The sequence below is a fragment of the Salmo trutta genome, chromosome 4 (genome assembly GCF_901001165.1).
Source record: "Salmo trutta chromosome 4, fSalTru1.1, whole genome shotgun sequence".
NCBI lineage: Eukaryota > Metazoa > Chordata > Actinopteri > Salmoniformes > Salmonidae > Salmo > Salmo trutta.
Window position 1 is genome coordinate 68,585,100 of NC_042960.1, and position 144,179 is coordinate 68,729,278.

The following is a 144,179-nucleotide window of genomic DNA, read 5'->3' on the forward strand; positions in this document are numbered from 1 at the left end:
TGAATTCAATAGTGCAAATGCCACCAAATCTGTTAGCTGGAGGTCATCTATTTTGTGCCTGTCTTTAGCTTCAAGTGGTGAGATTGGTTTAAGGTGCTTGATATGATGAAACAAGTACAGCAGTTTTTCCACCATTGTGAACATTTACATAGATGGTCCCTTCTGTCCTTAAGAAATAACTTGGGCTGAACGGCAAGAAGGTTGATCTATCATGGAAAAGAAAACATACAAAACCTTGAAGGAAACGGAGAGCCTGCATGGAATAGGCGATGTCTGAGGCCTCACAGCTTGAAGACAGGGATTTGGAGACTGATGGGGGCATCGGGTTACAACAGGCCCCTGAAAAGGAGAGACTGATGGGTTGTCGGGTTACAATAGGCCCCTGAAAAGGAGAGACTGATGGGGATTTGGGTTACAATAGGCCCCTGAAAGGGAGAGACTGATGGGGTGTCGGGTTACAATAGGCCCCTGAAAAGGAGGAAAATGCCTATTCTTCTTTTCCTCTAAGGAAAAAATACTAAACAGTCTTTCCTACAAAACATAGTTCTACATATATACTGTACATTTCCCAGTTATGAGGTTTGCATCTACAGTAATTGTTGTATAAAATGAATGATGAAGTATAATAATACTTTTGTGAAGATAACAATGTGATTTTAACATTCTAGATGAGATGATTGTTTTCCATACTCACTTACTCTCAGTCAGTGGCAACGCCCAGGTGAGCACAAACATGAGGAAACATCAAACCTACATACGGTGTAAGCCGGGTGTTGCAAACGGTTGAATTTACATTAGGCCAGCCAAAGTACAGCGTAAGCAAATGGTTTAAAACTACCAGACCAGAAAATGGTAATACCCTCTGAAACTCTATACACAAGAAGAAGAAACTCACTAGACCCCAGGCTGCAGCTGGTACATGTAACATATTCAAGGAAACTCGACCGAAGACAAGAGGAGAACAAATTCCTCCCACCGTGTGAAACTTTGATGTATCCATTTTAATGAACACTCCAGAACAAAAGCCTACTACAACTACAAAAGACGTTGCAAACTCTGGTGGACAACCAGAGACGTACATCAAAGGAGTTTCAACAGAGGGACAGACAAAGACATCCAGGTGTAAATATATGGGTTGCATTTCTAAATCTGAATGAGTGGTTGTTAGGGTGCTCAGTACAGCATAACTTACAAACGTCCCCATAGTTGAATTCCTTTGTCTCTCTCTTTCCCTCTCTTTTGAATCCGCCATTTTGTGTAACAAGCTGTCATATCGGTTTAGTCCACTAGGGTCCTTTCATTGCATTGTGTTAGTAACCAATAACGATACCGCGTGTGTGTGTTTATGCATTTCTGTGTGACTATTTAGTTCGTTTGTAAATAAATAATTTAGCCAATTTGTATATCGCTGATTCCTCATTTAGGCTAGGGTTCGTGCAGATTTGAAGTTAATGACGTTCAGAATGAGACTGATATGAGGTAAACAATAACTTATGATTGATTGACTGGTATGATATCGATATTCTGATATTCTTGAGTTAATTCGGGAAACAGTAACTCGTTAAATGAACTTTTCCCGTGGTGCCCAGGTTACTAATGAGTTAATTGTTGCATGATTCATTTAATCACATAATAATTAAACATTAGGTAATCGATTTGATAAATAGCATGTCATCACATTAATAGTAGTCTACTACTGCGGTTGGAACCAAAAATCTCACATTTGGGCTCATCAGACCAAAGGACAGATTTTCACTATTCTAATGTCCATTCCTCATGTTTCTTGACCCAAGCAAGTCTCTTCTTATTGGTGTCCTTTAGTAGTGGTTTCTTTGCAGAAATTTGACCATGAAGGCCTGATTCACGCAGTCTCCTCTGAACAGTTAATGTTGAGATGTGTCTGTTACTTGAACTCTGTGAAGCATTTATTTGGGCTACAATCGGAGGTGCAGTTATCTCTAATGAACTTATCCTCTGCAGCAGAGGTAATTCTGGGTCCTTAGTTCCTGTGGCAGTCCTCGTGAGAGCCAGTTTCATCGTAGCGCTTGATGGTTTTTGCACTTGAAGGAACTTTCAAACTTCTTGAAATTTTCCAGATTGACTGACCTTCATGTCTTAAAATAATGATGGACTGTCATTTCTCTTTGCTTATTTGAGCTGTTCTTGCCAGAATATGGACTTGGTATTTGCAAAATAGGGTTATCTTCTGTATACCACCCATACCTTGTCACAACACAAGCTGAAACGCATCAAGAAGTAAAGAAATTCCACAAATTGACCTGTAACAAGGCACATCTGTTAACTGAAATGCATTCCAGGTGCATTCCAGGTGACTACCTCATGAAGCTGGTTGAGAGAATGCCAAGAGTGTGTCTCTCCGATCTGTTTATCTCTCACTCTCTGTCAAGTGTCAGTGTGCAGCGGGTAGGACGGAGTCAGGCGCAGGACACAGAACTTAGTAAAAAATGTACTTTACTTGAATAAATCACAAACTCATTCCATACAGGGAAAACAATCCAGCTCGACACAAAAGAGCGACCACTTAACAAAGTACAAACATGCACAAAACCATGTGGGAACCAGAGGGTTAAATAGGGAATAAATTATAACGTATTGGAAACCAGGTGTGTACAATCAAGACAAAACAAATGGACAAAGAAAAGTAGATTGGTTGGCAGCTAGAAAGCCGGTGACGTCGACCGCTGACGAACGAACAAGGAGAGGCTGTCACGGCCGTCGTATGAATTGGACCAAAATGCAGCGGGTACGTGAATGCTCATTTGATTCACCAAAACAAACACAAAAAAACAATAAACTGATGGACGATAAACAGTCTTGCAGGCAACACACAGCTATGCTATGAACAATCTCCCACAATCCCCCCAAAACAAACAAACTCCTAATTATAGGACCTTCAATCAGAGGCAACGATAACCAGCTGCCTCCAATTGACGGTCCAACCCCAATTAACTAAACATAGAACTACAATAGAGTAGACAGAACATAGAAATACACTAACATAGAACATAGACTAACAAACCCCGGACCACATAAACCAAACACCCCTCTACCTAAATACATAGCCCGAACCACATAAAACAAATACCCCCCTGCCACGTCCTGACCAAACTATAATAACAAATAACCCTTTTACTGGTCAGGACGTGGCAGAGGCACCAACTTCTGCGGAAGTCGTGACAATCAGTGACTCCTTGATTCACCAAAGGTTCTTGTTCTCTACAGTTTAACATAAACAATATATCCCTCCCCTCTAAAAACATACTTTTGTATTATAAACATGTAAATTAAAAAGGAATACTTAAATAGCCAATGTATCGTCATGTTGTATACATCATAACTCAAAGGGGGGGTCGAAGTTGTTCAAATGTTGCATATACATTTTTTAGTATCTGGATATTATGTTATATGTTAGAATGTCTAATACACAGCAATATTGTAAACATGAATAATATTGTTTGTCAGAAATACCTGCAGATATGCAGACGGTACAGTTGTGTACTCCATTACCCTGCTGATCAGGATCTATCTAAACTACATTATGTTTTTGTTATTTGCAGAAAACCTTTATTGACCTTAAATTATTATTGAATAAAAAAGTATTTGTTCTTTTCTAGAGTACACAAAAATGATTCTACTGATTGAAGGGTACGTACCTAGTATGGTGTATTTGTATAGACGTTAAGCTGCCTTTAAATATATATTTATATATTGATGAGTTAATTAAGTACAGCTGTTCCTAATTGAGAGCCATACCAGCCAACACAAGGAAATTTCACAACATAGAAAACATAGACAGAGCATAGAACTAAAATACATAGAACATAACCAAAAACCCCGGAATACTCTAAACAAACACCTCTCTACATAAACACACATCCCAACAAACCCTGAAACACATAAAACAAACACCCCCCTGCCACGTCCTACAATAACAAATAACCCCTTTACTGGTCAGGACGTGACAAAATATTAGATCTCCACCCTCCCACTTCGTGTCTGTCATCCCCCAGTTCTGTTAAGACTTCCTCTCATTGAACTGGGCCTCATTCTAAATGGTCACTTTGTATTGATAGTCCATACTGGGCTTTACTATGGTTCTACATACAGTATCTGTATTGATAGTCCATACTGGGCTTCACTATGGTTCTACATACAGTATCTGTATTGATAGTCCATACTGGGCTTTACGATGGTTCTACATACAGTACCTGTATTGATAGTCCATACTGGGCTTTACTGTGGTCCTGTAACTGTATTTATAGTCCATACTGGGCTTTACTATGGTTCTACATACAGTACCTGTATTGATAGTCCATACTGGGCTTTACTGTGGTCCTGTAATTGTATTTATAGTCCATACTGGACTTTACTATGGTTCTACATACAGTATCTGTATTGATAGTCCATACTGGACTTTACTATGGTTCTACATACAGTATCTGTATTGATAGTCCATACTGGACTTTACTATGGTTCTACATACAGTATCTGTATTGATAGACCATACTGGTCTTTACTATGGTTCTACATACAGTATCTGTATTGATAGTCCATACTGGGCTTTACTATGGTTCTACATACAGTATCTGTATTGATAGTTCATACTGGACTTTACTATGGTTCTACATACAGAATCTGTATTGATAGTCCATACTGGACTTTACTATGGTTCTACATACAGAATCTGTATTGATAGTCCATACTGGTCTTTACTATGGTTCTACATACAGCATCTGTATTGATAGTTCATACTGGACTTTACTATGGTTCTACATACGGTATCTGTATTGATAGTCCATACTGGGCTTTACTATGGTTCTACATACAGTGTCTGTATTGATAGTCCATACTGGTCTTTACTATGGTTCTACATACAGTATCTGTATTGATAGTCCATACTGGACTTTACTATGGTTCTACATACAGTATCTGTATTGATAGTCCATACTGGGCTTTACTATGGTTCTACATACAGTATCTGTATTGATAGTCCATACTGGGCTTTACTATGGTTCTACATACAGTATCTGTATTGATAGTCCATACTGGACTTTACTATGGTTCTACATACAGTATCTGTATTGATAGTCCATACTGGGCTTTACTATAGTTCTACATACAGTATCTGTATTGATAGTCCATACTGGACTTTACTATGGTTCTACATACAGTATCTGTATTGATAGTCCATACTGGGCTTTACTATGGTTCTACATACAGTATCTGTATTGATAGTCCATTTACATTTACATTTAAGTCATTTAGCAGACGCTCTTATCCAGAGCGACTTACAAATTGGTGCATTCACCTATAATATCCAGTAGAACAAACACTTTACAATAGTGCATCTAAATCCTTTAAAGGGGGGGGGGTAGAAGGATTACTTTATCCTATCCCAGGTATTCCTTAAAGAGGTGGGGTTTCAGGTGTCTCCGGAAGGTGGTGATTGACTCCGCTGTCCTGGCATCGTGAGGGAGATTGTTCCACCATTGGGGTGCCAGAGCGGCGAACAGTTTTGACTGGGCTGAGCGGGAACTGTGCTTCCTCAGAGGTAGGGAGGCTAGCAGGCCAGAGGTGGATGAACGCAGTGCCCTTGTTTGGGTGTAGGGCCTGATCAGAGCCTGAAGGTACGGAGGTGCCGTTCCCCTCACAGCTCCGTAGGCAAGCACCATGGTCTTGTAGCGGATGCGAGCTTCAACTGGAAGCCAGTGGAGAGAGCGGAGGAGCGGGGTGACGTGAGAGAACTTGGGAAGGTTGAACACCAGACGGGCTGCGGCGTTCTGGATGAGTTGTAGGGGTTTGATGGCACAGGCAGGGAGCCCAGCCAACAGCGAGTTGCAGTAATCCAGACGGGAGATGACAAGTGCCTGGATTAGGACCTGCGCCGCTTCCTGTGTGAGGCAGGGTCGTACTCTGCGAATGTTGTAGAGCATGAACCTACAGGATCGGGTCACCGCCTTGATGTTAGTGGAGAACGACAGGGTGTTGTCCAGGATCACGCCAAGGTTCTTAGCACTCTGGGAGGAGGACACAAGGGAGTTGTCAACCGTGATGGCGAGATCATGGAACGGGCAGTCCTTCCCCGGGAGGAAGAGCAGCTCCGTCTTGCCAAGGTTCAGCTTGAGGTGGTGATCCGTCATCCACACTGATATGTCTGCCAGACATGCAGAGATGCGATTCGCCACCTGGTTGTCAGAAGGGGGAAAGGAGAAGATTAATTGTGTGTCGTCTGCATAGCAATGATAGGAGAGACCGTGTGAGGATATGACAGAGCCAAGTGACTTGGTGTATAGCGAGAATAGGAGAGGGCCTAGAACAGAGCCCTGGGGGACACCAGTGGTGAGAGCACGTGGTGCGGAGACAGCTTCTCGCCACACCACCTGGTAGGAGCGACCTGTCAGGTAGGACGCAATCCAAGCGTGGGCCGCGCCGGAGATGCCCAGTTCGGAGAGGGTGGAGAGGAGGATCTGATGGTTCACAGTATCAAAGGCAGCAGATAGGTCTAGAAGGATGAGAGCAGAGGAGAGAGAGTTAGCTTTAGCAGTGCGGAGAGCCTCCGTGACACAGAGAAGAGCAGTCTCAGTTGAATGCCCAGTCTTGAAACCTGACTGATTAGGATCAAGAAGGTCGTTCTGAGAGAGATAGCAGGAGAGCTGGCCAAGGACGGCACGTTCAAGAGTTTTGGAGAGAAAAGAAAGAAGGGATACTGGTCTGTAGTTGTTGACATCGGAGGGATCGAGTGTAGGTTTTTTCAGAAGGGGTGCAACTCTCGCTCTCTTGAAGACGGAAGGGACGTAGCCAGCGGTCAAGGATGAGTTGATGAGCGAGGTGAGGTAGGGGAGAAGGTCTCCGGAAATGGTCTGGAGAAGAGAGGAGGGGATAGGGTCAAGTGGGAAGGTTGTTGGGCGGCCGGCCGTCACAAGACGCGAGATTTCATCTGGAGAGAGAGGGGAGAAAGAGGTCAAAGCACAGGGTAGGGCAGTGTGAGCAGGACCAGCGGTGTCGCTTGACTTAGCAAACGAGGATCGGATGTCGTCAACCTTCTTTTCAAAATGGTTGACGAAGTCATCCGCAGTGAGGGAGGAGGGGGGGGGGGGGGGGAGGAGGATTCAGGAGGGAGGAGAAGGTAGCAAAAAGCTTCCTAGGGTTAGAGGCAGATGCTTGGAATTTAGAGTGGTAGAAAGTGGCTTTAGCAGCAGAGACAGAAGAGGAAAATGTAGAGAGGAGGGAGTGAAAGGATGCGAGGTCCGCAGGGAGGCGAGTTTTCCTCCATTTCCGCTCGGCTGCCCGGAGCCCTGTTCTGTGAGCTCGCAGTGAGTCGTCGAGCCACGGAGCAGGAGGGGAGGACCGAGCCGGCCTGGAGGATAGGGGACAGAGAAAATCAAAGGATGCAGAGAGGGAGGAGAGGAGGGTTGAGGAGGCAAAATCAGGAGATAGGTTGGAGAAGGTTTGAGCAGAGGGAAGAGATGATAGGATGGAAGAGGAGAGAGTAGCAGGAGAGAGAGAGCGAAGGTTGGGACGGCGCAATACCATCCGAGTAGGGGCAGAGTGAGAAGTTTTTGATGAGAGCGAGAGGGAAAAGGATACAAGGTAGTGGTCGGAGACTTGGAGAGGAGTTGCAATGAGATTAGTGGAAGAACAGCATCTAGTAAAGATGAGGTCAAGCGTATTGCCTGCCTTGTGAGTAGGGGGGGAAGGTGAGAGGGTGATGTCAAAAGAGGAGAGGAGTGGAAAGAAGGAGGCAGAGAGGAATGAGTCAAAGGTAGACGTGGGGAGGTTAAAGTCACCCAGAACTGTGAGAGGTGAGCCATCCTCAGGAAAGGAACTTATCAAGGCGTCAAGCTCATTGATGAACTCTCCAAGGGAACCTGGAGGGCGATAAATGATGAGGATGTTAAGCTTGAAAGGGCTGGTAACTGTGACAGCATGGAATTCAAATGAGGAGATAGACAGATGGGTCAGGGGAGAAAGAGAGAATGTCCACTTGGGAGAGATGAGGATTCCAGTGCCACCACCCCGCTGGCTCGATGCTCTAGGGGTATGCGAGAACACGTGGCCAGACGAGGAGAGAGCAGTAGGAGTAGCAGTGTTATCTGTGGTGATCCATGTTTCCGTCAGCGCCAGGAAGTCTAGGGACTGGAGGGTAGCATAGGCTGAGATGAACTCAGCCTTGTTGGCCGCAGACCGGCTGTTCCTGAGGCTGCCGGAGACCTGGAACTCAACGTGGGTCGTGCGCGCTGGGACCACCAGGTTAGAGTGGCAGCGGCCACGCGGTGTGAAGCGTTTGTATGGCCTGTGCAGAGTGGAGAGAACCGGGATCGACAGACACATAGTTGACAAGCTACAGAAGAGGCTACGCTAATGCAAAGGAGATTGGAATGACAAGTGGACTACACGTCTCGAATGTTCAGAAAGTTAAGCTTGCGTTGCAGAAAATCTATTGACTGAAATGACGAAAATGATACAGTACTGCTGGCTGGTGGAGTAGGCTAGCTAGCAGTGGCTGCGTTGTTGACTTTGTTTGACCGTGTAGCTGGCTAGGTGTAGCTGGCTAGGTGACCTCGATAGTTTCAGTACTACACCTTGTCATGATACAAAAGCAACTTTGTAGCTAGCTAACATAACACTAATCAAGACGTTCCTTTGTAATGTATTTTAGTTTCTACAGTGTTACTAGTTGGCTGGGTTAGGAAAAATGGCGTCGCGGGGGACGGCAATAGCTGGCTAGCTAACCTCGGTAATTACTAAACTACACAATTATCAAGCTATGACAAAGACAACTATGTAGCTAGCTAGCCAACACTGCACTAGTCAAATCGTTCCGTTGTAAAAGTATTGGTATCTACAGCGCTGCTAGTCGGTAACGGTTGGCTAGCTGTTGGCTAGCTAGCTAGCAGTGGATTAATGATGACTAGGTGTGTTGACTACGTCTGGCGTCGCGGCTGGCTACTTACTAATAATTACTCTAAACTACACAATTATATTAGATGCAAAGACAACTAAGTAGCTGGCTCACAAACACTACACTAGTCAAGTCGTTCCGTTGTAATGTAATAGATAGTGCAGCTAGTCGGTGGAAGTTGGCTGGTTGGCTAGCTAGCAGTGTTGACTAGCTAGCTAGCAGTGATGACTACGTTAGGAGGACGAAGATAGCTAACTTCGATAATTACTCTAAGCTACACGATTATCTTTGATACAAAGACGGCTATGTAGCTAGCTAAGAAAAGAAAAGAATTGCACGGATCAAACAAATCAAACCGTTGTAATGTAGTGAAGTGTAATATTACCTGTGGAGTGAAGCGTAGTGTGACTGCCCATACTGGGCTTTACTATGGTTCTACATACAGTACCTGTACCTGGAGGGTTTCTGCTCACATATTCCTTCATCTCCTCAACTTTATCTGATTCTCTCTCTCTCCCACTTCCCTTCATGGATATAAAGGAAATGACTGGTATATGTAAACTCCCTCTACTCCATGTCAACACCAATCCAATGATTTTACATTTGTGAGGAGTAGAGAAGAAATTCTACACTTCAGGAGGAAGAAGAGATTATTGGGACGCCCCCATGGAGAGATGATAGAGGGATGTGAAAGAGGAGAGGTAATGGTTGTACTCCCCCATGGAGAGATGATAGAGGGATGTGAAAGAGGAGAGAGGTAATGGTTGTACTCCCCCATGGAGAGATGATAGAGGGATGTGAAAGAGGAGAGAGGTAATGGTTGTACTCCCCCATGGAGAGATGATAGAGGGATGTGAAAGAGGAGAGAGGTAATGGTTGTACTCCCCCATGGAGAGATGATAGAGGGATGTGAAAGAGGAGAGAGGTAATGGTTGGACTGGACTTATTTATTCTCTCATTACTGACTTATTCTGCCTCAATAACATAATTGCAGTTTACAAGATAAGTACATTCAAGGAAGTATCCATTTATTACAGTTTTCAGTGTAACAGAAATGTTGTCTGAATATATAGCCATGAATTGTACATCTTGTCTCACACAATCATTGGTTCCTGTAGGTGCAGGGTAGAGATATGACGGGGAGACGGTCATGACCTCCTCCTCAGACCTTTTGGTCGAACGCCCAGAATATGTTAAATTAAGATAGGAGACGGTGCCAGACAGGAACCAACCCTGTGAAACATGTTCTATAAGATAGGAGACGGTGCCAGACACATGCAGGAACCAACCCAATGAAGCATGTCTATGTAGCTTTCTTGCTGTATACTGTCATGAAGTTGCCCTGTTGGGGGCGGGTCATGACCCCCCATAAATACCATTCCCCCTTTTCTCTCCACTCTACAGAATGGACTCTTGGAAAGACCTTTGTTAATGTAGAGAGAGTATGGTAACATCAAAAGGTTTACTTATTTATTCTCTCATTACTGACATTCTTTATCACTGAAGTAATTACACAACATAATTCATGTTAGATAGATAATGGTCTCTTCCTCCTATAAGAGTCATTGAAGTGTTGGATGAGATAGGACCCTGCCTTCACCGGGGGATATTTGTTGGACCTGTCACAACTGGAGCACTAGTGGTCCTGGGGGGGGGGGGGGGCAGTGCCCCTGTGACAACAACTTTGGACCCCCTTGTGGCCCCCCTAAATGTGAGGTATGAAATAATTTTTACATAACACATTTTTGCTATCGTTCTTTTTTTTTACATCCGTTATTAGACAGTGGCAACGATGATGATTATGAACATGGTCTTTTGCCTGCTAATGCCTGCAATGCAGTGAAGAAAACGATATATGACAACAATAACGTCTAATGTAACTGGCCCCTCTAACAGTACAACTGGCCCCAGCTTGGCCCCCCCAGTTGAAATGGTCTAGAACCACCACTGAACGGGTGATGAGGGCCTCCTCTTCCAGCTGCACAAAGAAAACCAGGGACTGCAGTGTGCTCCAGTCTGCAGCAGGGGGCAGTAAAACCCTATGGACCTGAAAGGGAAAGTGAGGCGTATAAATCAAAGGTGAATTTACATTGATGTTTCCACAGAGACCTGAGTCATATTCACTAGGCACCAAACTGAACTCAAACAGGGAGGGACTAACTGAACTTAAGAAAATAAATGTTTTCGTTTTCTGTTGCTAAATGTTTTGCTACAGTGTGCCCTAACGAATAAAACCCATCTTAAAATACTATTTATATCAAATATGACCCTGGATTCAAATACTATTTGAAATCCTACAAATACTTTGAGCATTTCCTTTTGTCCTCCAGGTGGGAGGGGTTTGTACTTTTATGACTTTTCTATTGGTTCCATTACAACAAATTCAATCAAGCACTGCTTATTAAGTATTCCAAATGATTTTAAATAGTAATTGAACGCAGGTTTGTTTCCACATGCAATAAGCCTGTAACGTCTTGTACGATCTCAGGTAAAGGTGTTTCCAATGGAAGGGCAAGTCTCACCACTGAGAGCAAAACATCACTGGTCCACCTCTGCATCAGGTCAGCTATGTTGATCAGTACTGTCCCAAGGATGCTTTGAGCAGAGATGAACTCCCCTGACCTGGTACCACCTATGGAGTTGTCATTTTAATATCAGTTTAACCCCATTACTGCTATAACACACATCAACCATGTTAATAGAATGAAATGGATCCAGGTTCTATTTATTCTACAATAGATTTCATCACAGGTCACTTGGAAAGTTTGTTAATCGAGTGGCGCGAAATACAAATACCTTAGAAATGCTATAACTTCAATTTCTCAAACATATGACTATTTTACACCATTGGAAAGAAAAGACTCTCGTTAATCTAACCACATTGTCCGATTTCAAAAAGGCTTTACAGCGAAAGCAAAACATTAGATTATGTCAGGAGAGTACCCATCCAAAAAAAATCACACAGCCATTTTCAAAGCAAGCATATATGCTATATAGCTAATTTGACACCCACCAAGTTTGGCGCTCACTAAACTCAGAATTACTATAAGAAAAATTGGATTACCTTTGCTGTTCTTCGTCAGAATGCACTCCCAGAACTTCTACTTCAACAACAAATGTTGTTTTGGTTCAAAATAATCCATAGTTATGTGCAAGTATCTCCGTTTTGTTTGTGCCTTCAGGTCCCTATCCGAAGGGTGACGCGCGAGCGCATATCGTGACAAATGTTCAAAATATTCCATTACCGTACTAAGAAGCATGTCAAACGCTGTTTAATATCAATTTTTATGCGATTTTTCTCATAGAATAGCGATAATATTCCAACCGGGCGACGTTTTTTTCATTCAATGGCTGAAAGAAAAAAATGGAGAATTCTCATGAATGCGTGTCACTGTCCCCAGGCTGACCACTCACAAAATCTGCTGCTGTGCTTCGCCCAGAGAGAGCAGATGCCCCATTCCACTTTCTGACGCCTTCAGACAGCCAATGGAAGCCTTGGAAATTGTCACGTTACAGCAGAGATACTGTATTTTCGATAGAGATAACCCAGAAGGACCAGAAATTGTCAGACAGGCCACTTCCTATATGGAATCTTCTCAGGTTTTGGCCTGCCATATGAGTGCTGTTATACTCACAGACACCATTCAAACAGTTTTAGAAACTTTAGAGTGTTTTCTATCCAAATCTACTAATTATATGCATATTCTCGTTTCTGGAAAAGAGTAGTAACCAGTTTAAATCGTGTACGTTTTTTATCCGGCCGTGCAAATACTGCCCCCTAGCCCCAACAGGTTAAGGGCCTCTCTTCTGCCCTGTATGTCTGCCTAGTTAAGGGCCTCTCTTCTGCCCTGGATGTCTGCCTAGTTAAGGGCCTCTCTTCGGCCTCCTCCCGTTACCTGCTGCACTGCTCCCCGCCTGCCCTGGTCTGTCTCTCCCAGTCTGGTACAGGTGCCCTTGACACTCTCTCTCTCCCCGGAGCTTTGCTCGCCTACATCACACATTGCTGACTTGTTTACTGATCTGCTGTTGGACTGTTTGATTAGTGATTGTTGCTATGTTTGTATTATTATTTAGGATTTTTTTAGCTCATTTAATGAGTGCTCAGCGTTGTGTTGGCTACATGTCTTAGATTGCTTAGTGCTGTGTTTCTCTCAGGTCAAACGATGAGGCAATAAAGGAACATGTTGCTGTTGTTCATGTTGCTGCTGTCTACCCTTGGCTTTCACAATGTTGGAGATACTTTTAGAGCCCGTTGCTCTGTGAATGAGGAAATATGACTGTTTCTCCCTCGAGTTTTGGGAGAAACCGAACGCTTGCTCTGTGAATGAGGAAATATATGACTGTTTCTCCCTCGAGTTTAAATAGTGTTGTATCTTGTTGTTATAGACCATCTGCTACTGTTGGCTCTCTGGATTGTATTTTCAAATTGTTATCACAGCATGTCAACTCTGAGCTTGCCCTGATGGGTGATCTGAATCAGGATTGGTTAACATCTAACTCTGATCAACTCTAAATTCGATGCAATACCTATAATCTCACTCAGATTGTCAACAGTGTAACGGGGTTGAATATAAAGGATCCTCTGAAATCCTCTTTGATTGATTTGATCTTAACCAATACTCCCAATCGTTTTAATGCTTCTGGTGTTTTAGCAAATTACATAAGTGATCACTGGGCTATTGCCTGTGTGAGAGATGGTTAAATTCCCAAGCATTCTCCACGTGTCATTACGAAAAGAAACCGGAAGCTGTTTGATATTCCAGGTTTTTTACATGATGTATCTAGCATTGAATGGAATAGAATGGAATGAATTACTGATGTTGAATTAGCCTTTTCTTACTTCCACAATGCATTCCAGGATGTATGCAATAGGCCCCTTTAAATAAATTCAGGATTAAGGGCAGAGAGAACCCTTGGTTTACTGAGGAACGTACTAAAATCATAAGGGAACTAAATGCTATGTGGGCTAAAGCAAGAGGGTTCTGGTTCGGCGGATGATTGGATGGCTTTTAAACGTCTTGGAAATATGTGTGTGGCTATGATCCGAAAAGTGAAAGGAGACCACTACCTGAAATCTACTTCAGATCTTTTAACCTGTTTGGGCTAGGGGGCAGTATTGAGAATTTTGGAAAAAATATGTGCCCATTTTTAACTGCCTCCTACACCAACTCAGAAGCTAGAATATGCATATTATTGTTCAGGTTTGGATAGAAAATACCCTAAAGTTTCTAAAACTGTTTGAATGGTGTCTGTGAGTATAACAGAACTCCTATGGCAGGCAAAAACCTGACAAGGTTTCATGCAGGAAGTGGCCTGTCTGACAAGGAGTCGTGCGTCTTGCATCTGTTTATTGAAAAGTAAGGATCTTAGCTGTAACGTGACAATTCCCAGGGCTCCAATAGGCTCTCAGAACCCGCGAAAAACCTGAAGGTTGACGAGGCAGCCTCAGGCTGAAACACATTATCGCCTTTGGTAAGTGGCGGATCAGAGGACCATTGAATGAGGCGCGTGCACGATTCGCCCCCGTGGAGAAATTTAATTCGGCCGTTTAGGCTCATTGCAGATTCCCGGTCGGAATATTATCGCTTTTCTATGAGATAAATGGCATAAAAATTGGTTTTAAACAGCGGTTGACATGCTTCGAAGTACGGTAATGGAATATTTAGACATTTTTTGTCACGCCAATGCGCCATGCGCGAGACCGTGATGTAGCATTCTGATAGTGTCTAGAACTCACGAACAAAACGTTGTTGTTTGGATATAACGATGGATTATTTGGGACCAAACCTACATTTGTTATTGAAGTAGAAGTCCTGGCAGTGTATTCTGACGAAGAACAAGCAAGGTAAGATCATTTTTCTTATAGGAAATGTGATTTTGGTGGAGGCTGACCTGGGTGGGTGTCTAAATAGCTTGCCCTGTGATGGCCGGGCTATGTACTTAGATTATTGCAAAATGTGCTTCATCCGAAAAGCTATTTTAAAATCGGACATATCGAGTGCATAGAGGAGTAATGTATCTATAATTCTTAAAATAATTGTTATGCTTTTTGTGAACGTTTATCGTGAGTAATTTAGCAAACTGTTAGTAAATTCCCCGGAAGTTTGAGGGGGGTATGCTTTTTCTGAACGTCACATGCTAATGTAAAAAGCTGTTTTTTGATATAAATATGAACTTGATTGAACAGACATGCATGTATTGTATAACATAATGTCCTAGGTGTGTCATCTGATGAAGATCATAAAAGGTTAGTGCTGCATTTAGCTGTGGTTTGGGTTTGTGACATGATATGCTAGCTTGAAAAATGGGTGTCTGATTATTTCTGGCTGGGTACTCTCCTGACATAATCTAATGTTTTGCTTTCGTTGTAAAGCCTTTTTGAAATCGGACAGTGTGGTTAGATTAACGAGATTATTGTCTTTAAATAGCTGTAAAATAGTCATATGTTTGAGAAATTGAAGTAATAGTATTTCAAACGATTCAAAAATCGCGCCACTGGATTGAAGTAGCTGTTACGTAGGTGGGACGAATTCGTCCCACATGCGCCAGAGAGGTTAAATAATTCCTCCACATTTTGACAAGTAGTGAAAGGTTTGGAGTGAAAAGAAGAATCACAGCTTCCCAAACTATTGTTGGTCGACACACAGGTAGTAACTGAGAGAACCTCCATTCTGAAAGCCTTGAACCAGCATTTCATAGACGCAGGCAGTTTATTTGAAAAGGTCAAAAGGTCTAAATGAGCCCCCTATGAATTTACCTGACACCCCTGTGTACTCCTTCACCAGGTTCTCCTTCTCATCCCTGACACCCCTGTGTACTCCTTCACCAGGTTCTCCTTCTCATCCCTGACACCCCTGTTTACCTCTTCACCAGGTTCTCCTTCTCATCCCTGACACCCCTGTGTACTCCTTAACCAGGTTCTCCTTCTCATCCCTGACACCCCTGTTTACCTCTTCACCAGGTTCTCCTTCTCATCCCTGACACCCCTGTGCACTCCTTCACCAGGTTCTCCTTCTCATCCTTCCCTGTTTCAGAAGTGAGTAAAGCCCTGAAAGAAATTGATAGAAAAAAATCCCCTGGCCCTGATGAACTAGACCCCTGCTTCCAACACCTAGCTGCTGACATCATTGCTCCCCCCCTATATTTTTAACCTCACGCTTGACGTTAAGGAAATCCCCAAGTTAACCTGTTATAGATAGGGGGCAGTATTTTCACGGCCGGATAAAAAACGTACCCGATTTAATCTGATTATTACTCCTGCCCAGAAACTAGAATATGCATATAATTATTAGCTTTGGATAGAAAACACTCCAAAGTTTCTAAAACTGTTTGAATGGTGTCTGTGAGTATAACAGAACTCATTTCGCAGGCCAAAACCTGAGAAGTTTCCAAACAGGAAGTACCCTGTCTGACCATTTCTTGGCCTTCTTGAATATCTCTATCCAAAACAGGGGATCTCTGCTGTTACGTGACACTTCCTACGGCTCCCATGGGCTCTCAGAAGGCCGCAAAAAGCTGAATCGTGGCTTTGCAGGCCCTGGCTGAAAAACATTAGCGCGTTTGGATAGTGGCCGGTCAGAGTACTAAGAGACTGAGGCTCATGCACGAGTCGACTCCATGTTAACTTTCTCTCTCTTTGAACGAAAACAACCACTCCCGGTCAGAATATTATTGCTTTTTTACGAGAAAAATGGCATAAAAATTGATTTTAAACAGCGGTTGACATGCTTCGAAGTACGGTAATGGAATATTTAGAATTTTTTGTCACGAAACGCGTCGGGCGCGTAACCCTTCCTCACCCTCGGATAGTGTCTTGAACGCACAAACAAAACGCCGCTATTTGGATATAACTATGGATTATTTTGAACCAAACCAACATTTGTTATTGAAGTAGCAGTCCTGGGAGTGCATTCTGACGAAGAACACCAAAGGTAATCAAACTTTTCTAATAGTAAATCCGAGTTTGGTGAGGGTCAAACTTGGTGGGTGTCAAAATAGCTAGCCGTGATGGATGGGCTATCTACTCAGAATTTTGCAAAATGTGCTTTCACCGAAAAGCTATTTTAAAATCGGACACCTCGATTGCACAAAGGAGTTCTGTATCTATAATTCTTAAAATAATTTTTATGTTTTTTGTGAACGTTTATCGTGAGTAATTTAGTAAATTCACCGGAAGTGTTCGGTGGGAATGCTAGTTCTGAACGTCACATGCTAATGTAAAAAGCTGGTTTTTGATATAAATATGAACTTGATTGAACAAAACATGCATGTATTGTATAACATAATGTCCTAAGATTGTCATCTGATGAACATCATCAAAGGTTAGTGCTGCATTTAGCTGTGGTTTGGGTTTATGTGACATTATATGCTAGCTTAAAAAATGGGTGTCTGATTATTTCTGGCTGGGTACTCTGCTGACATAATCTACTGTTTTGCTTTCGTTGTAAAGCCTTTTTGAAATCGGACAGTGTGGTTACATTAACCAGCTCAGCAGTACCATAGACCCTAAACCCAGGATAGAGGGGCTGAGTGAATGTGGTCTGGACTCTGTGGAGGAGGGTCATTGTGTCAGAGACACTGTAGAAGGACAGAGTACCTGCCTTGTGATCCAGGTACACTCCTACTCTGGAGGACTGAGGGCCTCATACTTTAGTCTTAACATTATTGTGTCTGAAACAATAACTACCTCTATCGTACTGTAAACTCCAGGACTTGTTATTGTGTCCAAATCCACCACCTGACCCTGTTCTGCTGATGTCTTTATATGAGACTGCTGTATAAACATCACCAGTCCACTTCACCTCCCAGTAACAGCGTCCAGACAGACCCTCTCTACACAGAACCTGCCTATGTTTGGTGAATCTGTCTCCATGGTCAGGATATCGTTGGTCATGGTCTGTATAGGTCACCTTTCTGTTCCCTTCAGACAGAGAGAGGTGTGTGTATGTTGTGTTTGGGTCCAGTGTGAGCTGACAGGAATCTGGGAGAAGAGCAGAGCAGAGACCAATGAGGGGAGTCAGAACAATAAGTTAAGTCAGATACTGTATCTACCCTGTCTTTGATAAGAGCACAGCAGAGATCAAATCAGAGAAATATGAGGAGTCAGATAGATACCCAGTCTTTGATTAGATCTACTATTGCTATATATTTCTAGAGGGATTGTTAGGAGTGTCAGTAAAAAGAGAGATCTTGGTCCATTCTACTTTAAGGAGGTCTTCTAGTTTCTCTCTCAGTTCAGACACAGTCTTACTCACATCTCCAAAGTACTGAAGAGGACTGACAACGATGCTGGGTAAGTCTGAAGATACACTGATACTGGAGAGAGACTGATAACTCTGGAGATACAGAGAGAGAGACAGAGAGAGAGACAGAGAGAGAGACAGAGAGAGAGACAGAGAGAGAGACAGAGAGAGAGACAGAGAGAGAGACAGAGAGAGAGAGACAGAGAGAGAGACAGAGAGAGAGACAGAGAGAGAAACAGAGAGAGAGACAGAGAGAGAGAGGGACAGAGAGAGGGACAGAGAGAGAAAGAAGGACACAGAGAGAGAGGGACAGAGAGAGAGAGGGACAGAGAGAGAAAGAAGGACACAGAGAGAGAGAGGGACAGAGAGGAGGGAGAGAGGGACAGAGGGACAGACAGGACAACATAATGATTGAGATGAATAGTTTCACATTAAGTTAATTTCATATCACATGTAACAAGACAGTTTAGTTACCTGGAGGAAATGGATGTGATCCTCTGTGTGTGAGAGCTGCTCCAGCTCAGTGATTCTCTTCGTCAGCTCAGCTATCTCCTGCTTCAGTTGCTCCAGGAGTTTGACTCACTTGAGCCTTCTCTTGGGCTCTGATCAGCTCCTTCACCTCAGAGCGCCTTCTCTCAATGGAGCAGATCATCTCAGTAAAGATGTGATCACTGTCCTCCACTGCTGCCTGTGCAGAGCGCTGGAGAGAGAGAGAGAGAGAGAGAGAGAGAGAGAGAGAGAGAGAGAGAGAGAGAGAGAGAGAGACTTGTCATCCTCATTACACTAACACCCCCCCTCCTAAAAACACATTGCCTCCACACAATCACATTATACAGTTCCCAACACCACAATACACCATCCAGCACCACATTCCAGCCGTACAGACAGCCCCCCTGAGCCCCCATACCTCCTGAAACATCTCTACAATGTTGATCATTTTGTAAAACTCAAACTCAACCCTAAGGCGTCAACAGTAACGGCATTACCCTGGCAACACAGAAAAAACATGAACAGTTTGTCATTGTTGAAAACGGACAACTCTCCCCAACTCCCAGGTCAACCCGAGCCAACCGGCTATTGGTGTCCAGGGCTCCACGTAATACCCACCACTGGATGACCCCTGACCTTTCCAGCACTGGGAGCTTATAGAGCACACTCTACCTATACCCTGCCATGCTCTCAGCCCCCACAACCCCCTGCCACTGATGCCCCTTCACTCCCACTAAGCCCACCTCTGTATGGTACAGTAGCCTCTGTGCTGCTTTGAGTCAGAACGCTGCCACCCTGCTCTCCAGGTCCACCAAACCCAGTGATCAGCAGCTCCTCCCATACCCACGGCCCAGGCACCACACCCCCCTCTCGTGTGGGTCTCAGCAGCTGCCAGGCCCTCAGTACTGCAGCATAGAAATCCCTACTGTATTCAGTCTCTCCGGCCACATGATGAAGTTCTGCTGATCCAGCCACAAACCCAATTCCATTTCACCTAAATGGCACCAAAAAATGTCTACCTCTTTATTTTACCACTGTTCTTAGGACCAAATTGAAAAATAACAACTGGTGTAGAAAGTAAACATCCGCACCTCGATGGTGCCAAGTGTGTTTATGTCTGTATTACCAGGAAGTAGGAAAAAATGGGCAACTTCTGACTTTTTCTGGTCTAGCAATCGATGACAGCAGAGGACGCTGCCCAACCTTATGTCATTAGAAAGAGGAGATTCTCCTGATTAAAATGGTGTCAGACATGAATACCTCTAAGTTTACACATTGTGAGATATTTAGTGAAATAAACAGACATACCATAACAAAGCTGCTCAAACTTACATCATTAGAAACAATAAGTTATCCTGATTAAAATGGTGTAGAACTACAAACCATTAAAATAAATACATCTATTACAGATAATTGGAGAAATAGACATGTCCCTATTTCCCCAAAACAATGGCAGTCTGAAAGTTATAACAGCAGTCTTTTATTTAACCAGCTTATTTATCTACTACCATTTGACTTTGTGTTTAACATTTAGTGGTTTGTAATCTAGTGGTTAAGAACGTTGGGCAGTAACTGAAAGGTGGCTGGTTCGAATCCCCGAGCAGACTAGGTGAAAAATCTGTAAATCACCTTTTTTAGGCAGATTTGGGCTCTTAACCCTAGTGGCTCTGGATAAGAGTGTCTGCTAAATGACTCACATGTAAACGTAAACTAGACCTCTGTGAAAGGGGGGCAGGTAACCTAGTGGTTAGAGCGTTTGGCCGGGCGGCAGGTAGTCTAGTGGTTAGAGCGTTGGGCCGGTCAGCAGGTAGTCTAGTGGTTAGAGCGTTTGGCCGGGCAACAGGTAGCCTAGTGGTTAGAGCATTGGGCTGGGCAGCAGGTAGCATAGTGGTTAGAGCGCTGGGCCAGTAACCGAAAGGTTACTGGATCGAATCCCCGAGCTGACAAGGTAAAAATCTGTTGTTCTGCCACCGAAAAAGACAAAAAACTCACTGTTCCTAGGTAGACCATCATTGAAAATAAGAATTTGTTCTTAACTGACTTACCTAGTTAAATAAAGGTTGCATTTAAAATATAAAAAGCGTGGCAGTAACTTAACTTTTCATTTCACAGACAGACTCCTGAAGGCAGGCAGGCAGCACACTCCTGAAAACTGCTCAGCAAAGCAAAGGCTCTTATGAGAGCTACCACATTTATATTAAAAAAGCTCATTTTCAGTGTCTGTGTCCAGTGTCTGTGTTTATATGTTAAGGGGGTGTTACTTTGGCAGATAATGTCACTCATTTAAATATATACATATATACATTTACATTAAATATATACAAAATGTATGAAATGTATGAAATGAAATGAAATGTATGTATTCACTACTGTAAGTCGCTCTGGATAAGAGCATCTGCTAAATGACTAAAATGTAAAAAAAATAAGACAGTTCAGATTAGTTTAGGTCAAGTACAAGTATCAAACTTAACAAGCCCCTCCGTCTGCGAGCAGCGAGCGCTCTGCCTTCTCCCACAAGAGAGGGGCATGTTGAGGTACATTTACTAACCGTGAGGGCTGCATGATGTAATTTATTGTCGGGCTGGAAGATGCATCGTCTTTTCTATTCCGAGGCTGGTTCCTCCCAATATGACATATTAACATGATGTTATAATGCATGTTTACTAGGGTTGAGATCAGCACATCTGACTAGTGGTTATTTGACCGGGGTTCAATACCTGCTATAGTTAATATTGTTTTGATCTCCCAAAAGCAACACAGGACAAACAAGAGATATATAGCTAACTGTAAAGTAATGAGTGACCATTTTAGAAAATCATGGGATATATAGGCTTTGGTTGCATGCTATTTTATGTCAATCATATTGCTGCTTGTAGCCTATAACTGATGCTTTGTGGTCTTATGCTGCCATCTATTGGAAATATTTACCAATTAAAAGTTATTAATTCACGTAAAGATATTGGTGAGTCAGCTGAGAAATAAAGTGTATTTAATTCCTGAGATCAGTCTCAAACTTGCCCCACCTATCCCACGCCAATTGCTGGACTTTCACATAGAGGTTACTATGTCACCCAGTTCAAACCACATTTAAAAAATAAAACAAATGAGTCTTGTTTATCAAGTGTTCTGCCTTGCAATAATAAATATAATAAAATAACTAATAAAAAGCAAATGCTTACATAGGTTTCATTTAAAAAATAACAAATGTTATTTAGTACTAAAATGGTATTTACAAACATAATATTATTACTAAAATAGTTGTAGGCTACTGTCATTGTAGGCTACTGTCAAGCACCATCCCCCGACCTCTACTTCTGACACCAGGCTCTGTAAAAGCGGTCGTAAATCCCTACGAGGAGACCCTCTCCTCATGGCCCCAGTATAGAGAGAACAAAGGAGTTCTTCCACCTCACAGAACTGGAGAACCGAACGACATTTATTTTCTGGAGAAGGTATAAAAGATCGGTGAAGAATCCAGCAACGAACTGCTCCGTTTGGTACAATTTTGTGAAATTCATGAGAGACAATACGGCCACATTACCATAATCATGTTTATAGAAGAGTCTCAGGTATGAGACTTACATCTCATGGTTGTATAAAATGAATGAATAAGGATGGAACTGTTTGTGAAATTGTGTAATGTGATTTTGGACTGTTTAACCTGTTTGGGGTAGGGGGCAGTATTGAGAATTTTGGAAAAAATATGTTCCCATTTTTAACTGCCTCCTACACCAACTCAGAAGCTAGAATATGCATATTATTGTTCAGGTTTGGATAGAAAACACTCTGAATTTTCTAAAACTGTTTGAATGGTGTCTGTGAGTATAACAGAACTCCTATGGCAGGCAAAAACCTGACAAGGTTTCAAGCAGGAAGTACCCTGTCTGACAAGGAGTTGTGCGTCTTGCATCTTTTTATTGAAAAGTAAGGATCTTAGCTGTAACGTGACAATTCCCAGGGCTCCAATAGGCTCTCAGAGCCCGCGAAATAACTGAAGGTTTACGAGGGAGCCTCAGGTTGAAACAGATTATCGCCTTTTGTAAGTGGATGCTCAGAGGACCTTTGAATGATGCGCGTGCATGAGTCGCTTCTGAGGAGAAATTTTATTCGGCTGTTTAGGCTCAATGCATACTCCCGGTCGGAATATTATCACTTCTCTACGACATAAATGGCATAAAAATTGGTTTTAAACAGCGGTTGACATGCTTCGAAGTACGGTAATGGAATATTTAGACATTTTTGACACGCCAATGCGCCATGCGCGAGACCGGGAAGAAGCATTCTAGAACTCACTAACAAAACGTCGCTGTTTGGATATAACGATGGATTATTTGGGACCAAACCAACATTTGTTATTGAAGTAGAAGTCCTGGCAGTGTATTCTGATGAAGAACAAGCAAGGTAAGAACATTTTTCTTATAGGAAATGTGATTTTGGTGGATGCTGACCTGGGTGGGTATCTAAATAGCTAGCCCTGTAATGCCGGGCTATGTACTTAGATTATTGCAAAATGTGCTTCATCCGAAAAGCTATTTTAAAATCGGACATATCGAGTGCATAGAGGAGTAATGTATCTATAATTCTTAAAATAATTGTTATGCTTTTTGTGAACGTTTATCGTGAGTAATTTAGCAAACTGTTAGTAAATTCAACGGAAGTTTGCCGGGGGTTATGCGTTTTCTGAACGTCACATGCTAATGCAAAAAGCTGTTTTTTGATATAAATATGAACTTGATTGAACAGACATGCATGTATTGTATAACACAATGTCCTAGGTGTGTCATCTGATGAAGATCATCAAAGGTTAGTGCTGCATTTAGCTGTGGTTTGGGTTTGTGTGACATTATATGCTAGCTTGAAAACTGGCTGTCTGATTTTTTCTGGCTGGGCACTCTGCTGACATAATCTAATGTTTTGCTTTCGTTGTAAAGCCTTTTTGAAATCGGACAGTGGGGTTAGATTAACGAGATTCTTGTCTTTAAATAGCTGTAAAATAGTCATATGTTTGAGAAATTGAAGTAATAGTATTTCTAACGATTCAAAAATCGCGCCACTGGAATTTCAGTAGCTGTTACGTAGGTGGGACGAAATCGTCCCACATACCCCAGAGAGGTTAATGAAGGAAACTCCAATTCCCTTTGGAGTCTTAACTAAATCAGAGGACCGCCCATGAGCACAGTTACGGTCTGGCGTCATGGGACAGGCCTTTTTCTGCTCTTCCAAATAAAACCCCCACCAAGGTTGTCTATCACCAGACCGAGCTTACCTCAATTACGAGATGGCTAAGGGTTGGAGACCATGCATTTCTCTTGCTGAACTTTTAACCATACCACGTGGTTAAACTCTTAGGCTATCGATACCGACAGAATAAGAACAAGTCTTTGATATTAATTACTAGTCTGCAGCTAGGAATTCAGTATCATTGAACACGAAGACCGACAACCGCCGAAAACATCTGTCCTATAACGACATTAATGAATGTCACTCTGAACTACCCATTCTAACCACGACAGAGAGAGAGGACTCTCCAACAGAAACAAACTTTTCAACAGAGATCCCGACGACACACTGAGCGTAAATATATATATATATTGATTGCAATTTTCCCCGAATGAATGAGCGTTCATGTGCAAAGGGTTATCATTTCAATTGTTATAATTATCAACTCTCAGTTGACCCACACTCCCCTTTTGTCTAACAAGCCGCCATGCCGGTTTAGCCCACTAGGGCACATTCTCCTATCATTTCCTTGTAACCATATCTACTGTTTGTTATGCATTTCTGTGATTTAACCTGTCTGGGGTATGTGGGACGATTTCGTCCCACCTACGTAACAGCTACTGATATTCCAGTGGCGCGATTTTTGAATCGTTAGAAATACTATTACTTCAATTTCTCAAACATATGACTATTTTACAGCTATTTAAAGACAAGAATCTCGTTAATCTAACCCCACTGTCCGATTTCAAAAAGGCTTTACAACGAAAGCAAAACATTAGATTATGTCAGCAGAGTGCCCAGCCAGAAAAAATCAGACAGCCATTTTTCAAGCTAGCATATCATGTCACATAAACCCAAACCACAGCTAAATGCAGCACTAACCTTTGATGATCTTCATCAGATGACACACCTAGGACATTGTGTTATACAATACATGCATGTCTGTTCAATCAAGTTCATATTTATATCAAAAAACAGCTTTTTGCATTAGCATGTGACGTTCAGAAAACGCATAACCCCCGGCAAACTTCCGTTGAATTTACTAACAGTTTGCTAAATTACTCACGATAAACGTTCACAAAAAGCATAACAATTATTTTAAGAATTATAGATACATTACTCCTCTATGCACTCGATATGTCCGATTTTAAAATAGCTTTTCGGATGAAGCACATTTTGCAATAATCTAAGTACATAGCCCGGCATTACAGGGCTAGCTATTTAGATACCCACCCAGGTCAGCATCCACCAAAATCACATTTCCTATAAGAAAAATGTTCTTACCTTGCTTGTTCTTCATCAGAATACACTGCCAGGACTTCTACTTCAATAACAAATGTTGGTTTGGTCCCAAATAATCCATCGTTATATCCAAACAGCGACGTTTTGTCCGTGAGTTCTAGAATGCTTCTTCCCGGTTTCGCGCATGGCGCATTGGCGTGTCAAAAATGTCTAAATATTCCATTACCGTACTTCGAAGCATGTCAACCGCTGTTTAAAACCAATTTTTATGCCATTTATGTCGTAGAGAAGTGATAATATTCCGACCGGGAGTATGCATTGAGCCTAAACAGCCGAATAAAATTTCTCCTCAGAAGCGACTCATGCACGCGCATCATTCAAAGGTCCTCGGAGCAGCCACTTACAAAAGGCGATAATCTGTTTCAACCTGAGGCTCCCTCGTAAACCTTCAGTTATTTCGCGGGCTCTGAGAGCCTATTGGAGCCCTGGGAAATGTCACGTTACAGCTAAGATCCTTACTTTTCAATAAAAAGATGCAAGACGCACGACTCCTTGTCAGACAGGGTACTTCCTGCTTGAAACCTTGTCAGGTTTTTGCCTGCCATAGGAGTTCTGTTATACTCACAGACACCATTCAAACAGTTTTAGAAAATTCAGAGTGTTTTCTATCCAAACCTGAACAATAATATGCATATTCTAGCTTCTGAGTTGGTGTAGGAGGCAGTTAAAAATGGGAACATATTTTTCCAAAATTCTCAATACTGCCCCCTAGCCCAGACAGGTTAACTAGTTATTAAATAAATGATTTTAAGGCAATTGATGTATGGATGACTCATAGTGAAGACTGGGTTGGTGCAGATAACCAACAATTTACGACGTTTGGAATGAGACTAACGTGAGGTAAATAAGTCATTAATTCGAAGACTAATTGATCAGATATTAAAATATCTGAAAGTTATATTATGAAAATTATAACTTTGTAAACTGAATATTTTCCTTGGTGCCCCGACTTCCTAGTTAATTACAGTTACATGATTAATCAGGTTAATCGTGTAATAATAATTACAGAGAGTTATTTGCTAAATATGTTTTCCGTTTTAATGATGCCAAAGACACAACACTACCCTACCCTAGAATTAGGGTTCAGGCTAAAATAGGTTATACGTAGGGTTAGAGTTTCTGTACAGCACTTTGTGACATCTGCTGATGTAAAAAGGGCTTCATAAATACATTTGATTGATTGTTAGGTTCAGGGTATTTAAAGAGAAAAACTGTATGGGTTTATAGCCCTGTGGTCTTCAAACTAATCCTACAGTGGTTAAAAGCCCACTACCCCATTCCACTACTTTGACCCTATCTGCTCCTGCACCATGCCAACTTACCCTACACTCATTAAAAACCCACAACCCCATTCCACTACTTTGACCCTATCTGCTCCTGCACCATGCCAACTAACCCTACACTCATTAAAAACCCTACCCCATTCCACTACTTTGACCCTATCTGCTCCTGCACCATGCCAACTAACCCTACACTCATTAAAAACCCACTACCCCATTCCACTACTTTGACCCTATCTGCTCCTGCACCATGCCAATGACCTGGGAGGACGGGACACCACCACTCAACACACCCTGGAACTCTTCTGAAGTCAAATCTCATATGACCAAATACTTCTCTGGTTCTGAGCTCTTCTCCACACCTTCTACCTCACTTAACTCTCCCTCATTCATTTCCATTTCACTTCCAGAACTCAGTCTGGCGCACGGTTCTCTCTGTTTGCACTTGAATTATAACATTTGAAATGTCTCTATTCCTTTTGAAAATAAATGTTGTGTAATGTTTACTGTTCATTCATGATTGTTTATTATCTACTTCACTTGCTTTGGCATAGTAAAGATATGTTTCCCATGCCAATATAGACCTTTGAATTTAATTGAGAGACAGAGAGGTCAATGTTAATGTATAGGGGACATGAGTCAGTCATGGTTACTCATGGTTATGTGATGAGGTAGCCCCGCTTGGGACTTCTAAATCAGTGTCGGCCCAATAGGGAATGTTCTCTTGGTGTAATGGTCAAGATGTTGGTTTCTCCTGCAGTAGACCTGGGTTCATATCCCGTCAGTTACATTAAGCAGTCAATTCTCTGAAAGGGGTCAAGACAGCCTGTTCCCAACAGTGGGGTCAGTGGGATTGGATAGGGGCCTCTCGCTCTCTCTCTCACTCTCTCACTCTCACTGGAGGAGAGAAGTGAAATGGTGTGTCCCCTCTGGTCAACAATACTCACCTTGAAAGACTCCACATCCTGTTGGAGCTCCTTCAGCTCCTTCTCTCTCTCCTGGAATCTCTGCTGGACCTTCTGCTGACTCATCCCCAGCTGCCTCTGTGGAGAATCACTCTTCAATGAGCTATCAAGCTTTATTAGTCCAGTAGATCAATAGTATAGTAATGTGACATAGGGTCCATAGAGAGGAAGGATTCAAATGTATCTCTGTGAAATTATATTATTACGTTGCTATGTGAATGATTATAGTTTTAACAGTGGACGAAAATCTATCAAGAGGTTGAGACTGAACTTTGGACTCATTAAAGGCCATTCAGAATGATAATAGTGTTTGACTTTAGAAAATGGTGATACATTTACAGAATCTGGGTTAACATATCTATATACTCAAGGTTTGTGTTCATATTTGTTTGAGTTTTGAGCTGAGTCTCACAGTAAGAGGCCAGACACTGCAGACAGGACATGAGGGCTTTCTGCTTTCTGGTCCCAGTGCAGGAATCACATGCCACATCTCCAGGTCCAGCATAGCACAGAGCAGGAGGGGGAGCAGCCTGGAGTCCTGTCTTCTTCAGTTTCTCCACCACTTCAGCCAGCACAGTGCTCCTGTTCAGAACAGGTCTTGGGATAAAGGTCTGTCTGCACTGAGGACAGCTATAGACCCCTTTCAGATCATCCTGATCCCAGCTTTCTTTAATACAGCCCATACAGTAACTGTGTCCACAGGCAGTAGTCACCGGATCCTTCAGTAGATCCAGACAGATGGAGCAACAGAGCAGGTCCTGATTCTCTGCCATTTTGGTGCTCTCTCCTGAAGGTTAAGCAATGGCAGTGTGAAAGATGACTTTCTGTTCAGTGTGAAAGATGACTTTCTGTTTCATGTAACTCTACACCAGAGGACAGGGAGTGGCTTCATACTGGACTGTGTAATCTGTATGTAGAGGGGGTGTGGTTTCTTTGATAAGTAGGTATGACTTTCTTTGATAAGGAAGTATGTTGATAAATACTTTGTTGAGGGAAAATGTACTTGATACGTTAGTAATATATTGTTTTGTCACCTAGCTGTCTTATGATGACTGCACTAATTGAAAGTCTCTCTGGATAAGAGTGTCTGCTTAATGATTAAAATGTAAATGTAAAATGAATAATAAGCAAAGCATGTTGAGTATTATTCTAATGAGCTCTGTCCCGAAACAAGACCAATAATAATACCCAGTGTGCTCTGCAGTTCATTTGGTATGTTAATTTTCACATATACATTTACATTTTAGAATCTTGTTGCTGTTCGGGCCAGACACTTCCAAATATTTTTTGTATATAAAATGAAATACATTACATGTAATTATATACATTACAAAATGCAAGTATTTAGTAGTTTAATTTGATACATTGATCTTTATGGTATTTTGTATCTGAATTTTGTATTTGTATGTAGTAATTTCTGTCCATCTCTGGTAGTAGAATACTCTTGTCTGTAGGGTGTTTTCAGGACCAGGACACTGGAGGTAAAGGACTGGTTTAAACAGTAAAATGTCATGGAGTTTTATTTATTTTTTAAATTTGCAAATCACTTTCAAAAGGATTTCAAAATGCTAAATAAAATTCCTAGCTCCCCCCAGAGCATAATCACTGGGCGATCTCTTAAAAACAGCACGCATAGACATAAAAAGTGTTGTAGAAATTCTAACCAGAAAGGGGAGAGACTGAAGAATCTTTCAACAACAGCTGTATTAATATGTGGAGACATGAGGTCAACCATCACTCAGGGTGCACGGTAGAGAGACCAATGATTCAGGAACAACAGCTGTATTAATATGTGGAGACATGAGGTCAACCATCACTCAGGGTGCATGGTAGAGAGACCAATGATTCAGGAACAACAGCTGTATTAATATGTGGAGACATGAGGTCAACCATCACTCAGGGTGCATGGTAGAGAGACCAATGATTCAGGAACAACAGCTGTATTAATATGTGGAGACATGAGGTCAACCATCACTCAGGGTGCATGGTACAGAGTCCAATGATTCAGGAACTGTTAAAGGAATTTTCTATCCTAATGATAATAATTAGCAATCAATAAGCCTTGACTAATCCCCAGGGTTTGTAAAACACTGGGTTAATAATAATTAGGCAAGGACTGAGCTTTCTGCAAAAGGTTCATACGGTTTTGTTCAGAGAACGTTCTGAGGTCCCAATCAAATCAAATCAAAATCAAATCAAATTTATTTATATAGCCCTTCGTATATCAGCTGAAATCTCAAAGTGCTGTACAGAAACCCAGCCTAAAACCCCAAACAGCAAGCAATGCATGTGAAAGAAGCACGGTGGCTAGGAAAAACTCCCTAGGAAAAACTCCCTAGAAAGGCCAAAAACCTAGGAAGAAACCTAGAGAGGAACCAGGCTATGAGGGGTGGCCAGTCCTCTTCTGGCTGTGCCGGGTGGATATTATAACAGAACATGATCAAGATGTTAAAATGTTCATAAATGACCAATAACAAAGACATTTATTTTATAGTTCACTCCTTAATTACGCACATACATCCACACACAAACAGTAGATATATGAATCCCTCCCCGGATTTCAAACAATCGTTAATCACTATCCAGCGCTCCTTTCCCCCAAGATTAGAGAAACCTTGAGGGTCCCTCCCGGTTTTCTCCAAAGTCTCTCCAAGTTGCTAGGTCAGGTAAAACAGATGTCTACTGTTCTCTTATCTCCCTGCTAACACACACACACACATTTTGTCCCGGTCTCTTCACACACGTCTACAGTTCCCTTAGGCCCACTAATCACACACACACTTCTCTCCCTTCCGGGTCTCTACTTAACCTTATGGGACTAACGTTCAGTACTTTAATTATTCATTACCCATGCTACATAATTATTTAATTAATTCATTACCCATGCTTTAATTATTCATTACCCATGCTACAAACTTTTTGGAACACAACGACCTGTCTCGTGAACGCGCACCAATGAAGTCATGTCCTTTCCTGAGTCAGCAACTTCCAACTTCCGCTGTTGGCTCTCTGTTCATCACAGAAGTCTCAAACAACTTTCTATAGACTGTTGACATCTAGTGGAAGCCGTAGGAAGTGCTAAATAAATCCTAACTCACAGTGTGTTTGATAGGCAAAGCCTGTAAGACATTCCACAGATTCAGAATTCCACTTCCTGATAGGATTTTCCTCAGGTTTTCAGTTCCGTTATACTCACAGACATCATTCAAACAGTTTTAGTAACTTCAGAGTGTTTTCTATCCAAATCTACTAATAATATGCATATCTTACCTTCTGAGTGAGTAGGAGGCTGTTTAATTTGGGTACATTTTTCATCCGGCCGTGAAAATACTGCCCCCTAGAGAGGTTAAGTTCAAACTTCAATAATATTCCAACCGGACCATTGCAATGTCTTGAAAAACGTTTTGGAACACAGGTCCCTTCTAACGTGAATGCGCCCAATGAACTGAAGTGTTTTTCTGGTCACCTTCTTCCCAGCGTTCTCCTTTGCTCTGTGTTTGCCGCAAAACGCTCAAACAACTTTCTGAAGACTGTTGACATCTAGTGGAAGCCTTAGGAAGTGGAAAACAAACCCTAACTCACTGTGTGTCAGAAAGGCAAGGACTTGAAAATCTGGTTCCTGTTGTTTTCTCATTTCCTGGTTGGATTTCTCTCAGGTTTTTGCCTGCCATATGAGTTCTGTTATACTCACAGACATCATTCAAACAGTTTTGGAAACTTTAGAGTGGTTTCAATCCAAATCTAATAATAATTTGCAAATATTTGACTCTTGCCCGAGTATTAGGCTGTTTACTCTGGGCACGCTTTTCATCCAAAAGTGAAAATACTGCCTCCTAGCCCAGACAGGTTAATCCGATGATGTCATTAATCCATCCACATTTTTATTTATTGTCAACTACCAAAATAATGTAGTGTTAAAGTCTTCACCTATTTGATTCATAGCTTTGTATTAATCTGGAACTTCCCTGAGGATGCCAATAGCATCCATCTAGACAAAGCTACTCCCATCCTGGTCAAAACTCCTCCTGTGCCTACTTTAGCCTCCTATAACTGGCCTCTGATGACTAACTCGAACTGGTTGGACCAATAACCCCAGGCACAAGTTCCTAACCACCATTTGTGGTAATTTCTGTTGTATGCGTCCTTTGCTGGTACTAGCCCACCCTACAGCAGTTCTAGGTGCTGTGAGGTTAAGAATTTTCTATTCATCTTTCAAACCTAAGTCAGTCACATTAACGATTACCTTTCAGCCATTAAAATCATCTAAGTTCTCGGTGCCATTCTTGTATCTATAACACTGGTACTCATCAGGAGTTAAGGTGAACCAAGGTGGGTTGGCTGAGTACTTCAATCTGGCCACTTGTTCACTTAGCTTTAGGATATTAATCCATGGAGAGACTATCGGTTCCATTGGTTTTAAAAAAAATATGAAAAGTTAGGAGGAGAGGCATGTATTTTAGTTTTGATTTTAAGTTTATGTTTGGTAAATTCGCTAGGAGGAGATATGATAATTTTGTTGAAAGTAGTTGTTACCCTAACTAAAAGGGGAATGAAAGCGTAGTTGGTTTCAGGAACTAAAGTGTTAGACACTGAACCATTGACCAGACACTATTCTGCACAGCAAGCTGAAATAGTAGCATTGACTAGAGCCGGCGAGATAAGAAAGGAGAGAAAAAGTTACTATTTATACAGACAAGCACATAGGTATTTAAAACCATACAAAGCAGCACAGATAAATCTTGAAGAAGATAAGACACTTAACAGAGAATTGTTACAGGATAGCCAAGAACGAATGCCCCAGGGAGAATTGGACATGTGGAAAATGAAAGGGGGCAATCCTACAAGTGAAGGTCTGACATAAGGATAATTTACTAATCTTACCAAAGACACTGTTTAGATATGCGGCAATATTGACACATGGGTGGAGCCATGTATCAATAGGGGGGGAAGAATGGTAGAGCCGGTGATAGAACAGGTTAGGAAACACTGCAGGTTAGGGAAGAGTGGTGGCCTAGAGGATAACTACTTCATGGCCTAGAGGATAATTACTTAAACATTTTTTTTGTAGAATATCCACTCCAACATTTGGAAATGGACTTATTGAACTATTTTGAAGTGAGGGGAAGAAGGGGTGTTTAACAACTGGACAATTCTACAGTAACGGAGTGACACTGAGACTCAGATTTACACTTTAAAATGTCAAACAGACATTTCTGTTACCGAAATTCGTATCTGCACTGTTAAGTGAATGTGTTTTTGTTCATTTATTTTGTATATTGTTAATGTAACGCGGGTCGTATAAAGGGGACCAAGGCGCGGCGTGTAGAGTGCTCATACTTTTTCTTTAATGAAACACTTAACCAAAAAACAACAAAACGACAGTCAACAGTTCCGTTAGGTACACTTGACAAAACGGAAAACAACTACCCACAAAAACCCAGGAAGAAAAACCCCAACTTAAATATGATCGCCAATCAGAGGCAATGAGGACCAGCAGCCTCCAATTGGAGGTCAACCCCCCAAAAAAACAACATAGAAATAGAAAACCTAGAACACAAATATAGAAATAGAAAACATAGAAAAACTCAAAACACCCCCTGTCACGCCCTGACCTACTCTACTATAGAAAATGACATCTTACTAGGGTCAGGACGTGACAGTTAAAAGTAGTCCTTGTGCGTAGAGTTGTAAGGTTTGTTTAACTTTGCAATGATTGTTTTTTGTTTGACAGACATTTTCAAGTGAAAAATCTGAGTCTCAATGTCCCTCTGTTACCATGGAAATGACCAACTTCAGTTTTACATTCCTAGGACTGAGCACCCTTTCACCCAGGTGTGACTGTACATATATAACCCTCTGAGGGAGAGAGAGAGAGAGAGCTGTACTCACTCCCTATGTCTGTGTGCACTCAGGAAGACCTCAGCCTCCAGGCCCAGGTCCTTACAGAGCAGGAAGAACGACGACTGGATCTCACAGAATCCATTCACTCCTTCCCACAATGGCCATTTCTATAGACCAGGAAGAGTTGTGTAAGGACAGTGAAATCAGAGCTATATACAATATAGGATATAAAAGATGACATGTTTAGAGTGGTTGAACTCTGTATATGGCTCAGAGGGAGGTCAATCACTTTGTACCTTGACCTTAACACTGATAGCAGCAACAACAACAACAGCAGAGAAGTTGGCTGTGTCTACAGACAGACAGACAGACAGACAGACAGACAGACAGACAGACAGACAGACAGACAGACAGACAGACAGACAGACAGACAGACAGACAGACAGACAGACAGACAGACAGACAGACAGACAGACAGACAGACAGACAGACAGACAGACAGACAGACAGACAGACAGACAGACAGACAGATTGTTTACTATGACTGGATGAAGGGATGGAGTGTTGAAGGCGTCCTTTCGGTCTCCTGGTCTCTTGGGATTTAAACTGTGAATACAGAGAGATAGTCCTAACCATTCAACCAATGTACACACCAATCAGTCATCATTAATATTATACCAGTAGCTTGGTTTGTATATTTATACAATGTGTTTAGTTTCTGCTGTTGCCCACTGCTTTTTACAATGGAAAGTAACAGTGAATGTATTGCTCCACCGATACCAGTTGCTTCACCAGTCACAGTGAGCAGTCATGTACCACTTCTGTGACATTGATGACTATATAGTATTGGTGGATGACTAAGTAAAGTGACGTCATCTTCCCTCTGAAGACTCCACCGAGACTGATAGTGTTTTCACACTTCGTCCCTTTCAGACAATTGTTGTGAACTTGGTGCGGTTGGCTTCATCTTTTTGTGCAGTGTGAAAACCCTCAAAAGAGCCCCGAAGTGAACTGAACTAAAACCATCTTGAGAGGGCAATGTGAGTTTTTTAGGGCAATGTGAACACAAAGCTCCCCAGGTTCACTTGTCATTATTCTCACACTAGACTACTGCAACATCGTTTCCCTTCACATTGGGTGACACAAAAGAGAGAAGATGATGATATGCAGGGGCATATTCATTAAACCAATTCTGTTGTCAAACGTTTCTTAATTGCGGATCAGTGGGACGCTAGCGTCTCGACAACTTCCGGTGAAATTGCAGAGCGCGAAATTGAAATTACAGAAATAGTAATATTTAACATTCATGAAAATACAAGTGTCATACATCAGTTAAAAGCTTAACTTCTTGGTTATCCAGCCGCTGTGTCAGATTTCAAAAAGGCTTTACGGCGAAAGCACACCATGCGATTGTCTTAGGACAGCGCCCAGCACACAAAAGCCTTAAAAACATTTTCCAACCAGGCAGGTGCCCCACGAAAGTCAGAAATACTGATAAAATAAATCACTTACCTTTGAAGATCTTCTTCTGCTGGCACTCGAGAAGGTCCCAGCTACATCACAAATGGTCCTTTTGTTCGATAAAGTCCTTCTTTATATCCCCAAAAACAAAGTTTAGCTGGCGTGCTTCATTCAATAATCCACCGGTTTCCCTCCTTCAAAACGCATACAAAATGAATCCCAAACGTTACCAATAAACTTCTCCAAACAAGTCAAACAACGTTTATAATCAAACCTCAGGTACCCTAATACGCAAATAAATAAACGATACAATTTAAGACGGTATTAGAATAATTTCTATGTGTTAGGAAAATGACTTAACTGTTCCACTCTGTTATTATAGAATAGGGAGATATGTTTAAGAATAATGGGATGATAAAATCAGGATATGGGGAGATCGGTTAGGATTGTAAAACTTTGAGGTTGTATTCTTTAGTAGGGATGTAAACTGAGTGAAGTTGCATATTAGGTAAAATAAAAACATTGGAGGGTTTCAAACCAAGAGGGTCATAAAGGCGGTGGGGAGGTGAAAGCCCTGAACAATGTGGCAAGTTTTATGGTTCTTTGTGGTGAGTGGAAAAGTACTGGTTGTTGGAGAAGGGAGTGGTCTAAAGATAGGAATATGTTTATATTATAAAAGGACTGAGTCCTAATTTTTGACTTTAGAATAAACTGTACAGACCTTTTGCAGAAAGCTGAGTCCTTGCCTAATTATTCTTAACCCTGTGTCTTACAAACCATGGTGATTAGTCAAGGCTTATTGATTGTTAATTATTATCATTGGGATTCGAAAATTCCCGTAACAGACGGAGAATCGTTATTGTCATTATTAGAGATAAACAACAAAGTATGCGCATTCACTGGAACGCGTAACAAACACTACAGCGAAAAACTACAAAATGTAGCTCATTTTTCCAAAACAAGCCAGAATCTCTTTCTAAAGACTGCTGACATCTAGTGGAAGCCCTAGGAACTGCAATCTGGGAGCTTTTCCTTTCATATTAAAAATGACAGCCATAGGAATCAATGGTGGGCTGAATTCTTTTTTTTTCTGGATGGTTTGTCCTTGGGTTTTCGCCTGCCATATCAGTTCTGTTACACTCACAGACATTATTGTAATAGTTTGAGAAACTTTAGAGTGTTTTCTATCCAAATCTACCAATTATATGCATAGCTTGTGGGCCTGAGTAACAGGCAGTTTACTTTGGGCACGCTTGTCATCCAGATGTAAAAATACTGCCCCCTAGCCCAAAGTGGATAACACTATACAGAGTGGAACCTATGGATATAATATATTATAATTTAATACAATATAATATAATGACTAGAATAGAATAAGGGTTTTGACATGAAAGCACAGCCAGATGTTTGGACTTTTTAGTCATTTAGCAGAAGCTCTTATCCTGTTGGGGATGGGGGGCAGTATTTGCACGGCCGGATAAAAAACGTACCCGATTGAATCTGGTTACTACTCCTGCCCAGTAACTAGAATATGCATATAATTGTTTGATTTGGATAGAAAACACCCTAAAGTTTCTAAAACTGTTTGAATGATGTCTGTGAGTATAACAGAACTCATTTGGCAGGCCAAAACCTGAGAAGATTACAAACAGGAAGCGCCCTCTCTGACCATTTCTTGATCATCTCTATCCAAAACAGGGGATCTCTGGCATAACGTGACATTTTCTAACGCTCCCATAGGCTCTCAGAAGGTGCCAGAACGTTGAATGATGACTTTGCAGGCCATGGCTGAAAAACAGTAGCGCATTTGGATAGTGGTCGATCTGAGAACAATGAGACTGGGGCGCGCGTGCACGAGACTCCACCATGTTTACATTTTCAGTCTTTGAACGAAAACAGGGTTTCCCGGTCGGAATATTATCGCTTTTTTTCGAGAAAAATCGCATAAAAATTGATTTTAAACAGCGTTTGACATGCTTCGAAGTACGGTAATGGAACATTTTGAATTTTTTGGTCACGAAATGCGCCGGGCGCGTCACCCTTCTTTACCCTTCGGATAGTGTCTTGAACGCACGAACAAAACACCGCTATTTGGATATAACTATGGATTATTTGGAACCAAACCAACATTTGTTACTGAAGTAGAAGTCCTGGGAGTGCATTCTGACGAAGAACTCTAAACCACTAGGATACCTGTCACCTTGACAGTGTCTCTATACCTCTCAGTCTCTAAATCACTAGGATACCTGTCACCTTGACAGTGTGTCTCTATACCTCTCAGTCTCTAAACCACTAGGATACCTGTCACCTTGACAGTGTCTCTATACCTCTCTGTCTCTAAACCACTAGGATACCTGTCACCTTGACAGTGTGTCTCTATACCTCTCAGTCTCTGAAGACACCCAGCCATGGTTAGGATTATTAGAGAAGCTTTTCCTGCTGAATGACAGTTTCATTTCATCTGGTTTCAGAAATAATGTATTGAATATGTTCATAACCCCGTCCACCTATAAGATGTGGGGGGATCTGTATGACTAAGAAGAGATACAAAGAACTCTGATTGTAAAACATCTTCTCTTTTTAGTCCTAGATATGTCTAGGTTAACTGCTGAATGTAGTACCTCTAAACCTGACCCTAGACCTAACAGTAATAACCACACTGTAATGTAAAGTATTACCTCATTCTCAATGATCAGTCAATACATACAGTATTCATTTCACCTACAGTAGATTGTATCAATATCAAGTTCCCTCATTACAACCACATATTATATATTATAGACACTTATAATCAGTGTTATTATAAAGGTCATTAAAATAATTATAATTTGTACTTCATAGAAACTGTTACCCTTTATATATTCTAACAACTCTATTTAATGTATTCCATATTAAGGATCCTATCCTGGGAACTAAATTCTTTGTCTCCCTCTAGACATTGCATGCAGTTCTCTCTCTCCCTCCCTTGCTCTAACTTTTACCTCACTGGCTCCCTCCCTGCACCCCTCCTTCCCTCGTTCCCTCCCTCTCTCTAACCCCTCCTTCCCTCGTTCCCTCACTCTCTATAACCCCTCCCTCCCTCTAACCCCTCCCTCCCTCTAACCCCTCCCTCCCTCTAACCCCACCCCTCTGGCAGAACCAGGAAGTCCCTCCCCCTCCCACAAAACATTTTCTGAGGAAATGAAACTGATCTGAGTCTCTGTCTCGTCTGTCTGTGTGAGAGTGAACAACCATCCAAATGGCTGAGCAGGGAGTTCTGCTGGACCAGGACCAGTTCTGTTGTTCTGTCTGTCTGGATCTACTGAAGGAGCCGGTCACTACTGCTTGTGGACATAATTACTGTAGAAGCTGTATTGAGGGCTGCTGGGATCAGGATGTTCTGAAAGGGGTCTATAGCTGTCCTCAGTGCAGACAGACCTTTATCCCAAGACCTGTTCTGAACAGGAGCACTGTACTGGCTGAAGTGGTGGAGAAACTGAAGAAGACAGGACTCCAGGCTGCTCCCCCTCCTGCTCTGTGCTATGCTGGACCTGGAGATGTGGTATGTGATGTCTGCCCTGGGACCAGAAAGCAGAAAGCACTCATGTCCTGTCTGGCATGTCTGGCCTCTTACTGTGAGACTCACCTCCAATCTCACTATGAATTTCCTGCTTTGAAGAAGCACAAGCTGGTCAAAGCCACCACACAACTACAGGAGAAGATCTGCTCTCATCATGACAAACTGCTGGAGGTTTTCTGTCGTACCGATCAGCAGTGTATCTGTTATCTGTGTACAATGGATGAACATAAAGGCCATGATACAGTGTCAGCTGCAGCAGAGAGGACTGAGAAACAGGTAAGACCAGAACAACTTGTTGGTGACTGTCTGATAAACAAATAATTAAAGATACAGTAGGAACTAAGGCTGTTTGAATATGAGATCATTCAAATGAAATGGATCCATAAATATGAACACAAACCTTGAGTATATAGATATGTTAACCCAGATTATCCAAATGTATTTACAATTTTCTAAAGTCAAACACTATTATCATTCTGAATGGCCTTTTATGAGTCCAAAGTTCAGTCTCAACCCCTTGATACAAAAATATAATCATTCACATAGCAACATAATATCATATTGTAAAGGGACTATCAATATTTTAGACCTTCCTCTCTATGGGTCCTATGTCACATTACTATACTATTGATCTACTGGACTAATAAAGCTTGAAAGCTCATTGAAAAGTGATTCTCCACAGAGGCAGCTGGGGATGAGTCAGCGGAAGGTCCAGCAGAGATTCCAGGAGAGAAAGAAGGAGCTGAAGAATATCCAAAAAGCTGTGAAGTCTCTCAAGGTGAGTATTGTTGACCAGAGGAGACACACCATTTTACCTGTCTCCTCCAATCAGAGAGAGAGAGAGAAATAGAGGGGACCTTCTCCAATCCCACTATGTCTGGACCCCTATCAGACTGCTTTATGTAACTGATGGGATATGAACCCAGGTCTACTGTGGGAGAAACCAACATCTTGACCATTACACCAAGAGGACATTCCCTATTGGGCCGACACTGATTTTGAAGTCGCAGGCGTGCCTACCTCATCACATAACCATAAGTAACAATGGCCGACTGTCACGTCCTGACCAGTGTTCACTATATAAATAACAGAGCCGGTGTAGTAGGAGTCAATCTTAATCCTGTATTGACGCTTTGCCTGTTTGATGGTTCATCTGAGGGAATAGCAGGATTTCTTATAAGCGTCCGGATTAGTCTCCCGCTCTTTGAAAGCGGCAGCTCTAGCCTTTAGCTCGGTGGGGATGTCTGTAATCTATGGATTCTGGTTGGGATATATATATGTACAGTAACTATGGGGACAACATTGTCGATGCACTTATTGATGAAGCCGGTGACTGAGGTGGTGTACTCAATGCCATTGGATGAATCCCGGAACATATTCCAGTCTGTCCTAGCAAGACTGGTACACCTTTTTGTAGCCAGCTGGAAAGTGGAGACTTTTGCCCTTCGGGTCACTGTGACTCATGTCATACCTGAAACATATCACACTGTGCACTGAAATAGAGTCTTGGTCTTCTTCCACAACTGGCACCACAAGAAGGATCAAGTGACCGTCCTTGAGATTTGTGCTAAATACACACAATTACAAAATCAAATGACAGAAGCAAACCCTTGACAGCATTTAAAGGGTCTCACAAAAAAAGGCCAAAGATGCTTTTTTTAGTATAAACTTATCTTCAACTTTTATTTCAAGGCATCAAACCCAAAAGGAAAGAAATGACATGAATGGTCCATTAAACAACTTGTGTGTCTCTTGGAGAGCCGTCCTGTCAGTAGGTGTGTGACGGGTGGAGAAACCACAGAAATGAGTTTACATGTTGTCTTCATCAGAGTCATCTTCCTCCTCCAAGGAATCCTATGGTGGAAGCATAAGGCTTTGCGAATCAGACACCAGCAAGACAGATATAATGGAAGTGGTTCAGTGAACCATTCTCACGTGATGGGTAACCTTGCCTGGGACCTGAAGACTTGAGTTGGCTCCCTGGGCTAAAGCTTGGGCTTTAGCTCAGCAAGCTAACTCAGTCGTGTGGCGCACAGGAGACTCGAGTTGAAACCACAGACGTATTTTTGGTTAGAATACAGTAGGTCACAGAAATGCCATGGAAAATAGAAATGAATGACTGGTAGTTGTGGTACATACCTTAGCGTACTTCTCTGCCTCCTCCCTGACGTCTTTTGGAACCAGCTCATGTTTTCCATTTGTCACTGGCGAAGGGACATGAAGGTCATAAGTTATACTGCTCAGTTCAAGCAGAACATCAGCTGCGATCAATGACTATACCAGGCAATAGCTAGTCAAAACTGGTGAGGGTTGAGTATCTAACAGAATCATAACCCCTTATTGCACATGCTTGTCATACATCACTTTGTTATTTTATTTAACTAGCCAAGTCGGTTAAGAAAAATGTCTTATTTACAATGACGGCCTACCCCTAACCCGGACAACGCCCTATGGGACTCCCAATCACGGACAGTTGTGATACAGCCTGGACCCGAACCAGGGTCTGTAGTGATGCCTCTAGCACGGAGATGCAGTGCCTTAGACCGCCTTTGTCCACTACGACGCACCTGACACCGACGCACCATTTCCCCTATACATTAACATGGAGCTTTCTCTCTCTTTCTCAATTCAATTCAAAGATGTTTATTGGCATGGGAAACATGTTTACATTACCAAAGCAAGTGAAATAGATAATAAACAAAAGTGAAATAAACAACCAGAAAAGAACAGTAAACATTACACTCACAAAAGTTTCAAAGGAATAGAGACATTTCAAATGTTATAATTCAAGAGCAAACAGAGTGAGCCGTGCACCAGACTGAGTTCTGGAGGTGAAATGGAAATGAATGAGGGAGAGTTAAGTGAGGTAGAAGGTGTGGAGAAGAGCTCAGAACCAGAGCCTGGCATCAATGGACATGATAAAGAAGAATCTGGTGCAGTAGGAGTTACATTGTTGGAGAAAGTGGATCCATACCATTTGGCAGATCCATTTGTGGTTTCAGGGTGGGTGGGAAAGGAGTTGGGTGTTGTATTGAACAAACAGGTCTTATTTTAGGTCATGTTTCACCCTGCCAGCTCCTATTAGTTGTATTGAACACTGTGGCACCAACTCACCTTCTGAAAGTTCTATTCCCTGTCCATTGTTCTGCATCACAATGTCAGCTTCACTATTGTTATCAATGATACCAAAACGTATGTCCCTGTCCTCTTTTTCAAGATGTGGCCTATTTAAACAGCCAGAAATTATTTTTGTATTAAGAAATAACCTTTTTGACGATTTCTTTCTAAATGGCTGCTGGGTAATTTGATAATCGTTGAAATCTGTTGGTTTGTAGGCATCAAATAGAGAGAATGCTGCACAGGTTCACTGAGTTGTAAACCAAATGGATAGGTGGAGCTCATTGATTTGTAGCTTTGACGCAGTTGCTACCTCAGATTATGAGTCTATCAAGTGTGGTGAATGAGGTATGTAGTACCCACAGAAGACCACAGGGAGGAGCAAGAGAGCTATAAACCCATACAGTTTTTCTCTTTAAATACCCTGAACCTAACAATCAATCAAATGTATTTATGAAGCCCTTTTTACATCAGCAGATGTCACAAAGTGCTGTACAGAAACTCTAACCCTACGTATAACCTATTTTAGCCTGAACCCTAATTCTAGGGTAGGGTAGCCTACAACTATTTTAGTAATAATATTATGTTAGTAAATACCATTTTAGTACTAAATAACATTTGTCATTTTTTAAATAAAACCTATGTAAGCATTTGCTTTTTATTAGTTATTTTATTATATTTATTATTGCAAGGCAGAACACTTGATAAACAAGACTCATTTGTTTTATATGACAAATGTGGTTTGAACTGGGTGACATAGTAAACTCTATGTGAAAGTCCAGCAATTGGCGTGGGATAGGTGGGGCAGGTTTGAGACTGATCTCAGGAATTAAATACACTTTATTTCTCAGCTGCCACACCAATGTCTTTGCGTGAATTAATAACTTTTAATTAGTAAAAATTTCCAATAGATGGCAGCGTAAGACCACAAAGCATCAGTTATAGGCTACAAGCAGCAATATGATTGACATACAATAGCATAAAATAGCAAAGACTATATGTCCCATGATTTTCTGAAATGCTCACTCATTACTTTACAGTTAGCTATATATCCCTTGTTAGTCCTGTGTTGCTTTTGGGAGATCAAAACAATATTAACTATAGCAGGTATTGAACCCTGGTCAAATAACCACTAGTCAGATATGCTGACCTCAACCCTAGTAAACATGCATTATAACATTATGTTAATATGTCATATTTTGAGTAAACAGCCTCGGAATAGAAAAGACGATGCATCTTCCAGCCCGACAATAAATTACATCATGCAGCCCTCACGGTTAGTAAATGTACCTCAACATGCCCCTCTCTTGTGGGAGAAGGCAGAGTGCTCGCTGCTCGCAGACGGAACAAGCTTTTGGAGGGGCTTGTTGAGTTGGATACTTGTACTTGACGTAAACTAGTCTGAACTATCTTATGCTGCCATCTTTTGGAATTATTTAGCAACTGAAGCAGTACTGAATAAAGTGGATATCCTTACTAAAGTAGTAATTACTCAGAATTGAGTAAAATGTTGTAGTCGATTTTATCACAAAGAAGTTAGCTAGTTTCTTGGCAGTTTCTCACATTTAATAGCCTTCATTTCTCAGAACAAGAATAGACTGACAAGTTTCAGAAGAATGTTATTTGTTTCTAGCCATTTTGAGCCTGTAATCGAATCCACAAATGCTGATGCTCCAGATACTCAACTAGTCTAAAGAAGGCCAGTTTTATTGCTTCTTTAAATCAGGACAACAGTTTTCAGCTGTGCTAACATAAATGCAAAAGGGTTTTCTAACGATCAATTAGCCTTTTAAAATGATAAACTTGGATTAGCTAACACAACGTGCCATTGGAACACAGAAGTGATGGTTGCTGATAATGGGCCTCTATACACCTATGCAGAGTTGAAGTTGGAAGTTTACATACACCTTAGCCAAATTCATTTAAACTCAGTTTTTCACAAATCCTGACATTTAATCCTGGTAACAATTCCCTGTCTTAGGTCAGTTAGGATCACCACTTTATTTTAAGAATGTGAAATGTCAGAATAATAGTAGAGAATGATTTATTTCATCTTTTATTTCTTTCATCACATTCCGAGTTGGTCAGAAGTTTACATACACTCAATTAGTATTTGGTGGCATTGCCTTTAAATTGTTGAACTTGGGTCAAACGTTTCGGGTAGCCTTCCACAAGCTTCCCACAATAAGTTGGGTGAATTTTGTCCCATTCCTCGTGACAGAGCTGGTGAAACTGAGTCAGGTTTGTAGGCCTCCTTGCTAGTTCTGGGATTGATTTGCACTTTTTGGCACCAAAGTACGTTCATCTCTAGGAGACAAAACACATCTCCTTCCTGAGCGGTATGACGGCTGCATGGTCCCATGGTGTTTATACTTGCGTACGTACTATTGTTTGTACAGATGAATGTGGTACCTTCAGGCGTTTGGAAATTGCTCCAAAGGATTAACCAGACTTGTGAAGGTCTACAATTTGTTTTCTGAGGTCTTGGCTGATTTCTTTTGATTTTCCCATAATGTCAAGCAAAGAGTCACTGAGTTTGAAGGTAGGCCTTGAAATACATCCACAGGTACACCTCCAATTGACTCAAATGATGTCAATTAGCCTATCAGAAGCTTCTAAAGCCATGATATTTTCTGGAATTTTCCAAGCTGTTTAATGGCACAGTCAACTTATTGTATGTAAACGTCTGACCCACTGGAATTGTGATATAGTGAATTATGAGTGAAATAATCTGTCTGTAAACAATTGTTGGAGGGCAGCGTTCTGACTCAAAGCGGTGCAGAGGCTACTGTACATTCTCACTCTCTCTCTCTGTCTCTCTCTCTCTCTCTCTGTCTCTCTCTGTCTATGTCTCTCTCTGTCTCTCTCTCTCTCTCTCTGTCTCTCTCTGACTCTCTCTCTCTCTGTCTCTCTGTCTCTCTCTGTCTCTCTCTCTGTCTCTCTGTCTCTCTCTCTCTCTCTCTCTGTCTCTCTCTCTCTCTCTCAACAGCGCTCTGCACAGGCAGCAGTGGAGGACAGTGATCAGATCTTTACTGAGCTGATCCGCTCCATTGAGAGAAGGAGCTCTGAGGTGAAGGAGCTGATCAGAGCCCAAGAGAAAGCTCAAGTGAGTCAAGCTGAAGGACTCCTGGAGCAACTGAAGCAGGAGATAGCTGAGTTGAGGAAGAGAAGCACTGAGCTGGAGCAGCTCTCACACACAGTGGATCATATCCATTTCCTCCAGGTAACTAAACTGTCTTGTTACATGTGATATGACATTAACTTAATGTGAAACTATTAATCTCAATCATTATGTTGTCCTGTCTCTCTCCATCCCTCCATCCCTCTCTCTCTCTCTCTCTCTCTCTCTATCTTTGTCCCTCTATCTTTGTCCCTCTCTATCTTGCTCTGTCCCCCTCTGTCTCTCTCTGCCCCATTCTCTCTCTCTGTCTCTCTCTCTTTGTCTCTGTCTCTCTCTGTCATTCTCTCTCTCTGTCCCTCTCTCTCTGTCCCTCTCGCTCTATGTCCCTCTCTCTCTCTCTGTCCCTCTCACTCTGTCCCTCTCTCTCTCTCTCTCTGTCCCCCTCTCTCTGTCCCCCTCTGTCCCTCTCTCTCTCTCTGTCCCCCTCTCTGTCTATCTCCCTTTGTCTCTGTATCTCTCTGTCCCTCTCTCTCTCTCTCTCTCTCTCTCTCTGTCCCTCTCTCTCTGTCCCTCTCTCTCTCTGTCCCTCTCTCTCTCTGTCCATCTCGCTCTCTCCCTCTCTCCCTCCCTCTCTCTCTGTCCCTCTCTCACTCTCTCTGTCCCTACCTCTCTCTGTGTCCACCTCTCTCTCCCTCTCTCTCTGTCCCCCCCTCTCTCTCTCTCTCTCTCTCTCTCTCTCTCTCTCTCACTCTCTCTCTCTCTCACTCTCTCTAACTCTCTTCAGAGTTATCAGTCTCTCTCCAGTATCAGTGTATCTTCAGACTTACCCAGCATCGTTGTCCGTCCTCTTCAGTACTTTGGAGATGTAAGACTGTGTCTGAACTGAGAGAGAAACTAGAAGACTTCCTTAAAGGAGAATGGACCAAGATCTCCACTACAGGTGTGTTGAAAACAATAAGAACATCAACTTTAGACCATTGAAAGTTCCCTACTAGTCATATACATGTGGAATATGGTATGATGATAACATTCCCTCTCTCTGTCAATGTGTTTGTGTGTCTGTAGTGAATATAGTGGATGATGTACTGCCTCCAGAGCCCAAGACCAGAGAACAGTTGTTACAATGTGAGTCTCTTTATTGTGAAGTAACTAACAGTCTCTTTTTACTGACACTCCTAACAATCCCTCTAGAAATATATAGCAATAGTAGATCTAATCAAAGACTGGGTATCTATCTGACTCCTCAAATTTCTCTGATTTGATCTCTGCTGTGCTCTAATCAAAGACAGGGTAGATACAGTATCTGACTTAACTTATTGTTCTGACTCCCCTCATTGGTCTCTGCTCTGCTCTTCTTCCAGATTCCTGTCAGCTCACACTGGACCCAAACACAGCATACACACGCCTCTCTCTGTCTGAAGGGAACAGAAAGGTGACCTGTACACGCCAAGTCCAACCATATCCTGACCATCCAGACAGATTCACCAACTACTGTCAGGTTCTGTTTAGAGAGGGTCTGTCTGAACGCTGTTACTGGGAGGTGGAGTGGAGTGGGGACAGGGTTGTTACAGCAGTCTCATATAAAGACATCAGCAGAACAGGGTCAGATAGTGGATTTGGATACAATAACAAGTCCTGGAGTTTAGAGTGCTATAGAGGTGGTTATTGGTTCAGACACAATAATGTTGTGACTAATGTATCAGGCCCTCAGTCCTCCAGAGTAGGAGTGTACCTGGATCACAAGGCAGGAACTATGTCCTTCTACAGTGTCTCTGACACAATGACCCTCCTTCACAGAGTCCAGACCACATTCACTCAGCCCCTCTATCCTGGGTTTAGTCTCTATGTAGGAGGTACTGCTGAGCTGGTTAAACTGTAGTAGGGTCCACGTAGATACTAGTCATGCTGGTGTAGTCTATAGCTGAGCTGGTTAAACTGTAGTAGGGTCCACATAGATACTAGTCATGCTGGTGTAGTCTATAGCTGAGCTGGTTAAACTGTAGTAGGGTCCACATAGATACTAGTCATGCTGGTGTAGTCTATAGCTGAGCTGGTTAAACTGTAGTAGGGTCCACATAGATACTAGTCATGCTGGTGTAGTCTATAGCTGAGCTGGTTAAACTGTAGTAGGGTCCACATAGAGACTAGTCACGCTGGTGTAGTCTATAGCTGAGCTGGTTAAACTGTAGTAGGGTCCACATAGATACTAGTCATGCTGGTGTAGTCTATAGCTGAGCTGGTTAAACTGTAGAAGTGTCCACATAGATACTAGTCATGCTGGTGTAGTCTATAGCTGAGCTGGTTGAACTGTAGTAGGGTCCACATAGATACTAGTCATGCTGGTGTAGTCTATAGCTGAGCTGGTTAACTTCTTGGGGCTATGTGGGACGTTAGCGTGCCACCCGTGGCGCACCCTATCAACAGCAGGTGCATTTCAAGAGCGGCAAATTTGAAACCAAATAAATGTCAAAATTCAAATTTCTCAAACATACAACTAACTTACAGCCTTTGAAAGATAAACATCTTCTTAATCTAACCACGTTGTCTGATTTCAAAAAGGTTTTACGGGGAAAGCATAAAGTTAGGTTATGTTAGGAGAGTACATTGATAATAGCTGTGTGTAATGCATTGTCGATTCAAAGACAGGCGTCACCAAAACCATAAAATCAGCTAAAATTATGCACTAACCTTTTACAATCTCCATCAGATGACACTCCTAGGACATTATGTTAGACAATGCATGCATTTTTAGTTCTATCAAGTTCATATTTATATCTAAAAACAGCGTTTTACTATGGCGTTGATGTTCAGGAAATCGTTTCCCTCCAATACCGGCAGTCAAGTCATGACAACAAAATAATTAATTAATATTAGAAAACATTGGTAAAATATTATATTGTCATTCAAAGAATTATAGATTTACATCTTTTGAACGCAATGGACTTGCCAGATTTAAAATTAACCTTACTGGGAAATCACACTTTGCAATAATCTGAGCACTGCGCCCAGAAAAATACGCATTGCGATACAGACTAACCGCCATGTTGGAGAGATCTAAAATCGAAAATACTATGTAAATAATCCATTACCTTTTGATTCTCTTCATCAGATGTCACTTCCAAAGAATCCCAGGTCCATAACGAATGTAGTTTTGTTCAAAAAAGCTCATCATTTATGTCCAAAAACCTCCGTGTTGTTAGCACATGATCTAAGCCAGCCGGACTTCACTTCACTTCACGAACGGAAAAAATATATTTACATTCGTTCAAACATGTCAAACGTTGTATCGCATAAATCATTAGGGCCTTTTTTAACCAGAACATGAATAAAATTCAAGGCGGACCATTGGGTTCTCTTTTAAAACGTTTCGGAATGAGAGTACCCACCATCAACTCGCGCGCAAGGTGTCTAATGGGCCATCACAGTTCCAAGGCTCTTATTCGGTCAGATCTCACTGTAGAAGACTCAAAACACTTTGTAAAGGCTGGGGACATCTTGTGGAAGCAATAGGAAGTGCCAAAACATTCCTCACCCCCTTTGTTTTTCAATGGTATAGGCTTAAAGTCAATTCAACACATCAGGTATCCACTTCCTGTCCGAATCTGTCTCAGGGTTTTGCCTGCCAAATGAGTTCTGTTATACTCACAGACACCATTCAAACAGTTTTTGAAACTTTAGGGTGTTTTCTATCCATATATAATAAGTATATGCATATTGTAGTTACTGGGTAGGATTAGTAACCAGATTAAATCGGGTACATTTTTTTATCCAGCCGTGAAAATACTGCCCCCTATACCCTAACAGGTTAAACTGTAGTAGGGTCCACATAGATACTAGTCATGCAGGTGGTGATTGTCCCCAGATGTGATGATTCATTCTGCTCTGTTTTATGTACAATGATTTTACTGATTTGATCTTCAGATGTTCTGAATTAAAACAAACATTCAATGTATTCATATTTATTTAAGTGAAATGTTTTAATCTTGTACATTTCTATGAATCATCATGTATGGTGTTGATGTATATTGGTTGTCATTCAGAACCATTGATATGTTTTCTCAGTTGGTTCTCTGTCTCTATGTAATTCTCCTCAGTATCATTGATCAGCTTGTAGGATTGGCCCTAATTGATGTGTTCTCTGTCACCTGGAGCTGCATGGAAAATGGTCCAGGAACAAAAGGACAATTCAGGACTAGTCAGCCCACTACAAGCTGGAATCAATTACTTTCTACTAAAGTATATGGTCTGGTTTCCCAGACACAGATTAATCCTAGTCCTGGACTAAAAAGCATGTTCAATGTAGATGTCCAGGAAACCGGCCCTAAATGTGTCATCTTTCATCCTCCCATACTGCTCAGTCCAGCAACATTAAACCTGTCCAGCAGGTGGTGATATTGACCAAACAATGAAACCAGCACAGATCTTGACTTGCCACTCAGTATATCAGTAATGTTCAGAATAGTACTTTAATATCATTGGAGATTGATGGTCTTTTTAATCCACTATCCAGAGTCAGGAACAGATGAAGTTAGGTCTGCTACTGTTCAGTGATTAAATATGATTTATGGTGATGGGAAATAAAAAATACAACACTAAACTTCATCTAGTAATAGTTTTCCTTTGTTATTTATTCCAAGGTGTGTCTTTAACTTGTAAATGGATTGTGTGGAGGGGAGCTAGTGGTGTGGCTGATAGAATAGAATGAAAAGGGAGGATGGGAGGGGAAATGGACAGATATATCAGACAGATGAGGGAGAGAAAGATTTTCATACATTAGTTAGTGTCTCTGTTCCAAAAAGCTCCCTATTCCCTGCGTAGTGCACTAGGCTTCTTTTGACCAGATCTAAAGTAGTATTGTAGAGGTTAGATTGTTTCTCCCTGTCATTACAACATGACAATATGGTAATGACTTTAGTGGGTTTTTCCCCCTTTGTTTTTATTGTTATTTTGCTATGTGTGTTGTCAGGTTGTTCCCTTGTGTTCCAAATTGAAAATCCATTAACCTCTATGGGACTGGCGGGACGAATTCGTCCCACCTACGTAACAGCCAGTGTAATCCTGTGGCGCGATTTTCAAAACGTTTGAAATGCTATTACTTCAATTTCTCAAACATATGACTATTTTACAGCTATTTAAAGACAAGACTCTCGTTAATCTAACCACACTGTCCGATTTCAAAAAGGCTTTACAACGAAAGCAAAACATTAGATAATGTCAGCAGAGTACCCAGACAGAAATAACCATTTTTCAAGCTAGCATATAATGTCACAAAAACCCAGAAGACAGCTAAATGCAGCACTAACCTTTGATGATCTTCATCAGATGACACACCTAGGATATTATGTTATACAATACATGGATGTCTGTTCAATCAAGTTCATATTTATATCAAAAACCAGCTTTTTACATTAGCATGTGACGTTCAGAAAAAGCATACCCCCGGCAAACTTCCGGTGAATTTACTAACAATTTACTAAATTACTCACGATAAACGTTCACAAAAAGCATAACAATTATTTTAAGAATTATAGATACATTACTCCTCTATGCACTCGATATGTCCGATTTTAAAATAGCTTTTCGGATGAAGCACATTTTGCAATATTCTGAGTAGACAGCCCGGCATCACGGGCTAGCTATTTAGACACCCACCCAGTTTAGCCTTCACCAAAATCACATTTCCTATAAGAAAAATGGTCTAACCTTTCCTGTTCTTCTGTTCTTTAATCTGGTTACTACTCCTGCCAAGTAACTAGAATATGCATATAATTATTGGCTTTGGATAGAAAACACCCTAAAGTTTCTAAAACTGTTCGAATGGTGTCTGTGAGTATAACAGAACTCACCCTAATCAACAGCCAGTGGAATCACGTCGCGCTAAATGCAAAACCTCATAAATGCTATAACTTCAATTTCTCAAACATATTACTATTTTACAACGTTTTATAGATACACCTCTCCTGAATCGAACCACGTTGTCCGATTTCAAAAAGGCTTTACAGCAAAAGCAAAACATTAGATTATGTCAGCAGAGTACCCAGCCAGAAATAATCACACAGCCATTTTCAAAGCAACTAGCATGCTTCACAAATACCCAAAACACAGCTAAATGCAGCACTAACCTTTGACAACCTTCATCAGATGACACTCCTAGGACATCATGTTACACAACACAGGCATTTTTTGTTCGATAAAGTTCATATTTATATATAATAACTGCATTTTACATCGGCGCATGACGTTCAGAAAATCTTTTCCCTCAAATGCTTCCGATGAATCAGCGCTACAATTTACAAAATTACTATTCGAAAACATTGTTAAAATGTAATATTGTCATTCAAAGACTTATAGATTAACATGTCTTGAATGCCATCTCTTTGCCAGATTTAAAAATAACTTTACTGTGAAAACCCGAGGTAAGGCTGATCGAGACCCCCAGACGTTCCATGAACGCCCTCCAGACCCTCGAAGTGACCTGGGGACCCTGATCAGACATTATGTCCTCAGGCACCCGTAGTACCAGAAGACGTGTGTAAACAAGGCCTCCGCAGTCTGTAGGGCCGTAGGGAGACCGGGCAGAGGGAGGAGATGGCATGACTTAGAAAAATAGTCCACAACGACCAGGATCGTGGTGTTACCCTGTGAGGGAGGAAGATCTGTAAGGAAATCCATCAACAGGTGCAACCACGGCCGTTATGGTAAAAGGTGTAGCTTAAAACTTCTTCAGCCTACCATCCCGTTAGCGGGATCATTTTCCAGCGAAAACTCCTAGCGACATTAGCATAACGAAATTCAATATATTTTTTTTTTCAAATATAGGGCTGTCTCATATCGTTTTATAGATACACCTCTCTTGAATCGACCCTCGTTGTCCGATTTCAAAAAGGTTTTACAGGAAAAGCACAATATTAGATTATGTTAGAGGAGTACATGGTAAAAGTCGCATCATATGAATTTTCCGAGCAAGCACACCCATCACATATAAACAAAAAACAGCTAAATGCAGCACTAACCTTTTACAAACTTCATCAGATGACACACCTAGGACATCATGTTACACACAGCATGCAATCTTTTGTTCAATAAAGGTCATATTTCTATATAAAAACAGCATTTTACATCGGCACCTGAGGTTGACTAACATTTTCCCATAAAATGCGTCCCGGGAAACTGTGCTACAATTTTATAAATAACTATTCGAAAACGATTTTTTTTATACATATTGTCAATCTAAGATTTATAGATGAATATCTCTTGAAAACACCAGTCAAAACAGATTTTAAATTAACTTTACAGGGTAATCACACTTTGAGATCAAATGGGATGCGATACCCAGAAATTGAGCTCGAAAACGTAGCTCGGCGCCACCTGTGAACAATAGCAGAAACATCTTATATTGTATAATATCGCCAATAATCCCTCACCTTTAGTTGTCTTCATCAGAAATCACATCCCGATGTCCCAGGTCCATGACAAATGTATTTTCGGTCGAAAAAGTCCATGCTTTATGTTCCATTAGCTTCCTCTTGCTAGCGCGTCCTAAGGCTGTAATCAAATGTTGATCCGTGGGCGGCAGCTGTCTAACGCAAAATGACTGTTTACGGTAAGTGAGGGTCGTTCAAACATGTCAAACGTTTTATCAAGTAATCGTCAGTGCCTGTTTCAACAAGAGAACCAATCAGATTTGAGTGGGACGATTTCATTGTGTTTCAAAAAACTTCCAAAGGTGGGGGCAGACACGGCCGCCAACGTCACAATGCTCATGGCCCTCCGACTGTGACCAATTGCCACATCGTCTCTTTCACTGAGTTTCCACCGTAGAACCCTCAAAACACTTTGTAAAGACTGGGGACATCTAGTGGAAGCACTGGAAAGTGCTCAATTTTCATTTTTTCACGTTGTGAATTATAGGTAAGGCTGTGAAGTCGAGTCGACAATTCAGATTTCCACTTCCTGGTTCAATCGGTCTCGGGGTTTTGACTGCCATACGAGTTCTGTTATACTCACAGACACCATTCAAACAGTTTTAGAAAATTTAGGGTGTTTTCTATCCATTTAAAATAAGTATATGCATGTCCTAGCTTCTGACTTTGATTAGTAGGCCGTTGAAAATGGGAACGATTTTTTTCCAAAATGCGCTGTGGCGCCCCCTATCCTAGGGTAAATCGAAGAAGTTAACTCTGGGCAGGTGCCTAGGAGCCTTTCACTGGACGCACACCGAGCAGGAGGAAACATAAACCCTCACGTACTTAGCTAAAGTGAGCCACCAGTACTTCCCACTCAGACAGTGCACCGTCCGACCGATGCCTGGATGACCAGAGGAGGGTGACATGTAGGCCCAATAAATCAGGTGGTCACGGACAGCAGATGGAATGTACAGATGCCCAGCGGGACACTGGTATAGAGGAACCTAACCATAGACCCAACTATAGGTACTGAGAGGCTGGTATAGAGGAACCTAACCATAGACCCAACTATAGGTACTGGGAGGCTGGTATAGAGGAACCTAACCATAGACCCAACTATAGGTACTGAGAGGCTGGTATAGAGGAACCTAACCGAGACCCAACTATAGGTACTGAGAGGCTGGTATAGAGGAACCTAACCGGAGACCCAACTATAGGTACTGAGAGGCTGGTATAGAGGAACCTAACCAGAGTCCCAACTATAGGTACTGAGAGGCTGGTATAGAGGAACCTAACCAGAGACCCAACTATAGGTACTGAGAGGCTGGTATAGAGGAACCTAACCAGAGACCCAACTATAGGTACTGAGAGGCTGGTATAGAGGAACCTAACCAGAGACCCAACTATAGGTACTGAGAGGCTGGTATAGAGGAACCTAACCAGAGACCCAACTATAGGTACTGAGAGGCTGGTATAGAGGAACCTAACCAGAGACCCAACTATAGGTACTGAGAGGCTGGTATAGAGGAACCTAACCAGAGACCCAACTATAGGTACTGAGAGGCTGCTATAGAGGAACCTAACCAGAGACCCAACTATAGGTACTGAGAGGCTGGTATAGAGGAACCTAACCAGAGACCCAACTATAGGTACTGAGAGGCTGGTATAGAGGAACCTAACCAGAGACCCAACTATAGGTACTGAGAGGCTGGTATAGAGGAACCTAACCAGAGACCCAACTATAGGTACTGAGAGGCTGGTATAGAGAAACCTAACCAGAGACCCAACTATAGGTACTGAGAGGCTGGTATAGAGGAACCTAACCAGAGACCCAACTATAGGTACTGAGAGGCTGGTATAGAGGAACCTAACCAGAGACCCAACTATAGGTACTGAGAGGCTGGTATAGAGGAACCTAACCAGAGACCCAACTATAGGTACTGAGAGGCTGGTATAGAGGAACCTAACCAGAGACCCAACTATAGGTACTGAGAGGCTGGTATAGAGGAACCTAACCAGAGACCCAACTATAGGTACTGAGAGGCTGGTATAGAGGAACCTAACCAGAGACCCAACTATAGGTACTGAGAGGCTGGTATAGAGGAACCTAACCAGAGACCCAACTATAGGTACTGAGAGGCTGGTATAGAGGAACCTAACCAGAGACCCAACTATAGGTACTGAGAGGCTGGTATAGAGGAACCTAACCAGAGACCCAACTATAGGTACTGAGAGGCTGGTATAGAGGAACCTAACCAGAGACCCAACTATAGGTACTGAGAGGCTGGTATAGAGTACAGTATAATATAATGACTAGAATAGAATAGAATGACTAGAATAGAATAGAATAGAATAGAATAGAATAGAATGACTAGAATAGAATAGAATAGAATAACTAGAATAGAATAGAATGACTAGAATAGAATAGAATAGAATAGAATGAATAGAATAGAATAGAATAGAATGAATAGAATAGAATAGAATAGAATAGAATGACTAGAATAGAATAGAATAACTAGAATAGAATAGAATAGAATAACTAGAATAGAATAGAATAGAATGACTAGAATAGAATAGAATAGAATAACTAGAATAGAATAGAATAGAATAACTAGAATAGAATAGAATAGAATGACTAGAATAGAATAGAATAGAATAACTAGAATAGAATAGAATAGAACACAATAGAATAGAATGAATAGAATAGAATAGAATAGAATAGAATAGAATGACTAGAATAGAATAGAATAACTAGAATAGAATAGAATAGAATAACTAGAATAGAATAGAATAGAATGACTAGAATAGAATAGAATAGAATAACTAGAATAGAATAGAATAGAATAACTAGAATAGAATAGAATAGAATGACTAGAATAGAATAGAATAGAATGAATAGAATAGAATAGAATAGAATGAATAGAATAGAATAGAATAGAATAGAATGACTAGAATAGAATAGAATAACTAGAATAGAATAACTAGAATATAATAGAATAGAATAGAATAGAATAGAATAGAATAGAATAACTAGAATAGAATAGAATAGAATAACTAGAATAGAATAGAATAGAATGACTAGAATAGAATAGAATAGAATAACTAGAATAGAATAGAATAGAATAACTAGAATAGAATAGAATAGAATGACTAGAATAGAATAGAATAGAATGACTAGAATAGAATAGAATAGAATGACTAGAATAGAATAACTAGAATAGAATAGAATAGAATATAATAGATAAATAGAATAGAATAGAATAACTAGAATAGAATAGAATAGAATATAATGACTAGAATAGTATAGAATAGAATGACTAGAATATAATATAATAGAATAGAATGAATAGAATAGAATAGAATAGAATAACTAGAATAGATTAGAATAACTAGAATAGAATATAATAGAATAACTAGAATAGAATAGAATAACTAGAATAGAATAGAATAGAATATAATATAATATAATATAATAGATAAATAGAATAGAATAGAACAGAATAACTAGAATAGAATATAATAACTAGAATAGAATAGAACAGAATAACTAGAATAGAATAGAATAACTAGAATAGAATAGAATAGAATAGAATAACTAGAATAGAATAACTAGAATAGAATAACTAGAATAGAATAACTAGAATAGAATAGAATAACTAGAATAGAATAGAATAGAATAGAATAGAACAGAATAACTAGAATAGAATAGAACAGAATAACTAGAATAGAATAACTAGAATAGAATAACTAGAATAGAATAGAATAGAATAACTAGAATAGAATAACTAGAATAGAATAACTAGAATATAATAGAATAGAATGAATAGAATAGAATACAGTATAATATAATGACTAGAATAGAATAGAATAACTAGAATAGAATAGAATAGAATAGAATAGAATAACTAGAATAGAATAACTAGAATAGAATAGAATAACTAGAATAGAATATAGAATAGAATAGAATAACTAGAATAGAATAGAATAGAATAACTAGAATAGAATAGAATAGAATAGAATAACTAGAATAGAATAGAATAGAATAGAATAGAATAATTAAAATAGAATATAATATAATATAATAGATAAATATAATAGAAAAGAACAGAATAACTAGAATAGAATAACTAGAATAGAATAGAATAACTAGAATAGAATATAATATAATATAATAGAAAAATAGAATAGAATAGAACAGAATAACTAGAATAGAATAACTAGAATAGAATAACTAGAATAGAATAACTAGAATAGAATAACTAGAATAGAATAGAATAACTAGAATAGAATAGAATAACTAGAATAGAATAACTAGAATAGAATATAATAACTAGAATAGAATAACTAGAATAGAATAACTAGAATAGAATAACTAGAATAGAATAGAATAACTAGAATAGAATAGAATAGAATAACTAGAATAGAATAACTAGAATAGAATAGAATAGAATGACTAGAATAGAATAGAATAACTAGAATAGAATAGAATAGAATAGAATAACTAGAATAGAATAGAATAACTAGAATAGAATAGAATAGAATAACTAGAATAGAATAGAATAACTAGAATAGAATAGAATAACTAGAATAGAATAGAATAGAATGACTAGAATAGAATAGAATAACTAGAATAGAATAGAATAGAATAACTAGAATAGAATAACTAGAATAGAATAGAATAACTAGAATAGAATAGAATAGAATGACTAGAATAGAATAGAATAACTAGAATAGAATAGAATATAATGACTATAATATAATAGAATAGAATAAATAGAATATAATAGAATAACTAGAATAGAATAGAATAGAACAGAATAGAATAGAATAACATGAAAGCACATCCAGATGTTTTGACTTTTTAGCAGGGACTCTTATCCAGAACGACTTACAGGAGCAATTAGGGTTATGTGCATTTCTCAAGGGGACATCTACAGATTTTTCACGTAGTCATCTCAAAGATTCGAACCCAGAACATTTCAGTTACTTGTCCTAAGCTCTAAACTACTAGGCTACCTTTCGCCAGTGGTGTAAAGGTAAAATACTTTAAAGTACTATCCGTAAATATAAAAAAACAAGGTAATGGTGCCGTCCGGTTTGCTTAATATAAGGAATTTGAAATGATCCATACTTTTACTTTTTATTTTGATACTTAAGCACATTTTATCAATTCCATTTACTTTTAATACTTACGTATATTAAAACCAAATACTTTCCGACTTTTACTCAAGTAGTATTTTACTGGGTGACTGGGTGACTTTCACCTGAGCGAATCGCATCTCTGCATGTCTGGCAGACATATCAGTGTGGATGACGGATCACCACCTCAAGCTGAACTTCGGCAAGACGGAGCTGCTCTTCCTCCCGGGGAGGGACTGCCCGTTCCATGATCTCGCCATCATGGTTGACAACTCCATCGTGTCCTCCTCCCAGAGTGCTAAGAACCTTGGCGTGACCCTGGACAACACACTGTCGTTCTCCGCTAACATCAAGGCGGTGACCCGATCCTGTAGGTTCATGCTATACAACATTCGCAGAGTACGACCCTGCCTCACACAGGAAACGGCGCAGGTCCTAATCCAGGCACTTGTCATCTCCCGTCTGGATTACTGCAATTCGCTGTTGGCGGGGCTCCCTGCCTGTGCCATCAAACCCCTACAACTCATCCAGAACGCCGCAGCCCGTCTGGTGTTCAACCTTCCCAAGTTCTCTCACGTCACCCCGCTCCTCCGCACACTCCACTGGCTTCCAGTTGAAGCTCGCATCTGCTACAAGACCATGGTGCTTGCCTAAGGAGCTGTGAGGGGAACGGCACCTCCGTACCTTCAGGCTCTGATCAGTCCCTACACCCAAAGAAGGGCACTGCGTTCATCCACCTCTGGCCTGCTCGCCTCCCTACCTCTGCGGAAGCACAGCTCCCGCTCAGCCCAGTCAAAACTGTCCACTGCTCTGGGACCCCAATGGTGGAACAAGCTCCCTCACGATGCCAGGACAGCAGAGTCAATCACCACCTTCCGGAGACACCTGAAACCCCACCTCTTTAAGGAATACCTGGGATAGGATATTGTAATCCTTCTAACCCCCCCCCCCAAAAAAAAGATATAGATGTACTATTGTAAAGTGGTTGTTCCACTGGATATCAAAAGGTGAACGCACCAATTTGTAAGTCGCTCTGGATAAGAGCGTCTGCTAAATGACGTAAATGTAAATGTAAATGTAACTGAAACCACACCCTGACAACACCAAGAGTTTCACCTAACAGCTGAGCAGCATGATTCAGGTTAAACAACGAAATGAGCCTTTTGCAAACTGTTTGTGTAAGATAGTGACACTTGAATCTCATGTAAAAGAGTGTCTATATAAGAGAGCTGTTGTTCCTGAATAATTGGTCTCTCTACCATGCACCCTGAGTGATGGTTGACCTCATGTCTCCACATATTAATACAGCTGTTGTTGAAAGATTCTTCAGTCTCTCCCCTTTCTGGTTAGAATTTCTACAACACTTTTTATGTCTATGCGTGCTGTTTTTAAGAGATCGCCCAGTGATTATGCTCTGAGGGGAGCTAGGCATTTTATTTAGCATTTTGAAATCCTTTTGAAAGTGATTTGCAAATTAAAAAAAAAAAAAAATCCATGACATTTTACTGTTTAAACCAGTCCTTTACCTCCAGTGTCCTGGTCCTGAAAACACCCTACAGACAAGAGTATTCTACTACAGAGATGGACAGAAATTACTACATACAAATACAAAATTCAGATACAAAATACCATAAAGATCAATGTATCAAATTAAACTACTAAATACTTGCATTTTGTAATGTATATAATTACATGTAATGTATTTCATTTTATATACAAAATATATTTGGAAGTGTCTGGCCCGAACAGCAACAAGATTCTAAAATGTAAATGTATATGTGAAAATTAACATACCAAATGAACTGCAGAGCACACTGGGTATTATTATTGGTCTTGTTTCGGGACAGAGCTCATTAGAATAATACTCAACATGCTTTGCTTATTATTAATTTTACATTTACATTTTAATCATTAAGCAGACACTCTTATCCAGAGAGACTTTCAATTAGTGCAGTCATCATAAGACAGTTAGGTGACAAAACAATATATTACTAACGTATCAAGTACATTTTCCCTCAACGAAGAATTTATCAACATAATTCCTTATCAAAGAAAGTCATACCTCCTTATCAAAGAAACCACACCCCCTCTACATACACATTACACAGTCCAGTAGGAAGCCACTCCCTGTCCTCTGGTGTAGAGTTCCATGAAACAGAAAGTCATCTTTCACACTGAACAGAAAGTCATCTTTCACACTGCCATTGCTTAACCTTCAGGAGAGAGCACCAAAATGGCAGAGAATCAGGACCTGCTCTGTTGCTCCATCTGTCTGGATCTACTGAAGGATCCAGTGACTACTGCCTGTGGACACAGTTACTGTATGGGCTGTATTAAAGTAAGCTGGGATCAGGATGATCTGAAAGGGGTCTATAGCTGTCCTCAGTGCAGACAGACCTTTATCCCAAGACCTGTTCTGAACAGGAGCACTGTGCTGGCTGAGGTGGTGGAGAAACTGAAGAAGACAGGACTCCAGGCTGCTCCCCCTCCTGCTCTGTGCTATGCTGGACCTGGAGATGTGGCATGTGATTCCTGCACTGGGACCAGAAAGCAGAAAGCCCTCATGTCCTGTCTGGTGTGTCTGGCCTCTTACTGTGAGACTCACCTCCAACCTCACAATGAATCTCCTGCTTTCAAAAAGCACAAGCTGATCAAAGCCACTGCACAACTACAGGAGAAGATCTGCTCTCATCATGACAAACTGCTGGAGGTTTACTGTCGCACCGATCAGCAGTGTATCTGTTATCAGTGTACAATGGATGAACATAAAGGCCATGATACAGTGTCAGCTGCAGCAGAGAGGACTGAGAAACAGGTAAGACCAGAACAACTTGTTGGTAACTGTCTGATAAACAAAGAATTAAAGATACAGTAGGAACTAAGGCTGTTTGAATATAAGATCATTCAAATGAAATGGATCCTCAGCAGAACAAATATGAACACAAACCTTGAGTATATAGATATGTTAACCCAGATTCTCCATATGTATCACCATTTTCTATAGTCAAACACTATTATCATTCTGAATGGCCTTTTATGAGTCCAAAGTTCAGTCTCAACCCCTTGATACATGTAGGCCTACCATAAAAACTATAGTCATTCACATAGCAACATAATATTATATTGTAAAGGGACTTCCTCAGGATTGTAGACCTTCCTCTCTATGGGCCCTATGTCACATTACTATACTATTGATCTACTGGACAAATAAAGCTTGATAGCTCATTGAAGAGTGATTCTCCACAGAGGCAGCTGGGGATGAGTCAGCAGAAGGTCCAGCAGAGATTCCAGGAGAGGGAGATGGAGCTGAAGGAGCTCCAACAGGCTGTGGAGTCTTTCAAGGTGAGTATTGCTGACCAGAGGAGACACACCATTTCACTTCTCTTCTCCAATCAGAGAGAGGGGTCCCTATCCAATCCCTCTGACCCCACTGTTGGGAACAGGCTGTCTGGACCCCTTTCAGAGAATTGACTGCTTAATGTAACTGACGGTATATGAACCCAGGTCTACTGTGGGATAAACCAACATCTTGACCATTACACCAAGAGGACATTCCCTATTGGGCCGACACTGATTTAGAAGTCGCAAGCGGGGCTACCTCATCACATAACCATGAGTAACCATGACTGACTCATGTCCCCTATACATTAACATGGAGCTCTCTCTCTCTCAATTCAATTCAAAGATTTTTATTGGCATGGGAAACATATCTTTATTATGCCAAAGCAAGTGAAGTAGATAATAAACAATCATGAATGAACAGTAAACATTACACAACATTTATTTTCAGAAGAATAGAGACATTTCAAATGTTATAATTCAAGAGCAAACAGAGAGAGCCGTGTTCCAGATTGAGTTCTGGAGGTGAAATGGAAATGAATGAGGTAGAGTTAAGTGAGGTAGAAGGTGTGGAGAAGAGCTCAGAACCAGAGAAGTATTTGGTCATATGAGATTTGACTTCAGAAGAGTTCCAGGGTGTGTTGAGTGGTGGTGTCCCATCCTCCCAGGTCGTTGGCCTGGTGCAGGAGCAGATAGGGTCAAAGTAGTGGAATGGGGTAGTGGGTTTTTAATGAGTGTAGGGTTAGTTGGCATGGTGCAGGAGCAGATAGGGTCAAAGTAGTGGAAAGGTGTTAATTAGTATTATCATAATTTCCCCTTTTCCCATTTCAACATATTGGATGCCAACCGCCGTTAAACTCCAAAGAAGAAGAAACGTTATATTATGTCTATGTACAGTGTTGTAATGATGTCTCTCCCTCTCATTCCATCACTTTCGTGGTAGTTGGTTGTGTGGGTCTCTGGTTATGAATGGGATGCTGACAGACAATCGTTGATGGATATTTATAGAGCTCTGATCAGGACGACAATTGATTACGGGTGTATAGTTTATGGAACAGCGGCAAAGACTTAAGCTGGACAGAATCCAGTATATAGCTTTAAGGATATGTATTGGTGCATTTAAATCAACATCTGTATGTGTCTTACTAGTGGAGGCAGGTGAGAAACCTTTGGGTATATGGCGTAATAAATTGTCATTATCTTATTGGGTTGCAAGGCTGTGAGGTTGAGCATCTTCTGTTCTAGATGACTGTTGGGAATATACAATGTGATTTGTGTTTCCTGAGGAGGGCTACTATTCTTTTTGCATATTTTCCAAATGTATTTTCTGGTTGTTAAGGGTTTATTTATTGGTTTCCACTGTTAATCGGTTAGAGTTGAGGGGGGAGTAGGGTAGTTTGTTTGGGAGGTGTGATGTTATATAATATTACCCAGTTATATAATATTCCCATTTGAAGTAAACACAAAAAAGCGGGGCTTATTTTAGGTCATGTTTCACCCTGCCAGCTCCTATTAGTTGTATTGAAAAAACAGGCCTTATTTTTGGTCATGTTTCACCCTGCCAGCTCCTATTAGTTGTATTGAAAAAACAGGCCTTATTTTTGGTCATGTTTCACCCTGCCAGCTCCTATTAGTTGTATTGAAAAAACAGGCCTTATTTTAGGTCATGTTTCACCCTGCCAGCTCCTATTAGTTGTATTGAAGAAACAGGCCTTATTTTAGGTCATGTTTCACCCTGCCAGCTCCTATTAGTTGTATTGATAAAACAGGTCTTATTTTAGGTCATGTTTCACCCTGCCAGCTCCTATTAGTTGTATTGAACACTGTGGCACCAACTCACCTTCTGAAAGTTCTATTCCCAGTCCATTGTTCTGCGTCACAATGTCAGCTTCACTATTGTTATCAATGAGACCAGCCCGCGTTAACCTTGTAGGTTTACCTCAGGTAACTTATTATTAACTAGGTTACAGCTACTTGGTGAGGAAGCTCACAGTTCACCTGGTTACAGGTTGTGCTTAGCGCACAGCCATCAATCGTTAAAGATTTTGTTGTCGTGGTGTCAACATTTGTTTTTCAGAAAAAGGTGTAAAACCTTAACAAAACTTATGTCCCTGTTCTCTTTTTCAAGATGTGGCCGATTTAAACAGCCGGAAAATATTTATTTTAAATTAATTAATAACCTTTTTGATGATATGTTGTTTCTAAATGGCTGCAATTGTTGTGGGACAGGTTTGAGACTGATCTCTGTAATGTATAAGAAAAATGCACTTTATTTCTCAGCTGCCTCACCAATGTCTTTACGTGAATGAATAACTTTTAATTGGTAAATATTTCCAATAGATGGCAGCATAAGACCACGAAGCATCAGTTATAGGCTACAAGCAGCAATATGATTGACATAAAATAGCATGCAACCAAAGACTGTATGTCCCATGATTTTCTAAAATGGTCACTCATTACTTTACAGTTAACTATATATCTCGTATTAGTCCTGTGTTGCTTTTGGGAGAGTAAAACAGTATTAATAATAGCAGGTATTGAACCCCGGTCAAATAACCACTAGTCACATGTGCTGACCTTAACCCTAGTAAACATGCATTATGACATCATGTTAATATGTCATATTGGGAGTAAACAGCCTCGGAATAGAAAAGACGATGCATCTTCCAGCCCGACAATAAATGACATCATGCAGCCCTCACGGTGAGTAAATTTACCTCAACATGCCCCTCTCTGGTGGGAGAAGGCAGAGTCCTCGCTGCTCGCAGACGGAACAAGCTTTTGGTGGGGCTTGTTGAGTTGGATACTTGAACTTGACCTAAACTAATCTGAACTGTCTTATGCTTCCATCTATTGGAATTATTTAGCAACTGCAGCAGTACTGAATAAAGTGTATATCCTTACTAAAGTAGTAATTACTCAGAATCGCAAAATATAAAATGTTATAGTTAATTTTATCACTAACAACCATAACATTTCCATTTATATCATAATGAAACTGCCATAAACCAAGAACGCCATACATTTAGTTAATTATATAAAAATGTGTATATTTAAATGGGTGACATTATCTACCAAAGTAACCTTAACATAGACACTGAAAATGAGCTTTTATAGTATAAATCTGGCTGCTCTCAAAAGAGCCTTTGCATTTACATGTGAGTCATTTAGCAGACACTCTTATCCAGAGCCACCAGGGTTAAGAGCCTAAATCTGCCTAAAAAAGGTGATTTACAGATTTTTCACCTAGTCGGTTCGGGGATTCGAATCAGCCACCTTTCGGTTACTGCCCAACGCTCTTAACCGCTAGATTACAAACCACTAAATGTTAAACACAAAAGTCAAATGGTGGTAGATAAATGGTAAGCTGGTTAAATAAAAGACTGCTGTTATAACTTTCAGACTGCCCTCCTCTGTTCCTCGGGTGATGTGGAGGTAAACCCAGGCCCTGCATGTCCCCAGGCACCCTCATTTGTTGACTTCTGTGATCGAAAAAGCCTTGGTTTCATGCATGTCAATATCAGAAGCCTCCTCCCTAAGTTTGTTTTACTCACTGCTTTAGCACACTCCGCCAACCCTGATGTCCTTGCCGTGTCTGAATCCTGGCTTAGGGAGGCCACCAAAAATTCTGAGATTTCCATACCCAACTACAACATTTTCCGTCAAAATAGAACTGCCAAAGGAGGAAGAGTTGCAATCTACTGCAGAGATAGCCTGCAAAGTTCTGTCATACTTTCCAGGTCTATACCCAAACAGTTCGAACTTCTAATTTTAAAAATGTATCTCTCCAGGAATAAGTCTCTCACTGTTGCCGCCTGCTATCGACCCCCCTCCGCTCCCAGCTGTGCCCTGGACACCATTTGTGAATTGATCGCTCCCCATCTAGCCTCAGAGTTTGTTCTGTTAGGTGACCTAAACTGGGATATGCTTAACACCCCGTCAGTCCTACAATTTAAGCTAGATGCCCTCAATCTCACACAAATGATCAAGGAACCTACCAGGTACAACCCCAAATCCGTAAACATGAGCACCCTCATAGACGTTATCCTGACCAACTTGCCCTCCAAATACACCTCCGCTGTTTTCAATCAGGATCTCAGCGATCACTGCCTCGTTGCCTGCATCCGTAATGGGTCCGCGGTCAAACAACCACCCCTCATCACTGTCAAGCGCTCCCTAAAACAGTTCTGCGAGCAGGCCTTTCTAATCGACCTGGCCCGGGTATCCTGGAAGGATATTGACCTCATCCCGTCAGTAGAGGATGCCTGGTTGTTCTTTAAAAGTGCTTTCCTCTCCATCTTAAATAAGCATGCCTCTTTCAAAAAATGTTGAACTAAGAACAGATACAGCCCTTGGTTCACTCCAGACTTGACTGGCCTTGACCAGAACAAAAACACCCTGTGGCGTACTGCACTAGCTTCGAATAGTCCCCGCGATATGCAACTTTTCAGGGAAGTCAGGAACCAATACACACAGTCAGTTAGGAAAGCAAAGGCTAGCTTTATCAAACAGAAATTTGCATCCTGCAGCATTCCTTCCAAAACGTTTTGGGACAATGTAAAGTCCATGGAGAATAAGAGTACCTCCTCCCAGCTGCCCACTGCACTGAGATTAGGAAACACTATAACCACTGATAAATCCATGATAATCAAGAATTTCAATAAGCATTTCGCTATGGCTGGCCATGCTTTTCACCTGGCTACCAGCAGCTCTGCACCCCAAATTTTTCTATTGTGTTATTGACTGTACGTTTGTTTATTCCATGTGTAATTCTGTGTTGTTTTTGTCGCACTGCTTTGCTTTATCTTGGCCAGGTCGAAGTTGTAAATGACAACTTGTTCTCAACTTGCCTACCTGGTTAAATAAAGGTGAAATAAAATAAAAAATTTAATAAAAAATTTAATAAAAAATTGTTTTGGGGCAATAGGGACATGTCTGTCTATTTCTCCAATTATCTCTAATAGATGTATTTATTGTAATGGTTTGAAGTTCTACACCATTTTAATCAGGATAACCTATTATTTCTAATGATGTAAGGTTGGGCAGCGTCCTCTGGTGTCATCGATCGCTAGACCAGAAAGTCAGAAGTTACAATTTCTTTCCTACTTCCTGGTAATGCAGACATCAACACACTTGGCACCATCGAGGTGTGGATGTTTACTTTCTACACCAGTTGTTGTTATTATTATTATAAAAAAAAAATCCCAGTTTTGTCCAAAAACAGATTGTGGTGGTATAATAAAAAGGTAAACATTTTTTGGTGCCATTTATGGAAAACTGAATTGGGTTTGTGGCTGGATCAGCAGCTCTTCATCATGCGGCAGGAGAGACTCAATACAGCAGGGGTCTCTGATTTCTATGCTGCAGTACTGAGTGCCTGGCAGCTGCTGAGACCCACACGAGAGGGGAGTGTGGTGCCTGGGCCGTGGGTATGGGAGGAGCCACTGATCACTGGGTTTGGTGGACCTGGAGAGCAGGGTGGCAGCGTTCTGACTCAAAGCAGCACAGAGGCTACTGTACCGTACGGAGGTGGGCTTAGCGGGAGGGAAGGGGCATCAGTGGCAGGGGGTTGTGGGGGCTGAGAGCATGGCAGGGTATAGGTGGAGGGTGCTCTATAAGCTCCCAGTGCTGGAAAGGTCAGGGGTCGTCCAGTGGAGGGTATTACATGGAGCCCTGGACACCAATAGCTGGTTGGCTCGGGTTGACCTGGGAGTTGGGGAGGGGTGTCCGTTTTCTACAATGACAGACTGTTCATCAGGTTTTTTCTGTGTTGCCAGGGTAATGCCATTACTGTTGACGCCTTAGGGTTGAGTTTGAGTTTTCCAAAATGATCAACAGTGTGGAGATGTTTCAGGAGGTATGGGGGCTCAGGGGGGCTGTCTGTACGGCTGGAGAGGAGGGGTTGGATGTACGGTTGGAATGTGGTGCTGAATGGTGTTTGGGTACTGTATAATGTGATTGTATGGTGTGATTTAAGGAGGGGGGAGGGGTGTTAGTGTAATGAGGAAGACAAGTCAGTCTCACCCCCCCTGCTTTCTCTCTCTCTCTCTTTCTTTGTCTCTCTGTCTCTCTGTCTCTCTCTCTCTCTCTCTCTCTCTCTCTCTCTTAACAGCGCTCTGCACAGGCAGCAGTGGAGGACAGTGATCAGATCTTTACTGAGCTGATCCGCTCCATTGAGAGAAGGAGCTCTGAGGTGAAGGAGCTGATCAGAGCCCAAGAGAAGGCTCAAGTGAGTCAAGCTGAAGGACTCCTGGAGCAACTGAAGCAGGAGATAGCTGAGCTGAGGAAGAGAAGCACTGAGCTGGAGCAGCTCTCACACACAGAGGATCACATCCATTTCCTCCAGGTAACTAAACTGTCTTGTGATATGAAATTAACTTAATGTGAAACTATTCATCTCAATCATTATGTTGTCCTGTCCGTCTCTCTCTCTCTCTGTCCGTCTCTGTCCGTCTCTCTGTCTCTCTCTGTACGTCCCTCTCTCTCTCTCTCTCTCTCTCTCTCTCTCTCTCTCTCTCTCTGTCCGTCCCTCTCTCTCTCTCTCTCTTTCTCTGTCCGTCCCCCTCTCTCTCTCTCTCTCTCTCTCTCTCTCTGTCCATCCCTCTCTCTCTCTCTCTCTCTCTTTCCCTCTCTCTCACTGTCTGTCCCCCTCTCTCTCTTTCCGTCCCTCTCTCTCTCTCTCTCTCTCTCTCTCTCTCTCTCTGTCCCTCTCTCTCTCTCTCTCTCTCTCTCTCTCTCTCTGTCCGTCCCTCTCTCTCTCACTATCTGTCCGTCTGTCTCTCTCTCTCTCTCTCTCTCTGTCCATCCCCCTCTCTTTCTCTGTCCATCGCTATGTCTCTCTCTATGTCCGTCCCTCTGTCTCTCTCTGTCCATCCCTCTCTCTCACTCTCTCTCTGTCCGTCCCTCTCTCTCTTTCTCTCTCTCTCTCTCTGTCTGTCCCCCTCTCTCTCTCTCTCTCTCTCTCTCTGTCCGTCCCCTCTCTCTCTCTCTCTCTCTGTCCATCCCTCTCTCTCTCTCTCTCTCTCTCTCCCTCTCTCTCTCTCTCTGTCCATCCCTCTCTCTCTCTCTCTGTCCGTCCCCCTCTCTCTCTCTCTCTCTCTGTCCGTCCCCCTCTCTCTCTCTCTCTCTCTCTCTGTCCATCCCTCTCTCTCTCTCTCTCTCCTTCCCTCTCTCTCACTGTCTGTCCCTCTCTCTCTCTTTCCGTCCCTCTCTCTCTCTCTGTCGGTCCCTCTCTCTCTTTCTCTGACCGTCTCTCTCTCTCTCTCTCTCTGTCCGTCCCTCTTTCTCTCTCTCTCTGTCCGTCCCTCGCTCTCTCTCTTTCTCTGTCCGTCCATCTCTCTCTTTTTCTTTGTCCGTCTCTCTCTCTCTCTCTGTCTGTCCCTCTCTCTCTCTCTCTCTCTCTCTCTCTCTCTCTTTCTCTCTCTCTCTCGATCTCTGTCCGTCCCCCTCTCTCTCTCTCTCTCTCTGTCCGTCCCTCTCTCTCTCTCTCTCTCTCTCTCTCTGTCCGTCCCTCTCTCTCTCTCTCTCTCTCTCTGTCCGTCCCTCTCTCTCTCTCTCTCTCTGTCCATCCCTCTCTCTCTCTCTGTCCTTCCCTCTCTCTCTCTCTCTCTCTGTCCGTCCCTCTCTCTCTCTCTGTCCGTCCCTCTCTCTCACTGTCCATCCCTCTCTCTCTCTCTCTCTCTCTCTCTCTCTCTCTGTCCGTACCTCGCTCTCTCTCGCTCTCTCTCTGTCTCTCTGTCTGTCTCTCTCTCTCCAGAGTTATCAGTCTCTCTCCAGTATCAGTGTATCATCAGACTTACCCAGCATCGCTGTCCGTCCTCTTCAGTACTTTGGAGATGTGAGTAAGACTGTGTCTGAACTGAGAGAGAAACTAGGAGACTTCCTTAAAGGAGAATGGACCAAGATCTCCACTACAGGTGTGTTGAAAATGATAACAACATCAACTTTAGACCATTGAAAGTTCCCTACTAGTCATATACATGTGGAATATGGTATGATGATAACATTCCCTCTCTCTGTCAATGTGTTTGTGTGTCTGTAGTGAATATAGTGGATGTTTTACTGCCTCCAGAGCCCAAGACCAGAGAACAGTTGTTACAATGTGAGTCTCTTTATTGTGAAGTAACTAACAGTCTCTTTTTACTGACACTCCTAACAATCCCTCTAGAAATATATAGCAATAGTAGATCTAATCAAAGACTGGGTATCTTAGTGACTCCTAATATTTCTCTGATTTGATCTCTGCTGTGCTCTAATCAAAGACAGGGTAGATACAGTATCTGACTTAACTTATTGTTCTGACTCCCCTCATTGGTCTCTGCTCTGCTCTTCTCCCAGATTCCTGTCAGCTCACACTGGACCCAAACACAGCACACACACACCTCTCTCTGTCTGAAGGGAACAGAAAGGTGACCTATACATCCCAAGACCAACCATATCCTGACCATCCAGACAGATTCACCAACCATTACCAGGTTCTTTGTAGAGAGGGTCTGTCTGGATGCTGTTACTGGGAGGTGGAGTGGACTGGTGATGTTTATACAGCAGTCTCATATAAAGACATCAGCAGAACAGAGACAGATGATGGACTTGGAGACAATAACAAGTCCTGGAGTTTACAGTACTCTAGTGGTGGTTTTTGGTTCATACACAATAATGTTGAGACTAAAGTATCAGGCCCTCAGTCCTCCAGAGTAGGAGTGTACCTGGATCACAAGGCAGGTACTCTGTCCTTCTACAGTGTCTCTGACACAATGACCCTCCTCCACAGAGTCCAGACCACATTCACTCAGCCCCTCTATCCTGGGTTTTGGCTCGATGGTACTGCTGAGCTGGTTAAACTGTAATAGGGTCCACATAGATACTAGTCATGCTGGTGTAGTCTATAGCTGAGCTGGTTAAACTGTAGTAGGGTCCACATAGATACTAGTCATGCTGGTGTAGTCTATAGCTGAGCTGGTTAAACTGTAGTAGGGTCCACATAGATACTAGTCATGCTGGTGTAGTCTATAGCTGAGCTGGTTAAACTGTAGTAGGGTCCACATATATACTAGTCATGCTGGTGTAGTCTATAGCTGAGCTGGTTAAACTGTAGTAGGGTCCACATAGATACTAGTCATGCTGGTGTAGTCTATAGCTGAGCTGGTTAAACTGTAGTAGGGTCCACATAGATACTAGTCATGCTGGCGTAGTCTATAGCTGAGCTGGTTAAACTGTAGTAGGGTCCACATAGATACTAGTCATGCTGGCGTAGTCTATAGCTGAGCTGGTTAAACTGTAGTAGGGTCCACATAGATACTAGTCATGCTGGTGTAGTCTATAGCTGAGCTGGTTAAACTGTAGTAGGGTCCACATAGATACTAGTCATGCTGCTGTAGTCTATAGCTGAGCTGGTTAAACTGTAGTAGGGTCCACATAGATACTAGTCATGCTGGTGGTGATGGTCCCCAGATGTGATGATTCATTATACTCTGTTTATCTACAATTATTTAACTGATTTTATCTTCAGATGTTATGAATTAAAATAAACATTCAATGTATTCATATTTATTATAGTGCAATGTTTTAATCTTGTACATTTCCATGAATCATGATGTATGGTGTTGATGTATATTGGTTGTCATTCAGAACCATTGATATGTTTTCTCAGTTGGGTCTCTGTCTCTATGTAATTCTCCTCAGTGGCATTGAACAGGTAGTATCACTAACTAACTAACTAAACTATATCAAAATCAAATGTATTTATATAGCCCTTCTTACATCAGCTGATATCTCAAAGTGCTGTACAGAAACCCAGCCTAAAACCCCAAACAGCAAGCAATGCAGGTGTAGAAGCACGGTGGCAAGGAAAAACTCCCTAGAAAGGCCAAAACCTAGGAAGAAACCTAGAGAGGAACCAGGCTATGAGGGGTGGCCAGTCCTCTTCTGGCTGTGCCGGGTAGAGATTATAACAGCACATGGCCTAGATGTTCAAATGTTCATAAATGACCAGCATTGTCAAATAATAATAATCATAGTAGTTGTCGAGGGTGCAACAAGTCAGTAACACAAGAGTAAGTGTCAGTTGGCTTTTTCATAGCCGATCTTTGGTCTGGTTGGTCTGGTTGGTCTGGTTTCCCAGACACAGACACTATATGGGACAGACACAGATTAATCCTAGTCCTGGACTAAAAAGTATATTCAATGTAGATGTCCAGGAAACCGGCCCTAAATGTGTCATCTTTCATCTTCCCATATTGCTCAGTCCAGCAACATTAAACCTGTCCAGCAGGTGGTGTATTGACCAAACAATAAAACCAGCAGATATCTTGACTTGCCACTCAGTATATCAGTAATGTTCAGAATAGTACTTTAATATCATTGGAGATTGATGGTCTTTTTAATCCACTATCCAGAGTCAGGAACAGATGAAGTTAGGTCTGCTACTGTTCAGTGATTAAATATGATTTATGGTGATGGGAAATAAAAAATACAACACTAAACTTCATCTAGTAATAGTTTTCCTTTGTTATTTATTCCAAGGTGTGTCTTTAACTTGTAAATGGATTGTGTGGAGGGGAGCTAGTGGTGTGGCTGATAGAATAGAATGAAAAGGGAGGATGGGAGGGGAAATGGACAGATATATCAGACAGACGAGGGAGAGAAAGATTTTCATACAGGAGTTAGAGTCTCTGTTCTAAATAGTTCCCTATTCCCTGCGTAGTGCACTAAGATTCTTTTGACCAGATCTAAAGTAGTGTTCTAGAGGTTAGATTTTTTCTCCCTGTCATTACAACATGACAATATGGTATTGACTTTAGTGGGTTTTTCCCCCTTTTGTTTTTATTGTTATTTTGTAATGTGTGTTGTCAGGTTGTTCCTCTGTGTTCCTAATTACTGCTATCACCACAGCAGCTAGATAACTGTGTTCTACATCCTGGGGTTTACCCAGGACCTCCTCCAGTATTACTGCCATCACCACAGCAGCTAGATAACTGTGTTCTACATCCTGGGGTTTACCCAGGACCTCCTCCAGTATTACTGTCATCACCACAGCTGCTAGATAACTGTGTTCTACATCCTGGGGTTTACCCAGGACCTCCTCCAGTATTACTGCCATCACCACAGCAGCTAGATAACTGTGTTCTACATCCTGGGGTTTACCCAGGACCTCCTCCAGTATTACTGCCATCACCACAGCAGCTAGATAACTGTGTTCTACATCCTGGGGTTTACCCAGGACCTCCTCCAGTATTACTGCCATCACCACAGCAGCTAGATAACTGTGTTCTACATCCTGGGGTTTACCCAGGACCTCCTCCAGTATTACTGCCATCACCACAGCAGCTAGATAACTGCCTATGCAAGACTCCAAGCCAAAAGTACTGCAAGCCAAACATGTTGAATAGCAGGTTTTTTCGGAGGGGCCCAGTCATCATGTGACTCCCTAATGGATTCCAATGAAAACCTTGTAGACTGATATACGAGACTTTTATCCAAAGGTGAACGTCTTTAAACTGCATTGTTCGCATGATGTGTCAAAGAAGTCAAGTTGGGAACCACTATGTCAAATTCTCCAAACATCTTTTATCCATCATGTGACACCTGTCCTTATTCTCATGACATAACGGGCTGTGAAAACAATGAACACAATATATTTAGGATGTAAACCAGAAACATGAACCACTGTTGATCCATTCTGTTCTGATCTAATGAGATGGATGTAGGGTCTTCTGGATCTTTCCCAGTCATGGAGGACAGAAACATGCAGCTGTGCACCTCACTGAAGACCACTACTGAATTGTGGGTAGGGAGGATATTGTGTCAGTACATTAATTTATCACAGGTTAGGGTTAGGCATGATATTCCATGTCAGACTTCAATGACACCTTTCTCAACATCTTAGACACCAAAGGTTGTTATTGAACACTTTTTTAAGGTCATATGACTTGTAATATTTTGATAGAGGGCGGAAATCCTCAGCTGAATGGGTTACAACTGACAATTTCTCTCTAGATATCTCCTCTTCCACAGATCATAGGTTAGGGTATATATATTCTGTCATACTTTTCAATACCACTTATCTCAACATATTAGACCCCAAAGGATGCCAGGTCAAGCTATTTCTCGTACATTAAAATGACAGACGATTTTTAAACACAGTAATGGGAACTATAGGGTGGTACAAAAATATTTGGAAGAAAATACGGTTGTAGTCTGGAGTGAATAACATAAAACAACACTTGTCCATCAAGCCTGAGGGAGGGAGAGAAACATGAGGGCCAGGCTCTGCTGGGGGACAACAATATGTACCAGAAGGTGTGTGTGTTCACTGTACCAGGGCTGCTGAAGAGCCTGCTCACATGTGTAGCGTATCCTTGGGTCCTTCTCTATCAGGTGGACGAGAAAGTCTTTATCTAAAAAAACACCACAGAGACACAACCATTTCTGTCTCTCTCATCTGAGAATGGAGGAGTACCCTACCTGAGTCCAAGATGTGGTTGAGAAAGGGGGTGGAGAGAGAGGAACATGGGAAACGTCTAAATAACGATAGAGGAATACTTCCAGTTAAACAAGATGTAAAAGACTGAAGACTGGACCTACTGAAACCAGGAGTAGTGATGGGGAAATCTATACAGTTACATATGGGGAGATTATTGTTGAATATATATCATTTAGACAATATCTCTATTTTATTGTTGAATATATATCATTTAGACAATATCTCTATATTATTATTGTCACGGTTGTCGTAGGGTAAAGTGGACCAAGACGCAGCTGGGAAATGTGCACTCATCTTTTATTGAATGGACAAAGAAGGGAAACCAAAACAAACACGTACACAACAAAAACACAACAACTAATAACAGGCCGGTAAGGCAACAAAGCTATACCCAGCAAATAATCTCCCACAAAATACCCACAAACACATACCTATTTATAGGACCCTCAATCAGAGGCAACAAGAAAACACTTGCCTCCAATTGAGAGTCCACCCCCAATTACCTAAACATAGAAATACAAATGACTAGACATAGAAATACATAAACATAGAACATTGCCCAAAACCCAGAATAATAAATCAAACACCCCACTAAACACACAACCACCCCAAACCACAAAAAACTAATACCCTCTGCCACGTCCTGACCAAACCCCAATAACAAATAACCCCTATTACTGGTCAGGACGTGACATTACCCCCCCCCCCAAGGTGCAGACCCCGTATGCACCTCAACAAAAAAATAAAAAATAAACCCCTAACTAAAGGGAGGGAAGGGAGGGTGGGTGCCGTCAACGACGGCTCCTGTGCTACATCCCCCCTCCCCAAACCTCCAACAGTGGAGGTGGTTTAGGCTCGGGCCTAAGACCACCCCCTGACCAGTCCACTCCTCCCAAATACCTCGGCCTGACTCGTGTCACTGTTGACCCTGGACTGTACTCTCGGAGCTCCGGACTGTAAAGCGATTCTAGGAGCTCCGGACTGTAGGACAGCTCTAGGAGCTCTGGACTGTAGGCCGTCTCACTCGGTGCCGGACTGTAGGCCGTCTCACTCGGTGCCGGACTGTAGGCCGTCTCACTCGGTGCCGGACTGTAGGCCGTCTCACTCGGTGCCGGACTGTAGGCCGTCTCACTCGGTTCCGGACTAGACACTGTTGCCGGACACTCTGGACGAGGTACTGTTGCCGGACACTCTGGACGAGGTACTGTTGCCGGACACTCTGGACGAGGTACTGTTGCCGGACACTCTGGACGAGGTACTGTTGCCGGACACTCTGGACGAGGTACTGTTGCCGGACACTCTGGACGAGGTACTGTTGCCGGACACTCTGGACTGGGACTGGGCTGATGCACTGCAAGCCTGATGCGTGGTGCTGGTACTGGATGTGCCAGTTTGGGGACACGCACCTCAGGGCTAGTGCGGGAAGCAGGAACAGGCTGAGTTTTACTGGGCTGATGCACTGAAAGCCTGGTGCGTGGTGCTGGATTGGGATGTGCCAGACTGGAGACACGCACCTCACGGCTAGTGCAAGCAGCGGGAATAGGATATACTGGACCGTAGAGTTGCACTGGCTGTCTCGAGCGCAGAACTGGCACCGCCCGTACTGGCTGGATGCCCACTTCTCCCTGGCAAATGCGGGGCGCTGGCACCTCGCACACCGGCCTGTGAATGCTTGGCCCCAACGCCATGCATATCACCTCATAGCACGGGACCTGACTAATGACAGGCTGCTTCCTATAAGCACCGGGAGTTGGCTTGGGGCTTAATCCTGGCCCCGCCAAACTACCCATGTGCCCCCCCCAAAAAAATTATTGGGGGTGCCTCTCAGGTTCCCGTAGCTCCCATAACTTGTCCTCCCAATATTGCCGTTCCTTCAGCCAAGTCCAACCTTCAGGCCGGTGCTCCAATCCCCGCTGCTTGGTCATCTTGTGGTGGGTAGTTCTGTCATGGCTGTCATAGAGATTAGACCAAGGTGCAGCGGGTTGCGTGCTCATCATTATTTTATTTAAAAAGTGAACACGAAAAAACAAAGAACGACAGACCGACAGTTTCGCAGGCTATATTAACAGCAGTGCAAAATGCAACTACCCACAAACAGACAGGTGAAAACAAGCTCCTTAAGTATGACTCTCAATCAGAAACAACGATGTACAGCTGTTCCTGATTGAGAGCCACACCCGGCCAACAAAGAAATACACAACATAGAAAACCTAGAATACCAAAACAAGAACATACACCAAAAACCCCGGAACACATAAATACAACACCCCACTACATACACATAACCCCCGAACCACATAAAACAAATACCCCCTGCCACGTCCTGACCAAACTACAACAACAAATAACCCTTAACAGGTCAGGACGTGACAAATATTGTGTTAGTTGGCTGTAATTGCACCAAAACTCGGGTGCAGACAGTGATAACCACCAGTTTCATTTCTCTTTTCTGCTGATATTTAGGTGCTGCTGCTCCAGCTACTTTCTGTTCTCTGGCATGTGTCGTGGAAATTCTAATCAAGTGAGAGAGACGTGGATAATTCTTCAAACACTCAATGTTTATTTGATATCGACTAATTATAGCAGTAATGAAGCTGGTTGACAAACCACCTGTAAGTGATTAGTTGAGAGCTCAATGATTCTGAGTTGGGGCTTGCCTTACTGAGTTGTTCTGAGTTGAGGCTTGCCTTACATAGCCCAACCTTGTTACATTTCCTTAACCAGCTCAGCTATAGACTACACCAGCATGACTAGTATCTATGTGGACCCTACTACAGTTTAACCAGCTCAGCTATAGACTACACCAGCATGACTAGTATCTATGTGGACCCTACTACAGTTTAACCAGCTCAGCTATAGACTACACCAGCATGACTAGTATCTATGTGGACCCTACTACAGTTTAACCAGCTCAGCTATAGACTACACCAGCATGATTAGTATCTATGTGGACCCTACTACTGTTTAACCAGCTCAGCTATAGACTACACCAGCATGACTAGTATCTATGTGGACCCTACTACAGTTTAACCAGCTCAGCTATAGACTACACCAGCATGACTAGTATCTATGTGGACCCTACTACAGTTTAACCAGCTCAGCTATAGACTACACCAGCATGATTAGTATCTATGTGGACCCTAATACTGTTTAACCAGCTCAGCTATAGACTACACCAGCATGACTAGTATCTATGTGGACCCTACTACAGTTTAACCAGCTCAGCTATAGACTACACCAGCATGACTAGTATCTATGTGGACCCTACTACAGTTTAACCAGCTCAGCTATAGACTACACCAGCATGATTAGTATCTATGTGGACCCTACTACTGTTTAACCAGCTCAGCTATAGACTACACCAGCATGACTAGTATCTATGTGGACCCTACTACAGTTTAACCAGCTCAGCAGTACCATAGATATTAAACCCAGGATAGAGGGGCTGAGTGAATGTGGTCTGGACTCTGTGGAGGAGGGTCATTGTGTCTGAGACACTGTAGAAGGACAGAGTACCTGCCTTGTGATCCAGGTACACTCCTACTCTGGAGGACTGAGGGCCTGATACTTTAGTCTCAACATTATTGTGTATGAACCAAAAACCACCACTAGAGTACTGTAAACTCCAGGACTTGTTATTGTCTCCAAGTCCATCATCTGTCTCTGTTCTGCTGTATAAACATCACCAGTCCACTCCACCTCCCAGTAACAGCATCCAGACAGACCCTCTCTACAAAGAACCTGGTAATGGTTGGTGAATCTGTCTGGATGGTCAGGATATGGTTGGTCTTGGGATGTATAGGTCACCTTTCTGTTCCCTTCAGACAGAGAGAGGTGTGTGTGTGCTGTGTTTGGGTCCAGTGTGAGCTGACAGGAATCTGGGAGAAGAGCAGAGCAGAGACCAATGAGGGGAGTCAGAACAATAAGTTAAGTCAGATACTGTATCTACCCTGTCTTTGATTAGAGCACAGCAGAGATCAAATCAGAGAAATATGAGGAGTCAGATAGATACCCAGTCTTTGATTAGATCTACTATTGCTATATATTTCTAGAGGGATTGTTAGGAGTGTCGGTAAAAAGAGACTGTTAGTTACTTCACAATAAAGAGACTCACATTGCAACAACTGTTCTCTGGTCTTGGGCTCTGGAGGCAGTACAACATCCACTATATTCACTACAGACACACAAACACATTGACAGAGAGAGGGAATGTTATCATCATACCATATTCCACATGTATATGACTAGTAGGGGACTTTCAATGGTCTAAAGTTGATGTTCTTATTGTTTTCAACACACCTGTAGTGGAGATCTTGGTCCATTCTCCTTTAAGGAAGTCTTCTAGTTTCTCTCTCAGTTCAGACACAGTCTTACTCACATCTCCAAAGTACTGAAGAGGACGGACAACGATGCTGGGTAAGACTGAAGATACACTGATACTGGAGAGAGACTGATAACTCTGGAGAGAGAAAGAGAGAGACAGGGGGAGAGAGACAGAGAGAGAGAGAGAGACAGAGAGACAGAGACAGAAAGAGAGAGGGACAAGGAAAGACAGGGACAGAGACAGTGAGGGACAGAGAGAGGGACAGAGACAGAGAGAGGGGTAGAGAGAGAGATGGACTGAGAGAGAGAGAGAGAGAGAGAGAGAGAGAGACAGAGAGAGTGAGACCGAGACAGAGAGAGAGGGACCGAGACAGAGAGAGAGGGACCGAGACAGAGAGAGAGGGACCGAGACAGAGAAGGACAAAGAGGGGGAGTGACAGAGATGGACAGAGACGGACAGAGGGAGAGAAAGAGAGAGAAAGAGACAGACAGAGGGACAGAGGGAGAGACAGGGACGGACAGAGGGAGAGAGAGGGATGGACAGAGGGAGAGAGAGGGACGGACAGAGGGAGAGAGAGAGGGACAGACAGAGAGAGAGAGAGACGGACAGAGAGAGAGAGGGACGGACAGAGAGAGAGAGGGACGGACAGAGAGAGAGAGAGGGACAGAGAGAGAGAGAGAGGGACAGAGAGAGGGACAGAGAGAGAGAAAGAGAGAGAGAGAGAGAGAGAGGGACGGACAGAGAGAGAGAGAGAGGGACAGGACAACATAATGATTGAGGTGAATAGTTTCACATTAAGTTAATTTCATATCACATGTAACAAGACAAGTTTAGTTACCTGGAGGAAATGGATGTGATCCTCTGAAGAGAGTTTGTGGGAGGGGGAGGGACTTCCTTGTTCTGCCAGAGGGGAGGGGTTAGAGGGAGAGAAGGAGGGGTAGAGGGAGAGAAGGAGGGGTAGAGGGAGGGAGAGAGAGGGAGAACTGCATACAACGTCTAGAAGGAGAGAAATATTTTAGTACCTAGGTTAGGGCCCTTAATATGGAATAAATCTACCAAATGTGAGTTGTTAGAATATATAAAGGGTAACAGTTTATATGAATATCACGTCCTGACCAGTAAAGGGGTTATTTGTTTTTATAGTTTGGTCAGGACATGGCAGGGGGCATTTGTTTTAAATGGTTTGGGGAGCGTGTGTATGTAGAGGGGTGTTAGATGTATGTATTCCGGGGTTTTGGTTATTGTTCTATGTTAGTTTATTTCTATGTTCCGTCTAGTCATTTGTATTTCTATGTTTAACTAATTGGTGTTGGGGCCTTCAGTTGGAGACAGCTGTCTATCATTGCCTCTGATTGAAGGTCCTATAATTAGGAGAATGTTTGTTTTGGGGATTGTGGAAGATTGTTCCTTGTATTGCTGTGTGTTGCCTACAAGACTGTTTTGTTGGCCGTAAATTTTTTTCATGTTTAATTTGTAAATATTAAACATGAGCATTCACGTACCCGCTGCGCCTTACGACGACCGTGACAATGAAGTACATATTATAATTATTTGATTTCATGTCAAAACCCTTTTTTCAAATAATAAACCCTTCCAACAAAACCCTGTGATTTCATGTCAAAACCCTATTCTGTTCTAGTCAATATATTATAAAGGTCATTAAAATAATGATACATACGTACTTCATAGAAACTGTTACCCTTCATATATTCTAACAACTCACATTTTAAGATTCATTATGTAATTTATTCCATGTTAAGGGCTCTAACCTTGGAACAAAACTAATTGTCTCCCTCTTGCTGTTGCATGCAGTTCCTCTCTCTCTTCCTCCATTCCTCTAACCCCTCCCTCCCTCCTTCTAACCCCTCCCCTCTGGCAGAACCAGGAAGTCCCTCCCCCTCCCACAAGCTCTCTTCTGAGGAAACAAAACTGATCTGAGTCTCTGTGTCGTCTGTCTGTGTGAGAGTGAACAACCGTCTCAATGGCTCAGCAGGGAGTTCTGCTGGACCAGGACCGGTTCTGTTGTTCTGTCTGTTTGGATCTACTGAAGGAGCCAGTGGCTATTCCCTGTGGACACAGTTACTGTAGGAGCTGTATTGAGGACTGCTGGGATCAGGATGTTCTGAAAGGGGTCTATAGCTGTCCTCAGTGCAGAGAGACCTTCACTCCAAGGCCTAATCTGAGGAAAAATAACATGTTGGCTGAGATGGTGGAGAAACTGAAGAAGACAGGACTCCAGGCTGCTCCCCCTCCTGCTCTGTGCTATGCTGGACCTGGAGATGTGGTGTGTGATTTCTGCACTGGGACCAGAAAGCAGAAAGCCCTCATGTCCTGTCTGGTGTGTCTGGCCTCTTACTGTGAGACTCACCTCCAATATCACTCTGAATCTTCTACTTTGAAGAAGCACAAGCTGGTCAAAGCCACCGCACAACTACAGGAGAAGATCTGCTCTCATCATGATAAACTGCTGGAGGTTTACTGTCGTACCGATCAGCAGTGTATCTGTCTGCTGTGTGTGATAGATGAACATAAAGGCCATGATACAGTGTCAGCTGCAGCAGAGAGGACTGAGAAACAGGTAAGACCAGAACAACTTGTTGGTGACTGTCTGATAAACAAAGAATTAAAGATACAGTAGGAACTAAGGCCGTTTGAATATGAGATCATTCAAATGAAATGGATCCACAAATATGAACACAAACCTTGAGTATATTGACATGTTAACCCAGATTCTCCAAATGTATCACCATTTTCTAAAGTCAAACACTATTATCATTCTGAATGGCCTTTAATGAGTCCAAAGTTCAGTCTCAACCCCTTAATACATGTAGGCCTACCATAAAACTATAATCATTCACATAGCAACATAATATAATATTGTAAAGGGACTTCCTCAGGATTGTAGACCTTCCTCTCTATGGGCCCTATGTCACATTACTATACTATTGATCTACTGGACTAATAAAGCTTGATAGCTCATTGAAGAGGGATTCTCCACAGAGGCAGCTGGGGATGAGTCAGCAGAAGGTCCAGCAGAGATTCCAGGAGAGAGAGAAGATGCTGAAGAATCTCCAAATAGCTGTGAAGTCTCTCAAGGTGAGTATTGTTGACCAGAGGAGACACACCATTTTACCTGTCTCCAATCAGAGAGAGAGAGAGAGAGAGAGAGAGAGAGAGAGAGAGAGAGAGAGAGAGAACCTTCTCCAATCCCACTATGTCTGGACCCCTATCAGACTGCTTAATGTAACTGACGGGATATGAACCCAGGTCTACTGTGGGATAAACCAACATCTTGACCATTACATCAAGAGAACATTACCTATTGGGCCAACACTGATTTAGAAGTTGCAGGTGGGGCTACCTCATCACATAACCATGAGTAACCATGACTGACTCCTGTCCCCTATACATTAACATGGAGCTCTCTCTTTCTCTCTCTCTCAATTCAATTCAAAGGTCTTTATTGGCATGGGAAACATATGTTTACATTGCCAAAGCAAGTGAAATAGATAATAAACAAAAGTGAAATAAACAACCAGAAAAGAACAGTAAACATTACACTCACAAAAGTTTCAAAGGAATAGAGACATTTCAAATGTTATAATTCAAGTGCAAACAGAGAGAGCCGTGCGCCAGACTGAGTTCTGGAGGTGAAATGGAAATGAATGAGGGAGAGTTAAGTGAGGTAGATGGAGTGGAGAAGAGCTCAGAACCAGAGAAGTATTTGGTCATATGAGATTTGACTTCAGAAGAGTTCCAGGGTGTGTTGAGTGGTGGTGTCCCGTCCTCCCAGGTCGTTGGCATGGTGCAGGAGTAGATAGGGTCAAAGTAGTGGAATGGGGTAGTGGGTTTTTAATGAATGTAGGGTTAGTTGGCATGGTGCAGGAGCAGATAGGGTCAAAGTAGTGGAATGGGGTAGTGGGTTTTTAATGAGTGTAGGGTTAGTTGGAAGGGTGTTTTCTTATTTGTATCACAAAGTAAAATAGATTTATATTATTGTCCAGTGGTGTATTGGTGCCTATTTCAACAAGAGTAGTGGTACACCAGACCTACACACTCAGATCCTTCCACCGTGACAGATAACGCCTGGCAACAACACAGAGACCAGTCCACATCCGCCACACCTGACACATAGCATCTCATTCACAGACATGCCGTCCTTCCTTCACAGGCGAACACCGACACTCCGAATGAGAGATATGTAATTACCAGTGAGGGGGGGAGGGGGGGGAGGGGGGGAGATGTGTAATTACCAGTGAGGGGGGGAGGGGGGGAGGTGGGAAGGGGGGTGGGGCGTGGGGAGGGGGGAGATGTGTAATTACCAGTCCTTCATCAACCACTACAGTCGGTTTAATGGGATGTTAATCTGTAAGGGTGTGAAGGACATGTTAGAGAGAGGGTTCATTACATGGGACCTTTCATTAAGGGTTTATTTGTTAGTTTCCACTGTTTATCGGTTAGAGTTGAGGGGGGAGTAGGGTAGTTTGTTTGGGAGGTGTGATGTCCTCAACCGAGTGGAGAAGAAACGCTGTCTCTTCAGGTGCATTCTGGAGAATGGTGTGGAGGAATTATTGATCATGGTCGGTGAACAGGTGGGAGAGGAACATATACACTGTATCCAGAATGAACAAGGCGGTGGTTGTGGTAATGTAAAAGGTGAGTCTTGTTGCCCGGCTAGTTACCAGTATGATTTATGTGAGGGGTGTGTTGGTGCTGATTTCGACAAGAGTAGTGGTGTCTAATCTGCCTCCGTTTATTACGGACGAACAGATCCGTAAAGAGTTGGTTCGTTTTGGTAAATTTACAAGTGGTTTTTGTTTAGTGGCTCTCGTCTGGGTGTCTCTTTTCGTAGACTAGTGTTTGTTTCTTAACCTGTTAGGGCTAGGTGGCAGTATTGAGAATTTTTTGAAAAAAATATGTGCCCATTTTTAACTGCCTCCTACACCTACCCAGTAACTAGAATATGCATATACTTATTATATATGGATAGAAAACACCCTAAAGTTTCAAAAACTGTTTGAATGGTGTCTGTGAGTATAACAGAACTCATTTGGCAGGCAAAACCCTGAGACAGATTCTGACAGGAAGTGGATACCTGATGTGTTGAATTGACTTTGAGCCTATGCCATTGAAAAACAAAGGGGGTGAGGAATATTCTGGCACTTCCTATTGCTTCCACAAGATGTCCCCAGCCTTTACAAAGTGTTTTGGGTGTTCTACAGTTAGATCTGACCGAATAAGAGCAATGGAACTTGATGGCCCATTAGACCCCTGGCGCGCGATTTGATGGTGGGTACTCTCATTCCGAAACGTTTTAAAAGAAAACCCAATGGTCCGCCTTGAATTTTATTCATGTTCTGGTTAAAAAAGGCCCTAATGATTTATGCGATACAACGTTTGACATGTTTGAACGAACGGAAATATATTTTTTCCGTTCTTGAAGTGAAGTGAAGTCCGGCTGGCTTAGATCATGTGCTACAACACGGAGGTTTTTGGATATAAATGATGAGCTTTTTTGAACAAAACTACATTCGTTATGGACCTGGGACTCTTTGGAAGTGACATCTGATGAAGAGAATCAAAGGTAATGGATTATTTATATAGTATTTTCGATTTTAGATTCCTCCAACATGGCGGTTAGTCTGTATCGCGATGCGTATTTTTCTGGCGCAGTGCTCAGATTATAGCAAAGTGTGATTTTCCAGTAAGGTTAAATTTAAATCTGACAAGTCCATTGCGTTCAAGAGATGTAAATCTATAATTCTTTGAATGACAATATAATATTTTAGCAATGTTTTCTAATATTAATTAATTATTTTGTTGTCATGACTTGACTGCCGGTATTGGAGGGAAACGATTTCCTGAACATCAACGCCATAGTAAAACGCTGTTTTAAAATATAAATATGAACTTGATTGAACTAAAAATGCATGCATTGTCTAACATAATGTCCTAGGAGTGTCATCTGATGGAGATTGTAAAAGGTTAGTGCATAATTTTAGCTGATTGTATGGTTTTGGTGAAGCATGTCTTTGAATCGACAATGCATTGCACACAGCTATTGTCAATGTACTCTCCTAACATAACCTAACTTTATGCTTTCCCTGTAAAACCGTTTTGAAATCGGAAAACGTGGTTAGATTAAGAAGATGTTTATCTTTCAAAGGCTGTAAGTTAGTTGTATGTTTGAAAAACTTGAATTTTGACATTTATTAGGTTTCAAATTTGCCGCTCTTGAAATGCACCTGCTGTTGAAAGGGTGCGCCACGGGGGGCACGCTAACGTCCCAGGTAGCCCCAAGAAGTTAAACTAAATTCAAGGTTAAACAGGGGAGGGGTGGTACACAAGGTTTGTTTAGGGCAGACAAGCGCGACCAGCTGGCTGGTCACTACATTTTTAACCACATTTACTGATAAAACTAGTTCATTGCATCCGCAAAGGAGCCCAGTTATATAATATTACCATATGACCCAGCTGTTTGCTGTAGTTTTGAAGTAAACGCGAAAAAGCAGGTCTTATTTTAGGTTCTGTTTCACCCTGCCAGCTCCTATTAGTTGTATTGAAAAAACAGGTCTTATTTTAGGTCATGTGTCACCCGCTTTGTATTAGTTATTTTATTATATGTATTATTGCAAGGCAGAACACTTGATAAACAAGACTCATTTGTTTTATATGTTAAATGGTGTTTGAATTGGGTGACATAGTAACCTCTATGTGAAAGTCCAGCAATTGGCGTGGGACAGGTTGGCAGGTTTGAGCCTGATCTCTCAAATTAAATACACTTTATTTCTCAACTGCCTCACCAATATCTTTACGTGAATTAATAACTTTTAATTGGTAAATATTTCCAATAGATGGCAGCATAAGACCACGAAGCATCAGTTATAGGCTACAAGCAGCAATATGATTGACATAAAATAGCATGCAACCAAAGACTATATGTCCCATGATTTTCTAAAATGGTCACTCATTACTTTACAGTTAGCTATATATCTCTTGTTAGTCCTGTGTTGCTTTTGGGTGATCAAAACAATATTAACTATAGCAGGTATTGAACCCTGGTCAAAATACCAACAAAAATCCAAACGCTCTAACCACTAGGCTACCTGCTGCTCGGCCCAGCGCTCTAACCACTAGACTACCTGCTGCCCGGCCAAACACTCTAACCACTAGGCTACCTGTCGCCCGGCCAAACGCTCTAACCACTAGACTACCTGCTACCTCTACACTCTAACCAATAGACTACCTGCCACCTCTACACTCTAACCACTAGGCTACATGCTACCTCTACACTCTAACCACTAGGCTACCTGTCGCCCGGCCAAACGCTCTAACCACTAGACTACCTGCTACCTCTACACTCTAACCAATAGACTACCTGCCACCTCTACACTCTAACCACTAGGCTACATGCTACCTCTACACTCTAACCAATAGACTACCTGCTACCTCTACATTCTAACCACTAGGCTACCTGCTGCCCTTTCACAGAGGTCTAGTTTACGTTTACATGTGAGTCATTTAGCAGACACTCTTATCCAGAACCACGAGGGTTAAGAGCCCAAATCTGCCTAAAAAAGGAGATTTACAGATTTTTCACCTAGTCGGCTCGGGGATTCGAAACAGCCACCTTTCAGTTACTGCCCAACGTTCTTAACAAACAGTCTTCTCATGTGTCTGTCAGTATATCTTCAACTTCTATGTCTCTGCTAGTATATCTTCTCCTGTAATTCACCTGCTCTGGTCTCTAACTCTGGCATTCTATTTGTTCTACCTGATTAGCTAAAATGTCATCCATTATTTAAAGAGATAGATCCTAGTAAACCAACTCTAGGGATAATATCTTGCCCTAATATTTTAGCTACCATAATCATGTCCACCAAGTAAGTTGGGAATGCTTCTACCCATTTGCTATACTTATCTATTATTGTTAAACACCCCTTCTTCCCCTCACTTCAAAATAGTTCAATAAGTCCATTTCCAAATGTTGGAGTGGATATTCTACAAAAAATTATTTAAGTAATTATCCTCTAGGCCATGAAGTAGTTATCCTCTAGGCCACCACTCTTTCCTAACCTGCAGTGTTTCCTAACCTGTTCTATCACCTGCTCTACCATTCTTCCCCCCTATTGATACATGGCTCCGCCCATGTGTCAATATTGCCGTATATCTAAACAGTGTCTTTGGTAAGATTAGTAAATTATCCTTATGTCAGACCTTCTCTTGTAGGATTGCCCCCTTTCATTTTCCACATGTCCAATTCTCCCTGGGGCATTCGTTCTTGGCTATCCTGTAACAATTCTTTGTTAAGTGTCTTATCTTCTTCAAGATTTATCTGTGCTGCTTTGTATGGTTTTAAATACCTATGTGCTTGTCTGTGTAAATAGTAACTTTTTCTCTCCTTTCTTATCTCGACGGCTCTAGTCAATGCTACTATTTCGGCCTGCTGTGCAGAATAGTGTCTGGTCAATGGTTCAGTGTCTAACACTTTAGTTCCTGAAACCAACTAAGCTTTCATTCCCCTTTTTGTTAGGGTAACAACTACTTTCAACAAAATTATAATATCTCTTCCTAGTGAATTTACCAAACATAAACTTAAAATCAAATCTAAAATACATGCCTCTCCTCCTAACTTTTCATATTTAAAATAAAACCCAATGGAACCGGTAGTCTCTCAATGGATTAATATCCTAAAGCTAAGTGAACTGAACTAAATACACTTTCTATCTTCTCCTCCTGGCCCCCCTCCTTTCAACCTGCTACTCCCCAACCCTCAAGGTTTCAGCAGTGCGAGGGAGGACTTCTCCGTCTGCCCTTTCTTCTATCTGGCTGTCTCTCTTTCTCATAACAGTCAGTATCAAATATGGGTTGTTTCCAAATATTGACTAAATGTCCCAGTGTCTCCCTGGTTGCATTCCAGGATTTTTTGAAAAATCAACATGTCTTAAAATCAAGATTATTCCATAGCTACTTAACCTGTTTGGTATAGGGGGCAGTATTGAGAATTTTGGAAAAATATGTTCCCATTTTTAACTGCCTCCTACACCAACTCAGAAGCTAGAATATGCATATTATTGTTCAGGTTTGGATAGAAAACACTCTGAATTTTCTAAAACTGTTTGAATGGTGTCTGTGAGTATAACAGAACTCCTATGGCAGGCAAAAACCTGACAAGGTTTCAAGCAGGAAGTACCCTGTCTGACAAGGAGTCGTGCGTCTTACCTCTTTTTATTGAAAAGTAAGGATCTTAGCTGTAACGTGACAATTCCCAGGGCTCCAATAGGCTCTCAGAGCCTGCGAAAACCCTGAAGGTTTACGAGGGAGCCTCAGGTTGAAACATATTATCACCTTTTGTAAGTGGCTGCTCCGAGGACCTTTCAATGATGCGCGTGCATGAGTCGCTTCTGAGGAGAAATTTTATTCGGCTGTTTAGGCTCAATGCATACTCCCGGTCGGAATATTATCACTTCTCTACGACATAAATGGCATAAAAATTGGTTTTAAACAGCGGTTGACATGCTTCGAAGTACGGTAATGGAATATTTAGACATTTTTGACAAGCCAACGCGCCATGCGTGGGACCGTGAAAAAGCATTCTGATAGTGTCTAGAACTCACGAACAAAACGTCGCTTTTGGAACATAACGATGGATTATTTGGGACCAAACCAACATTTGTTATTGAAGTAGAAGTCCTGGCAGTGTATTCTGATGAAGAACAAGCAAGGTAAGAACATTTTTCTTATAGGAAATGTGATTTTGGTGGAGGCTGAACTGGGTGGGTATCTAAATAGCTAGCCCTGTAATGCCGGGCTATGTACTTAGATTATTGCAAAATGTGCTTCATCCGAAAAGCTATTTTAAAATCGGACATATCGAGTGCATAGAGGAGTAATGTATCTATAATTCTTAAAATTATTGTTATGCTTTTTGTGAACGTTTATCGTGAGTAATTTAGCAAACTGTTAGTAAATTCACCGTAAGTTTGCGGTGGTTTTTTTTCTGAACGTCACATGCTAATGTAAAAAGCTGGTTTTTGATATAAATATGAACTTGATTGAACAGACATGCATGTATTGTATAACACAATGTCCTAGGTGTGTCATCTGATGAAGATCATCAAAGGTTAGTGCTGCATTTAGCTGTGGTTTGGGTTTATGTGACATGATATGCTAGCTTGAAAAATGGGTGTCAGATTTTTTCTGGCTGGGCACTCTGCTGACATAATCTAATGTTTTGCTTTCGTTGTAAAGCCTTTTTGAAATCGGACAGTGGGGTTAGATTAACGAGATTCTTGTCTTTAAATAGCTGTGAAATAGTCATATGTTTGAGAAATTGAAGTAATAGTATTTCTAACGATTCAAAAATCGCGCCATTGGAATTACAATAGCGTTACGTAGGTGGGACGAAATCGTCCCACATAGCCCAGAGAGGTTAACCTCTCTAGTACATGTGGGACGAACTCGTCCCACCTACGTAACAGCCACTGAAATCCAGTGGCGCGATTTTTGAATCGTTAGAAATGCTATAACTTCAATTTCTCAAACATATGACTATTTCACAGCTATTTAAAGACAAGAATCTCGTTAATCTAACCCCACTGTCCGATTTCAAAAAGGCTTTACAACGAAAGCAAAACATTAGATTATGTCAGCAGAGTACCCAGCCAGAAAAAATCAGACACCCATTTTTCAAGCTAGCATATCATGTCACATAAACCCAAACCACAGCTAAATGCAGCACTAACCTTTTATAATCTTCATCAGATGACACACCTAGGACATTGTGTTATACAATACATGCATGTCTGTTCAATCAAGTTCATATTTATATCAAAAACCAGCTTTTTACATTAGCATGTGACGTTCAGAAAAAGCATAACCACCGCAAACTTCCGGTGAATTTACTAACAGTTTGCTAAATTACTCACGATAAACGTTCACAAAAAGCATAACAATTATTTTAAGAATTATAGATACATTACCCCTCTATGCACTCGATATGTCCGATTTTAAAATAGCTTTTCGGATTAAGCACATTTTGCAATAATCTAAGTACATAGCCCGGCATTACAGGGCTAGCTATTTAGATACCCACCCAGGTCAGCCTCCACCAAAATCACATTTCCTATAAGAAAGATGTTCTTACCTTGCTTGTTCTTCATCAGAATACACTGCCAGGACTTCTACTTCAATAACAAATGTTGGTTTGGTCCCAAATAATCCATCGTTATATCCAAACAGCGACGTTTTGTTCGTGAGTTCTAGAATGCTTCTTCGCGGTGTCGCGCATGGCGCATTGGCGTGTCAAAAATGTCTAAATATTCCATTACCGTACTTCGAAGCATGTCAACCGATGTTTAAAACCAATTTTTATGCCATTTATGTCGTAGAGAAGTGATAATATTCCGACCGGGAGTATGCATTGAGCCTAAACAGCCGAATAAAATTTCTCCTCAGAAGCGACTCATGCACGCGCATCATTGAAAGGTCCTCCGAGCATCCACTTACAAAAGGCGATAATATATTTCAACCTGAGGTTCCCTCGTAAACCTTCAGTTATTTCGCGGGCTCTGAGAGCCTATTGGAGCCCTGGGAATTGTCACGTTACAGCTAAGATCCTTACTTTTCAATAAAAAGAGGTAAGACGCACGACTCCTTGTCAGACAGGGTACTTCCTGCTTGAAACCTTGTCAGGTTTTTGCCTGCCATAGGAGTTCTGTTATACTCACAGACACCATTCAAACAGTTTTAGAAAATTCAGAGTGTTTTCTATCCAAACCTGAACAATAATATGCATATTCTAGCTTCTGAGTTGGTGTAGGAGGCAGTTAAAAATGGGAACATATTTTTTCCAAAATTCTCAATACTGCCCCCTACCCCAAACAGGTTAACGAGATTCTTGTCTTTAAATAGCTGTGAAATAGTCATATGTTTGAGAAATTGAAGTAATAGTATTTCTAACGATTCAAAAATCGCGCCACTGGAATTATAATAGCTGTTACGTAGGTGGGACGAAATCGTCCCACATAGCCCAGAGAGGTTAAATTTATCTTGATACCCTCAATGATCCTGGATCACCTGCAGATGTCATATATTCCTGTCCCATTGGCTTAGAATATATCCTAAATACTTGACATAAGTCTACAATTATTAAACTTATTCAACAACAAAATATAATAATACTATTATATCAATTCCACAGCCTTGTTGTGTTAAATCTTTTCCACTGAATACAACAACAGCTGACTACCTAAGGGAAAATACTTATTTAGATAAAAAAAATACCCCTACTACTGGTGAAAAGATTTTCAAATAACATAATCAGATCAAAATGACTAATCTGAACTACTCCACAAAGAAAAATTATTGTACCATTGTCGTCATTCTGTCTTCTCATTGCTTAAAATTACCAATATGTCTAAGAACTTTAAGCTCCATCATCTTTTTCAGTTATACAAATTTCCTTAAAATTAGTATGACAAATGACCTTAAATTCACTATCCAAATGGCTTTTCAATGAGGCTGATCAGACCACAAAGGAATGCCATTGATAGAAGTCAAGAGTCATACCACCCTTTCAAAAATGTGTTTCTTACTTTATTAGACAAATTAAAGGAAAACCTTCAACATTTTCTACATATTTTATCTCAGGTTCCCAGAACATTTCCCTTATCCAAAGACTTCACATGTTTACAGTTTTTCTCAATTGCTAAAACACAATTTCTGAAACCTTGCTCCATTTCCTGAAAACATTAAACACAAAACCTCATCTTCAGGCACTGTTTACATAACCTCTGACTCCTCTCGCAAAATGAAACATTAGCCTCAAAACAGTTTTACCTGTGTTCAAAATCAAACACTGCTCTCAAATCATAAACAAAGTGATCAAAATGACATACACTCTCAAGCAGTCAGTAAACAATACACCGAAAAATAGAAAACACATTGTTCAAAACATACAATTCTCAGGGAGAAGTACATTTTTAATCAAAAAAAATATTCATATTTTTCCGTCATTGTCTTTTGATGAACGAAAACAGGTTCTATCATAGTAGCTCAACATTGATCAGAAATTACTACTCTGCTTTGCTCTTTGCAATTTAGTTTTTTGTTCTTCCTCCTCCTTGTACCCCTATTTATACAATACTGTACCCTGCATCTCACAAACTTGTCCTTTGTCTCTGTGATACTGTAATTCTTGTTCTTTGTTGATATGAACCCGCAACCAGTCAAAATCTATTGAGCAGTCAGTTCTGTTAACCTCTATGGGCTAGGTGGGACGTTTGCGTCCCACCCCAGTCAACAGCCAGTGGAATCCCATGGCGCGATATTCAAATACCTTAGAAATGCTATTACTTCAATTTCTCAAACATATGACTATTTTACACCATTTTAAAGACAAGACTCTCGTTAATCTAACCACACTGTCCGATTTCAAAAAGGCTGTACAACGAAAGCAAACCATTAGATTATGTCAGCAGAGTACCCAGCCAGAAATAATCAGTCACCCATTTTTCAAGCTAGCATATAATGTCACAAAAACCCAAACCACAGCTAAATGCAGCACTAACCTTTGATGATCTTCATCAGATGACACTCCTAGGACATTATGTTATACAATACATGCATGTTTTGTTCAATCAAGTTCATATTTATATCAAAAACCAGCTTTTTACATTAGCATGTGACTAGCATGTGACTAGCATTCCCACCGAACACTTCCGGTGAATTTACTAAATTACTCACGATAAACGTTCACAAAAAACATAACAATTATTTTAAGAATTATAGATACAGAACTCCTTTATGCAATCGCGGTGTCCGATTTTAAAATTGCTTTTCGGTGAAAGCACATTTTGCAATATTCTGAGTAGATAACACAGCCATCACAGGCTAGCTATTTTGACACCCACCAAGTTTGGCACTCACCAAACTCAGATTGACTATAAGAAAAATTGGATTACCTTTGCTGTTCTTCATCAGAATGCACTCCCAGGACTTCTACTTCAATAACAAATATTGGTTTGGTTCCAAATAATCCATAGTTATATCCAAATAGCGGCGTTTTGTTCGTGCGTTCAAGACACTATCCGAAGGGTAAAGAAGGGTGACGCGCCCGGCGCGTTTCGTGACAAAAAATTTCAAAATATTCCATTACCGTACTTCGAAGCATGTCAAACGCTGTTTAAACTACATTTTTATGCGATTTTTCTCATAAAAAAGCGATAATATTCCGACCGGGAGTCGTTGTTTTCGTTCAAAGACTGAAAATGTAAACATGGTGTCGTCTCGTGCACGCGTGCGCCAGTCTCATTGTTCTCAGATCGACCACTTACCAAAAGCCCTACTGTTTTTCAGCCATGGCCTGCAAAGTCATCATTCAACGTTCTCCCGCCTTCTGAGAGCCTATGGGAGCGTTAGAAAATGTCACGTTATGCCAGAGATCCCCTGTTTTGGATAGAGATAATCAAGAAGGCCAAGAAATTGTCAGAGAGGGCGCTTCCTGTTTGGAATCTTCTCAGGTTTTGGCCTGCCAAATGAGTTCTGTTATTCTCACAGACACCATTCAAACAGTTTTAGAAACTTTAGGGTGTTTTCTATCCAAATCAAACAATTATATACATATTCTAGTTACTGGGCAGGAGTAGTAACCAGATTAGTACGTTTTTTATCCGGCCGTGCAAACACTGCCCCCTATCCCCAACAGGTTAATAAATGAAAAGCACAATGTTCAGGGCCATACAATTTGTCCATTGTACAGTATACAGCCTACAATGCATTGTACTACAGTATACAATACTAAAAGGGACTAAAATCAAAGGAGTAAACACGTGATCAATGTGCTTCTTCTTGTCTTTGGGCTGGGTCAGGCCAGAGCACTTCGTCGACATCACAAGCAATATTGTCCCTCCTGAGGCAATGGGGGAAGAAGCCTCTTGTGTGCCGTATCCAGCCCTGACATGATTTCTCACCTATATCACCACAGGCTAAATCCATGGCTTGCAGCAGATTTACTCTGGTGTTGGGTTGTCTATCATACACTTTCCATCTCCAAGAGGAGAAAAACTCCTCAATCGGATTCAGGAAAGGCGAGTATGGAGGGAGGTACAAGTTCATAAACTGCCCATTGATGTTAAACCATTCCCTTACCTGTTCAATCCACTGGTGTTACTAAACAACCAAACCACGAATCAATAACCAGAATTTATCACAAAACTTTTACGATTCCATTATTCAGACCAGAATCGCTTCCAGCCACATATAGTCCAGTGCTCACAACCAACGCTCCTTTTTTAACCCGTAGGGAAAAATATGACCTATTTTCAAACAACTTTCTGCCTTACCTCTATCGTAAGATTAAAACCAATGTTACAACTTTATCTCTCTTTCGGCTTCACTCTTATGAAATGTCCAAGACTTTTAAAAATACCATGTATATCGCCAAATTTATAAAATACTTCTTTCAACTCTTTTAGCATAAAAATAAACACCTTTCGGTGGTTACAATTCTATCTCAATTACCTATCCGCTCCTTATAATTCATTAGATTTAGGTGCCTGCCTTTTCCTTGATTCTGTCATTCAAATACAACTTCCATTCTCTATAAATCCTTTCAGCAGGCCATTTAGCCCACAAACAATGTACTTTATCGAATTCACCTCGCAATTATTTTGAATGACTCTGTCTTTCAATTTAAACTAAACAAGCTATCAAAACGTTCGGTTTCTATCTTAAACAAACACTAACAACAGTATCGTTCCAGTCAAAACATCGGGCTGCAATTCCGGTGGTTGTGTCCAACTCGGTCACAATGTTTACAGGGAGCCTTACACTCCCGGGAGAAATGTCCTGTCTTATCGCAATTAAAAGGCTTTCTATCGTCTGGTTCTATCCTTTTTCTACTCTCCCTGTTTCCCACTTTCTCTTTCCCCTTTTGACAATCTCTGTTATTTTGTCCCGTTTTGTTACACTGTTTACACGGTGCCTCACAATCCCTTGCATAATGCCCCGACTTCTGACAGTTGAAACATGTATTTGTCTTATTCCTATCCATTTTTTTTCTCTTGAACACAGTTACCCAGACAGTTACTGTTAGATGCTCCTACTAAACTGGTTCACTCTTTTTACAGTCTCGGTGATTATGACCTACTTTATTACAGTGTTTACACGGTGCCTCACAATCTCTAGCAAAATGACCCGATTTGTTACAGTTAAAGCATCTATCTCCCCCTTTCTTTTGATTGTCTCTATCGACTTTTCTCGACTTCCTCCCTTTCTCCACCTCTATCCGCTTTGTCAATAAGTTTGCTAAATCCTGTTCTCCTTTCTGTGTCTCTGTGGGAGCCTTGGGAGTCCTCTTCGTCTGAGAGGATTTACTAGTCATGTTCGTAGTTATTCTGCTCCTTCTCACAATCTAGACTTTTCCATCTGTGTCTACTTGCTATTAATCTCTATGTGCTGTTTACCGCTATAATCATTAACCTAGAATTTTAGAATAATTATTCGTATGGATCCTGACATCCTGATATCTCACACGTATACGACCATAAGTTATACTTATTTTCTTGTTGTTTCTTGCGACTTTTGATCAATATATCTATCTCACACGCAAATAATTATCTTTTTTTTATTCTATGTGTGTGCTTTCAAAACTCTGATTCAATTTACTTCTATGTGCATCTCTTACCTACTGGTAATTTCCTATAGGATCTCAGAATATTTACTTTTATGACTTTTGATAGATCCATTAGGTCTCACATGTATATGGCTTTTGACCCTCTTATCTATCTCACATGCAATTATCCTCTTACCCCTGTGGAAATTTCCCAATGTGTCTATGTGTTACCCACTGTTAATTTCCTCTAGGATCTTAGAATAATTATTTAGGCGACTTTTGATAGAACATTAGGTCTCGTCTCACATGTATACGACTTTTGACTGATCCATATATCTATCTCACACATAATTATCTTCTTACCCCCGTGGAAATTTCCCAATGTGTCTATGTGTTGCTACTACTCTCTATGTGTGTATCTCTTACTCCTACGACGCCTGATTCCTATCTTCCTCATCCTAGGACTCCTCTCGCTCTCTCATTAATTCCGGGACCTCTTTTGAGGTTTTACAACCCATTATCAGTTAACTCTTCCCGTTGATACCCTTCTAGGAATTCAGAATAATTATTTGTTATAACTTTTTTATAGAATATTAGGTCTTACCTCCCTGACCTACTCAAATCATTAACCTTTAATTCCTCCCTCTCGGAATAGTCAGACTATCCCTCTGTAACGTATTTCGATAGGCGATCTATATTCATACCATTACGTCGCTGACCTAATTTAACCCTATCTATAGAGGTGATCTTTTATCGAATATTAGTCTCACACGTGAGCGAATTAACATTTATGTGTCTGGATGATTAATATTTCTATCAGTACTTATAGACAATAGAGTATTAGGTCTTACACACATACAGTTTCACTCTTCTTATGACTTTTGACTCAGTTAATATCTCATTTCACCCTCTCTATTTTCAGGTTACCCTCATACCTTCAATCGTTATTAATATGTCGCCTTCTATATTACGTTTTCATAGTCCTCCTTTGTGTGTGCTGTATTTTATGTGTCCTCTCCTCTATCTCTCTCGAAACATTTTCTATAGAGTTGTCTTTTGATCAGACATTAGGTCGCATACGTATGCAACTATAAGCTATTTTCCAGGGGTCGTAAAGCCCTAGTTAACGGCCTATTTATCTGTTGCTCCTTGTAACTTTTGACTTTAATATCTCGTATCTCACTCCGCTATATTAGGTTTCCCTTCTTCAATGGATAATCAGACCTATATGTTTGCCAGCATTATATACTGTATACTATTCAGGTACATCACTGTATACTGTATACTATTCAGGTAGGGCACTATATACTGTATACTATTCAGGTTCAGGTACAGCACTATATGCTGTATACTATTCAGGTACATCACTATATACTGTATACTATTCAGGTACATCACTACATACTGTATACTATTCAGGTTCAAGTACAGCACTATATACTGTATACTATTCATGTTCATGTACATCACTATATACTGTATACAATTCAGGTACATCACTATATACTGTATACTATTCAGGTACATCACCATATACCGTATACTATTCAAGTTCATCATTATATACTATTCAGGTACATCACTATATACTGTATACTATTCAGGTTCAGGTACAGCACAGTATACTATTCAGGTACATCACTATATACTGTATCCTATTTAGGTTCAGGTACATCACTATATACTGTACACTATTCAGGTACATCACTATATACTGTATACTATTCAGGTACATCACTATATACTGTATACTATTCAGGTACATCACTATATACTGTATACTATTCAGGTACAGCACTATATACTGTATACTATTCAGGTACATCACTATATACTGTATACTATTCAGGTACATCACTATATACTGTATACTATTCAGGTACATCACTATATACTGTATACTATTCAGGTACATCACTATATACTGTATACTATTCAGGTTCAGGTACAGCACTATATACTGTATGCTATTCAGGTACAGCACTATATACTGTATACTATTCAGGGACAGCACTATATACTGAATACTATTCAGGTTCAAGTACAGCACTATATACTGTATACTATTCAGGTTCAGGTACATCACTGTATACTGTATACTATTCAGGTTCAGCATTATATACTGTATACTATTCAGGTACAGCACTATATACTGTATACTATTCAGTTACATCACTATATACTGTATACTATTCAGGTTCAGGTACAGCACTATATACTGTATACTATTCAGGTACATCACTATATACTGTATACTATTCAGGTACATCACTACATGCTGTATACTATTCAGGTTCAAGTACAGCACTATATACTGTATACGATTCAGGTTCATGTACATCACTATATACTGTATACTATTCAGGTACATCAATATATACTCTATACTTTTCAGGTACATCACCATATACCGTATACTATTGAAGTTCATCACTATATACTATTCAGGTACATCACTATATACTGTATACTGTTAATGAACATACTACTTCACAATATCATATTGGAACTCTACTGTAAAAATAACTAACTGACGTCTACAACAGTTTTCAGCTGATGGATGAAGAGCAAGCAGATAATGAACTGGTATTAACCAGATGTATTTATGTCTCCCAGAAGAAACAAGATATTTGAGAGGAATGTTTTCAACAGTAGATGTCAGAATGAAACAGAGACTGAGGAATTTATTATGGACATGAAACTAAAATGTCAGTCGTGTAATTTCAGTTAAATTGCGGACTTGCTGATACAAGATAATTATCATGGGCTGAGAGACAAGGGGCTGAGAGACAAGTTACTTGGTGAGAATGAATTGACACTAGAAAGAGCAACACAAATGTGTCAAGCTGGAGAGGTGACCCAGAGTCACATACAGTCAATGGACAGTGGTGTTCTTAGTGACACAGTATGTAAAGTGGACTATGTTAGCAAAGGAAGAGCTACAGATAAACGGCTAACTGCAGAGGACAGCAGCACAATAAAGGGAACCAGCGCTCCTGCAGCAACTGTGGAGGAGAGTACAGACCTCACCAGTACCCAGCATATAGAAAACAGTGTTACATCTGTGGAGGAGAGTACAGACCTCACCAGTACCCAGCATATAGAAAACAGTGTTACAACTGTGGAGGAGAGTACAGACCTCACCAGTACCCAGCATATAGAAACCAGTGTTACAACTGTGGCATGAAGAACCACTTCTCACTCAAATGCAGGCAGCGGAGACAACAAAATACAGTACACTGTGTCAACTAGGACCAGGACAACAGCGGTGACAACGAGTACAGTGAGGGGTCCTTGGGTGACCTCTTTGTGGGAACAGTCACACTTACAGGACCAGAGGAGGACTGGACTGCTACCTACAAGACTAATGGAACTTACATTGTGTTTAAACGTGACCCTGGATCACAGGTCAACATGATTCCAGAGACTGAATTGTTACAGTTACAGGTAAAACCAGTGGAGAACACAAAACAAAGGAGAAGACTGAAAGATTACAGTGGTGAAGCAATTGTCACTTCAGGGACGTGAACATTGGTGCTGGAGGGAGATGATACATCTCACAAGGTTCAGTTTGTCATAGTAAAGGGAGAAAAAACAGCCATCATTGGGTTAAAGTCATGTAACTTACTGGGTCTAGTGAAACGGGTTCATATGGTGAAATGACTCATGTTGAGGATGCAGATGCTGATGTTTTTCAGGGAAGATGGGAAGCTGCAGCACAACATGGAGTTAGAACAGCCAGATAAACCAGTGATCCATGTACCTAGAAAGATCTCATTATCACTAAGAGACCAGCTAAAAGCAGAGATACTGTAGACCAGTGATCCATGTACCTAGAAAGATCTCATTATCACTAAGAGACCAGCTAAAAGCAGAGATACTGTAGACCAGTGATCCATGTACCTAGAAAGGTCTCATTATCACTAAGAGACCAGCTAAAAGCAGAGATACTGTAGACCAGTGATCCATGTACCTAGAAAGGTCCCATTATCACTAAAAGACCAGCTAAAAGCAGAGATACTGTAGACCAGTGATCCATGTACCTAGAAAGGTCTTATTATCACTAAGAGACCAGCTAAAAGCAGAGATACTGTAGACCAGTGATCCATGTACCTAGAAAGGTCCCATTATCACTAAGAGACCAGCTAAAAGCAGAGATACTGTAGACCAGTGATCCATGTACCTAGAAATGTCTCATTATCATTAACCTCTTGGCATTCCCCTAGGATAGGGGGCGCTAAAGCGATTTTTGAAAAAAATTCGTGCCCATTTTAAACGGCCTCCAACTCAAACTCAGAAGCTAGGATATGCATATAATTAATACTTGTGGATAGAAAACACTCTAAAGGTTCTAAAACTGTTTGAATGGTGTCTGTGAGTATAACAGAACTCATATGGCAGTCAAAACCCCGAGACCGATCGTAACAGGAAGTGGAATTCTGAATTGTGGACTCAACTTCACATCTTTGCCTATTACTCACACCGTGAGCTATGGTTCATTGAGCACTTCCTATTGCTTCCACTAGATGTCCCCAGTCTTTACAAAGTGGTTTGAGCCTTCTACTGTGGAAACTGAATGAATGAGACGCTGTTGAAATTGGTCACATGAGGAGGGCCATCACCATTATGACGCCGGCGGCCCTGTCTACCCTCCCCTTTCGAAACGTTTTGAAACACAATACAATTGTCCCCCTCGAATCTTATTGGCTCTCTTGTTGAAACAAGCCCTGAAGATTTATGTTATACAACGTTTGACATGTTTGAACGAACATAAATGGGAAAAAAATGCTTTTTGTCGAAATAGCTGTCACGCGCCCGACGGAGCATTTGGATCAGCCTTCAGACGCGCTAACAAAAACAAGCTAATGGAACATAAAGGATTAACTTTTTCGAACGAAAATACATTTATTGTGGACCTGGAATTCCTGGAAGTGCTTTCTGATGAAGACAACCAAAGGTAAGGGATTATTGACAATAGTATACAAGACTAGATGTGATATGCGATTGTTCCAAGATGGCGCAGACCTGTATTTACTAGGTAATTTTCTGAGTATCGCATCCGCTTTTATCGCAAAGTGTGATTACCCAGTAAAGTTATTTTTAAATCTGGTATTACAGGTGCTTTCAAGAGATATTCATCTATAAATCTTAGAATGACAATATTACATTTTAAAAATGTTTTCGAATAGTAATTGAGTAAATTGTAGCACTGTTTCACCGGATGCATTTGAGGGAAAATAGCTAGTCAACGTTACGTGCCGATGTAAAATGCTGTTTTTATATATAAATATGAACTTTATCGAACAAAAGAATGCATGCATTGTGTAACATGATGTCCTAGGTGTGTCATCTGATGAAGTTTGTAAAAGGTTAGTGCTGCATTTAGCTGTTTTTTGGTTATTTGTGATGCATGTGGTTGGTCGGAAAATGGCTATGTGGCTACTTTTACGATATACTCCTCTAACATAATCTAATGTTTTGCTTTTGCTGTAAAGCCTTTTTGAAATCAGACAACGTGGTTCGATTCAGGAGAGGTGTATCTATAAAACTATATAATTTGAAAAAATTAAAAAAAAAAAAAGTATTACATTTTGTTATGCATACGGGACGGAGGCCGCACAGGGGTTTTAAGAGACCAGCTAACCGCAGGACTCTCCAGAGGATGGTGGGTTCAGCCCAACGCATCACCGGGGCCACACTGCCTCCCCTCCAGGACATCTACACCACCCGGTGTCACAGGAAGGCCAAGAAGATCATCAAGGACCTCAGCCACCCGAGCCACGGCCTGTTCCCCCTCTACATCACTGTCACTAGACAGCTACCACCAGGTTACTCTACCCTGTCCTGAACTTTAGTCACTGTCACTAGACAGCTACCACCAGGTTACTCTACCCTGTCCTGAACTTTAGTCACTGTCACTAGACAGCTACCACCAGGTTACTCTACCCTGCACCTTAGAGGCTGCTGCCCTGTGTACATAGACATGGAATCACTGGTCACTTTAATAATGTTTACTGTTTTACCCACTTCATATGTATATACTGTATTCTAGTCACGGTCCATCCTATATAACTACTGCTGTCCACTTCATATGTATATACTGTATTCTAGTCATGGTTCATCCTATATAACTACTGCTGTCCACTTCATATGTATATACTGTATTCTAGTCATGGTTCATCCTATATAACTACTGCTGTCTACTTCATATGTATATACTGTATTCTAGTCATGGTTCATCCTATATAACTACTACTGTACATATGCTATCCTTCAGATATACTACCGATGTACTCCAAATTGTCTATGCATCACATCACATATGTACACAGTATATACAGTGAGGGAAAAAGTATTTGATCCCCTGCTGATTTTGTACGTTTGCCCACTGACAAAGAAATGATCAGTCTATAATTTTAATGGTAGGTTTATTTGAACAGTGAGAGACAAAATAACAACAAAAAAATCCAGAAAAATGAAATAATACTTATTTCCCTCATTAAAATGCAAATCATTTTATAACATTTTTGACATGCGTTTTTCTGCATTTTTTTGTTGTTATTCTGTCTCTCTCTAATCAAATAAACCTACCATTAAAATTATAGACTGATAATTTCTTTGTCAGTGGGCAAACGTACAAAATCAGCAGGGGATCAAATACTTGTTTCCCTCACTGTATATATATATATATATTTAATTTTTTTTGTTATTTAAACTTGGGACTCCAACATTTCTTGTCCTAGTATTTTCTTTTACTTTTTAGATTTGCCCTCTGTGAGCTAGGAACACAAGCATTGTTAGATATTACTGCACTGTTGGAGCCAGGAACACAAGCATTTCACTACACCCGCAATAACATCTGATAAATATGTGTATGCGACCAATAAAATAACATTTGATTGTATTGTTGAAAGTGTTACATAATTCTCAATCCGCGTTGAGTCTTGTCTAAGAACAGCCCTTAGCCGTGGTACTGTATAATAACCATATATCACACCTCCTCAGGACTTATTGATTCATTACAACACATAGGTGTATTATAAGGCATCATAAAGGTCATTAAAAATGATTATAGTATGTACTTCATAGAAAATGCTTCCCTTTATATATTAGAAAAAACTCACATTTTAAGATTAATTATTTCATTTGTTCCATGTTAAGGGCTCTAACCTTGGAACAAAACTATTTGTCTCCCTCTTGCTGTTGCATGTAGTTCCTCTCTCTCTTCCTCCATTCCTCTAACCCCTCCCTCCCTCCTTCTAACCCCAGCCCTCTGGCAGAACCAGGAAGTCCATCCCCCTTCACAAACTCTCTTCTGAGGAAATGAAACTGATCTGATTCTCTGTGTCGTCTGTCTGTGTGAGAGTGAACAACCGTCCAAATGGCTCAGCAGGGAGTTCTGCTGGACCAGGACCAGTTCTGTTGCTCCATCTGTCTGGATCTACTGAAGGAGCCGGTCACTACTGCCTGTGGACACAGTTACTGTAGAAGCTGTATTGAGGGCTGCTGGGATCAGGATGTTCTGAAAGGTGTCTATAGCTGTCCTCATTGCAGAGAGACCTTCACTCCAAGGCCTATTCTGAGGAAAAATAACATGTTGGCTGAGGTGGTGGACAAACTGAAGAAGACAGGACTCCAGGCTGCTCCCCCTCCTGCTCTGTGCTATGCTGGACCTGGAGATGTGGCGTGTGATTTCTGCACTGGGACCAGAAAGCAGAAAGCCCTCATGTCCTGTCTGGCGTGTCTAGCCTCTTACTGTGAGACTCACCTCCAATCTCACTATGAATCTCCTGCTTTCAAGAAGCACAAGCTGGTCAAAGCCACCGCACAACTACAGGAGAAGATCTGCTCTCATCATGACAAACTGCTGGAGGTTTACTGTCGTACCGATCAGCAGTGTATCTGTTATCAGTGTACAATGGATGAACATAAAGGCCATGATACAGTGTCAGCTGCAGCAGAGAGGACTGAGAAACAGGTAAGACCAGAACAAATTGTTGGTGACTGTCTGATAAACAAAGAATTAAAGATACAGTAGGAACTAAGGCTGTTTGAATATGAGATCATTCAAATGAAATCGATCCTCAACAGAACAAATATGAACACAAACCTTGATTATATAGAGTTTGTTCCAAATGTATCACCATTTTAAAAAGTCAAACACTGTTATCATTCTGAATGGCCTTTAATGTGTTCAAAGTTCAGTCTCAACCCGTTTATACATGTAGGCCTACCATAAAAACTAGAATCATTCACATAGCAACATAATATTATATTGTAAAGGGACCTTCCTCAAGATTGTAGACATTCCTCTCTATTGGCCCTATGTCACATTACTATACTATTGATCTACTGGACTAATTAAGCTTGATAGCTCATTGAAGAGTGATTCTCCACAGAGGCAGCTGGGGATGAGTCAGCAGAAGGTCCAGCAGAGATTCCAGGAGAGAGAGAAGGAGCTGAAGAATCTCCAAAAAGCTGTGAAGTCTCTCAAGGTGAGTATTGTTGACCAGAGCAGTCACACAATTTCACTTCTCTCCTCCAGTCAGAGAGAGAGAGGGAGAGGGTCCCCTATCCAATCCCACTGACCCCACTGTTGAGAACAGGCTGTCTGGACCCCTTTCAGAGAATAGACTGCTTAATGTAACTGACGGGATATAAACTCAGGTCTACTGCAGGAGAAACCAACATCTTGACCGTTACACCAAGAGGACATTCCCTATTGGGACGTGGACCGACACTGATTTTGAAGTTGCAGGTGGGCCTACCTCATCACGTAACCATGAGTAACCATGACTGACTCATGTCCCCTATACATTAACCTGGAGCTCTCTCTCTCTCTATCAATTAAATTAAATGGGCTTTATTGGCTAGGGAAACAGATGTTTACATCGCCAAAGCAGGTGAAATAGTGTAACGGTCTTCGTCGTCCTCAGATGAAGGGGAAGAGAAATCAGACCAAAATGCAGCGTGTTAAGTGTTTGTCATATTTAATGATAAAACTGAACACTAAATCCGACACGCAAAACAAAAGAACAACCGAACAGTCCCGTCAGGTGCAAAACACTAAACAGAAAATGGCTACCCACAAAAAACAAAGGAAAAACAGGCTGCCTAAGTATGACTCCCAATCAGTGACAACGATGTACAACTGTCCCTGATTGAGAGTCATACCAGGCCAAAACAAAGATATACAAAAACATAGAAAAAAGGACATAGAATGCCCACCCAAATCACACCCTGACCAAACCTAAATAGAGACATAAAAAGGCTCTCTCAGGTCAGGGCGTGACAAATAGATAATAAACAAAAGTTTAAAAAACAATTAGAAATGAACCGTAAACATTACACTCACAAAGGTTTCAAAGGAATTGACATTTCAAATGTTATAATTGAAGTGTAAACAGAGTGAGAAGTGCACCAGACTGAGTTCTGGAGGTGAAATGGAAATGAATGAGGGAGAGTTAATTGAGGTGAAAGGTGTGGTGAAGAGCTCAGTTATCCTTTTAGATTCTTTGTGCCGAATTCACTGCGCTGTTTCAGGTGCAACGTTTATGGTCATGTTGCAGCAGTTTGTAGGAGGGAGAATCCAAGATGTGGGAAATGTGCAGGAGGTCATGGGATAGAGGATTGTGTAGTTTCGGTGGATAAAGTTGTGTGGGTCAACTGTAGGGGTGCCCATGTTGCTGGGGATCGGAAGTGTCCGGTTAGAGAGAGGCAGGTTGAGGTGGCTAGAGTCAGAGTAGTGCAGAAGGTGTCGTATGCTGAGGCAGTGAAGAAAGTAGAGGAGGATCTAGCAACAAGTTGTGACTGAGATCAATCCTCATGAAAAGCCACCGATGAGTTGATCTCTCTTTCATACAAACTGTGAGAAATAACGATGCTTAGTAATGAGTCAATCAAAACAAAGAAATTCATATAACGACATGTCCTGACCAAACATCCACAGCATGAATCTACTCTATCGCGCCCAGAAACCTGCTCTTTTTACTCTCCGAAGTACTAGATGACCAGTTCTGATAGCCTTTAGCCGTACCCTTATCCTACTCCTCCTCTGTTCCTCTGGTGATGTAGAGGTTCATCCAGGTCCTGCAGCCCCCAGCTCCACTCCCATTCCCCAGGCGCTCTCATTTGTTGACTTCTGTAACCGTAAAAGTTTTGGTTTCATGGATGTTAACATTAGAAGCCTACTCCCTAAGTTTGTTTTATTCACTGCTTTAGCACACTCTGCCAACCCAGATGTCCTAGCCATGTCTGAAACCTGACTTAGGAAGACCACCAAAAACCCTGAAATTTCCATCGCTAACTATAACATTTTCCGACAAGATAGAACTGCCACAGGGGGCGGTGTTGCAATCTACTGCAGAGATTGCCTGCAGAGTTCTGTTTTACTAACCAGGTCTGTAAAAATCTACCTACCTTCCAGAAACAAGTCTCTCACTGTTGCCGCTTGCTATAGACCACCCTCTGCCCCCAGCTGTGCCCTCGACACCATATGTGATTTGATTGCCCCCCATCTAGCCTCAGAGTTTGTTCTGTTTTGTGACCTAAACTGGGATATGCTTAACACCCTGTCAGTCCTACAATGTAAGCTAGATGCCCTCAATCTCACACAAATCTTCTGAGCTCGTGCTGCTAGGTGACCTAAACTGGGACATGCTTAACCTCTATGGGCTAGGTGGGACGCCCACCTACTCAACAGTCAGTGGAATCCTGTGGCGCGATATTCAAATACCTTAGAAATGCTTCTACTTCAATTTCTCAAACATATAACTATTTTACACCATTTTAAAGACAAGACTCTCGTTAATCTAACCACACTGTCCGATTTCAAAAAGGCTTTACAACGAAAGCAAAACATTAGATTATGTCAGCAGATTACCCAGCCAGAAATAATCAGACACCCATTTTTCAAGCTAGCATATAATGTCACAAAAAACAAAACCACAGCTAAATGCAGCACTAACCTTTGATGATCTTCATCAGATGACACTCCTAGGACATTATGTTATACAATACATGCATGTTTTGTTCAATCAAGTTCATATTTATATCAAAAACCAGCTTTTTACATTAGCATGTGACTAGCATGTGACTAGCATTCCCACCGAACACTTCCGGTGAATTTACTAAATTACTCACGATAAACGGTCACAAAAAAATAACAATTATTTTAAGAATTATAGATACAGAACTCCTTTACGCAATCCCGGTGTCCGATTTTAAAATAGCTTTTCGGTGAAAGCATATTTTGCAATATTCTGAGTACATAGCCCGGCCATCATGGCTAGCTATTTTGACACCCACCAAGTTTGGCACTCACCAAACTCAGAATTACTATTAGAAAAATTGGATTACATTTGCTGTTCTTCGTCAAAATGCACTCCCAAGACTTCTACTTCAATAACAAATGTTGGTTTGGTTCCAAATAATCCATAGTTATATCCAAATAGCGGCGTTTTGTTCGTGTGTTCAAGACACTATCCGAAGGGTAAAGAAGGGTGACGTGCCCGACGCGTTTCGTGACAAAAAAATTCAAAATATTCCATTACCGTACTTCGAAGCATGTCAAACGCTGTTTAAAATCAATTTTTATGCGATCAGCAGCTCTTCATCATGTGGCCGGAGAGACTCAATACAGCAGGGGTCTCTGATTTCTATGCTGCAGAACTGAGGGCCTGGCAGCTGCTGAGACCCACACGAGAGGGGGGTGTGGTGCCTGGGCCGTGGGTATGGGAGGAGCCACTGATCACTGGGTTTGGTGGACCTGGAGAGCAGGGTGGCAGCGTTCTGACTCAAAGCAGCACAGAGGCTACTGTACCATACGGAGGTGGGCTTAGCGTGAGTGAAGGGGTATCAGTGGCAGGGGGTTGTGGGGGCTGAGAGCATGGCAGGGTATAGGTGGAGGGTGCTCTATAAGCTCCCAGTGCTGGAAAGATCAGGGGTCATCCAGTGGAGGGTATTACATGGAGCCCTGGACACTAATAGCTGGTTGGCTCGGGTTGACCTGGGAGTTGGGGAGGAGTGTCCGTTTCTGCAATGACAGACTGTTCATCATGTTTTTTCTGTGTTGCCAGGGTAATGCTGTTACTGTTGACACCTTAGGGTTGAGTTTGAGTTTTCCAAAATGATCAACAGTGTGGAGATGTTTCAGGAGGTATGGAGGCTCAGGGGGGCTGTCTGTACGGCTAGAGAGGAGGGGTTGGATGTACGGTTGGAATGTGGTGCTGGATGGTGTATTGTACTGTTGTGTTGGGTACTGTATAATGAGATTATGTGGAGGTTGAGGTGGCATGCAATGTGTTTTTAGGAGGGGGGGTGTTACTTTAATGAGGATGGCAAGTCAGTCTCTCACTATTTCCCTCTCTCTCTGTCTGTCTCTCTCTCTGTCTCTGTCTCTCTCTCTCTCTCTCTCTCTCTCTCTCTCTCTCTCTCTCTCTCTCTCTCTCTTAACAGCGCTCTGCACAGGCAGCAGTGAAGGATAGTGATCAGATCTTTACTGAGCTGATCCGCTCCATTGAGAGAAGGAGCTCTGAGGTGAAGGAGCTGATCAGAGCCCAAGAGAAGGCTCAAGTGAGTCAAGCTGAAGGACTCCTGGAGCAACTGAAGCAGGAGATAGCTGAGCTGAGGAAGAGAAGCACTGAGCTGGAGCAGCTCTCACACACAGAGGATCACATCTATTTCCTCCAGGTAACTAAACTGCCTTGTTACATGTGATATGAAATTAACTTAATGTGAAACTATTCATCTCAATCATTATGTTGTCCTGTCTGTCTCTCTGTACCTCTCTCTCTGTCCCTCTCTCTCTGTCCCTCTCTCTCTGACCCTCTCTCTCTGTCTCTCCGTCTCTCTCTGTCTCTCTGTCTTTCTGTCTACTGTCCCCTCTCCCCCTCTCTCTGTCCCTCCCCCTCTCTCTGTCCCTCCCCCTCTTTCTCCCCCTCTCCCTCTGTCTTTCTCCCTCCCCCTCTCTGTCTCTCTCCCTACCCCTCTCTCTCTCCCCCGCCCCCTCTCTGTCTCTCCCCCGCCCCCTATCTGTCTCTCCCCCGCTGCCTCTGTCTCTCTCCTTCCCCCTCTGTCTCTCCCCCTCCCCTCCTCTCTCTCCCCCTCTGTCTCTCTCCCCCTCGCCCTCGCACTCTCTCCGTGTCCCTCTCTTTCTCTGTCTCTCTCTCTGTGTCCCCCTCATGCTCTCTCTGTGTCCCCCTCGCGCTCTATCCATGTCCCCCTCGCACTCTCTCCGTGTCCCTCTCTTTCTCTGTCTCTCTCTCTGTGTCCCCCTCATGCTCTCTCTGTGTCCCCCTCGCGCTCTATCCATGTCCCCCTCGCACTCTCTCTCTGTCCCTCTCTTTCTCTGTCTCTCTCTCTGTGTCTCTCTCTGTCTCTCTCTCTGTCTCTCTCTCTGTCCCTCTCTCTCTCTCCAGAGTTATCAGTCTCTCTCCAGTATCAGTGTATCTTCAGACTTACCCAGCATCGTTGTCCATCCTCTTCAGTACTTTGGAGATGTGAGTAAGACTGTGTCTGAACTGAGAGAGAAACTAGAAGACTTCCTTAAAGGAGAATGGACCAAGATCTCCACTACAGGTGTGTTGAAAACAATAACAACATCAACTTAAGACCATTGAAAGTTCCCTACTAGTCATATACATGTGGAATATGGTATGATGATAACATTCCCTCTCTCTGTCAATGTGTTTGTGTGTCTGTAGTGAATATAGTGGATGTTGTACTGCCTCCAGAGCCCAAGACCAGAGAACAGTTGTTACAATGTGAGTCTCTTTATTGTGAAGTAACTAACAGTCTCTTTTTACTGACACTCCTAACAATCCCTCTAGAAATATATATCAATAGTAGATCTAATCAAAGACTGGGTATCTATCTGACTCCTCATATTTCTCTTATTTGATCTCTGCTGTGCTCTAATCAAAGACAGGGTAGATACAGTATCTGACTTAGCTTATTGTTCTAACTCCCCTCATTGGTCTCTGCTCTGCTCTTCTCCCAGATTCCTGTCAGCTCACACTGGACCCAAACACAGCACACACACACCTCTCTCTGTCTAAAGGGAACAGAAAGGTGACCTGTACACGCAAAGTCCAATCATATCCTGACCATCCAGACAGATTCACCAACTACATCTACCAGGTTCTGTGTAGAGAGGGTCAGTCTGGACGCTGTTACTGGGAGGTGGAGTGGAGTGGTGATGTTGATACAGCAGTCTCATATAAAGACATCAGCAGAACAGAGACAGGTAATAGATTTGGATACAATTACAAGTCCTGGAGTTTAAAGTGCTCTAGTGATGGTTATTGTTTCAGACACAATAATGTTCTGTCTAAAGTATCAGGCCCTCAGTCCTCCAGAGTAGGAGTGTACCTGGATCACAAGGCAGGTACTCTGTCCTTCTACAGTGTCTCTGACACAATGACCCTCCTCCACAGAGTCCAGACCACATTCACTCAGCCCCTCTATCCTGGATTTAATCTCTATGGTACTGCTGAGCTGGTTAAACTGTAGTAGGGTCCACATAGATACTAGTCATGCTGGTGTAGTCTATAGCTGAGCTGGTTAAACTGTAGTAGGGTCCACATAGATACTAGTCATGCTGGTGTAGTCTATAGCTGAGCTGGTTAAACTGTAGTAGGGTCCACATAGATACTAGTCATGCTGGTGTAGTCTATAGCTGAGCTGGTTAAACTGTAGTAGGGTCCACATAGATACTAGTCATACTGGTGGTGATGGTCCCCAGATGTGATGATTCATTCGGCTCTGTTTTATGTACATTGATTTAACTGACTTGATCTTCAGATGTTTTGAGTTAAAATTCAACACTTTCATTTTGATTTGTACATATATACTTTCACTTTGATTTTCTAACTGATTTGAATTAAGATATTTAATGTATTCATATATGATAAAATACAATGTTTTAATCTTGTTCATTTCCATGAATCACGATGTATGGTGTTGATGTATATTGGTTGTCATTCAGAACCATTGATATGTTTCTCAGTTTTCTCTCTATGTAATTCTCCTCAGTATCATTGAACAGGTCACTATCACTAACTAACTAACTAACTAACTAAACTATATGGTCTGGTTTCCCAGACACAGATTAATCCTAGTCCTGGACTAAAAAGCATGTTCAATGTAGATGTCCAGGAAACCGGCCCTAAATGTGTCATCTTTCATCCTCCCATACTGCTCAGTCCAGCAACATTAAACCTGTCCAGCCGGTGGTGCTATTGACCAAACAATAAAACCAGCAGATATCTTGACTTGCCACTCAGTATATCAGTAATGTTCAGAATAGTACTTTAATATCATTGGAGATTGATGGTCTTTTTAATCCACTATCCAGAGTCAGGAACAGATGAAGTTAGGTCTGCTACTGTTCAGTGATTAAATATGATTTATGGTGATGGGAAATAAAAAATACAACACTAAACTTCATCTAGTAATAGTTTTCCTTTGTTATTTATTCCAAGGTGTGTCTTTAACTTGTAAATGGATTGTGTGGAGGTGAGCTAGCGGTGTGGGTGAATATTCCAGTTGTGTTTAGGCATCTTCATGTCTGACATCCCCCAGTTCTGTTCAGACCCATTGAACAGGGTCACATTCTAAATGGTGACTTGTATTTATAGTCCATACTGGACCTAACTGTGGTTTACCAGTGACTCCAACCTAAATGTATGTAAACTTCCGACTTCAACTATATTCTCTCATTACTGACATACTTTTTCACTAACATAATTGCATAACACAAAATAATTCATGTTAGATACTGCTCACTTCCATGAGAGTCATTGAAGTGTTGGATGAGATAGGACCCTGCCTTCACCTGGGGATATTTGTTGGACCCATCACAACAGGTGATGAGGACCTCATCCTTCAGCTGCACAAAGAAAGCCAGGGACTGCAGTGTTCTCCAGTCTCCAGCAGGGGGCAGTAAAACCCTATGGACCTGAAAGGGAAAGTGAGGAGTAAAAATCAAAGGTGAATTTACATTGATGTTTCCACAGAGACCTGAGTCATATTCACTAGGCACCAAACTGAAGAAAATGAAACTGACCTTAAGAAAATAAAAGTGTTTTGCTACAGTGTGCCCTAACGAATACAACCCTGGATTCAAATATCAATAAGACAAAAACGTCTTGTATGATCTTATTAGGTAAAGGTGTTTCAAATGGAAGGGCAAGTCTCACCACTGAGAGGAAAACATCACTGGTCCACCTCTGCATCAGGTCAGCTATGTTGATCAGTACTGTCCCAGGGATGCTGGGAGCAGAGATGAACTCCCCTGACCTGGTACCACCTATGGAGTTGTCATTTTAATATCAGTTTAACCCCATTACTGCTATAACACACATCAACCATGTTAATAGAATGAAATGGATCCAGGTTCCATTTATTCTACAATAGATTTACTGCCTGTGGAACACTTCTCCAAAGTGGTCTGAAATCAAGATGGCTGCAGGTCTGAATCCCAAACTAATGGGGGGAAGTGGCTCCATCTAATAAGATGGTATTTAGAGGTATGAACCTTTGCTATTGGGGTGAACAATCTTTAACATAAAGTACTAGTCAAAAGTTTGGAAAACCCTTGAATGAGTAGGTGTTTTCGGAGAAACCACACGCTTGCTCTGTAAATGAGGAAATATATTACTATTTCTCCATCGAGTTTTGGGAGAAACCACACGCTTGCTCTGTGAATGAGGAAATATATTACTATTTCTCCATTGAGTTTTGGGAGAAACCACACGCTTGCTCTGTGAATGAGGAAATATATGACTGTTTCTCCTTCGAGTTTTGGGAGAAACCACACACTTGCTCCGTAAATGCACGTGAGATCTATGCACATTTCTCCCAAATAATATGAGAGAAATGGGGCTCTTGCTCTTACATGTCAGGACTGTTTTCTTTGTACATAACCATGTCTCTGGACTTTACACATCTCCTGAAATATGTGGCGTTAAAGACTCTGGTGACTATGGATTGTCCTTCAAGTGTTGTCTGTAAATCTACATGTTGTAACCCCCGATCTAGACTGGCCATTACCTTGCTGCTTCTACTGTCTGCAATCTGACCCAGGTCCTGATGTTCTTCCCCCTGCCCAATTAAATAGGCAGAGCGGCCTGAAGTTTCTGCAAATGGATGTAAGAAATTTTCTGCCCGAAGCCTGATTTTGTGGATATATGGATAAAAACTGCAGACCCTGATGTATTTATGTTTTCTGAAACCTGGCTCAAAAAACCTATTACACACAAAAAAATTGGCATAAATGGTTAGAATGGTTTTAGTGCAGATGGTAAATCTAAGGGTGGTGGTGTTGCTGTATACGTAAAACACAGCGGTCGTTCTGACATCTACTAAACCTCAGCATTTTGAATATCTGTCTTTGAACCTAAACCTTGGCTCCTGTTTAAATAGTGTTGTATCTTGTTGTTATAGACCACCTGCTACTGTTGGCTCTCTGGATTGTATTTTCAAATTGTTATCACAGCATGTCATCTCTGAGTTTGTCCTGATGGGTGATCTGAATCAGGACTGGTTAACATCTAACTCTGATCAACTCTAAATTCTATGCAATACCTATAATCTCACTCAGATTGTCAACAGTGTAACGGGGTTGAATATAAAGGATCCTCTGAAATCCTCTTTGATTGATTTGATCTTAACCAATACTCCTCATCGTTTTAATGCTTCTGGTATTTTTGCAAATTCCATAAGTGACCGATTTCAAAAAGGCTTTACAACGATCTCCACTACAGGTGTGTTGACAAAAATAAGAACATCAACTTTAGACCATTGAAAGCTCCCTACTAGTCATATACATGTGGAATATGGTATGATGATAACATCCCCTCTCTCTGTCAATGTGTTTGTGTGTCTCTAGTGAATATAGTGGATGTTGTACTGCCTCCAGAGCCCAAGACCAGAGAACAGTTGTTACAATGTGAGTCTCTTTATTGTGAGGTAACTAACAGTCTCTTTTTACTGACACTCCTAACAATCCCTCTAGAAATATATAGCAACAGTAGATCTAATCAAAGACTGGATATCTATTTGACTCCTCATATTTCTCTGATTTGATTTCTGCTGTGCTCTAATCAAAGACAGGGTAGATACAGTATCTGACTTAACTTATTGTTCTGACTCCCCTCATTGGTCTCTGCTCTGCTCTTTTCCCAGATTCCTGTCAGCTCACACTGGACCCAAACTCAGCAGGCACATACCTCTCTCTGTCTGAAGGGAACAGAAAGGTGACCACTACACGCCAAGTCCAACCAATTCCTGACCATCCAGACAGATTTACCAACTACTGTCAGGTTCTGTGTAGAGAGGGTCTGTCTGGACGCTGTTACTGGGAGGTGGAGTTGAGAGGTGATGTTTATACAGCAGTCTCATATAAAGACATCAGCAGAACAGGGACAGACAGATAATAGGAGGCATTTGGACACCATAACAAGTCCTGGAGTTTACAATATTGTAGTGGTGGTTATTGTTTCAGACACAATAATGTTGAGACTAAAGTATCAGGCCCTCAGTCCTCCAGAGTAGGAGTGTACCTTGATCACAAGGCAGGTACTCTGTCCTTCTACAGTGTCTCTGACACAATGACCCTCCTCCACAGAGTCCAGACCACATTCACTCAGCCCCTATATCCTGGGTTTAGTCTCTCTGGTACTGCTGAGCTGGTTAAACTGTAGTAGGGTCCACATAGATACTAGTCATGCTGGTGTAGTCTATAGCTGAGCTGGTTAAACTGTAGTAGGGTCCACATAGATACTAGTCATGCTGGTGGTGATGGTCCCCAGATTTAATGGTCTGTTTTTCTGTACAATAATTTGTCTGACTGTACAGTTGAATTAAAATGCAATATACTTATTTTTATCAAATACAATGTTTTAATCTTGTACATTTCCGTGAATCATGATGTATGGTGTTGATGTATATTGGTTGTCATTCAGAACCATTGATATGTTTTCTCAGTTGGTTCTCTGTCTCTATGTAATTCTCCTCAGTGGCGTTGAACAGGTAGTATCACTTACTAACTAACTAACTAAACTATATGGGACGGACACAGATTAATCCTAGTCCTGTACTAAAATGCATGTTAATTGGAGATGTCCATGAAACCGTCCCTAAATGTGTCATCTTTCATCCTCCCATACTGCTCAGTCCAGCAACATTAAGCCTGTCCAGCTGGTGGTGATCTTGATCAAACAATAAAACCAGCAGATATCTTGACTTGCCACTCAGTATATCAGTAATGTTCAGAATAGTACTTTAATATCATTGGAGACTGATGGTCTTTTTAATCCACTATCCAGAGTCAGGAACAGATGAAGTTAGGTCTGCTACTGTTCAGTGATTAACTTCTTTAGGTATAGGGGGCAGTATTTTCACTTTTGGATGAAAAGCGTGCCCAGAGTAAACTGCCTAATACTCGGGCCCAGAGTCAAATATTTGCATATTATTAGTAGATTTGGTTAGAAAACACTCTAAAGTTTCTAAAAGTGTATGAATGATGTCTGAGTATAACAGAACTCATATGGCAGAAACCTGAGAGGTGTCCAACCAGGAAGTGGGAACTCTGAGGGTTGTAGTCTTTTCAAATGATTTTCTATCCAAACTACAGTGTCTGTGGGGTCATTTTGCACTTCCTAAGGCTTCCACTAGATGTCAACAGTCATTAGAACCTTTATTTGAGGCTTCTACTATGCAATTTGATTGAATAACACCCGGAACAGTAAGTGGTCTGGCTGAGGTCACTTACCTCATGCGCGGGGACGCATGGCTAGCCATTTTTCTTTTTCTTCTGTAATGAATCTGCTAATGTCCGGCTGGAATGTTATCGAAGTTTTACGTTAAAAACACCCTAAAGATTGATTGTGAACATCGTTTGACATGTTTCTACAAATGCTGAGGGAACTTTATAACTTTTCATCAACGGTGGACAGATGCGCTTCATGCATTTTGGAATGGTGATCTGGATGCGCCAACAAAGTGATTTATTTCGACATAAATGATGGACTTTATTGAACAAATGAACATTTCTTGTGGAAGTGGGAGTCCTTCCGAGTGCATTCAGCCAAAGATCAGCAAAGGTAAGAAAATATTTCTAACATATTTTAGACTTTTGTCAATGCCGTGGCTGGACGGCTAACTGTATAGCTTGCATTGACGGTGGGGCTCAGTACTCAGAATATTGAACAATGTGCTTTCTCCGTGAAGTTATTTTGAAATCTGACAAAGCGGTTGCTTAAAGGAGTAGTTTATCTATAATTCTTTAATTAATTGCTATATATTTTGTCAATGTTTATGATGAGTGTTTCTGTAAATTGATGTGCCCATTCATCGGAAGTTTTGGGGTGACTACATTTTCTGAACGTCATGTGCCAATGTAAAATGGGGTTTTTGGATATAAATATGAACTTGATAGAACAAAAAATGCATGTATTGTCTAACATGATGTCCTAGGAGTGTCATCTGATGAAGATCGTCAAAGGTTAGTGCATCATTTTAGCTGGTTTTCTGCTTTTGTTGACGCCTGTCCTTGCATTGAAAATGGCTGTGTGTTTTTTTTTGTTTAGGTGGTGTCCTAACATAATCTAATGTTTTGCTTTCGCTGTAAAGCCTTTTTGAAATCGGACAATGTGGTTGGGTTAACTTGTTATGGATAGGGGGGCAGTATTTTCACGGCCGGATAAAAAACGTACCCGATTTAATCTGGTTATTACTCCTGCCAAGAAACTAGAATATGCATATAATTAGTAGCTTTGGATGGAAAACACGCCAAAGTTTCTAAAACTGTTTGAATGGTGTCTGTGAGTATAACAGAACTCAAATGGCAGGCCAAAACCTGAGAAGATTCTGTACAGGAAGTACCCTGTACAGGAAGTACCCTGTCTGACCATTTCTTGGCCTTCTTTGTCATCTCTATCCAAAACAGAGGATCTCTGCTGTAACATGACACTTTCTAAGGCTCCCATAGGCTCTCAGAAGGCGCCAGAACGTTGAATGATGACTTTGCAGCCCCTGCCTGAAAAACAGTAGCGCATTTGGTTAGTGGTCGATCTAAGAACAATGAGACGGGTGCGCGTGTGCGCGTGAAGAGGCCATTTTCTTATTTCAGTCGTTGAACAAAAAAAACGACTACCGGTCGGAATATTATCGCTATTTTACGAGAAAAATCGCATAAAAATTTATTTTAAACAGCGTTTGACATGCTTCGAAGTACGGTAATGGAATATTTTGAATTTTTTTGTCACGATACACGTCCACGCATCACCCTTCGTTACCCTTCGGATAGTGTCTTGAACGCACGAACAAAACGCCGCTATTTGGATATAACAATGGATTATATGGAACCAAACCAACATTTATTGTTGAAGTAGAGGTCCTGGGAGTGCATTCTGACGAAGAACAGCAAAGGTAATCCAAATTTTCTTATAGTAAATCTGAGTTTGGTGAGTACCAAACTTGGTGGGTGTCAAAATAGCTAGCCTGTGATGGCCGGGATATCTACTCAAAATATTGCAAAATGTGCTTTCACCGAAAAGCTATTTTAAAATCGGACACCGCGATTGCATAAAGGAGTTCTGTATCTATAATTCTTAAAATAATGGTTATGTTTTTTGTGACCGTTTATCGTCAGTAATTTAGTAAATTCACCGGAAGTGTTCGGTGGGAATGCTAGTTCTGAACGTCACATGCTAATGTAAAAAGCTGTTTTTTGATATAAATATGTACTTGATTGAACAAAACATGCATGTATTGTATAACATAATGTCCTAGGACTGTCATCTGATGAACATCATCAAAGGTTAGTGCTGCATTTAGCTGTGGTTTTGGTTTTTGTGACATTTATATGCTAGCTTGAAAAATGGGTGTCTGATTATTTCTGGCTGGGTACTCTCCTGACATAATCTAATGTTTTGCTTTCGTTGTAAAGCCTTTTTGAAATTGGACAGTGTGGTTAGATAAAGGAGAGTCTTGTCTTTAAAATGGTGTAAAATAGTCATATGTTTGAAAAATTGAAGTTTTCGGATTTTCGAGGAGTTTGTATTTCGCGCCACGCCCTATCATTGGATATTGGAGCGGTGTTCCGCTAGCGGAACGTCTAGATGCAAGAGGTTAAGGAGAAGTGTAACTTTCAAATGATGAAAAATAGTCTTATGTTTGAAAAATTTGAATTATGGTAATTTTGATATTTTGTATTTCGCACCATGCTATTTCACTGGCTGTTGGGAGTGTGTCCCGCAGGTGGGACGCTAGCGTCCCACATAGCCCATACTAGTTAAATATGATTTATGGTGATGGGAAGAAAAAAAAATCCAACACTAAACTTCATCTAGTAATAGTTTTCCTTTGTTATTCATTCCTTAACTTCTAAATGGATTGTGTGGAGGTGAGCTAGTGGTGTGGGTGAATATTCCAGTTGTGTTTAGGCATCTTCATGTCTGACATCCCCCAGTTCTGTTCAGACCCATTGAACTGAGGTTCTGCTCGCGGTCGGTGAACAGGTAGGAGCTTAATTTATATATTCTTCTTCTAGAATGACCAAAGCTGTGGTTGTGTTCATGAAAAGAGCAAATTTGGTTGGTAGGCTAATTGCTAGCGGAATATATGTGTTGGTGCCAGTTTCACCTCTCTCTAACCCTTCAACAAGAGTGGTTGTTGCAAATTTGCCTCCGTTTATTACGGATGATCAAATCGGGAAAGAGCTGAGTCGTTTTGGTAAGTTTGCTAGCGGTTTTCGTGTCCTGTCGGAAGGTTTTCAGACAGATGCTGTTAAGCACGTTATTTCGTTCCGGAGGCAAGTGTTTATGTTTCTGAATAACGATGAGCAACAGCTAAATGTGCATTTTAAAGTGAGGCATGTGGAGAGGCTCTATGCAGGGTTTGCCAGCACAGATAGTCTACGGTGTTTTGAGTGTGGGGATTTGGGGCATAAGAGCTTTGCGTGCCCACATAAAGGCCGTAGACAAGGTACAAGGTACAAGCGCCAGTGGGGAAATCGAGGTCAAAGTGCAGGGGGTAATGAGATGCAGACAGCAGAGGCTGGGCCTAGTCATGCCAGGGATGGTGGTGTAGATGAGGCTGGGCCTAGTCATGCTATGGAGGGTGGTGTAGATGAGGCTGGGCCTAGTCAGGCTAGAGATGGTGGTGTAGATGAGGCTGGGCCTAGTCAGGCTAGAGATGGTGGGGTAGCTGAGGCTGGGCCTAGTTATGCTAAGGAGGGTGGTGTAGATGATGCTGGGTCTAGTCAGGTTATGCTAGTGGATGAGGAGAGTATAGTGGGGAAGTGTAAGAGACTAGGGGGGATGATGAGGGTGTCAAGTGAAAAGGAAAAAGGTTGTGGTCAAAGGCACCATGGAAACTTAGCTTGTTGCTGTGGGAGATGCCCTGACCAGAGAGGAAGAGCAGCTGGTCAGGGTGGGAGATAGAGATGAGGAGGAAAGTGAGTCTGAGGAAGAGGAGTTATTTTGTTCAGACTCCTCTTCAATAGGCCCGGAGCTTACAGCCAGTCAAGCAGAGGGGTCTAAGTACACGTTGAGAGAACTGATAAGGTTCCTGAATGAGACCAAGGGGGAAAAAGTTAATCTTGAGGCTTTTTTTCTGATCCAAGAAAGTTTGTAAGATCAGTACAACATGCTATGAAAAATGAGGGGCATGGTGTCCTCTCACCCAGGAAACGGTTTAGGTTGAGGAAGTGGGTCACAACAGTGCGTAAAGGTTTACCTTCAGACACTGTTTAGATGTATATTTTATTTCTGACACTGGGGCTTTTTGAGCTTTGCTATTGGTATATTTCTCTGCTGGCTTTTCTCCCACTTCTTATGGAGACTCTTCGGGTAGGCTCACTCAATATAAATGGTGCCAGAGATGCGGGAAAGAGGAGTGTGTTGGGTGAATATGTAAAACAAAAAAAAGTACAGGTGTTGTTTCTGCAGGAGACACATAGCGATGTGTTGAATGAAGTCGATTGGGGGCTCTGGTGGAAAGGGGCAAGTGTGTTGAGCCTTGGGACAAATGTTAGTGCAGGGGTGGCAGACCTTTTTGCACCGGGTCTGTCTGTAAAAATTTGCTCCTCAAAGGAGGTGTGTAGGGGTAGGCTGCTTGTTGTTCAAGCAGAAATTAACAACATGGGTTTTGTCTTTATAAACGTGTATGCGCCTAATACAGGGAGAGAAAGAGGGGTTCTATTTGGGAGTCTGAGACAGGAGCTCTCACAGGTAACGCCTGAGGAGACGCTGGTGGTCGGAGGGGACTGGAACTGTACAATGGATTTTACAAAAGACAGAAATGGGGAAGAGCCTCATTCAGTGTCAGTGGGAGTATTAACTTCTCAGGGCTACGTGGGACGCTACCGTCCCCCCCACGGTTCACACTATTCAACAGCCAGTGAAAAATCAGAGCGCCAAATTCAAAACAACAAAATGTCATAATTCAAAGTTCTCAAACATACGACTATTTTACACCATTTGAAAGATAAACATCTCCTTAATCCAACCACATTGTCCGATTTCAAAAAGGATTTACGGCGAAAGCATACAGTTAGATTATGTTAGGACAGTACATAGACAAAAAATGACACTTACATTTTCAATGCAAGGACAGGTGTCACCAAAAGCAGAAAACCAGCTAAAATTATACACTAACCTTTGACAATCTTCATCAGATGACACTCCTCGGACATTATATTAAACAATACATGCATTTTTTGTTCTATTAAGTTCATATTTATATCCAAAAAAACAATTTTACATTGGCGCATGGTCGTTCAGAAAATGTATTGCCCCCAAAACTTCCGGTGAAAGGGCACATCAATTTACAAAAATACTCATTATAAACGTTGATAAAATATTAAACTGTTATTCAAAGAATTATATAATTATAAATGAACTGCTTTGACAGATTTCAAAATAACTTTACTGGGAAAGCACACTGCAATAATCTGAGTACTGTGCTCAGAAAAATACACTATGCAATACAGATAGCCGCCATTTTGGAGTCATCTATAATATTAAATAGCATTAGAAATATTCACTTACCTTTAGTAATCTTCATCAGAAGGCACTTCCAGGAATCCCAGGTCCACAATAAACGTAGTTTTATTCGATAAAGTCCATAATTTATGTCGAAATACCCTCTTGTTGTTTGTGCGTTGAGTAAGCTACTCAAAGTGTAGGAAGCGCGAGGAAAATGTCACAACGAAAAGTCAAAAAAAGTTATATTTACGTTCATTCAAACATGTCAAACGTTGTATAGCATCAATCTTTAGAGCCTTTTATCTTAGAACTTCAATAATATTCCAACCGGACGATTGCAATGTCTTGAAAAATGTTTTGGAACACAGCTACCTCCTCACGTGAACGAGCGTCAGAAACCCATGTCATTTTCTGAGTCACCTACTTCCATGTCCTCTTGTTTGCTCTGTGTTTACCGCAAAAGCCTCAAACAACTTTCTAAATACTGTTGACATCTAGTGGAAGCCTTAGGAAGTGTAAAATGAACCCTAAGTCACTGTGTGTTAGAAAGGCAATGACTTGAAAAGACTACAGGCACTAGATTTCCATTTCCTGGTTGTATTTTTCTCAGGTTTTTGCCTGCCATATGAGTTCTCTTATAGTCACAGACATCAGTCAAACAGTTTTGGAAACTTTAGAGTGTTTTCTATCCAAATCTACTAATAATTTGAAAATATTTGACTCTGGACCCGAGTATTAAGCTGTTTACTCTGGGCATGCTTTTCATCCAAAAGTGAAAATACTGCCCCCTAGCCCAAGCAGGACATCATTAATCAGTTTGACCTAGTGGATGTTTGGAGAACTAAATATCCAAACACAAGACAGCATACATGGGTGAAGGTTTTTGGGGCTAGGGTGAGTGCAGTCCGACTTTATCGGTTTTATATGTCTAGGAATCGGAGCAATAGGCTGTTGGGCGCTACCATTCTCCCGGTGGGGTTTTCCGATCATCATATAACCATGGCTCGGCTGTCTATTTCACCAGGGCCCCGGCAGGCATCCTATTGGAAGTTCAATGTAAAGCCCTTACAAGATGCCACTTTTTGCTCAGGTTTCCAGACCATTTGGGAAAGGTGGGGGCAGTGAAGAGAGGAGTATGAGTCTCTGAGTCAATGGTGGGATGTGGGGAAAGTCCAAATTTGGCTTTTCTGTCAACAGTACACAGCTCTCTCATCCTCAGAGGCTAGGAGAGTAGTGGGGGAACTAGAGCAATGTATTAGTGAGATGGAGGTAGAGATGGTGGGGCAAGGCAATGTAGGCCTCCAGGCTAATTTAGCTGAATTACGTAGGGACCTGAGCAGTTTTTTCCATGTTAAAGCAAAAGGAGCACATGTAAGAGCTAGGTTCTCCATGCTCAAGAAGATGGATGCTCCCTGCTCCTTCTTCTTTGGTTTGGAAAGACAGAGCAGTGAAGCCAAGGGTATGCATTGTGTACGGCTGTCTGATGGGCGGGTGATCTCTGTGGTGGGTGAGATGCGGGAGCGGACTATAGAGTTTTATACTGAATTGTATAGGGCAGAAGGGTGTGATCCTATGTGTGCTCAGGTCTTGTTCGCAAGACTCCCTAAGCTCTCTCTGGCACAGAGGGATGAAATGGACATTCCTCTGTTGTCCCATGAACTGGCAGAGGCTGTAATCCAGATGTCCCCGGTCATGCACCAGGGGTCAATGGACTCCCTGTGGAGTTTTATAAAAAATTCTGTGAAATAATTGGACTGGACTTCTTTTCCGTGTTGAGTGAATGCATCGGGGTAGGAGAGTTGCCGTCAGGCGGCTCTGACTCTCCTGCCCAAAAAAGGGGACTTGTGTGAACTTAAGAGCTGGAGGCCTGTGGCATTACTCTGTGCGGACTACAAGATATTTGCCAAGGTCCTCTCTAACAGATTGAAGTCCCATTTGGACTCGATAGTACATCAGGACCAAACATATTGTGTACCAGGATGCTCAATCACGGACAACTTGTTCTTAATCAGGGACATGTTGGACATGTCGAGAGGTTCTAATGTGAACTTTGGACTCGTCTCTTTAGAGCAAGAGAAGGCTTTTGATAGAGTGGACCATGAGTATCTGTTTAATGTGATGTCTGTGTTTGGGTTTGGGAAGAGTTTTTTGACCTGTGTGAAGCTGTTGTATGCTGGGGCGTCATGTATGGTCAAGGTGGGAGGGGGGCTCAGTAGGCCAGTCTGGGTGAGTTTCTAATGTGAACTTTGGACTTTAGATCAAGAGAAGGCTTTTGATAGAGTGGACCATGAGTACCTGTTTAATGTGATGTCTGTGTTTGGGGAAAGGTTTTTGACCTGTGTGAAGATGTTATATGCTGGGGCATCATGTACGGTCAAGGTGGGAGGGAGAGTCAGTAGGCCAGTCTGGGTGAGACGGGGCAATAGACAAGGATGCCCTCTATAAGGGCAGTTATATACACTTGCCATTGAACCTTTTTTTGGGCTTGCTACGCAGGAAACTGCAGGGAGTGTGCTGGACAGGCATGGGTGTGGTGACAGGCATAGCAGTGTCAGCATATGCAGATTATGTTTCTGTGATGGTTAGGGGCGGTCAGGATATGCAGGCACTAGAGACTAGTCTGGAGGTGTACGAGGGAGCTTCGTCAGCTAAGGTTAACTGGGGCAAGAGCAAAGCTCCGTTATGTGGGGCATGGGGGGATAGGGCCCCTCCTCTGCTTTCAGGGGGTTTGCAGTGGGGTTGGGAAGGGCTTAAAGTGTTGGGGGTGTACCTGGGCTCGGGAGGGGTGGGTCAGGAAGAACTGGAAAGGGCTGTCACAGGCAGTGGTGTCAAGACTGGCCAGGTGGAGGTGGCTCCTGTCCCAAGTGTCATATAGAGGGAGGGTGCTGATAAAAAACAACCTGGTGGCATCTTCCCTGTGGTGGACTTTTTCTGGTCGGGCCATCACTGGCTGAGGGCGACAGTGTTGTACATGACCGTCTACGAAGGAGGACAGGGTCTGGTGGAACTGGAGAGCAGGATGGCTGCCTTCCGAATAAAGGCGGTGCAGAGACTGCTGTACCATACTGATGTTTGCTGGAGGGAACCAGCACGCACACTGCTGAGGAGAGCTGGTGGATTAGGGTTGGACTGGCAGCTGTTCCTCGTGAAGCTGGAGAGGCTGAGTACAGCAGGTCTCTCAGATTTTTACTCTGCAGTGCTGAGGGCCTGGCAGCTGCTAAGGCCCACACAAAAAGGGGGTGTGGAGCCTGGGCTGTGGGTGTGGGAGGAGCCTATCTTCAACAACCCAGCCATCCCTTTGAGATTGGTTCAGTCAGCCACCCTGCAGAGGCAACTGATGGCAGCGGGTTTACAAAGGCTGGGTGACCTGCGACTGCTGGGAGAGGAGGGGTGGAAAACCCTGGTAGTCCTGGCACAACAAACAGGAATAACGTCTCTTAGGCTGCTGGAGAGATTCCTGGGGGAGGTCCAGGAGGCACTGTCTGAGCAGGTAAAGGGGGTGTTTGAGCGGCCAAAGGGGGAGCGGCCACCAATGTTTCCACCATTGCAGGTGACGGCAGAGACTGGAGACTGGCAAGGGGGTCTGGAGGACTTTCTAGATTTTAACCTCTTGCATCTACACGTTCCGCTAGCGGAAACCCGTTCCGCCAGCGGGACACCTAGCCAACAGCCAATGGGATCGCATGGCGCGAAATACAAAAACTACTAAAATACCACAATTCAATTTTCTCAAACAATCCAAAATTTTACACCATTTTAAAGATAAAACTCTCGTTAATCTAACCACATTGTCCGATTTCAAAAAGGCTTTACAGAGAAAGCAAAACATTAGATTATGTTAGGAGAGTACATAGACACAAATAATCACACAGCCATTTTCCAAGCAGGGAAATATGTCACAGAAACCAAAAACAGGGCTAAATTATGCACTGACCTTTGACGATCTTCATCAGATGACACTCCTAGGACTTTATGTTACACTATACATTTATGTTTTGTTCGATAAAGTTCATATTTATATCCAAAAACAGCATTTTACATTGGCGGTTGATGTTCAGAAAATGTATTTCCCACCAAAAACTTCCGGTGAATTTACAAAGATACTCATCATAAACGTTGACAAAATACATAACAATTATTTTAACCTCTCTAGGGTAGGTGGCACCAAATCGTCCCACCTACGTAACAGCCAGTTGAATCCTGTGGCGCGATATTCAAATACCTTAGAAATGCTATTACTTCAATTTCTCAAACATATGACTATTTTACAGCTATTTAAAGACAAGACTCTCGTTAATCTAACCACACTGTCCGATTTCAAAAAGGCTTTACAACGAAAGCAAAACATTAGATTATGTCAGCAGAGTACCCAGCCAGAAATAATCAGACACCCATTTTTCAAGCTAGCATATAATGTCACAAAAACCCAGAAGACAGCTAAATGCAGCACTAACCTTTGATGATCTTCATCAGATGACACACCTAGGACATTATGTTATACAATACATGCATGTTTTGTTCAATCAAGTTCATATTTATATCAAAAACCAGCTTTTTACATTAGCATGTGACGTTCAGAACTAGCATACCCCCCGCAAACTTCCGGGGAATTTACTAACAATTTACTAAATTACTCACGATAAACGTTCACAAAAAGCATAACAATTATTTTAAGAATTATAGATACAGAACTCCTCTATGCACTCGATATGTCCGATTTTAAAATAGCTTTTCGGATGAAGCACATTTTGCAATATTCTAAGTACATAGCCCAGCCATCACGGGCTAGCTATTTAGACACCCGGCAAGTTTAGCCTTCACCAAAATCACATTTACTATAAGAAAAATGGTCTTACCTTTCCTGTTCTTCGTCAGAATACACTCCCAGGACTTCTACTTCAATAACAAATGTAGGTTTGGTCCCAAATAATCCATCATTATGTTCCATCAGCGACGTTTTCTTTGTGCGTTCTAGACACTATCAGAATGGTAAATCACGGTCGTGCGCATGGCGCATAACGTGACAAAAAAATTCTAAATATTCCATTACCGTACTTCGAAGCATGTCAACCGCTGTTTAAAATCAATTTTTATGCAATTTATCTCGTAGAAAAGCGATAAAATTCCGGCCCGGGAATCTGCGTGTCTGTAAACAGAGGGAAAAACAGAAAGACGGGGGCGGCCAGTGCCCACGCCTAAGCCCTTTGTCCTCTGATAGACCACTTAGCAAAAGCGCTCGTGTGTTTCAGCCAGGGCTTTGAATTACATCATTCAGGTTTTTCCCGGGCTCTGAGAGCCCATTGGAGCCGTGGGAAGTGTCACGTAACAGCAGAGATCCTTAGTTTTTGGAAGAGATGTCAAAGAAAGCCAATAAATGGTCAGACAGGCCACTTCCTGTAAAGGAATCTCTCAGGTTTTTGCCTGCCAAATGAGTTCTGTTATACTCACAGACACCATTCAAACAGTTTTAGAAACTTTGGAGTGTTTTCTATCCAAAGCTAATAATTATATGCATATTCTAGTTTCTGGGCAGGACTAATAATCATATTAAATCGGGTACGTTTTTTATCCAGCCGTGAAAATACTGCCCCCTAGCCATAACAGGTTAAATATATATTTATATATTCATGAGTTAATCAAGTTGTCTTTTTAAAAGAACACATTGATGAGTTAGTTAATTAAGATGATTAATATAAAAAGGGGCTTCTTCTATAGAAATATTCAGGCCTCTGGCTTAATAGTAAAAAGCAGATAGTTCAATCGATGTTCTTACTGATTCTAGACTGGTGAAATCATCTATATGAATGCAGCTGCCACTTCATTAAAACAATTACATGCATTTGACCATAGAGCACTTTGTCTTATTATGGGTCGAGGTTATTCCAAGGTGTGTCTTTAACTTGTAAATGGATTGTGTGGAGGTGAGCTAGTGGTGTGGCTGATAGAATAGAATGAAAAGGGAGGAGGGGAGGAAGAGGGGAGGAGTGAAGGGCTGTTCAAGAAACCAGATGAGGAAGAGAAAGATGTTCAGGGGAATTACTGGCTCTGTTCCAAATGGTTCCCTATTCCCTACGTAGTGCACTACGGTGCTTCTGACCAGGTCTAACGTAGTGTTCTACATAGGGAATATGGTGTAGATTTATTACCATATCATGCTTTAGTGTTTGGTACAAAAACATGTATCTCCACCCTCCCACTTCATGTCTGTCATCCTTAAGACTTCCTCTCATTGAACTTGGCCTCGTTCTAAATGGTCACTTTGTATTGATAGTCCATACTGAGCTTTACTGTGGTTCTACATACAGTATCTGTATTGATAGTCCATACTGGGCTTTACTATGGTTCTACATACAGTATCTGTATTGATAGTCCATACTGGGCTTTACTATGGTTCTACATACAGTATCTGTATTGATAGTCCATACTGGGCTTTACTATGGTTCTACATACAGTATCTGTATTGATAGTCCATACTGGGCTTTACTATGGTTCTACATACGTTATCTGTATTGATAGTCCATACTGGGCTTTACTATGGTTCTACATACAGTATCTGTATTGAGAGTCCATACTGGACCCCATGCCAGAAATGACTGGTATATGTAAACTCCCTCTACCACATGTCAACACCAATCCAATGCTTTTACATTTGTGAGGAGTAGAGAAGGAAAGCTACACTTCAGGAGGAAGGAGAGATTATTGAAAGAGGAGAGAGGTAATGGTTGTACTCCCCCATGGAGAGATGATAGAGGGATGTGAAAGAGGAGAGAGGTAATGGTTGTACTCCCCCATGGAGAGATGATAGAGGGATGTGAAAGAGGAGAGAGGTAATGGTTGTACTCCCCCATGGAGAGATGATAGAGGGATGTGAAAGAGGAGAGAGGTAATGGTTGTACTCCCCCATGGAGAGATGATAGAGGGATGTGAAAGAGGAGAGAGGTAATGGTTGTACTCCCCCATGGAGAGATGATAGAGGGATGTGAAAGAGGAGAGAGGTAATGGTTGTACTCCCCCATGGAGAGATGATAGAGGGATGTGAAAGAGGAGAGAGGTAATGGTTGTACTGGACTTATTTATTCTCTCATTACTGACTTTCTTTATCACTAACATAATTGCATAACACAAAATAATTAATGATAGACAGAATGCTCTTATAAGAGTCATTGAAGCGTTGGATATTTGTTGGATCCTACACAACAGGTGATGAGGGCCTCATCCTCCAGCTGCACAAAGAAAGCCAGGGACTGCAGTGTGCTCCAGTCTCCAGCAGGGGGCAGTAAAACCCTATGGACCTGAAAGGGAAAGTGAGGAGTAAAAATCAAAGGATAATTTACATTGATGTTTCCACGGAGACCTGAGTCATATTCACTAGGCACCAAACTGAAGAAAATCAACTGAAACGGAGGGTCTGCTTTTCTTTATCTTGGCCAGGTCGCAGTTGTAAATGAGAACTTGTTCTCAACTAGCCTACCTGGTTAAATAAAGGTGAAATTAAATAAAATAAAAATCAACTAGCCTACCTGGTTAAATAAAGGTGAAATAAATAAATATATATAAGGTTGACAGTGCATGTCAGAGCTTGAGAGGATCTGCAGAGAGGAATGGGAGAAACTCCCAAATACAGGTGTGCCGAGCTTGTAGCATCATATCCAGGAAGACTCGAGGCTGTAATCGCTGCCAAAGGTGATTCAACAAAGTGCTGAGTAAAGAGTCTGAATACTTATGTAAATGTTCAGTATTTTTACATTTTTTATTTTTGCCAACATTTCTAAAAACCTGTTTTTGCTTTGTCATTATGGGGTTTGTGTGTAGATTGATGAGGTAAAAAAACAATTGAATCCATTTTAGAATAAGGCTGTAACGTAACATGTGGAAAAAGTCAAAGTAGCTGAATACTTCTAGAATGCACTGTAGTCCAGTTAAAATGTACTTAACAAGTCACATAATAAGTTACATGGACTCACTGTGAACATTAATATAACTAGAGACAAAGTATTTCCTGCCAGGAGACGTAGCCTGTAAAACTCCTGGCCCAATTAGAAGCTGCAAAGGATTCAGTGGTGTCTTGTTTACCTGCAGGCCACCCTCTTGATTCTAGAATACCAGAGGATTCAGTGGTGTCTTGTTTACCTGCAGGCCACCCTCTTGGTTCTAGAAGACCAGAGGATTCAGTGGTGTCTTGTTTACCTGCAGGCCACCCTCTTGGTTCTAGAAGACCAGAGGATTCAGTGGTGTCTTGTTTACCTGCAGGCCACCCTCTTGGTTCTAGAAGACCAGAGGATTCAGTGGTGTCTTGTTTACCTGCAGGCCACCCTCTTGGTTCTAGAAGACCAGAGGATTCAGTGGTGTCTTGTTTACCTGCCGGCCACCCTCTTGGTTCTAGAAGACCAGAGGATTCAGTGGTGTCTTGTTTACCTGCAGGCCACCCTCTTGGTTCTAGAAGACCAGAGGATTCAGTGGTGTCTTGTTTACCTGCAGGCCACACTCTTGGTTCTGATCAGTCAATACATACAGTATTCATTTCAACTACAGTACATTGTATCAATATTTTTATTACATTTTTATTTAAACTTTATTTAACTAAGTCAGTTAAGTACAAATTCTTATTTACAATGATGGCCTCGTTCTGCCTTGTTCAGGGGCAGAATGACAGATTTATACCTTGTCAGCTCGGGGATTCAATATAGCAACCTTTCGGTTACTGGCCCAACGCTCTAAACACTAAGCTACCTGCCGCCCCAATATCAAGCAACCCCCCCCTCATTACAACCACTTATGAATAATTATAGACACTTATAACCAGTGTTATAACACATAAGTGTATTAAGGCATTGTAAAGGTCATTAAAATAACTATAATATGCAGTTCATAGAAACTGTTACCCTTTATATATTTCAACAACTCACGTGTGTTAGATTTATTCCTTATTAAAGGCCCTAACCTAGGAACTAATAACTTTGTCTCCTTCTCGATGTTGCATGCAGTTCTCTCCCTCCCTCCCTCCCTCCCTCCCTCCCTCCCCTCCCTCCCTCCCTCCCTCCCTCTAACCCCACATCTCTGGCAGAAGCAGGAAGTCCATCCCACACCCCAAAACTATTTTCTAAGAAAAGGAAACTGATCTGAGTCTCTGTGTCGTCTGTCTGTGTGAGAGTGAACAACAGTCCAAATGGCTCAGCAGGGAGTTCTTCTGGACCAGGACCAGTTCTGTTGTTCTGTCTGTCTGGATCTACTGAAGGAGCCAGTCACCATCCCCTGTGGACACAGTCACTGTAGGAGCTGTATTGAGGACTGCTGGGATCAGGATGTTCTGAAAGGGGTCTATAGCTGTCCTCAGTGCAGACAGACCTTCACTCCAAGACCTGTTCTGAACAGGAGCACTGTGCTGGCTGAGGTGGTGGAGAAACTGAAGAAGACAGGACTCCAGGCTGCTCCCCCTCCTGCTCTGTGCTATGCTGGACCTGGAGATGTGGCATGTGATTCCTGCACTGGGACCAGAAAGCAGAAAGCCCTCATGTCCTGTCTGGTGTGTCTGGCCTCTTACTGTGAGACTCATCTCCAATCTCACTATGAATCTCCTGCTTTGAAGAAGCACAAGCTGGTCAAAGCCACCGCACAACTACAGGAGAAGATCTGCTCTCATCATGACAAACTGCTGGAGGTTTACTGTCGTACCGATCAGCAGTGTATCTGTTATCTGTGTACAATGGATGAACATAAAGGCCATGATACAGTGTCAGCTGCAGCAGAGAGGACTGAGAAACAGGTAAGACCAGAACAACTTGTTGGTGACTGTCTGATAAACAAAGAATTAAAGATACAGTAGGAACTAAGACTGTTTGAATATGAGATTATTCAAATTAAATTGATCCACATTAGAACATATATGAACACAAACCTTGAGTATATAGATATGTTAACCCAGATTCTCCAAATGTATCACCATTTTTTAAAGTCTAACACCATTATCATTCGTTATCAAACACCCAATAAGGTCCCTAATTTGGGTGCTGCTAAAACTATAATCATTCACATAACAACATAATAATATAATTTCACACAGACACTTCCTCAAAATGTTTATCCCTATCTTCTATGGGCCCTAGGTCACATGACTATACAATTGATCTACTGGACTAATAAAGCTTGATAGCTCATTGAAGAGTGATTTTCCACAGAGGCAGCTGGGGATAAGTCAGCAGAAGGTCCAGCAGAGATTCCAGGAGAGAGAGAAGGAGCTGAAGGAGCTCCAACAGGCTGTGGAGTCTCTCAAGGTGAGTATTGTTGACCAGAGGAGACACACCATTTTACCTGTCACCTCCAGTCAGAGAGAGAGAGAAATAGAGGGAACCTTCTCCAATCCCACTATGTCTGGACCCCTATCAGACTGCTTTATGTAACTGACGGGATATGAACCCAGGTCTATTGTGGGAGAAACCAACATCTTGACCATTACACCAAGAGAACATTCCCTATTGGTCCGAGGGCTGACTTTGAAGTTGCAGGCGGGGCTACCTCATCACATAATCATGACTGACTCATGTCCCCTATAAATACCTCTCTCAATTCAATTCAATTCAAATGGCTTTATTGGCATGGGAAACATATGTTAACATTGCCAAAGCAAGTGAGGTAGATAATATACAAAAGTGAAACAAACAATCAGAAATGAACAATAAACATTACACTGACAAAAGTTTCAAAGGAATAGAGACATTTCAAATGTTATAATTAAAGTGTAAACAGAGTGAGCCGTGTTCCAGACTGAGTTCTGGAGGTGAAATGGAAATGAATGATGGAGAGTTAAGTGAAGTAGAAGGTGTGGAGAAGAGCTCAGAACCAGAGCCTGGCATCAATGGACATGATAAAGAAGAATTTGGTGCAGTAGAGTTACATTTTTGGAGAAAGTGGATCCATACCTTTTGGCAGATCCATTTGTGGTTTCAGGGTGGGTGGGAAAGGAGTTGGGTGCAGTTGAATCAGTGAAGGTAACCTGTAGTGGACTTGTGATATTTTTTTGTGTTTCTTCTGACCAGAGAGAGTGGTCGCTCCGTGTCACGCAACTTATGTCAAGATCTGTTTCTTGTTTTGCTCTTAGGAACAGGGCACCATTGAAAGGAGTGATTTCTGGGGTAACGTTAAATGTGGAGGTGGAGCAATTGAAGTTGAAGGCTCTTGGTGTTTGTGATGCCCGCCGTTTGGTGCGACGCAGACCCGGTGGTGAGCGTGGTGAAACAGAGGAGTCACTGTCAGTCCTTTTGAGTCTTTACCCGACAAAGTCATGTTGGGATATATCAGTTATCCTGTTAGAGTCTTTGTGTTGAATCCACTGAGCTGTTTCAGGTGCAACGTTTATGGTCATGTTGCAGCAGTTTGTAGGAGGGAGATTCCAAGATGTGGGAAGGGTGCAGGAGGTCATGGGATAGAGGATTTTGTAGTTTTGGTGGATAAAGTGGTGTGTGTCAACTGTAGGGGTGTTCATGTTGCTGGGGATCGGAAGTGTCCGGTGCGAGAGAGGCAGGTTATATTATAGTGGTTAGTGGTTAGAGTGTTGTACTAGTAACCAAAAGGTGGCAAGAGCGAATGCCTGAGCTGACAAGGTACAAATCTGTCGTTCTGCCCCTGAACAAGGCAGTTAACCCACTGTTCCTAGGCTGTCATTGAAAATAAGAATCTGTTCTTAACTGACTTGCCTAGTTAAATAAAGGTTAAAAATAAATAGTCCAGTTGGTGGCGGTAATGCAACATATTGGATGCCAACCGCCATTAATCTCCGAAGAAGAGACGTTATATTATGTCTATGTACAGTGTTGTAACGATGTCTCTCTCTCTCTCATTACATCACTTTCGTGGTAGTTGGTTGTGTGGGTCTCTGGTTATGAATGGGATGCTAACAGACAATTGTTGATGGATATTTATAGAGCTCTGATCAGGACGACAATTGATTACGGGTGTATAGTTAATGAACAGCAGCAAAGACTTGTCTTCAGAAGCTGGACAGAATCCAGTATATAGCTTTAAGGATATGTATTGGTGCATTTACATCAACATCTACTACCCACCATTGCGACCTGTACGCTCTCATTGGTTGGCCCTCTCTTCATATTCGTCGCCAAACCCACTGGCTCCAGGTCATCTACAAGTCTCTGCTAGGTAAAGCCCTGCCTTATCTCAGCCAACTGCTTTTGGTCACCCCCAAAGGCAAATCCTCCTTTGGGTGCCTTTCCTTCCAGTTCTCTGCTGCCAATGACTGGAACGAACTACAAAAATCACTGAAGCTAGAGACTCATATCTCCCTCACTAGCTTTAAGCACCAGCTGTCAGAGCAGATCACTGCACCTGTACATTGCCCATCTGTAAACAGCCCAACCAACTACCTCATCCCCATACTGTATTTATTTATTTATATATCTTGCTCATTTGCACCCCAGTATTTCTACTTGCACGTCTACCACTTCAGTGTTTAATTGCTATATTGTAATTACTTCGCCACCATGGCCTATTTATTGCCTTACAGACGTTCGATAAATCCTACTACGACACCAACTGCACTGCAACTGCTTCTGCAACACAATGCTGCAAAGGAAACATTTTATAGTAAATGAATGCATCCAATCTGGTTGAACTAGATGGTTGGCGCATAACCATAATATTAAACATTTTCTGGTCATGGTCTGGTCACCATATTTTTTGTCAGAAAAACATTTAAAACCTAAACAAAACGCATGTTTCTGGCCTCTTTTTCAAGATGTGGCCAATTTAAACAGCCAGTAGACATGTTTTAAACTAAGAAATAACCTTATTTCAATGTTTTTATTACAATGTATTGTTCCTAAATGGTTGCTAGGTAATATGATAATCGTTGAAATCTGTTGGTTCGTAGGCATCAAAAAGAGAGAATGCTGCGCAGGTTCACTGAGTTGTAAACCAAATGGATAGGTGGAGCTCATTGATTTGTAGCTCTGACACAGTTTCTACCTCAGATTATGAGCCTATCAAGTGTGGTGAATGAGGTATGTAGTACCCACAGAAGACCACAAGGAGGAGCAAGAGAGCTATAACCCATACAGCTTTTCTCTTTAAATACCCTGAACCTAACAATCAATCAAATGTATTTATGAAGCCCTTTTTACATCAGCAGATGTCACAAAGTGCTGTACAGAAACTCTAACCCTACGTATAACCTATTTTAGCCTGAACCCTAATTCTAGGGTAGGGTAACCTACAACTATTTTAGTAATAATATTATGTTAGTAAATACCATTATAATACTAAATATATATTTTATTACAATAAATGCTATGTAAGCATTTGCCTTTTTTTTGTTATTTTATTATAGTTATTATTGCAAGGCAGAACTGGGTGACCTAGTAATCAGCAATTGTTGTGGGGCAGGTTTGAGACTGATCTCAGGAATTAATAAGAAAAATACACTTTATTTCTCAGCTGCCTCACCAATGTCTTACGTGAATTAATAACTTTTAATTGGTAAATATTTCCAATAGATGGCAGCATAAGACCACGAAGCATCAGTTATAGGCTACAAGCAGCAATATGATTGACATAAAATAGCATGCAACCAAAGACTACATGATTTTCTAAAATGGTCACTCATTACAGTTAGCTATATATCTCGTATTAGTCCTGTTTTGCTTTTAGGAGAGGAAAAAAATATGAACTATTGCAGGTATTGAACCCCGTCCCCCCTGACTAGGGTGGGTCGAGGAAATTTCTGGTTGCGACAACCAATCATATCACCATCTGCAACTAACCAATCCGAGATGCCAGTGCAACTAAGAGGTAACTAAGAAGTGACCAATGAGAATAGAGCTATGGCGGGACCTTTAAACTCTAGTCAAGAGGACCATGGAAAATATATTTCCTCAGGTAATTTTGTTCACGATTTATCTTTCATCATCATCAAAATATAAAATTTTCCAGTTCATTTAATCACTTACAACAATAAAATAACAATTCACAGCATAACAAACAATGAAACTGACATAAGCAGCCTGAGGAGAAGCCTTTTATTTTTTGTATTTATTTTCATTTCACCTTTATTTAACCAGGTAGGCCAGTTGAGAACAAGTTCTCATTTACAACTGCGACCTGGCCAAGATAAAGCAAAGCAGTGCGACAAAAACAACACAGAGTTACACATAAACAAACCTACAGTCAATAACACAATAGAAAAATCTGTGTACAGTATGTGCAAATGTAGAAGATTAGGGAGGTAGGCAATAAATAGTGGCCAAAATAATTACAATTATACTGGACTCATAGATGTGCAGATGATGAATGTGCAGGTAGAGATACTGGGGTGCAAAAGAGCAAGAGGGTAAGTAATAATATGGGGATGAGGTAGTCTGGTGTGCTATTTACAGGTACAGTGATCAGTAAGCTGCTCAGACAGCTGATGCTTAAAATTAGAGAGGGAGATTTTTGCAATTGGTTCCAGTCATTGGCAGCAGAGAACTGGAAGGAAAGGCGGCCAAAGGGGGTGTTGGCTTTGGGGATGTTCAGTGCAATACACCTGCTGGAGTGCGTGCTATGGGTGGGTGTTGCTATAGTGATCAGTGAGCGGAGATAATGCAGGGTTTACCTAGCAAAGACCTATAGATGACCTGGAGCCAGTGGGTTGGCGACAGATATGTAGTGAGGACCAGCCAACGAGAGCATACAGGTCGCAGTGGTGGATAGTACATGGGGCTTTGGTGATAAAACAGATGGCACTGTGATAGACCACGTCCAGTTTGCTGAGTAGAGTGATGCGGGCTACTTTGTAAATTACATCGCCGAAGTCAAGGATCGGTAGGATAGTCAGTTTACGAGGGTATGTTTGAAGGAGGCTTTGTTGAGAAATTGGAAGCCGATTCTAGATTTAACTTTGGATTGGAGTTGCTTAATGTGAGTCTGGAAGGAGAGTTTACAGTCTAACCAGACACCTAGGTATTTGTAGTTGTCCACATATTCTAGGTCAGAACCGTCCAGAGTGGTGATGCTGGACGGACGGGCAGGTGCGGGCAGCGATCGGCTCGAAAAGCATGCATTTAGTTTTACTAGCGTTTAAGAGCAGTTGGAGGCCAAGGAAGGAGAGTTGTATGGCATTGAATCTCGTCTGGAGGTTAGTTAACACAGTGTCCAAAGAGGGGCCAGAAGTATACAGAATGGTGTCGTCTGCGTAGAGGTGGATCAGAGAATCACCAGCAGCAAGAGCAACATCATTGATGTATACAGAGAAAAGAGTCGGCCCGAGATTTCATCCCTGTGGTACCCCCATAGAGACTACCAGAGGTCCGGACAACTGGCCCCCCGATTTGACACACTGAACTCTATCTGACAAGTAGTTGGTAAACCAGGCGAGGCAGTCATTAGAGAAACCAAGGCTGTTGAGTCTGCCAATAAGGATGTGGTGATTGACAGAGTCGAAAGCCTTGGCCAGGTCTATGAATACGGCTGCACAGTAATGTCTCTTATCGATGGCGGTTATGATATCGTTTAGGACCTTGAGCATGGCTGAGGTGCACCCATGACCAGCTCTGAAACCAGATCGCATAGCAGAGAAGGTACGGTGGGATTGGAAATGGTCGGTAATCTGTTTGTTGACTTGGCTTTTGAAGACCTTAGAAAGGCAGGGTAGGATAGATATAGGTCTGTAGAAGTTTGGGTCTAGAGTGTCTCCCCCTTTGAAGAGGGGGATGACCGCGGCAGCTTTCCAATCTTCAGAGATCTCAGACGATACGAAAGAGAGGTTGAACAGACTAGTAATAGGGCTTGCAACAATGGCGGTGATATGTTTAGAAAGAGAGGGTCCAGATTGTTTAGCCCAGCTGATTTGTAGGGATCCAGGTTTTGCAGCTCTTTCAGTACATCAGCTATCTGGATTTGGGTGAAGGAGAAATGGGGGAGGCTTGGGTGAGTTGCTGTGGGGGGTACAGTGCTGTTGACCGGGGTTGGGGTAGCCAGTGGAAAGCATGGCCAGCCGTAGAACAATGTGTCTGTGGGGGTGGAGGGCTGTTGACCGGGGTGGGGTGGCCAGGTGGAAAGCATGGCCAGCCGTAGAACAATGTGTCTGTGGGGGTGGAGGGCTGTTGACCGGGGTGGGGTAGCCAGGTGGAAAGCATGGTGCTGGATGGTGTACTGTATAATGTGATTGTGTGGAAGTTGTGGTGGCACGTAATGTGTTTTTTAGGAGTGGGGAGTGCTCTCTCTCTCTCTCTCTCTGAGTCTGTCTCTCTCTCTCTGTGTCTCTCTCTCTCTCTCTGTGTCTCTCTGTCTCTGTCTCTCTCTCTCTCTCTCTCTCTCTCTCTCTCTCTCTCTCTCTCTCTCTCTCTTAACAGAGCTCTGCACAGGCAGCAGTGGAGGACAGTGATCAGATCTTTACTGAGCTGATCCGCTCCATTGAGAGAAGGAGCTCTGAGGTGAAGGAGCTGATCAGAGCCCAAGAGAAGGCTCAAGTGAGTCAAGCTGAAGGACTCCTGGAGCAACTGAAGCAGGAGATAGCTGAGCTGAGGAAGAGAAGCACTGAGCTGGAGCAGCTCTCACACACAGAGGATCACATCCATTTCCTCTAGGTAACTGAACTAACTTGTTACATGTGATATGAAATTAACTTCATGTGAAACTATTCATCTCAATCATTATGTTGAACTGTCTGTCTCTCTGTACCTCTCCCTCTCTCTCTGTCCATCCTCTCTCTCTCTGTCTCTCTCCCTGTCCCTCTCTCTCTCTGTCCCTCCTCTCTCTCTCTGTCCCTCTCTCTCTCTCTGTCTCTCCCTCTCTCTCTGTCCCTCTCTCTTTCTCTCTGTCCCTCTCTCTCTGTCCCTCTCTCTCTCTCTGTCCCCCTCTCTCTCTCTGTCCCTCCTCTCTCTCTCTCTGTCCCTCCTCTCTCTCTCGCTGTCCCTCCTCTCTCTCTCGCTGTCCCTCCACTCTCTGTCTGTCTGTGTCTCTCTCCCTCTGTCTCTCCCTCTCTCTCTGTCTCTGTGTGTCTCTGTCTCTCTTTGTCTGAGTCTCTCTCCAACTCTCTCTGTCTCTCCCTTTCCCTCTTTGTCTGTGTCTGTCTCTCTCTGTCTCTCTCTCTCTCCGTGTCTCTCCCTCTCTCTCTGTCTCTCTGTCCCTCCTCCCTCTCCCTCTCTCTCTCTCTCTCTCTCTCTGTCTCTCTCTCCAGAGTTATCAGTCTCTCTCCAGTATCAGTGTATCTTCAGACTTACCCAGCATCATTGTCCGTCCTCTTCAGTACTTTGGAGATGTGAGTAAGACTGTGTCTGAACTGAGAGAGAAACTAGAAGACGTCCTTAAAGGAGAATGGACCAAGATCTCCACTACAGGTGTGTTGAAAACAATAAGAACATCAACTTTAGACCATTGAAAGTTCCCTACTAGTCATATACATGTGGAATATGGTATGATGATAACATTCCCTCTCTCTGTCAATGTGTTTGTGTGTCTGTAGTTAATATAATGGATGTTGTACTGCCTCCAGAGCCCAAGACCAGAGAACAGTTGTTTCAATGTGAGTCTCTTTACTGTGAAGTAACAAACAGTCTCTTTTTACTGACACTCCTAACAATCCCTCTAGAAATATATAGCAATAGTAGATCTAATCAAAGACGGGTATCTATCTGACTCCTCATATTTCTCATATTTGATCTCTGCTGTGCTCTAATCAAAGACAGGGTAGATACAGTATCTGACTTAACTTATTGTTCTGACTCCCCTCATTGGTCTCTGCTCTGCTCTTCTCCCAGATTCCTGTCAGCTCACACTGGACCCAAACACAGCAAACACACACCTCTCTCTGTCTGAAGGGAACAGAAAGGTGACCACTACATGCCAAGTCCAACCATATACTGACCATCCAGACAGATTCACCAACCAGTGCCAGGTTCTGTGTAGAGAGGGTCTGTCTGGACGCTGTTACTGGGAGATGGAGTGGACTGATGATGTTGATACAGCAGTCTCATATAAACACATCAGCAGAACAGAGACAGATAATAGATTTGGATTCAATAACAAGTCCTGTAGTTTACAATGCTATAATGGTTGTTATTGGTTCAGACACAATAATGTTAAGACTAAAGTACCAGGCCCTCAGTCCTCCAGAGTAGGATTGTACCTGGATCACAAGGCAGGTACTCTGTCCTTCTACAGTGTCTCTGACACAATGACCCTCCTCCACAGAGTACAGACCACATTCACTCAGCCCCTCTATCCTGGGTTTAATATCTATGGTACTGCTGAGCTGGTTAAACTGTAGTAGGGTCCACATAGATACTAGTCATGCTGGTGTAGTCTATAGCTGAGCTGGTTAAACAGTAGTAGGGTCCACATAGATACTAGTCATGCTGGTGTAGTCTATAGCTGAGCTGGTTAAACTGTAGTAGGGTCCACATAGATACTAGTCATGCTGGTGTAGTCTATAGCTGAGCTGGTTAAACTGTAGTAGGGTCCACATAGATACTAGTCATGCTGGTGTAGTCTATAGCTGAGCTGGTTAAACTGTAGTAGGGTCCACATAGATACTAATCATGCTGGTGTAGTCTATAGCTGAGCTGGTTAAACTGTAGTAGGGTCCACATAGATACTAGTCATGCTGGTGTAGTCTATAGCTGAGTTGGTTAAACTGTAGTAGGGTCCACATAGATACTAGTCATGCTGGCGTAGTCTATAGCTGAGCTGGTTAAACTGTAGTAGGGTCCACATAGATACTAGTCATGCTGGTGTAGTCTATAGCTGAGCTGGTTAAACTGTAGTAGGGTCCACATAGATACTAGTCATGCTGGTGTAGTCTATAACTGAGCTGGTTAAACTGTAGTAGGGTCCACATAGATACTAGTCATGCTGGTGTAGTCTATAGCTGAGCTGGTTAAACTGTAGTAGGGTCCACATAGATACTAGTCATGCTGGTGTAGTCTATAGCTGAGCTGGTTAAACTGTAGTAGGGTCCACATAGATACTAGTCATGCTGGTGTAGTCTATAGCTGAGCTGGTTAAGGAAATGTAACAAGGTTGGGCTATGTAAGGCAAGCCTCAACTCAGAACAACTCAGTAAGGCAAGCCCCAACTCAGAACAACTCAGTAAGGCAAGCCCCAACTCAGAACAACTCAGTAAGGCAAGCCCCAACTCAGAACAACTCAGTAAGGCAAGCCCCAACTCAGAATCATTGAGCTCTCAACTAATCACTTACAGGTGGTTTGTCGACCAGCTTCATTACTGCTATAATTAGTCGATATCAAATAAACATTGAGTGTTTGAAGAATTATCCATGTCTCTCTCACTTGATTAGAATTTCCACGACACATGCCAGAGAACAGAAAGTAGCTGGAGCAGCAGCACCTAAATATCAGCAGAAAAGAGTAATGAAACTGGTGGTTATCACTGTCTGCACTCTGTCTCCACCCGAGTTTTGGTGCAATTACAGCCAACTAACACAATAATTGTCACGTCCTGACCAGTAATAGGGGTTATTTGTTATTGTAGTTGGTCAGGACGTGGCAGGGGGTATTTGTTTTATGTGGTTCGGGGGTTATGTGTATGTAGAGGGTGTTGTATTTATGTGTTCCGGGGTTTTTGGTGTATGTTTTTGTTTTGGTATTCTAGGTTTTCTATGTTGTGTATTTCTTTGTTGGCCGGGTGTGGCTCTCAATCAGGAACAGCTGTACATCGTTGTTTCTGATTAAGAGTCATACTTAGGGAGCTTGTTTTCACCTGTCTGTTTGTGGGTAGTTGTATTTTGCACTGCTGTTAATATAGCCTGTGAAACTGTCGGTCTGTCGTTCTTTGTTTATTGTTTTTTCGTGTTCACGTTATAAATAAAATAATGATGAGCACGCAACCCGCTGCGCCTTGGTCTAATCTCTACGACAGCCGTGACAGAACTACCCACCACAGGATGACCAAGCAGCGGGGATTGGAGCACCGGCCTGAAGGTTGGACTTGGCTGAAGGAACGGCAATATTGGGAGGACAAGTTATGGGAGCTACGGGAACCTGAGAGGCACCCCAATAATTATTTTTTGGGGAGGCACATGGGTAGTTTGGCGGGGCCAGGATTAAGCCCAAGCCAACTCCCGGTGTTTATAGGAAGGCAGCCTGTCATTAGTCAGGTCCCGTGCTATGAGGTGATATGCATGGCGTTGGGGGCCAAGCATTCACAGGCCGGTGTGCGAGGTGCCAGCGCCCCGCATTTGCCAGGGAGAAGTGGGCATCCAGCCAGTACGGGCGGTGCCAGTCCTGCGCTCGAGACCGCCAGTGCACCTCTACGGTCCAGTATATCCTGTTCCCACTCCTCGCACTAGCCGTGAGGTGCGTGTCTCCAGTCTGGCACATCCCAAGCCAGCACCACGCACCAGGCTTGAGGTGCGTCAGCCCAGTCCAACTCAGCCTGTTCCTGCTTCCCGCACTAGCCATGAGGTGCGTGTCCCCAACTGGCACATCCAGTACCAGCACCACGCATCAGGCTTGAGGTGCGTCAGCCCCAGTCCCAGTCCAGAGTGTCCGGCAACAGTACCTCGTCCAGAGTGTCCGGCAACAGTACCTCGTCCAGAGTGTCCGGCAACAGTACCTCGTCCAGAGTGTCCGGCAACAGTACCTCGTCCAGAGTGTCCGGCAACAGTGTCTAGTCCGGAACCGAGTGAGACGGCCTACAGTCCGGCACCGAGTGAGACGGCCTACAGTCCAGAGCTCCTAGAGTCGTCCTACAGTCCAGAGCTCCTAGAATCGCTTTACAGTCCGGAGCTCCGAGAGTACAGTCCAGGTTCAACAGTGACACGAGTCAGGCCGAGGTATTTGGGAGGAGTGGACTGGTCAGGGGGTGGTCTTAGGCCCGAGCCTAAACCACCTCCACTGTAGGAGGTTTGGGGGGGGGGATGTAGCACAGGAGCCGTCGTTGACGGCAGCCACCCTCCCTTCCCTCCCTTTAGTTAGGGGTTTATTTTTAATTTTTTTGTTGAGGTGCATACGGGGTCTGCACCTTGGGGGGGGGGGGGGGGGGGTAATGTCACGTCCTGACCAGTAATAGGGGTTATTTGTTATTGGGGTTTGGTCAGGACGTGGCAGGGGGTATTTGTTTTATGTGGTTTGGGGTGGTTGTGTGTTTAGTGGGGTGTTTGATTTATTATTCTGGGTTTTGGGCAATGTTCTATGTTTATGTATTTCTATGTCTAGTCATTTGTATTTCTATGTTTAGGTAATTGGGGGTGGACTCTCAATTGGAGGCAAGTGTTTTCTTGTTGCCTCTGATTGAGGGTCCTATAAATAGGTATGTGTTTGTGGGTATTTTGTGGGAGATTATGTGCTGGGTATAGCTTTGTTGCCTTACCGGCCTGTATTAGTCGTTGTGTTTTTGTTGTGTACGTGTTTGTTTTGGTTTCCCTTCTTTGTCCATTCAATAAAAGATGAGTGCACATTTCCCAGCTGCGTCTTGGTCCACTTTACCCTACGATGACCGTGACAATAATAATATAGAGATATTGTCTAAATGACAGGAAATTATATATATTCAACAATAATATAGAGATATTGTCTAAATGATATCATATATATTCAACAATAATCTCCCCATATGTAACTGTATAGATTTCCCCATCACTACTCCTGGTTTCAGTAGGTCCAGTCTTCAGTCTTTTACATCTTGTTTAACTGGAAGTATTCCTCTATCATTATTTTGACGTTTCCCATGTTCCTCTCTCTCCACCCCGTTTCTCAACAACATAGTGGACTCGGGTAGACATTTCCCATGTTCCTCTCTCTCCACCCCGTTTCTCAACAACATCGTGGACTCGGGTAGACATTTCCCATGTTCCTCTCTCTCCACCCCCTTTCTCAACCACATCTTGGACTCAGGTAGGGTACTCCTCCATTCTCAGATGAGAGAGACAGAAATGGTTGTCTCTGTGGTGTTTTTTTAGATAAAGACTTTCTCGTCCACCTGATAGAGAAGGACCAAGGATACGCTACACATGTGAGCAGGCTCTTCAGCAGCCCTGGTACAGTGAACACACACACCTTCTGGTACATATTGTTGTCCCCCAGCAGAGCCTGGCCCTCATGTTTCTCTCCCTCCCTCAGGATTGATGGACAAGTGTTGTTTTATGTTATTCACTCCAGACTACAACCGTATTTTCTTCCAAATATTTTTATACCACCCTATAGTTCCCATTACTGTGTTTAAAAAATGTCCATTTTAATGTACGAGAAATAGCTTGACCTGGCATCCTTTGGAGTCTAATATGTTGAGATAAGTGGTATTGAAAAGTATGACAGAATATATACTCTAACCTGTGATCTGTGGAAGAGGAGATATCTAGAGAGAAATTGTCAGTTGTAACCCATTCAGATGAGGATTTCCGCCCTCTATCAAAATATTACAAGTCATATGACCTTAAAAAGTGTTCAATAACAACCTTTGGTGTCTAAGATGTTGAGAAAGGTGTCATGGAAGTCTGACATGGAATATCATGCCTAACCCTAACCTGTGATAAATTAATGTACTGACACAATATCCTCCCTACCCACAATTCAGTAGTGGTCTTCAGTGAGGTGCACAGCTGCATGTTTCTGTCCTCCATGACTGGGAAAGATCCAGAAGACCCTACATCCATCTCATTAGATCAGAACAGAATGGATCAACAGTGGTTCATGTTTCTGGTTACATCCTAAATATATTGTGTTCATTGTTTTCACAGCCCGTTATGTCATGAGAATAAGGACAGGTGTCATATGATGGATTAAAACATGTTTGGAGAATTTGACATAGTGGTTCCCAACTTGACTTCTTTGACACATGCTGTACATCATGCGAACAATGCAGTTTAAAGACATTCACCTTTGGATAAATGTCTCGTATATCAGTCTACAAGGTTTTCATTGGAATCCATTAGGGAGTCACATGATGACTGGGACCCTACGAAAAAACCTGCTATTCAACATGTTTGGCTTGGAGTCTTGCATAGGCAGTTATCTAGCTGCTGTGGTGATGGCAGTAATACTGGAAGAGGTCCTGGGTAAACCCCAGGATGTAGAACACAGTTATCTAGCTGCTGTGGTGATGACAGTAATACTGGAGGAGGTCCTGGGTAAACCCCAGGATGTAGAACACAGTTATCTAGCTGCTGTGGTGATGGCAGTAATACTGGAGGAGGTCCTGGGTAAACCCCAGGATGTAGAACACAGTTATCTAGCTGCTGTGGTGATGACAGTAATACTGGAGGAGGTCCTGGGTAAACCCCAGGATGTAGAACACAGTTATCTAGCTGCTGTGGTGATGACAGTAATACTGGAGGAGGTCCTGGGTAAACCCCAGGATGTAGAACACAGTTATCTAGCTGCTGTGGTGATGACAGTAATACTGGAGGAGGATCCTGGGTAAACCCCAGGATGTAGAACACAGTTATCTAGCTGCTGTGGTGATGGCAGTAATACTGGAGGAGGTCCTGGGTAACCCCAGGATGTAGAACACAGTTATCTAGCTGCTGTGATGATGACAGTAATTAGGAACACAGAGGAACAACCTGACAACACATAGCAAAATAACAATAAAAACAAAGGGGGAGAAACCCACTAAAGTCATTACCATATTGTCATGTTGTAATGACAGGGAGAAACAATCTAACCTCTACAACACTACTTTAGATCTGGTCAAAAGAAGCCTAGTGCACTACGCAGGGAATAGGGAGCTATTTGGAACAGACACACTAACTCCTGTATGAAAATCTTTCTCTCCCTCATCTGTCTGATATATCTGCCCATTTCCTCTCCCCTCCTCCCTTTTCATTCTATTCTATCAGCCACACCACTAGCTCACCTCCACACAATCCATTTACAAGTTAAAGACACACCTTGGAATAAATAACAAAGGAAAACTATTACTACATGAAGTTTAGTGTTGTATTTTTTATTTCCCATCACCATAAATCATATTTAATCACTGAACAGTAGCAGACCTAACTTCATCTGTTCCTGACTCTGGATAGTGGATTAAAAAGACCATCAATCTCCAATGATATTAAAGTACTATTCTGAACATTACTGATATACTGAGTGGCAAGTCAAGATATCTGCTGGTTTTATTGTTTGGTCAATAGCACCACCTGCTGGACAGGTTAATGTTGCTGGACTGAGCAGTATGGGAGGATGAAAGATGACACATTTAGGGCCGGTTGCCTGGACATCTACATTGAACATGCTTTTAGTCCAGTACTAGGATTAATCTGTGTCTGGGAAACCAGACCATATACTTTAGTAGAAAGTAAGTGATTCCAGCTTGTAGTGGGCTGACTAGTCCTGAATTGTCCTTTTGTTCCTGGACCATTTTCCATGCAGCTCCAGGTGACAGAGAACACATCAATTAGGGCCGAGCCTACAAGCTGATCAATGATACTGAGGAGAATTACATAGAGACAGAGAACCAACTGAGGAACCATATCAATGGTTCTGAATGACAACCAATATACATCAACACCATACATCATGATTCATGGAAATGTACAAGATTAAAACATTGCACTATAATAAATATGAATACATTGAATTTTAATTCATAACATCTGAAGATCAAATCAGTGAAATCATTGTAGATAAAACAGAGTAGAATGAATCATCACATCTGGGGACCATCACCACCAGCATGACTAGTATCTATGTGGACCCTACTACAGTTTAACCAGCTCAGCTATAGACTACACCAGCATGACTAGTATCTATGTGGACCCTACTACAGTTAACCAGCTCAGCTATAGACTACACCAGCATGACTAGTATCTATGTGGACCCTACTACAGTTTAAACCAGCTCAGCTATAGACTACACCAGCATGACTAGTATCTATGTGGACCCTACTACAGTTTAACCAGCTCAGCTATAGACTACACCAGCATGACTAGTATCTATGTGGACCCTACTACAGTTTACCAGCTCAGCTATAGACTACACCAGCATGACTAGTATCTATGTGGACCCTACTACAGTTTAACCAGCTCAGCTATAGACTACACCAGCATGACTAGTATCTATGTGGACCCTACTACAATTTAACCAGCTCAGCTATAGACTACACCAGCATGACTAGTATCTATGTGGACCCTACTACAGTTTAACCAGCTCAGCTATAGACTACACCAGGCATGACTAGTATCTATGTGGACCCTACTACAGTTTTAACCAGCTCAGCTATAGACTACACCAGCATGACTAGTGTCTATGTGGGCCCTACTACAGTTTAACCAGCTCAGCCTATAGGACTACAACCAGCATGACTAGTATCTATGTGGACCCTACTACAGTTTAACCAGCTCAGCTATAGACTACACCAGCATGACTAGTATCTATGTGGGCCCTACTACAGTTTAACCAGCTCAGCTATAGACTA

The 144,179-nt window shown here is 41.9% G+C and overlaps 2 protein-coding genes, 2 long non-coding RNA genes and 5 pseudogenes across 4 annotated transcripts; 6 read left to right on the top strand and 3 right to left on the bottom strand.

The window, feature by feature from the left end:
• Window positions 1–10,017: 10,017 nt before the first annotated feature.
• Window positions 10,018–28,194, bottom strand: LOC115193079 (tripartite motif-containing protein 16-like; annotated as a pseudogene).
• Window positions 23,025–49,117, top strand: LOC115191416 (tripartite motif-containing protein 16-like; annotated as a pseudogene).
• On the bottom strand, window positions 40,061–59,682 carry LOC115191489 (uncharacterized). Its single transcript, XR_003877694.1, has 4 exons — window positions 59,671–59,682; window positions 41,397–41,399; window positions 40,422–40,486; window positions 40,061–40,136 (listed from the first exon to the last, which is right to left on the bottom strand). It is a non-coding gene; the product is annotated as an uncharacterized LOC115191489 (long non-coding RNA).
• LOC115191438 (tripartite motif-containing protein 16-like) lies at window positions 59,198–69,250 on the top strand. The gene is made up of 6 exons (XM_029749289.1): window positions 59,198–59,880; window positions 60,312–60,407; window positions 66,517–66,750; window positions 68,161–68,320; window positions 68,446–68,505; window positions 68,742–69,250. Exons 1-6 carry the CDS (start codon window positions 59,299–59,301, stop codon window positions 69,248–69,250), a joined length of 1,641 nt encoding a protein of 546 aa, XP_029605149.1. The 5' UTR covers window positions 59,198–59,298.
• Window positions 69,251–79,092: 9,842 nt separating this feature from the next.
• On the top strand, window positions 79,093–82,066 carry LOC115193080 (E3 ubiquitin/ISG15 ligase TRIM25-like; annotated as a pseudogene).
• Window positions 82,067–101,205: 19,139 nt separating this feature from the next.
• Window positions 101,206–108,385, top strand: LOC115191419 (tripartite motif-containing protein 16-like). Its single transcript, XM_029749274.1, has 6 exons — window positions 101,206–101,802; window positions 102,224–102,319; window positions 106,281–106,514; window positions 107,243–107,402; window positions 107,528–107,587; window positions 107,824–108,385. The coding sequence occupies exons 1-6, from the start codon at window positions 101,206–101,208 to the stop codon at window positions 108,333–108,335; spliced, it is 1,659 nt and encodes a 552-aa protein (XP_029605134.1). The 3' UTR covers window positions 108,336–108,385.
• An 871-nt stretch (window positions 108,386–109,256) lies between these two features.
• On the top strand, window positions 109,257–124,816 carry LOC115191493 (uncharacterized). Its single transcript, XR_003877698.1, has 2 exons — window positions 109,257–109,306; window positions 124,704–124,816. It is a non-coding gene; the product is annotated as an uncharacterized LOC115191493 (long non-coding RNA).
• The window catches only part of LOC115191446 (E3 ubiquitin/ISG15 ligase TRIM25-like), a 52,590-nt pseudogene continuing 17,949 nt past the window's right edge, over window positions 109,539–144,179 (bottom strand).
• Window positions 127,858–137,069, top strand: LOC115191430 (E3 ubiquitin/ISG15 ligase TRIM25-like; annotated as a pseudogene).

Bases quoted from the DNA above. Each gene is read 5' to 3' on its own strand.
- LOC115191438 (XM_029749289.1), top strand. From the start codon at position 59,299: ATGGCAGAGAATCAGGACCTGCTCTGTTGCTCCATCTGTCTGGATCTA. The intron at 66,751-68,160 runs GTAACTAAACTG...CTCTCTCTCCAG, and splicing joins ATCACATCCATTTCCTCCAG to AGTTATCAGTCTCTCTCCAG. The intron at 68,506-68,741 runs GTGAGTCTCTTT...CTCTTCTCCCAG, and splicing joins CAGAGAACAGTTGTTACAAT to ATTCCTGTCAGCTCACACTG.
- LOC115191419 (XM_029749274.1), top strand. From the start codon at position 101,206: ATGGCTCAGCAGGGAGTTCTGCTGGACCAGGACCAGTTCTGTTGCTCC. The intron at 101,803-102,223 runs GTAAGACCAGAA...GATTCTCCACAG, and splicing joins CAGAGAGGACTGAGAAACAG to AGGCAGCTGGGGATGAGTCA. The intron at 107,588-107,823 runs GTGAGTCTCTTT...CTCTTCTCCCAG, and splicing joins CAGAGAACAGTTGTTACAAT to ATTCCTGTCAGCTCACACTG.